The 119,537-nt window shown below is 46.7% G+C and overlaps 1 protein-coding gene and 1 non-coding gene across 3 annotated transcripts; one reads left to right on the top strand and one right to left on the bottom strand.

Moving 5' to 3' along the window:
• Positions 1-6,805: 6,805 nt before the first annotated feature.
• Cmtm8 (CKLF like MARVEL transmembrane domain containing 8) lies at positions 6,806-63,740 on the bottom strand. 2 transcript variants are annotated; one of them, XM_027415310.2, is made up of 4 exons: positions 63,594-63,740; positions 16,362-16,535; positions 7,822-7,938; positions 6,806-7,078 (listed from the first exon to the last, which is right to left on the bottom strand). In XM_027415310.2, the coding sequence occupies exons 1-4, from the start codon at positions 63,738-63,740 to the stop codon at positions 6,995-6,997; spliced, it is 522 nt and encodes a 173-aa protein (XP_027271111.1). In that variant the 3' UTR covers positions 6,806-6,994. The 2 variants fall into 2 exon arrangements, with proteins under 2 accessions (XP_027271111.1, XP_035300517.1); XM_035444626.1 differs by lacking the exon at positions 16,362-16,535.
• LOC113835623 lies at positions 60,350-60,457 on the top strand. The gene has a single exon (XR_003485303.1). It is a non-coding gene; the product is annotated as a U6 spliceosomal RNA (small nuclear RNA).
• Positions 63,741-119,537: the final 55,797 nt, after the last annotated feature.

Below are 119,537 nucleotides of genomic sequence, written 5' to 3' on the forward strand. Positions count from 1 at the left end.
CGAACATGTACTTGCCTGACCTTGTCTTGGTCACTAGGAGGTCAGATGCCTGCCTCATGGCAAGGAACCAATCAGAAGTTAGCTGGTGGCGCTATGCTTTACGGCTCTGGGTGTGCTTTACAGACAAGCGCCCAGCAATGACACACAGAACATAGCAACCACCCTGGGAGGGCCTATGGGCCATAACAACCAGTTGACCAGTCAACACAGGGCAAACCCTCCAAGCCTGGAGGCACACCAATCCTGAGCCTGTGCATACCTTTAGACACTCCCCCCAAGCTGTCCTATAAGATCTCTATGCAGATGCTTCGCAGGGTCTTTCCTAGCCATCTGCCATGGGGTTAGCTCGTTAAACAACTACAATAAAGCCTCGTGCAGTTTGCATCAAGCTTTCGACTCCGCCTGGTGATTGGGGTGGCCACGGTCCTGGGCAGAGATCCTGGGGGCCTGAGCTTTCGGGGGGGGGTCTTTCACCCCCATTCTCCCTGCATACATGTGTGCATTGTATATACTCACATAGTTACATTCTAGCATTGTATGTCCACGTTAGTTTCTTTGAAAACCTATCTTTTCCTTTACAGTTTTAATAAAGTCCATTTCCCCACAAAACACCATCTTTTCAGTTAAAACACTGTCTGGGGTTGGGATAGAGGTACAGCCATCTTGGTTTTCACCCAGGTGTATTTTCAGTGCTTCCTACAGAGATACATTTTGTATTTGAAATCTTTTGTGTGCAAATACCCTGAAGGGATTTCTCTGGTGAAGGGAGCAATTTAAAGAATCTGAAAATGAATTATTGCAATTAAACATTTCCTCTCTAGATTTTCTTACAGTTTTGAAATACTAGCCAAATAGTTATCATTACAAGGATGGAGTGGAAATAGCAATGATGAGAGATGAAATGCCTCAAGCATTTTTTTTTTTATTGATTTTCCTGGATAGGCAAACACATTAAATTAAAAGACCGACAGTTCCATCTAAGAGGCCAGGAAACGCTGAAGAGTGGACTCAGCTGTTGAGAACAAATGATGGGGGGATGATTTTCAGGTGAGCACATAAAGTCATGCTTTCATCATGGCTTCTTAAAAATGTTTTAATTACACTATTTATTTGTGTGTGTGTGTATGCCCCGAAATGAGATCAGAGGGCAGTTGATAGGAGTCGGTTCTCTCCTTCGAGTCCTGGGACTCGCACTCAGGCCATCAGGGGTGGTGGCAAGCCCCTTTACCAGCAGAGCTGTCTTGCCAGCCCTGTCTCGAACCTTAACATGTGTATTCATCTTTATACTTTGTTTTTCTTGTTCCTTCCCCCATTTTCTTCTATTTTTTTTTTTTTTTAAACAGGTCTCACTATGTTGTCCTGGCTGGCTTGGAAGTCCCTATATAGACCAGGGTGGACTCAAATATGCCTGTTTCTCTTAGGTCCTGGCATTAAAAGTGTGCAGTATGCTGGATGTTGGTGGCACATACCTTTAATCACAGCACTCAGGAGGCTGAGACAGGCAGATAGATCTCTGTGAGTTTGAGGCCAGCCTGGTCTACAGAGTGAGTTCTAGGACAGCCAGGGCTAGACAGAGAAACCCTGTCTCAACCAATAAAACAAAACGCCCCTAAAACAAAAATAAAAACACAGCACTATGCTGCTTTTTTTAAAAAAAAAAACAACAACAAAAAATCAGATCAAATTCAATTCACGTTTCAACTATTGTCACAAAACAAAAACAATGCCACCCCCATAATGCTCTCACCTTAGAAAGAATAAGAGGTAGCTCATTCTGGAGCCAAATTTGAACCCAAACTCCCTGCTCCCCTGTGGAAGCACTTCCCTAGCTTTACAGAGCAAAGGTAGTTATACATCAAGACCCGTTTAAAATTAGTAGGTGCGTCAGAGAGAGGTGGTTACAGCAAGATGGGGAAGGTTCTCTGTAGGCCTTAGAGCCTGGTGATATTCTTAGCTTTGAGATTGTGGAAGCCTGAGGTTTGCTTAATTAACAGATTCCAGGAGTTTTCAATCTATTAGTCACAGGCTGTTAGTTGTTAACCAGATACAGAGGTGAGCAAGGAATGCCCATTGCGGGAGGTGGGTGTGGGCTGTTAGATAAGGAGACCTGCAACATTCTGACCTCTCTATCCCCCTGCAGTTCTCTCAGCCAATCAGTTGCTACAGACACAGCGTCTTTCCAGGAATTCTTGTTGCCACCAGCTGTCTGGAATCAGTTTGTCATCTAGAATTGCACACTTGGAGAGGATTCACCAGAAAGGTCTTTTGATTTTTTTTTTTTTTTTTTTTTTTTTTAAGAAAGAAAATTTTCTTTTGGTTGAACCTATGTTTATTGTTTTGACAAGTTCTCAGGAAGCTTATGGGCCTGCTTTTGAGAAATTACAGAGAAAGGCAGAAGGTAAGATGCTGTTTGCCCTGGTGGTTGGGATTTCCAGCCTAGGGAGAGCCATGCTCACCCCAGTGGACTTTACTCCCTGAAGATGCTTCTCCGGAAGGCTCCCAGAAACTCCTCTTTAGGCCTCTGTTTCTTTGCCCTTTTAAGGAGCCTTGACGGCAGCACAAAGTACTTAACAAACCCACTTGTAGAAGGTGTTCTTGCTTTGGTGAGAGAGGACAGAGAAATAACACACAAGACTGTTTTAATTATTTTGTTTTTGTTTTTGATGACTCAGGGGATTAAATAAAGTGAAATTACCCAAACTTTACTTTTTTCCTTGTTGTTTTTGTAGTCTGACTGATCAGGAACTTTCATGTAGACCAGGTTGGTCTTGAACAGGAACAGCCTGCCTCTCTGCCTCTGCCTCTGCCTCTGGGTTTGAAAGCATGCACTACCATGCCTGGGTGTCTTAGTCAGTGTTCTGTTGCTGTGAAGAGACACCATGGCCAAGGCAACTCTTATAAATGAAGATATTTAATTGGGGCTTGCTTAGAGTTTCAGAGGTTCAGCCCACTATCATTGTGGTAGGGGACTTGCCAGCATGCAGGTAGACATGCTGCTGGAGAGGTAGCTGGGAGTTCTGCAACTGGAACCCCAGGCAGCAGGAAGGGAAGCACTGGGCCTGGTTTGGGCTTTTGAAACCCCAAAGTTCACCCCAATGACACACTTCTTCCAACAAGGCCACGCCTCCTAATCCCTCTCAAGTAGTGCCACTCCCTGATGACCAAGCATTCAAACTTATGGGTCATTCTATTCAAACCACCACACCTGGCTCTTTGTTTGTTTTCTTGTTTTGATGTTTTGAGACAGGGTTTCTCGAAAACAGACAGCTTTGGGAGTCTGTCTTGGGACTAGCTCTTGTAGACCAGGCTGGTCTTGAACTCACAGAGATCCTCCTGCCTCTGCCTCCCGAGTGCTGGGATTAAAGGTGTGCACCACCAATGCCCGGCTTACTTGGCTCTTTTTTTTTTTTTTTTAGACATGGTTTTATAGTGGTCACAGTGGTGGGGAAGTGGCTGTGGGTGGTAAGTGTATTCACGCTTTAATGCTTCTCGACCTTCCTAAGGCTGTGACTCTGCAATACAGCTCCTTATGTGGTGGTGACCCCCAACCATAAAATTATTTTTGTGGCTACTTCATAACTGTAATTTTGCTACTGTTATGAATCGTAATGTAAAACCTGTGTTTTCTGATGGTTTTGTCAATCCCTGTGAAAGTGCCATTGGACCTCAAAGGGATTGAGACCCACGGATTGAGAACCACTGTTTTAAAGACCGTGTGGACAGTGAATGCATTCACTGTTTAGACCAGCATAGCAAGGAAAGTCTATCCGGTATATTGCAAGGAGCAGCAGCCCGGGCAGTAACAAGAGAACTGCTGGCAGCTTTGTTGTAGTTTTTGCGAAGTCACCAAGCAAATAGGCTGTCCCAGTGATGCCATGGAGAACCAAATAAACAGAACCACCCCCGACATACAGATGAGAGAAACAGCCCTGAACAGGGACCACGAAAAGCCCCAGAAGTCAGTGGGCATCATATTGAAAGAGGACGTGCTTCAGCCTTGTGTACGACAGCAATCCTGCTAGCGTTTCTGTGGTTTTTCTTATTTTTCAAAAACTCAAGTTGAAAAGTCACCCCAAGACACTTGCTGTAGTGACAGGAACTGTCTCGCCTAAAAACACTTCCTGTCAGCTCGTGTGCCTGGTTCATCTGAGTTCTCCCACTATCTGTTAATAGCTGTGGAAGACGTCATGGCAGAGTCCAGATAGATCTGAGCTATGGAGACATTTCGGCACAGTTCTGCTCACATTTGACACAGACATCTCTGGGGTCAACAGGGTCTATGAGTGCACACCCACGCCAGAGAACAACCTTAGATATGGTTCCTCAGGTGCTGTCCACCTTTTCCAAGCAGGGTCTCTCACTGGCTGGCTCAGAACTCCACAAGTAGGTTTTGCTGGCTGCCTGTCTTTGCTTCATTAGTGCTGGGATTATAAATTGGCTACCAGGGCTGCAGAGATGGCTCAGCCATTAAAGGCTAGGCTCACAACCCAAAATAAATGCACTAACACCCCAGACTTTTTTTGGTGTGTGGGGGTGGGGCAGGGTCTAATGTAGCCTCAGGCAGACCTTGAACTCCTGATCCTCCAGCTTTTACCTCTTGGGTGTAAAGGTTACACATGTACACTACTACACCAGGAGTTGAACTTGAGGCTTTTTTTGTTTTGTTTTCCTGACCTTCTTTTTTTATTATTTAAGTAACGTTTATTTTACATACCAGGGAGTTTCCCCTCCCTCCTCTCTTCTAGTCCCCTCCCCTTCCCCATCTACCCTCCTCACCCACTCCTCCAGAGAAGCTCCTCAGCTGCAGAATGGTTAAGGAAAATGTGGTGCATTTACGCCGTGGAGTACTCACTACTCATTCTCTTTCAATATGATGGGTTCAGGAGTACTTACTACTCAGCTGCAAAATGATGGCCTCATGAAATTTGCAGGCAAATGGATGGAACTTGGGACTTCTAAAGTACTCTATCAGTACCAGAGCCGAAGCCTTAGTGGTTTTCTTTTTTTTTTTTATTAATTTATTTAAATTAGAAACAATCTGATTTTACAAACCAATCCCAGTTCCCCCTCCCTCCCTCCCTCCTGGTCCACCCCCCCCAACTCCACATCCCACCCCTATCCACTCCCCAGGGACGGTGAGGCCTCCAATGGGGGATCTTCAAAGTCTGTCACATCATTTGGGGCAGGACCTAGGCCTCCCCTGTGTATCTAGGCTGAGAGAGTGTCCCTCCATAGGGAATGGGCTCCCAAAGCCTATTCGTAAACTAGGGATAAATACTGGTTGCACTGCCAGGGGCCCCATAGACTGCCCAGGCCTCCTAACTGACATCTACATTCAGGGGGCCTGGTTTGGTCCTGTGCTTGCTCCCCAGCTGTCAGACTGGGGTCGTGACCTCACACTTGCTCAGGTTAGCTGTTTCAGTGTTTGTTTTTTGTTGTTAAATGTGGGTTCAGGAGATCAAAGCCAGGGCCCTGCTTGCTTGACAACTGAGCTATCTCCCAGCCCTCAACATGATTTAAAGGTGTCTGTACCTGTTGGTCCTTTTAATGGCTACATATTTATTTTAGTGTGTTCTAGAATAAACAAGCCCATTCTGGTGGCACCTTTTGCCAGAGCTCATTACTAAACCTGAGGCCATGTTTCATTTGATCATTCTAGTAGCTGAAAGTCATGGGTGGACACTGTGGTTCCCAGATCTGAAGAGATGGGTCTCTCTTGCCACCCTGTCCTGGTGACCAAGGACAAGTGTTTTTTTTTTTTTTTTTTTTTTTTTTTTTTTTTTTTTTTTTTTTTTTTTTTTTTGACCAATATGACTGCCTGAGCAGCTCCGTGAGCAGGAGAGCTTTCCCAGCTCCGAGGTTCTGCGTGTGTCCCCTATCAGTCATATTCAACAGTAGCTAGGGTGCTGCACCTTTTAATCTGGTCTTCAACATTAGCTCTGAAGAGATAGCACAGCAGGTAAGAGCCACACAGCTCTTGCAGGGGACCCAAGAGCATAACTGCCTAAACGCCAGCTATAGGGGATTTGAAGTCTTTACCCTACACAGACACACACACATACACATAATTAAAAATAAAAATAAGCCAGGCAGTAGTGGGGTACGCCTTCAATCCAGGCATCTGGGAGGCAGAGGCAGGTGGATCCCTGTGACTTCAAGGCCAGTGTCTTGTTTACAGAATGAGTTTCAGGACAGCCAGGGCTACACAGAGAAACCCTGTCTTGGAAAACCAACCAACCAACCAACCAAATAATAAAAATAAATCTTTAAAAAGAAAAATTAGCTTTAGGCCAGTGAGATGTAGCAGTGGCAAAGAAAGGCTCCTGCTGCCAAGATTGAACCCTAAATTTTATCCTTGGGACCTGTAGGGTTGAAGGAGAGAACTCGCTCCTGCAAGTTGTCCTCAAACCTCACCATGTACACTGTGGTACATGTGTTTTGTTTTTAAGATTTATTTATTTATTATATATACAACATTCTGCCTGCATGTATCCCTGCAGGCCAGAAGAGGATACCAGATCTTATTATAGATGGTTGTGAGCCACTATGTGGTTGTTGGGAATTGAACTCAGGACCTCTGGAAGAGCAGTCCGTGCTCTTAACCTCTGAGCCAGCTCTCCAGCCCCTGTGGCACACTTGTATACCCACCCCCATACACAAACACACATACATGGGCACACATACTAAACAAAAAATGTAATTTAAAAAAGCTACCTTTACAAATTTGACACATTCTTAACATTTAGCAATTTATTTATACATTCTGTAAGAAAATAAAACCTATGAGGACTAAAGAGACCTCGGAGCTCATCAGCAGTCACAGCACTCTGCAAGTATCCAGTGTAATTGTAACAAGCCATTAGGAGGTAATTTAACTAAGATATAAAAACATTAGTTAAATACAATTCTGGGGCAATATACATTATAGCTACAACTGCTTTTTACAGTGGGATTCATCCTGGTGTGTTTTCTTCTCCATTATCCGAAGAGGAAGTCACTGTGTGGTCCTGGATCTCCAGGCTATGAAACTGAAGTATGTGTTTCCAGCGTAGCAAATGGTGACCAGGAAGGCGAAGAACTGTGGGGGAGGGGAGCATGGCAGAGGGGGCATTAGCACACTTCCAGATTAGAAAATTATCGTTCCTCCTCCACTGTGTCAGGTCAGGCTGTCCTGGACTCTAGGCTTCCTCCTCTGAGCCTACTTTATTGCATCAATAACCTTTTACTTCAGGGAGGGGTGACCAGTGTACCTCTAATGGAGCTGTGTACCTCTAATCTAGTGCAGGTGACCTTAGACAGGGCTCAGCTTCCAGTGTCTGCCATCACTTGGAAGAAATGAAGTGAGGAAGCCACGGCAATGGACACCCGGGCATTACGTGTCTGTGAATCTCAAATCTCAATTTGCAAATCGTGTTTAAAGTTAGGAGGGACCAGGGGGACAGCTCAGGGAGGGTGAGCTTGTGCCAGTTGCAGAAAAGGACGTCGTCACTGTTGCTTCAAGATTCACCCTGTCCTGCAAAGCCCCCAACCGTGTGCTTTGCCTTCGGCCATCACCCTCCTGAGCTGGCCATTGGTCCTCATCTTCTGCAGGGGGGCTCAGAGCCTTTTTAGAAGGGCAGCTACTGTCACACTCTGGCTCCTCCATGCTGTGAGCCCAGCCTGTAAGTTTTAATGGCTTGTGGGCCAACCAGTCAACTGCTCTATTTTGTCGATGTTGCAAGTGGCCCTTTTTCTCTACAGCTAACTTTGAGTGCCTCTCTCATCCCGAAGAGGCCTTGGGGAAGTTTCAGGAGGACTACGGTATTTGGAGGACTCACTCACCGAGGAGGCTGCCCAGCTGTTGAAGTTGTGACTGTCCTTCTCTGGGGAGACAGAAGATGCGTCCACTACGGCGGCTGAGAGGTACAAGAGGAAGGCACTGCCATTAAAGCACAGGCCCTGTGAAGAGGGGCAGAGTGTTGAGGGGAGGGGACCGCACAAAAGGCAGGATCTAGTGTGCGAGGGAACCAGTGAACCGCTAGGGAAAGCCAAGGGGAGGCGAGCATGTCACTGCAGCACCCGTCCAGGGTGCCACATGTCCCCAGACTGCAGATCGTCCCTTTAGTCATCACTTTTACTCCACTGGTTCCTGGTCTCCTGTTCCTGTGAACCTCAGCATGGTGATCCTCGTGGAGGGAGGCAGGCCACAGGAGGGGCAGCCGTACAGTGCTGTCTGCCTCACCCCAGGCGTGGCCATCTAGCCCAGAGACTTTTCCTGGGCTCCTAATCCCAGAGACTTTTCCTGGGCTCCTAATCCCAGGGGAGGGGCAGTTAGCTGAAGCTACTTCCTAATTGTTTGTATGCATGTATGTTAGGGGGACGGGCATGTAGCATAGGCGGGCCTTGAATTTCTGATCCTCCTACCTTTATCTCCTGAGGGCCATGATGCCAAGGGTGTATCGCCACCGCCACCAGCCTCACGGATACTTCTTAAAGTGAGAGAGAGGGAGGGAGGGAGGGGGGGAGCAGACAACATCAGAGCCCTTTGAGAGCTGTTGTCACCTTGGCTTCCCTGTTCTTCTTTACTCTTTAATAATGGAGATTTGAAAAGACAAGCGGGGAACACTGTAGATGTAATTCTTAGCTGACAATTGTTCTTATTATATATAATTTTACTATGTTAGAGTAAACCCTTTCCCTTTTATTTAGCCAAAGTGAGGGGAAACGTTTGCAGAATGTTTGTTTACACTGTGTTTGGTTTGATAAAGAGCTGAATGGCCAGTAGCTAGGCAGGAGAGAATAGGTGGGACTTCCAGGGACAGAGAGGGACTCAGGATGAATCTAGGCATATAGGAGACACCAGGGAAGAAGCCGGACATCTGGTAGGGAGGAGGGGCAACCAAGCCATGTGACAGAATGTAGATTATAAGAGCTAGTTGGGGAAAAGCGTAAACTAAGGCCAAGCTTTCATAATTAATAACAATAAGCCTCAGTGTCATTATTTGTGAGCTGCCAGCCCCAAAGGAAAGTCAGACTATACAATTGATACTCAGTTACATTTGGACTCTAGGACACTGTGTGGGAAGAGGGAGTAGGAAGAGAGGTGCCAACAGCCACTCAAGGAGAAAGAGGGGTGCACCCTCCTGACAGGGCTACCATGCCTGCCATCTTTCTCTTAGGAAGTCAGAGATGAAGGAAAGGAGTCCGGAAAAGGAAGGAAGCAACCTTCTCCTTAGTTGGGAGAAAAGGTACACAGAATTTTTTGTTTTGGTTTTTCGAGACAGGGTTTCTCTGTGGCTTTGGAGGCTGTCCTGGAACTAGCTCTTGTAGACCAGGCTAGTCTCGAACTCACAGAGATCCACCTGCCTCTGCCTCCCGAGTGATAGGATTAAAGGCGTGCGCCACCAACGCCCGACGTTTTATTTTATTTTTATTTTTTTGGTAGTACACAGAATTTTCCAGACAGATGCCAGAGTCCTGAGGCAAGCTGCAACCTCTGTCCCCATCTTAACCATGTGTGCACACTGGCCCTGGTCATCTGCAAGGAGATAATCTAAGTCATGTCAGCTATGAAAGAGTCCAAAAGAATTTACAATGAAAAGCTGGGCTGCATGATGGAATTGTTCTTGCAGTACTCAGGGCAGGGTACTAGGCACCAGAGAGAGACATCCTGCACTCCGGCTCAGTCACAGTGTCTAATCTGGGCTTTTACCTGAGAACAGCTGTCTGTGTCGAGAAAGTCTTCAAGCTGTACAACAAAGCTAGTGTGACCTCTATCTAAACAGGTCTCTACTGACTTCCTTCCAAAGGACCTTCCTCCCCTGTTCTGTCTGCAAATCTATCCCAAGTTTATGAGTAACCACAGGAACCTTTCTTGTGATTTATTAGATAATGGGCAGACTTCAACAAGTCTCACTGCGTCAGCCACTTACGGAAACTAAGCTTAGAGGATCACGGACTGGTGTCCAATGTCATGCACACCCGAGAGCCAGGTAGACATTTCATCTGTGAGGAAAAAATCTCTTCCTCTTGGGCAGCCTCACTCTGGGGTTCTTTCCAACAAGGCCAGTGCCATTAGGAGGGTAATCAAGAGTACTCACTCACTTTTTGCCTTGAACAAGTCTGGGAACTTGAACACAGGGAAGAATTAGGTTTGTGACATTTTATGAAGGTGACATGGCCCTCAAGTGAGAAGCTGATAGTTTACATTGACAAAAATAGTTCAATTTTAAAAGTTGCAAGCAAAAACGAATACTATCTTACGTATTTTATTCTTTCAGAAAAAAATTAGTACATGCTGCTTTATAAATTACCTTGTCATTTAAGCTTAGAAAGAAAGATTAGAGGGAGCAAGTCCTGTACCCCTGGATGGTTCCTTGTGACTGGTGGTTGTGTGTGTCCAGGGACACATATTCACCATTTGTGAAATGACAGACTTCTCACCTTTTAAAAAAAATGATTTGAGGCCAGGTGTGTTGGCGCACGCCTTTAATCCCAGCATCTGGGAGGCAGAGGCAGGGGTATCTCTGTGAGTTTGAGGCCAGCCTGGTCTACACAATGAGTTACAGGCCAGCCAAAGGCTACATTCTGAGACCCTGTCTCAAACAAAACAAAACAAAACTCTTTTTCATGGCGCCTAAGATGAAGCCAAGTATCTATTTCTCAGCCACCGGCCATCAGAAACTCATCGAAATGGACACAAGCTTCTTACTTCCTGTGAGAAGCACATGCTCAAAAGTGGAAGGGTGGAGGCTTATGTGGTCCAAATCAGAGATGGGAATGACAAACAGGGCTTTCCTATGAAGCAAGGCGCCGTGACTGACCCAGAGCAGAGTACACCTGCTGAGGAGTCAGAGACATTCTTGTTCTAGATCAAGAACTGAGGAGAGGAAGGTCTGCTCAACATGCGTTGTGGATGCCAGTCTCAGATTTCTCAACTTGGTAATTTTAGGAGAATGACAAGCATGTCCTAGACTGAGGGACACCACTGTGACTTGTTGGATGGGACTCAAGAGAGCTGGAAGAATCCAAAAGCTTTCCAGTCTCTCTAAAGAAGATGATGTCCCCAGTATGTTGTCAGAAAGCCTTACACAAAGGTCAGAAGCCCAGGACCAACGCAAACGCCAGCATACGGCTCTGAAGAGACAATGCTGCAGGAGGTGGCTGCAGAACGTGCTGAACTTTGGACCAAAAGATGAAGGACAGCAAAGAACAACACCAGGGAGAGAGTGCCAAGAGATGTCTGCTGTCCTCACTGAGAGCTTCTTCCTCTCAAGTCTGAGTCTAGTCAAAATAAGTCTTTAACTGTAGCTAATCAATGATCAGGCTTGAATCTTAAAAACAAAACAAAACAAAAAACTGGGTGGTGGTGGCCCACACCTTTAATCCCAGCACTCAGGAGGCAGAGGCAGGCTGATCTGAATTTGAGGTCAGCCTGGTCTACTGAGTGAGTTCCAGGACAGCCAGGGCTGCAGAGAGGAAACCCTGTCTCAAAAAACAAAACAAAACAAAACAAAAACAAATCAAAAAATTAATTTTTTAAAAATGGAATTTATGCAAATGGTAACTAAACAGCATCCAATCTGGACAGAATAACCTTAAGTAAAGAGACGGTGTCCCTACGAGGATGTAGCTCAGTTGGTAGAATGTATGCAGCATGGCCTCCACCCCTAGCCCTGGATAACCTAGGTGTCATGGTGCACTCTGGAGGTGAGGGCGGGGACACAGAGGTTCTCAGCCACACAGTTACAGACTAGCCTGGGATGTGAGACCCTGTCTCAAAACCAAGCAACAATGAAACAAAGAAACTAGCTCCTCAGATGACTCCAGAGGAGAAATGGGCCTGGGGAGGTGGGCAGAGGATGGTGTCAGAGCATCATGCTGCCCTGCTGCTGTGAAGGGCCAGGAGTACCTCAGACACACCAGCCCCTCCAGGAGTGGCTCAGACACACCAGCCCCTCCAGCTCCTGCTGATCTCAGTCATCCCTGTGCTCAGTGTGAGCGGCAGAGAGCATGGAACTTTACAAAGGCTGCCAGCTGCTCTCTGTGGAGGGGAGGAGTGGAGGGAGGCCATGGTTCCCTCCTGAAATTCCATCCTGCTTTGCTTTTGAAAGCTCTCAGTATTCTCTGGGATAAAGGCAAGCACAGATAAAAGCTTGGCTGGCCGGCCGCTCTTTGTTTAGGCTCCAGCCCGTGGACCTGGGTTTAAGACGTTCATCTTCTGAGGACATCTATCCCTCCACAGGAGAGAGAAAGATCATCCGGTGTCTGGGCGGGGTCCTGCAGGCCAGAACTAGACACCAATTTCAGAAGAGAGTTTGTAAGATGTGACGGAGCCACCTTCCCACCCATACCGGGGGAGACTTTAGCTCCAAACAGCCAGGTCACCACCCATGCCCGGGGTTGGAGACATGGCTCACAGGGTAAGAGCACACACAGCTCTTCCAGAGGACTAGGGTTTAGTTCCTGGCATCCCCCTGACAACTCACAACCACCTGCAACTCCAGGTCCAGAGGACCTGGTGCCTCTTCTGACCTCCCTGAGCTCCTGCAAGCATACATATAAGTATATGTATTTAAAAATGTTCCTTGTAGCTGAGGTCAATAAATCAACAAGGAAGAGACAAACCAAAGATAAGGGATACTCAGGCGTACACTCTCTCTCTGGTGTGTGTGTCAGAGGACAGTTTTCAAGAATTGGTTCTCTTCATCCACTGTGTGCAACCCAGGGATTAAACTCAGGTTGGCAGTTTTGGTGGCAAATACCTTTCTTTACCTGCTGAGCCATCTTGCCACTCATTGCAGCTTTGTACACGGGTCCAGGAGACACAAACTTAGGCCCTCAGGTTTGTATGGCAAACGCTTTGCCAACTGAACCATCTTAGCTCGTGGCTTAAGCTTTTCTTCTTCTTTGTGATAGGGTTTCAAATTAAAGGCACAAGCCATCATGCCCAGCTTGCTTTTCTTCTTTCAAAGAAGATCAACTTTTATCTAATGTATATGAGTGTTTGCTTGAATATACATCTGTGCGTCATGTGTGTGCAGCGCTCCTGGAGGCCTGAAGAGGGCGTCAGATCACCCGGACCTGGAGTCAGAGACAGTTCTCAGTGGCCACAGTGGGTGCTGGGAACTGAGCCTTGGTCCTCTAAAGGAGCAGCAAATGCTTTTAACCTCCGAGTCATCTTTCCAACCCCCAGACTTAAGTTTTAAACTGGCTTGATTATACTCAGGTATGCATAGTATTTTCTAGGGTTGATTTTTTTTTTTAATTATTTTGTGCATGTGCTCATGTCAGGCTGTGAATGTGAGTAAAAGTCAGAGGACAACTTTTGGGAATTGGTTCACCCATCCCACCATCTGGGTGCCAGGGATCAAACTCAGAAAATCAGTCTTGCAGGCAAGACTGTGTGCTGAGCCATCTAGTCAGCTTTGGTTTTGGTACGAGTCTCCCTCTGTAGCCCAGGCTAGCCTGGAACTGGAGGCCATCTTTTTGCCTTAGCCTCCTGGATGTTGGGACTGATTCACTACTTGCTTTCCAATTTTGAAGACAAAAAGGGGCTTACAGGCCACCTAACACAAGCCCTCCAGGTATTAGTAGGAATACCAGGTCTGAAGACGGTAGGAGAAGCCCTGAGATGATGGACAGTTCTCTTTGGGACATGGGACCCAAAATAAGTAACCTGAGAGTTTGTTCTTTCATGGAACAGGCTGAGCAGTCTGGCTCTCCTTCCAGCCCAGGAACACGGGTCATGTCCAAGAACACACCCCATCTCAAAGGCATGACCCAGAGGCCAGACACACATGTCCCTTTCTGTTGCAGTAGCTACGTCCAGGCATAAGACTCACCTAGTGGCAGGTGGCTGGGAACTGTCTAGTCAGACAGAACGCTCTAGACTAGAGAAGAAAATAGTATGGAGGGAGGAGGAGCAGCCCCAGCCCTGGTGCTGAGCCCACACTCTCAGGCTGCTGAGAGGGACAGAGCTGGGTGACCTGGCTCACTTGCAGGCATTCCCCAAACCTGCCCGTATTTAAGAAAGCATGGTCACCAGCTCTGACAGCAAGCACAAACATAACCTCAGCTGCCGGAAGAGAATTTCTTTTCTTTCCTTTTTTATATATTTACTAATTTTTATTTAGTAAATATTTAGTGACTAGGCTTCCTGTAGCCTGGGCTGGTATCCAACTCATTTATCTGAGAAGCCTTCCACCTCCAGCCTCCATGGGGTTGGGATCACAGGTATGCACCACGCCCAGTTTATGTGGAGTTGGGGATCGAACCCAAGGCTTCACACACCCTAAGCAAACACTCTACCCACTGAACTATTTGCCCAGCCCCTTGCTTGGGGTCACTTTCAGAACGAGATACAAATACTTGGACTCTGAGGGCAGCTCAGAAAGAAGAGGGGCAGGTGTGCTTTGAACAATGTGTGAAAGCCTGTCAATGTAACCTCGGGTCACAACTCCGAGGAGGTTGACTTTCAGGTCATCGAGTCAGAAGTGGGTGTGTGTGTGTGTGAGTGTGTGAGTGTGTGTGTGTGTGTGAGTGTGTGTGTGTGTGTGAGTGTGTGTGTGTGTGTGTGTGTGTGTGTGTGTGTGGTGTGTGTGTGTGTGTGTGTGTGTGTGTGTGTGTGTGTGTGTGTGTGTGTGTGTGTGTGTGTGTGTGTGTGTGTGTGTGTGTGTGTGTGTGTGTGTGTGTGTGAGTGTGTGTGTGTGTGTGTGTGTGTGTGTGTGTGTGTGTGTGTGTGTGTGTGTGTGTGTGTGTGTGTGTGTGTGTGTGTGTGTGTGTGTGTGTGTGTGTGTGTGTGATGTGTGTGTGTATGTATGTGTGTGTGTGTGTGTGTGTGTGTGTGTGTGTGTGTGGTATTTGGAAACAAAGTAAACCAATGTCTTTAGAGTTCTAGAGGTGACCCCAATTCTCTCTCTATATACATTATCACCTACATTATCACCATTATTATTATTATTATTATTATTATTATTATTATTGAGACAGGGTTCCTCTGTGTAACAGCTGTCCTGTCACTCAGTATATAGATCAAGCTGGCCTTGAACTCACAGAGATCCACCTGCCTCTGCCTCCCAAGTACTGGGATTAAAGGCGAGTGCCACCACCACCCAGCATGATGCCACTTTAAAAGAAATATTATTATTATTATTTTAAATGAAACAGGGTCTTTCTATACATAGACCAAGATGACCTTGAACTCACTACTTGGCTATCTTGGATGCACACTTGAGATCTCCTTGCCTCAGTTTTCCAAGTGCTGGAGTTGCTGGAATTCTTTAGGCATGTACCACCCTATCTGTCTGTCTGTCTGTCTAGCTCTTTCCTCATGTGTCTAAGACAGATTCTCATGTATTCCAGGCGGGCCTCAAATTCCACATGTAGCTGAAAACCATCCTGAACTTGTGGTCCTTCTGCCTCCACTTCCCAAATGCTGAAATTAGAGGCGTGACCCACCAGGGCTGTTTAAGTGGATCGAACCCGGGGCTTTGCGCATGCCAGGCAAGCGCTCTTTCCACTGATAATGGCCACTCCCAATTCCCTACCGAGACTTCCCACACTCCAAGGCACACTCTTTTTTTTTTTTTTTTTTTTTTTTTTGGTTTTTCGAGACAGGGTTCCTCTGTGACTTTGGAGCCTATCCTGGAACTAGCTCTTGTAGACCAGGCTGGTCTTGAACTCACATAGATCTGCCTGCCTCTGCCTCCCGAGTGCTGGGATTAAAGGCGTGCACCACCACCGCCTGGCCAAGGCACACTCTTTCACCTGAAGACTGTGTGGTCACCACTGTTATCCTGTGTATGGCATGCTGCCTGGAGCCAGGACAAAAATCCAAGCCCCTTACCTATTCTTGCTTCCAAATGGGAAGGCGCCAATTTAGTCTGTGTTTCAGTGGTGCTGGGGTTTAAGCACGTGACCTCAGACATGCTAGGCAGGTGCTCTACCACTGTGCTGTATTCCCCAACTACTACTTTTTTTGTGCGCTGGGCTCGCTCCCCCACCCCTTTTCCTTTGCTATTGGTTATAGAAACCAAGGCTTTCCACATTCCAGTCCCGCCCAGCCTCCACGTGTTTGTTTGAACAGCCCCTGTCTTGCTCCTTTTTCATCAGTCATGTACACAGAACTGCCATGTGTCCTGACACAGTTGTCAGCAGGTGACACTCTTTACAGGGCTAGAACCTAGTTTTCCTGAACTCAGCTGGCCCGAGAATGTCCCACTGTGCCTGGTTTCACTCAATGGCTCTGGCCATTGAGTAATGAGGAATCATTTGCTGCTGCTGGCTTCTTCTGCACTGGCCTAGCCTGTGTGAGCAGAGGTGACCCCAAATCTGTCCCTCCTCACAGCCCTGGGCAGGTAGAGGCTCTGAGGTAGACTTACCACTGTGGTCCAGGGCACCTGCGGAATCCTGGTGTAGGTCATGGTGATGTAGACAATGAGGAAGAAGACGGTGAGGACCCAGTAAAAGACAGCTACAAACATGACCCAGCCAAAAGCAGGGACCCGGAAATACTCAGTGCCGGCGATGAGCGTCCACACCAGCAGCCCTAAGACCTGAGAAGTAGCAGAGGAGAAACAAAGAGACGCAGAGTGAAGAGAGAGTGGGGTAGAACGAAGTCATTAATCAAAGTGCCATCACAACTTGTTCCACGCTGAACCAGTGTCCACACAGGAACACATACCCGCGGGAGCACACACTCATGCACATGTCCCCCACACAGGAACACATACCCGCGGGAGCACACACTCATGCACATGTCCCCCACACAGGAACACATACCCTCGGGAGCACACACTCATGCACATGTCCCCCACTCTGGAACACATACCCGCGGGAGCACACACTCATGCACATGTCCCCCACGTACTCATAATTAACAATAAACCCTTTAAAACAGATCCCTCCCTTATCCTCCGTCTCAGATATTCTTCCACAGCACAAGAAGTAGCAAATACAATCCCTAAGCCACGGGCAGCAGCGGTGTGCACCACATCCCCGGCCGGAGGCAGCTCCCGAGGTCCACGGGGCTTTGGTTGTAGGGCGGTGTCACACACGCCGGCCTCCCCTTTCTGTGGTGGCTTTCTTTGTGCTACACAAAGAAGTTTTGGCCTACTGGCCTCTCACTCCACACCTTGGTTCATTTTAGACAGAGACAAATTAGAAAAGACACCATGGATGGCAGCTAGTCCCTATCTGCTCTGTTGGTCTAAATGGCCAATTTGGAGAGCATACTTTTTGTCACTCAGAGCATTCTGGGAAATTCTGGAATGAAGTTGCTGTGTTACAGAGATCAATCAGAGCTATTCTGGGAAAGCAACATGCTCTCTGAGCACCTGCTTTTAACCATGCACAGTGCTTGGCACTCGGTGCTGGTCACAGAGGCACAATGTCACTGAACCAGAGGAATTTACTAACACATTATTCAGGTTTGTTTCAACGCAGTTGACAAGCCATTGCCATGACCACGTGCAGCTCATGGCCCGAATCAATTTATAATGATGACTGTGTGTGTGTGTGTGTGTGTGTGTGTGTGTGTGAGAGAGAGAGAGAGAGAGAGAGAGAGACAGAGACAGAGAGAGAGACAGAGACAGACAGAGACAGAGACAGAGAGAGCAGGTCAATCCCAGGTGTTGTCTCTCAGGAGTCATCCACTTACTTGTTGAGACAGGATCTCTCACTGGCACCTGGGGTGTCCCTTCTGCTGGGCTGTCTGACCAGCGAGCCCCTGTCTGTCTCTGCCTCCTCAGCATTGGGATAAAAGGATGCACCACTATGCCAGGCTTTTCATGTGGATGCCAGGGATTGAACTCAGGTCCTCATGCTTATGTGGCAAGTACTTTACTAATCAAGCCATGGCCCCAGCTCATATGACTCATTTTTTCCGGCCAGCGAACATAGCCATGCTTGTTCCCTTTTCTGTTGCCTGTGGTTTTATGCTTAAAAGGAGGAGGCTGTGGCCGTCTGTATGAAGCCTAAAATAGTCACCTTCACAGAAGCCTGCCAGCACCTGCTTGACACCCCATGTGCTATGCATCAGGAATTATGTGAGCACGTGCGCGCGCACGCGCGCGCACACACACACACACACACACACACACACACACACACACACAGGGTTTTGTTTCATACATTTTTTTCAAACCATCCAGGTTATTAATGCATAACGCTAGAGACCGTAAGAGAAAAGGGCATCTCTTTCTGGGAACCACATCGTCTCCACCCTGCTGGCTCCCTCTATCTGCTAAAGTTTTTCCTTCAGAGGCAGGGACTCACTCTTCGGGTCCACCATCTACTGTTTCTTAAGTCTGTTCCGCAAGCATGGCGGCCATCTCCATTCATCCACTAGGGGGCACCGGCACACTGCGGATGAATGATTCGGCCAGCCCAGCGTTGGCTGGCTTCAGGCTGTTACTTTAGGAAGGAATTTGGAGCAGAGGCAGGAGAAGGAACTTGACTCTCATTGTTAGCACCAGTCATTGTTGGCACATCAAACATGAGGTAAGGATGAATTAATGCAAAGACCTGGAAGGCCGATTTAATCCGGGGTCCTTGGCCTCTACGTGATGTTCCTGCAGAGATTTTGCTGCGGCGTCTTCATGAGCTGCAGCAGAACCTTGCAACACACCCACCCGAGAAAGCAGCCAAGGGTCTCAGGCTCTGCTGCCATCTCTAACAGGGCACCTGGCCTCTCCTTTCCCAATCTTGGAAACAAGGGGATATGTGACTTAGAGGTTCAGCGCCAAGGTGGAGAATATCCAAGTTGCCTGATGGGGCAGATTTCAAACTGTACGGCTCTTATTTCTATTCCGAAGGATGTCCTGAGGGTGTGTCCCCCTCGTACCCTCCAGCCCTTCCTCAGTACCACTGTGGAGTCCTCGGGTGATCTAGAGTAGAATGAAGCCCCCAACCAAGGTGCTATTAGGACTTGGAACTCAGATTTGGACATTTTAAGATTGACCAAAGACCTACACGGAGCCGTGTCACAGGAGCCTGTTATTCCCAGCAGTTAGTGCAATGGGAATCTGCATACAGGGTTAGTGTTAAAATATGTCTAAAGACTGAATTTAGGCAGCATCACCCATGGACACAGTTGCCTTCGAGTGTCAGTGGAGTCGGTGGTCTCACTACAGCAGACTTGCATGTAGTCTGTTGTCTGTCCCCAATCTTGGGTGAGTAGTGACATAACAGAAAATAATGTTACTAGTGTACTAAGTCCCATGTAACTGCAGAGATTAGTGGTCTCGTGTTTGTTCCTCCTGGCAAGCGTGACCAAATGCTTTGCATAATCTATGTGTTGGCAGTAAGGGCTCTTGGGGTCCCTGGCAGAGAAAGTGGAGGGTCAGGGCCCCGGGCCTGTAATTAGAACCATGATGCATGCAGCCAAGGTAGGTACACACTTTTTTTTTTGAGTCCCATACAGTCTCTGTCCCAGCCATTCATTTTGCCACTGTAGTGTGGCCTTTGCCAGGCCAAGCAATGTTTAGAATGCTATGGAGGAGGGGGAGTGGCCAGGTTTCATGGCAACTTTATTTACAAACAAGGGTAGGTTGGATTTGGCTAGCAGGCTGCAATCAGGCAGGCTCTCCAAGTGTGTGGTCCCAGACAGGGAGGTTCTGAGAGCTGAGAAGCAGGCTCCATCTAGACCTGCCACTCACTCAGCAGTGCTGGGAAGAGGCAGGGCAAGGGGTCGCAGTCCCCATCCCCAGGCAGCTCCAGGCACTAGCCCTGCATTCCCTCTCCCGCTCCTGTTCCATGCAGAAGGGGCTTAAGTGTGACCTTAGATGCTGTCTTTTTTTTTTTTTTTCTTTTGGTTTTTCGAGGCAGGGTTTCCCTGTGGCTTTGGAACCTGTTCTGGAACTAGCTCTTGTAGACCAGGCTGGTCTTGAACTCACAGAGATCCGCTTGCCTCTGCCTCCCGAGTGCCGGGATTAAAGGCGTGCGCCACCAACGCCCGGCTCTTAGATGCTGTCTTAGTTAGGGTTACTACTACTGTGGTGAAACACCATGATCAAAAGCAACCTGGGGAGGAAAGGGTTTACTTGGCTTACATTTCCACATTGTAAAGGAAGCCAGGACAGGCGCTCAAACAGGGCAGAAACCTGATGCCAGGGCCATGCAGGGGTGGTGCATGCTGTTTTGCTTCACATGGCTCACTCAGCCTTCTTTCTTACAGAACTCACGGACCACTAGCCCAGGGGTAGCATCACCCACCATGGGCTGGGCCCTCCCATATCAATCACTGATTAAAAAAAAAAAAAAAAAGTGGGTCGTGGTGGTGTACATCTTTAATCCCAGCACTCGGGAGGCAGAGGTAGGGGGATCTCTGAGAGTTCGAGGCCAGCCTGGTCTACAAAGTGAGTTCCAGGACAGCCTCCAAAGCTACAGAGAAGCCCTTCTCAAAAAACCAAAGGAGAAGGAGAAAGAAGGAAGAGGAGGAAGGAAGGAAGGAAGGAAGGAAGGAGAGAAGGAAGGAAGGAAGGAAGGGGAGAAGGAAGGAAGGAAGGAAGGGGAGAAGGAAGGAAGGAAGGAAGGGGAGAAGGAAGGAAGGAAGGAAGGAAGGAACAGCAGCAGCTCTGCAGGCCTGCCCTACAGCCCAATCTTCCAGAGACATTTTCTCAATGGAGGTTCCCTCCTCTCAGATGGCTTCATTGTGTGTCAAGCTGGCATAAACTCTCCAGCACAGAAGTGAATGATACAGCTCTAAGCTCTCAGACCTCCCAAAGGACACGGCCATCACAACAAGTCTGTCAATCAGCCAAGAGTGCTCTGTCCACATCAGCCACCAAGGCAAACATCAGGCCAGCCAGAAAGCCAATCAGTCTGCAAGGACAGAGGGCCCGGTGTCGACAGCTCTGTCCTAAGTGGAAGGGTCTGGGCTTCCTGATGCTCCAATGCTGTCACTGAATGTTAGACTTGGGTGAAGAGTGCTGATGCCAACCCGGCTCTGCTCTAGTTGATTGAGTTGTTTTCTTCTGTTTTGGTCAAGCACAGTAATAAAGGAGAAGACAGGAAAGGGTTAAAGGAATAAAAGAGCTACAGGCATAAGGACACTGAGGGAGGGCTGAGACCTCATGTCACGTAAGACAAATGCGGCTGTGCACACCCGTGATTCTCCCACATAGGAGGTGGAGGCAGGAGGATGAGAAGCCCTCAGCTTGGGGCTGGTGGTTAAGAGCATTTATTGCTCTTGCAGAGGACCTGGGTTCAATTCCCAGCACCCACACTACTGAGTGGCTTACAACAGCCTGTAACATAAACATATACCCTCTCACAGACACATATACCCCCCCACATAGACATATACAAAAATACCCCCATATATATATATATATATATATATATATACTCATACACATAGACATACATACTAACATACATATGCCCACATACATAGACACAGACACAATTTTTTTTAATTTTATTTATTATGTATACAGCATTCTGCTTCCATGTATATCTGCAAACCAGAAGAGGGCACCAGATCTCATAATGGATGGTTGTGAGCCACCATGTGGTTGCTGGGAATTGAACTCAGGACCTCTGGAAGAGCAGTCAGTGCTCTTAACCTCTGAGCCATCTCTCCAGCCCCAGACACAAAATTTTAAGGAAAAAAAAAATACTGCAAAACAGCTTCTCTGCTACTGTGTGGAGACACTGGCTCCCACAAGGCTCAGTCCCGTGCTCATTAGCCTTGCAGGAGGCCTTCTACTCACAATGATGTGGGCTCTCTTTCTGCAGTCTTTCTTGGCTCTAGGGGAGCTTAACGGGGAAAGTGGGGGGCCAGAGTAGAGCACTGGGCCACCCAGAGCCAGTGGCTTCCAAGTTCACTGTCTCATGCCCAAGAGAGCAAGGAAAGCAGGGCAGGAAGTGAGCAGGATAAACTTAGATTCATTAAGGAAAAGTAAGGAAGAGCTCTTGAGAGTAGGAGGGGCTCCAAGCACAGGTCTGAGGATTCTTCCTCTCCAGAACCTTCTGGAAGGACCCACAGGTCCACATCTCCCTTGCACAGGGTCTTTCTTGACTACACATGAATTTCAAGATTTTTATTTCTTGTCTGTCTCTGCAAGACGTGCCAAAGAGACCGTACTAGGGACTGACTGGACTGAATGCGTAGGCTTTGTCCTTCTAATACAGTGTTTTAAGACACATCAGCCGGCGGGGCTTCTAAATCTCCGTGAGCCTCACCATTTGAAGAGAGCCCTCCTCCCTTCCTAAATGTTATCAATTGCTTCTAATCAAAGCCTACTTGCAAGACAATAGGAAAGGGAGAGATTCGCAGGAGAATACTCGGAATTCTGCCTGGGTGTTCAATCACTTCCAGATCTTGTCCCCATGCTGAGCTTTAGTTAGCATCCTGTACTGGACTTCAGCCACACAGCACATCTGGGAAAAGCTCTGTTGATTCGTTCTTCTAGGGAGCGTCAGGAAGGTTAGCAGACACCAAGACAACCAGCGGCCCCGCACCAGGCCAAGGCATACACGGAAGACAATACAGTCTCCTTTCCTAGACCGTGTGCAATGTCGCCTGGGAGATAAGGCAAACAGAAAACTAATGCAGCCTCGCAGCCTGGGAGGGGTCAAGGAAGTGGACTTGGGGAGAGACAGGCTGGTACTCCCGCAAGGGAGGCGAGGATGATCCTGAGGGGAGTGTCTGCATTCTAGACGTCCATGCTGAGGATGCAGTGAGCCAACAGGGGAGAGTGGTTGGGGTGGCTCTGTGGAGAATTCAGAAGTTATTCATTGAGCAGGCAGAGATGGGCTAGAAGTATTTTCTGGAAATGTGTCCTGCCTGCAGCATGTCAAAATCTCCTTGGCAAGTCGGGCATAGTGGTGTGAGTGCCCCTTTTTATCCCAGGTCTCAGGAGACAAAGGCAAGCAGACACAACTCTGAGTTTGAGGCTACACTGGTCTATGCAAAGAATTCCAGGCCAGCCAGAGCTATATAGTCAGACCTTCAAAAACAAACAACCAAAACATCAACCAAACAAATTAAAAAATCCCCCCAAAATAAAACAATGACAACAAAACAAAACAAAAGCTACAACAAAAAACCCCAAACCACTCCTTGGAATTCACTCATGGAATCAAACAGCGGCCGTCCCTGGAAGGAGGTCATGGTCCCAGAGGTCGGAGAGATGGCCCATGCCAGCATGGCTTCCACACCATTCCTGACTTCGCTTGCCTGCGTGTTCCTGAGAGATGGTTCAGAGCCAGCCGTTCTGAACTGGCCATGTCACCGCATTAGGTAACCCATGCTGATTGGAATCACTGGCTGCTGTGGCTATAGGGAGAGCATCCATACCCATCTGCTTGGTGGGCGCGCCGGTTTTACATCAGCTTGACACAAGCTGAAGCCATCTCAGAGGAGGGAACCTCAACTGAGAAGAAAGCAGGCTGAGCAAGCCGTGAGGAGCAAGCCGTGAGGAGCCAGCCAGGAAGCAGCACTCCTCCATGGCCTCTGCATCAGCTCCTGCCTCCAGGTTCCTGCCCTGTTTGAGTTCCTGCCTTGGCTTCCCTTGGTGGACTGTGATCCAGGGTATGGAAGCCAAAACAAAACAAAAACAAAAACAAACCAAACCCTTTTCCTCCCCGAGTTGTTTTTGGCAATGCAAGAGTAAGTCCAACAAAGACAGTGTGCCTCAGATGGTCAGCCTGGCATTTCAGTCAGCCAACAGCTCCTCGGGACTCCCTCGGGGACAAGAAGGAATATCTTTGGGGTGGCAGTGTCCTAGAAGAGGGGAAGTATGTCAGATTCGGAGATGAGCTAGGTAAGAAGTTAAGTACTACTGTGGAGAAATGACTAAGTACCTCCGCAGTGAAAAACCAAGCCATACACAGTGAGACCCTGCCGAGGGGAGGGGGGGGTCAAACCAGAAATACTATAGGGGAGACGATAGTTCATAGGGATATAAAAAATAAACTTCAAAAAGCTGTTTAAACTGGTGCAGCATCTGGCTTCCTTCTCAGACTAGTGAGACAATGAGTTCACTAGGAGGTCTGTGATATTTCCCATGAAAAGACCTAGAAACCCGGCGTGCAGAAACAGCCTTGTTAATTTAGATACCTACTGTGACATTTGCGTTGCATTAAGTGGTTTTTTTTTTTGTTTTTTTTTTTTTAAAGAAAAGTTCCCTCTATTCTAGGAACAAGTGAGGTGGCTTTTGTTTGAAGAAGAGAGGATTGTGGGGGATTTCAAAGGCAGCCAATAACAATGCAACTATCATTTAGAATTTCTTTAATTTCTTTCCCTTAGCTCTAGAATTCCCAAGGCACTCTTTGGTGTGTTTCACAATTTAAACAGGCCTGTAATGACCCACCAGGAGGGTCACAGATCAGTGTCCCCACAAAGGTTGGGAGAACCAACCTGTCGCTAAATAAGTTAAATATGTGGACAGTTCACAGAAGCAGGCACAACACGCCGCTTTGGTATAAAAATGATTCTGAGATTAAAGAGGCTCTTGAAGAGTAGCAGATGCAAGAAAGACCACCCTAGCTCTGTCTTTTCTTCCTGAAAATGGGGTGCAGAAGCCCTTTATGGGAGGTAACCTCCCTGAGTCGCAAAGACAGTGACATTTTTATGGCTAGAGGTGGGGAGTTGAGGCAGAGAGGGAAACTAGTTAAAATATTTCTTCCCTTGGTCTCCCTTGGCAGTTCCATTCTTTCTGAACTTTTAAAAGACACGTGCTTATTTATTTATTCATTTATTTAGTGTGTGTGTGTGTGTGTGTGTGTGTGTGTGTGAGTGTGTGTGTTCATTCGAGTGCAGATCAGACTATAACTTATGGAGTCATTTCTCTCCTACCATGTGGGTTCTGGAAATGGGACTCAGGTTCTCAGGGTGGACAGAGGAATCCAACTCTTGTCCTCTGACCTCCACGTGTGTCCCACATACACACACACACACAATAAACAAACAAATAAAACATGGGATAAAAAAAGAGGAAAGCAGCCGGGCAGCGCACGCCTTTAATCCCAGCACTCGGGAGGCGGATCTCTGTGAGTTTGAGACCAGCCTGGTCTACAAGAGCTAGTTCCAGGACAGCCTCCAAAGCCACAGAGAAACCCTGTCTCGAAAAACCTAAAAAAAAAAAAAAAAAAAAAAAAAAAAAAAAAAAAAAAAGAGGAAAGCAAAAGAAAGCATACCCAACGGCCTAAGGACCCTAAGGACCTCGTAGAAGCTTCCCATGGGCATCACCTTGGGACCAAGCCTTCAACATACAGGCAAAAGGACCCACAGTAAACCGGACAGTGGTATGAACTCTTCTCTGCCACTAGACTTGAAGTTAGCCCACAAGGAAAGCAGTAGGCGTGGCTATGTTTGAGCAAAATTTCCCCCAAACGCAGCAGGCAGCAGGCCAGTTTTCCTTTCATGTCAGATGGGATTTGCGGTGATGTGCTGGGCTCTCCACCACGGAGGGAACCGTTGCGGGATATTTGACCACACAATGTAAAGATGTGTCTGTTTTACCTCACCTGCCTGAAGCACCTTCTGATTGGTTTAACAAAGGTCTGAACAGCCAATAGCTAGGCAGGAGAGGATAGATGGGACTTCCGAGCAGAGATAGGAACTCTAGGAAAGAATCTGGGGGGAGATTGGCTATCGAGATTCAGAGGAATTGGGACCTGTGGTACTAAGGAGAGACAACAAGCCTTGTGGCAGAACGTAGATGAATATAAACGGCTAACTTAAGTTATACGAGCTACTTGGGAGCAAGCCCAAGCTAAGGTCATGCTTTCATAATTAATAAGAAGTCTTTGTGTTATTATTCAGGAGCTGGCTATCCAAAGAAAGACCTGCTCCAGGGAACATTGCTTTTTTAGCAGAGCATGCCCCTGGGCTCCCCTCCTTCCCATACATCAGGCTCTAAGGAGTTATTTCCGCTAATGAGCCAACCCCTGACACACACACACACACACACACTCTCTCTCACACACACACTCACAAACACTCTCACACACATACCTTCTCTCACATACACACTCTCACATACACACTCTCACACTCACACAAACACACTCTCTCACACGAGCACACACACACTCTCTCACACACACACTCTCACACACACTCTCTCACACACACTCTCACACACACTCACACATACTCTCTCTCTCACACGCACACACACTCTTTCTCACACACACTCTCTCACACACACACTCTCTCTCACACACACACTCACAAACACTCTCACACACATACCTTCTCTCACACTCACACATACACACTCTCACACTCACACAAACACACTCTCACACACACACACACTCTCACATACACACTCTCTCTCATACACACACTCTCACATACACACCCTCTCACACACACACACACTCTCTCACACCCACACACTCTCTCTCACACCCACACTCTCTCTCACATACACACTCTCACACACACTCTCTCTCACACGCACACTCTCTCTCACACACACTCTCTCTCTCTCACACCCACACTCCCTCACACACACACTCTGCAGTTGTGTGTTCTTGCCTCTCCTTTCCCATAGTACTCCCACATAGTTTGCTCTATTCAGCACAAGCCTGCATGTGACCCTCTCCGGGTCCTGAGGTTGTTTGAACAGTGCCTCATGTTTCCCTGGGAACTATGCCGGACCAGCTGTTTCAGCAGCATGAAACAACCCCGACTTGGGAGTTATTTTTAAACCCTGCTTGTTGAGTCATGTCAATAGAAGGGCCTGTCATTAGCTGATAGCAGCAGCATTTGTGAAGAGCGAAGCGATCACCCACATCGGAAAACACCAGGAAAGCAGAGAGAGCCCTTGGCATTGGACCAAGAAGTCCACAAATACTTTACAATGCATGTCAAACAAGGGGTGGGGCGGGGCAGCTAGTATCCACCACAGGACAGCTGTCACCCCAGATGAGGGACTAAAGCAGATCACAGTGTCAGGGATAGTCACTACCAGTCCATGGGCGGGGTGGGTGGGTGGGGTGGGGTGGGGGTGGGGGTGGGGCAGGGGGGTTCAGAGAGACATTGATCGTTCAGGTGGCGCCACGAGGAATAAAAGTAAAAGTACATGCCAATGAAGACATGGGTGAATTCTGAGGCATCATCTATGAATCAAATCCTACCCGAGAGGGATGGCTCAGCTGTGAAGAGTGCTTGCTGCTGTCGCTGAGGCCTGAGTCTCAGCCTGCACAGTAGCTAACAACCATCTGTGATTCTAATCCTCAGGGATGCCATGCCCTCTTCTGGCCTCCAGGGGCACCACACACATGACGCACAAACACACATGTAGGCAAAACACTCGTGCAGGTAAAAAAAAAAAAAACAAAACCTATTTTAAAAAGCTTTTCTGCCAGGTGTGGTGGCGCACACCTTTAATCCCAGGAGGCTGGGGCAGGTGGATCTCTGTGAGGTCCAGGCCAACCTGGTCTACAGAGTGAATTGTAGGACATCCAGGGCTGTTACACAGAGAAGACATGTCACAAAAACAAAACAAAACAAAACAAAACAAACAAAAAGTTTCTCTCCTCCACACTTCCTCTCTTTCCTTCCTTCCTTCCTTTTTCCTTGACTCCCTGCTTCTTTGGGTGAGATGTCTTGTTATTTTGCCTAGGCTGGCCTTGACCTCTTAGGCTGAAGCAATCCCATGTCAGTTTTCTGAATGATTGGGGACAGAGGTGTGCCCCAGTGGCCACCATCCTTAGCTCAAATTTTACGTTTTTGAAATGACAGCTTTATGAAGATATAGTCCCATATCACAAATTCAACCATTAAGGGTGTGGACTCAAGGGTTGTGGTGTATTGGTGGAGTTGTGTGACTGTCACGAAATCCCTGTAGGTGATAAAGCATTTGTATAATAAAGCTCAATGGTAATAAAGCATTTGCTGTGCAACCCTGACAACATGAGTTCACTTCCGACCTGCACGCTTGCACAGTGGTGCACCATACATATCACACCCCACCACACCCCTCTCTCACACACACATAAGGAAATTACAAAGGAAAACAGAAACAAAACCCTTATCCAGGAACAGCTGCTTCTCATGGTCTCTTACCTCACCTGTCTGCAGCCCTGCGTTACCAGCGACCCACGGGCTGTATTAGCTTATTTGTGCTGTGCTGTGTCCAGACACTGATCTGTGATAGACACGTTTTGGATTTGAATGGTTGAACTGATTATGTAGATAGCAAGTTAAAATAAAAGGATAAGTATTGATGATGATGGACAGATAGGCAGACAGAAGGTAACATCGTCAAATCAGGGGTTTATAAACATCCATCGGAAATGGACCGACAAAACACCTATAAGACAGACAGCTGGGGGCCAGGAGAGATGGCTTGGTGGTTAAGAGCACTTCCTGATCTTGCAGAGGACCAGGTTCAGGTCCCGGAATTCACATGGTGGCTCACAACCATCAATAACTCTCATTCCAATGGATCTGACACCTTTTCTGACCTCTGAGGACCCATGTGTACACATTAGACACACACATTTAGATACAAATATTAAAAGAAAAAAAAAGCCCAACTGAAGTACCTGTTAGAAACCTGGGCCGGGGGCTGGAGAGGTGGTTCAGTTGTAAGAGCACTGACCACTCTTCCAGAGGACCCAGGCTCAATTCCTAGCACCCACATAGCAGCTCAGAACTGTCTGTAACTTCCAAGATCTGACCCCCTCACACAGACATGCATGCAGGCAAAACGCCAATGCACATAAAATAAAAATAAATAAATTATTTAAAAAGAAGAAGAAGAAGAAGAAGAAGAAGAAGAAGAAGAAGAAGAAGAAGAAGAAGCAGCAGCAGCAGCTTGGGCAGCGCAGTGTCCCTTTGTGTTAGGCTTCAAGTAAAAGAACAAAGAGCAGTAGGGAGAGACGGAGAACAGCGTAGAGAGAGATGGAGAACAACAGTAGAGAGAGAGAGAGATGCATCCATCGTTAAATCAGGTGCTCGCAGTATCCAGGGAGTTGAGGCATCAGCTGGAGTTCCCAACTGAGCCTTCTCTCTGTAGCTGAGCTTTCTTGGCTGAACTTGCGGGTTTCTATTCTATCTCAGAATTGGGCACTTTTATATCATGGGATAAACAGTCTGTTGGAAATGGCTTCCTTTCCACCTGTTGTCAAGGACACGATGTGTTCACTCTCCAGCTGTTTTGCTGTCCTTCTCTCCCTGTTACAGAGCTGGGGGAAGGTCACCTCCAGACCTCAGAGGACACTTTAAGACAAACATGCTTGGATCTGAAACAGGGTGGCGGGGCAACACCACTTCCTGGGCAGCTTTTCCGTGATCTCAAACAACACGTGGCAATTAACCAATACAATGTGATTACAATGTTTCATATAAACAGAACCAAGCAATGTGTCACCTTTGCATTTGGATCTTTGTCGCCAAGGTTTAGCCATATTGTGGCAGGCATTAGTATTTGATTCTTTGTACACCTATGTTGCCCTCCACCACTCCCCAACTTACTCCCTTGAGATAGGATCTCTCACCAAATCTAAAGCGCAATGTTTGAGCTTGGTTGGCTGGCTAGCAAGCTTCCAGGACCCACCAGTCTCCACCCACTGCTGGTCTCCAGTCTCAGGGTACAGGATCCTGGTGCTACCTTCCCTATGAGCTCCACAAGGACTTGGCTTTCAAGGTTAATTTTTACTAGCCATAACCCCCCCCCCCCAGTGCTTTCTATGCTGAGTATCTGGCATCCAGTGACAACCAACCAAGAGCTGCTTTGACAGCTCCCACAGACCCCCTTCACAGCAGTGTTAGCTGGCAAAAAAACGATCTATTTCATTGCTTTTCTTTTTTTTTTTTTGTACCTCATTAGCCTTTCAAATACAACATGGACTTCGAAGCTAGAGATAAAATCATTAGCTACAAATTCACAGGACGAAGCCACTTGACTTTCAGTTAACGACAGACTCAGCACTGGGGAGAGCAAGGTGATGTAATGGAGGAACTTCAAGTTCAAGGTTCAAGGGGGAAAGCATAGTGACTTCTCTGAGGGAGTGGGGGGAACGAGGAAAGGGGTTGAGGGGCAGGAGGTTGTCAGGCTTAGTGGCAAGTGGCTTTCCCTGCTGAGCCATCTCACCAGCCCAACACTGGGACCTTTTCTAAGGTCAGAAAGTAGTCTTACTTCCTTCTGACTGCTTTGTAGCATTCCTGATAGGCCAGCGTCTCCCCCCCACCTCACCCCCACCCCCGTTTCCTGTTGGTGACCAGGCTCCTATCTCCAGCTACTTCAAGCAGCACTACCATGTGCCAGCAGCCATGGCTAAGCCCACTTGTCTGTATCCAGGTTCCCTTTGGGGTCAGTGATCATCATGACAGTCTTTTATGTTCCTGGTTACTGTGACCAATGACGTGACAAGAAGCAACTTAAAAGTCTGAGGAGACCGCTCCTTTGGTCAAGTGCTTGTCGTGCAAGTCCAATGTACTGAGTTCAGATCCTAGACCCCTAGAGTTAAAGACAGGAGGTCAAGACAGGGGTGTTCTGAAACACAGGCCTGGCACACAGCGTGGTGAATAAGGAGACCCTGTCATGGATAAGGTGGCAGGCAAGGACTGATACTTGAGGCTGTCCCAACACCCAGAAGTGTGTCATGAAGTGTATACATATACACACAGTCTCTCTCTCTCTCTCTCTCTCTCTCTCTCTCTCTCTCTCTCTCTCTCTCTCTCACACACACACACACACACACACACACAAATACACACAAGGAGGGAGGATTTATTTTATTTTGGATTATGCACCACCACATATGACCATTTTTATTTATTTTAGACAGTCTCACTCAAACTCTGAGAGATCCTCTTGTTTCAGCCTGCTGAGAAAGCGTCCCATTGTCTATTGCTTGACAATAGTCAGTGGCTCTAGAGATCTAATCCTGCATGTCCCTGACCACCTCCCAAGCTCCGAGAAAGCGGCCACCTGTCAAGGCTGGGGACACCTTCAGACACACAGGGCATTTGGGAAAGACCAAAGCAGTATAATTTGCTAAGTCAGTGGCTGACCAAGCAATGTAGACTCCCAGAGAGACTGAGTTAAATCATGTCAGAGGCTGGTCATTTTTCTTTTGCGATTTCCCTGAGGATATCAGGTTATTTCAAGGAAAGCTGAGTTTCTTAAAATAGATCTCATTCATTAAAAGCATTTTAAAAAGATGTGTGTGTGTGTGTGTGTGTGTGTGTGTGACGTATTCCAGGCTGGCTTTCAGCTCACTAGTTTGCTAATGATGACCTTGAGCTCTGATTCTCTCCCTCTACCTTCTGGGTGCTGAGATTACAGGTGTGCACCCCCACACCTGGCTTGTACAGTGTCCAGGACTTTGTACATTCTAATCAAGTATTCTACCAACTGGGCTACATTGGCAGTGCCATTAAAGCCACTGTTAACTTGCAAGCGGTACATGCCAGTGGGCTCATCAGCAGGCCTGCCATTGGTCTCTACAGGGGCCCTGAGTAGCCTATGAGCCAGTCCTGACTTAGTATGTGCGCTATGGGGTCTGGCTATTCTGGCCCCAGGCAGCAAGGTGTGAGGCCCAGTCATTTACACTGCTCTGCAGCAGTCCATGAAATGATTGAGCCACCGCTGTTTACTCATCAACTTATTCCTAGATAAACCTCGCTGTTTACATTTCTTTGTCATGATCTTGATTGTAAGAGAGTAAACAGGCCTGGCTGGGTCTGGTAGTGCTGGCCTGAACTCCCAGTCACTCCCGAGGTGGAGACGGGAGAATCACAAGTCTGGGCTACAGAATGAACTCAAGGCCAGCCTGAGTGAGTTAAAACAAGACTGTCCCAAATTAAGAAGCAAAAAGAAAGGGCTGGCTGGAGAGATGGCTCAGTGTTTAAGAGCACTGGCTGCTCTTCCTGAGGACTTGGGTTCAATTCCTAGCACCATCTGTAACTCCATTCCAGGGGCTCTGACGCCCTCTTCTAACCTCTGAGGACACCAGACGTGCATGTGGTACCTAAACAGACATACAAACAAGCAAAACCTTTAAACAGGGGGTCAGGAAGCCTCACAGAGTTGGCAGAGTACTTGCCTGGCACGCACGAAGTCCTGGGTTCAATTCCCCAGGACCAGGAATGGTAACAGAAGCCTATAATTCCAGTACCCAGAAAGTGGAGGCAGGAGGATCACCTACTCAGTAAGTCTCAGGACTGTCTGGGCCACATGAGACCCTGTCTCAAAACAATGACAAACAAAAGAAAAGTAGTTATAGCTGTGGGAACCTCCTCAATCAACTTCCTATGTCCCCCTTGAACTCTCTCTGTTGTTCTTTTAGACAGGTTCTTATATAGCCCAGGCTGGTCTGGAAATTCTTCATCCTCTTGCCTCAACTTCCCACCAGAGGGGACTGCGGGAGCTTGTCACTATGCTGGCAATCCCTGCCCCAGCTACAATCTTTTTTATGCTATCTTACCATAAAAACAGTGCATGTGTGTCCCAAGTACTTTTCTCCTTGTGTTCAGAGGCCAACTGGCACCAGCCAGAGAAGGCTTGCCAATGCTCAGAGTGAGGATGTCCCCGAGTAGGGCTGGAGCTCCCCGAAAGAGTACTTACTATCTGCAGCTGGGAGGCTGCAACTATGTGGTTCCACCCTAGAGCTGCAGGAAAATAGCCTGTGAAGAAGTGACATCTGCCTGTTGGTTTGAAATGTCAACTTGACCCAACTTACAATCACCTGGGAAGAGAGTATTTGTTAAAAATTGATTAATCATTACTATTTTTTTATGTGCATTGGTGTTTTGCCTGCATGTATGTCTATGCAAGGGTGTCAGAACACCTGGAGCTGGAGTTACAGACAGTTGTGAGCTGCCATATGGTTGCTGGGAATTGAACTCAGGACCTCTGGAAGAACAGCCAGTGCTCTTAACCGCCGAGCCATCTCTCCAGCCCAGAAAAAAAGAGTCTTAATGAGGAAATTTCTAGATCAGGTTGGCCTGTGGGCATGTCTGTGGGGGACTGTCTTGATTGTTGAGGTCCAGGAAGAACCACCCTGTTGTAAATGGCACTTCCTAGTCTGGGCCCTGAACTGTACAGTGAGGAAAGCTAGCTGAGGAGACACACCAGCAAGCAAGCAAAAATAAGAGTTTCTGTGGTCATAGTGTCTCTTCACAGCAATAGAAACTCTAAGTAAGACAGAGGACAATACCCACTTTGGGCTGTTCACAACCATCTCTAACTCCAGGGGATCCAACATCCTTTTCTAGCACACATGCCTGTACTCACACATATACCAAAAAATAAAAATAAGCAAATCTTTAAAACAAAACAAAACAAAACATGGTGATACATGTCCTTAATCCCAGCATTTCAGAGTTGGCAGCAGTCAATATGTATGAGTTCCAAGCCAACCTAGGCTACATAGAGAGACCCTGTCTCAGATAGATAGATAGACAGACAGATAGATAGAGACGAATAAAATAATTGTGCTACACAACACTACCTTCCAAAGACAGCTTTGTGGTAACATTTAATGCATTATAAATAACATCTGGGATTATGAAATGCCACCCTCCTCTACTTCTATCAGTCAGGGGGGTTGTAGAGTGTCAACATTTATCCTCCTCAGGGTGATGGCTCTCACCCACAAGTCCAAAACCAATGTGTCGATTCTTTACTTTGTGGGGAAAGATTAAACATGATTCACTTCAGTTTTCTTACGCAAGCAGAACGATTTTTTTCTCATTAAGCTTCCTTGAAGCCCGTTATTTACTGAGTTTCAATGTGTCTCCTTGAGTCAATGGTGTGAGCTGATGACTTTTCTCTACTATTCTGTAGAGACTTTATCTAGTGAGCTGCTGGGGCCGATTCCGGTTCTGGGCTGTTGTTACTTGCAGTGTGAAAGTCAACATGTAACCAGGCCAAAGGAATCCTTTGTCTTGAGCCCATGTGTGTCACCGGGGCAAACACCAGGCACCTTAATAACCCCACACAGCCCTTCAGCAATTGTTTCGGGCTACTGACTCCAGACAAATATTTGCCTTGGAGGCCTTGGTGTGGAGAGACAGAAACAAACTGGCTTCCTTTGTTCATGTAGACAGAGAACAGTATAGAAAACACAACACTCCCATCATTCATTTCTCTCAAATGCGTAAAGCAGCAACAGTGACAGCTCTACAGAGATCTGAGCCGACACATTTCCTCAGTGTTTCCCTCTCCCCAAGCTTCCTCCCCGAAGACAGCAACAGGAGGCCAGCAGTGGATGAAAAGAAAGTCACAGGTGGGAACAGTGGAGATAGATAGCTCAGCAGGTAGACACAAAGACCTGTGTGTGATCCCCGTAAGAATGTGGGATGTGGTGGGGTTCACTTGTAATCTCAGCACTGGGAGGTGGAGAGAGGTGGTGCTCACTGGCCACCCAGCCTAGCCTACTTGGCAAGTTTAAGCCAACAAGAGACTCTGTTTTGAAAAAGTGAGGTGAATTGTGCTACACAAAGCTACCTTCCAAAGATAGCTTTGTGGAAATATTTGCTTGTCCTCTGGCTTCCATAGACACACAGACACACACACACACAGACACACACACACACAGACACACACACACACACACACACACACACACACACACACACACACACACACGGAGTGTAATAAAGATCCATAAAACTTCAAAATAACTTATTACACACACAAGAGGACACAGAGCACATTAACTGGTAAATGTAAAAGAAGGCCTGGCGTGGGAGACTGCCTTTGATCCTAGCAATCAGGAGCCAGAGGAGGGTAATCAGGCCTACCCCATCGTAGCAAGGTCCGAGCTAGCCTGGGCTACACAAGAATCCTCTGTCTCAAAACAGTTATGCATCAAAGGGCGGGCATTGTAATTTCCATTTTCTCAAAGGTTGATCAGAGTTTCAAAATTAAATTGGAGATCTTGGGGCACTGCTCAGTGGTAGAAGACTTGCCTAGCAGGTGCAAGACCCCGAGTTAGCTCCAGCATTGCAAGGCAAAAACACCATCAACCAAAACTGAAGTCAAGTGGGGAGAAAACAGCTAAGTATTGGTATGCTGCCAGGGAAAGCTCAGAAACGTACACTTAGAGGGAAGAAAGAATAAGCCCCAAACACCATTTTCTGTCTCACTTCTGAAGCTACGTCCTTAGCTATGCTGTGTGTGGAAGTCTGAGACTGAAAGCAACACAACTGAAACCCCTGGGTCTAACTCAGCCGACATGTGTGGACTCTGTTGTCATTGTTTGCTGACTGCAGATATTTAACACATTGCTTATTTCAAAATTCTCACTGATGCAATGCGCTTGAAGATTTGTGCACACACTAAAGTAAATTTTGCAACTTATTAGCACTAGTGCTCTCAAGAGAATATTGGAAAATCTTGCTAGGAGGGGTCTCCATTCCCCAAGAGGCTGTGACTACCAGCTATGTAGAACAAGAAGGTGGGGGGGGGAGATAAGGGGGTAGAGGGTTGGGAGTCAAGTCCCTGCTCTGTGGAGTACAGGGATTAAAGGTGTGAGTCACTATGCTGATTTGAAGCCCAGGTCCATCCCAACCCTTGCTTCTCTTGTTTTGGTTTCCCAAGTGCCAGCACTTGGCTAAGACATCTTTAATTTAATTAACTGAAATGGAAGGACCCTGAGGCTCATGCAAACAAACATCTCTGAGTTCGGCCTTTGGAATTACAGGCCTGTGCCCCATCACACCTGGCTATCTTATTATCATCTTTGATCGTTAAAATGCCATTCCTACCCTGGGCTCCCTTGTGAACACTTTAAGTCCTTACATTAATTCCCAAAGTATTTTCCAAATCCTTCCCACACACAAGCTATTATTTCAAATTACCAGGTGCCCTTGAGTTGTAAGCCCCTCTCCCAACTACTACAAACTAGTAGTTAAGTCCTCTAGGAAGACCGTTTTCTTTTTTCTCTTCAACGTTTGTGCCATGGGGTCACTCAGAATGCTCATACCAGAGTGAAGGGGGTTGACGCCCACTGCACATGCTCAGTGGGAGGCTCCCACTGTATCTGCAAGGTCACAAAAGCTGACTCAAAAATGAGGAAGGCCTCATCACAAGGGTAAGAACGGGGAGTGGGGAGGGGCTCACCAGGAAGAGTGTTTGCCGCTGCAAGCCCGAGGGTCTGGGTTCAAGTCCACGTCACCCACATAAGAAGTCAGCTGTGGCTGTGGCATGCATGTATCTCCAGTACCGAGGCTGCAGAAGGGGGACAGAGACAGGGGGCTCCCTGGGAGGTGCTGATTAGCAGCTGACTATAGGTTCAGTGAGAGACCCTAGCTTAAAGGCCCAAAGGAATAAAGGGGACAGTGGTAGAGCAGGACACTTGTCGCCCTCTCTGCCCTCCATGGACAGACAGACAGACAGACAGACAGACAGACAGACAGACAGACAGACACAGACAGACAGACAGACACACACACACACACACACACACACACACACACACACACACACACACACACAAAGAGAGTGAGAAAATTGCATGATTTTCCTTCAAATCCTGGGGAACGGTTGTCCTACAGTCATCTTTTTATACTAGCACACCTTAGGGAGTTTTGTCCTCCTTGTTCAGTATTTTTTATCACAAACCTTCCAGAAAAAGCACAAACACACGAGGCAAGAGCTGTGAAAGAAAGGTGTGTTTAGGACCTCCTCCTATTAAAATAATTAGTGTAGATGCTGGGGAGGACAGCTCTGGTGCCCTCTATTGGCCAGAAGCAGTATTGTCATCCTGACACTCCTGACCTCCTTTGTGGTTCTATTAGGTCACTTTCCTTCCCAACAAAATCTGAGTGGGGCAGGAGGCCCCACCTCTGCAGGACCTTTGGCTCTGGTAGGAATGCCTACCTTAATACAGGCACATCTCCACAGGAGAACCCCAGAGGTCAGCAATCAGACAGCCTTTGAGGGCTGGCAGGCTAGTTAATGGGCCAGAAGAAGCAGAGGCTGTCTCAAGGGACTGGAAAAGAGAAGCCTGAGCCCGACACAGGGAAACAGGTCCCAGATGATTTTGCACCGGTGAACGTAGCCAGATCAGACATGTTGGTTAGCCAGCTTTCTGTACTGTGACAGCATGCTGAGACTAAGGCACCGTGGAGATGCAGGACATTGGGCAGATGTACACATGGGGAGGAAACCATTCATAATTCTCAACTTCATATGGAAACACAAAAGACCAGGATAGCCAAAACAACCCTGTACAATAAAGAAACCTCAGGGGGCATCACCATCCCTGACTTCAAGCTCTATTATAGAGCTATAGTCCTGAAAACAGTTTGGTATTGGCACAAAAATAGACAGGTAGACCAATGGAATTGAGTTGAAAACCCTGATATTAAACCACACACCTACGAACACCTGATTTTTGACAAAGAAGCTAAAGCTATACAATGCAATAAAGAAAGTATCTTCAACAATTGGTGCTGGAATAACTGGATGTTGGCATGTAGAAGACTGCAGATAGAGCCATGTCTATCACCACGCACAAAACTTAAGTCCAAACGGATCAAAGACCTCAACATAAATCCAACCACACTGAACCTATTAGAAGAGAAAGTTGGAAATACCCTTGAAGGAATTGGTACAGGAGACCACTTCCTGAACATTATACCAGTAGCACAGACACTGAGATCAACAATTGATAAATGGTACCTCCTAAAACTGAGAAGCTTCTGTAAGACAAAGGACACAGTCAGCAAGACAAAACAGCAGCCCACAGAATGGGAAAAGATATTTATTCACCAATCCCACATCTGACAGAGGGCTGATCGCCAAAATTTACAAAGAACTCATTCGCCTTAAAGATGGGAGTAAAACCAGAAAAGAGGGAGCTGGCTTCTACGGTCCAATTTTAAAGACTTCCTGCCAGGCTCACCTCCTAAAGGCTTGACCATCCCCTCCAATGGAGCTAATCAGAGGACTATACTTTTATTACATGGACATATAGGGGACACTTAATATCTAAATCACAGGGGCTGGAGAGATGGCTCAGTGGTTAAAAGCACTGGCTGCTTTTCCAGAGGTCCTGAGTACAATTCCCAGCAACCACATGGCAGCTCACAACTGGCTGTAACTCCAGTTCCAGGAGACCCAATGCTCTCTGGGGACCCAGACATACACAAAGGCAAAACACCCATACACAGAAAATAAGATAAATAAACTATGCCAGGCAGTAGTGGTGCACACCTTTAATCCCAGCACTTGGGAGGCAGAGGCAGGCGGATCTCTGTGAGTTCGAGGCCAGGCTGGTCTACAGAGTGAGTTCCAGGAGAGCCAGGGCTGCATAGAGAAGAGAAACCCTGTCTTGAAAAGCAAAAAAACAAAATCAAAAAGACAAACAAACAAATCCCCCAGGTCTAAATTACTGTGTCACATATTTGTGGCTTGTCCTCTGTAATCCATCATTGTCAGTGCCTGCTCCAGATGCACCATGGGTCAGAGGTGTGACTCTTAGGAGGGCTGAGCATAACTCAGGAAGGAAAACTGGCCGGTATGATAACTCAGGAAGGAAAACAGGCACACCGATATATATATATATATATCACCCTGTGCTTATAATATAGACAAAAAGGAGGTGTGCATAGAAAGGGCTGAAAATGAAAACAGAAGGTCATATTGGCTTCTATTTGCATAAAGCAATTTCTCAACTGGAGGTGACTTTGCCCCCTTTGGGGCCTTTGGCAATGCCTGGACACACTTCTTATCATCATGACTCAGGCTGGTGTATGCTACTGACATCTGGTAGGTAGAGAACAGGAATACTGCTGAGTACCCCACAGTGTACATGAAGTCCTCCCACCCCCACCCCATGAGCTTATCCAGCCCAGCATGTAGAAGGGTCAGTAAGCATCTCACGTCATGTACGACACAGGGTCAGTGGAAGTGGGAGGCGTTCTTGTCACAGGTTGGCCATTTGAATCATGTGACACCTCCCCTAGTAAATACCTATTTGAAAACTGAGTTTAATTTGGAAAAGAGAAGTCATGCCGCGGGGAAGTGGGAGGGGTCTCTGCTAGGGCTTGGGAGCCTGGGTTTAGAATCCAACCATGTAAGAAACTTAGCACGTGCCTTTCTCAGCTCATCTAGACAGGAAGAGCCCTCGAAAAGGACAAGGACACACCTTGACAGTATAGTTCAGTACTGGTCAGTCATGATTACTTCATGGACCTAGTTAAAGCCAAAACTATTTATTTGTTTGCTTGTTTGCTTGTGTAGGGTCTCTCCATTTAACCTTGGCTGGCCCGGAACTCCATATGTAGACCAGGCTGGCCTCAAACTCACAGAAATCCTCCTGCCTCTGTCTCTGCAGTACTGGGATTACAGGTGTGCGCCACCACACTTGGCTCAAAACAGTTCTTGAAGCAACACACAGTTGGAACATCAGGAAGAAAGAGGCTAAAAGCAGGGGACCGGGAAGGTGACTCAGTGGGCCAAATGCTTGTATAAGACAAGGAGGGCCTGGGTTGGATCCCTACCACACACATAAAAAAGCTGGGTGCACCAAGTATCAACAACCCCAGCACTGGGGTGCAGAGACAGGTGGACCCTGACCAGCCAGCAGAAACAAAATGACGAGCTTTGGTTCAGTGAAGAGACCCCTTAAGGTGGGTCAACAGGCCACACACACAAAAAGATATAAAAAAGTAGGAGGACTTGTTGAGAAGATGGGGTCAGTGAGAGAGGGAGGGGGAGAAGGAATAAGGGTGAAAATGGCTAAAATCTACTAAATGTATGAAACTGTCAGACAATTTTTTGTTTTGTTTTGTTTTGTTTTTCGAGACAGGGTTTCTCTGTGTAGCTTTGGAGCCTATCCTGGCACTCGCTCTGGAGACCAGGCTGGCCGTGAACTCAGAGATCCGCCTGCCTCTGCCTCCAAGTGCTGGGATTAAAGGTGTGCGCCACCAACGCCCGGCCTGTCAATTTTTAAAAATAGGAAAAATACAAGGCAGAAAAGCAGTCGAGAAAGATGTCCCAGTGTCAACCTCTGACCCTCACAAATGCATCTACACACACACACACACACACACAAAACACACCTAAAGGTACATTGCTTGTAACGGAAAAAATCTCATTAAAATTTCAAAGTAGACATAAAACTGTAAACCAATGAAATTCAAATCAACACCTTCTTATTTTTATGAAGCTGAACCATTATTTACAACTCAAATACAGTATTGACAACAGCCAGGCAGATTCTTTTGGGTTTATACAAATAATGCCCATGTCATCTAATATATCCTCTGGAACAATGACACGGTTTATGTCATTCTCCAACTGCTCCACAGCTGCTGCCAGCCCTTTCTGGGCTGTGGCATCACTGACCTCCTGGGCCCTAGCTGGGTATTTACACAATCAGTCTTTGTCCCAATGTCATGAGCCCATGAGAAAACAGGACAATTCAACACCAAGGTGACTGTAAACACAAACACTGGTGTCCTGAAATAATGGCAGGCTTCAGGCAAGTTCAGAATTCTGGAATTTGCTCCTGGCATTAAGATAATACGGGAATTTTGTTGTTAATAATCCCTGAAAATGTAGACTTGGGCCGGGTGTTGGTGGCACACGCCTTTAATCCCAGCACTCGGGAGGCAGAGGCAGGTGGATCTCTGTGAGTTCGAGGCCAGCCTGGTCTCCAGAGCGAGTGCCAGGATAGGCTCCAAAGCTACATAGAGAAACCCTGTCTCGAGAAAAAAATAAATAAATAAAGAAAGAAAATGTAGACATGGAAGTCGCCAGCAAGGTGGATTAGTTTTCAACTCCACCTTCCATCACCGAAGTCACCCACACCTGGCCTTAGACAGTCACTTGTAACATACTCAAAGACAACCCTTTCCCACCCCCACGTCACGTGTCCCCATAGAAAACTGTTGACTTGGGCTGTAATTATTTAAATGTGTTTGGCAGAGAATTGACATCTGGCCTTACATTATTTATTTAGTTATGGGGCGGGGGTGGGGTGAGCATGTGCACGTCACATGGCTCGTATGGAGTCCAGAGGGCAACTTTCTAGACCCTGTCCCCTTCCTTCCTCCTTGTTGGTTTGGGGATGGAGCTCAGATCACGAGACTCGCAGCAAGTGCCTTGGTGTCCCGAGCCATCTCACAGGTCCAGAATGGACATCTTTACAATACCAGCACGACCCTGTAGGCTCTGCTCATTTAGATTGTTATAATTCAGTGAAGTCTTACAGTCTTGTTCTATAAAGGTCTTAGGCATTGTAGATTTCTAAATTTATATTTTGAAATTGTTTATTACTTACGGACAGAAATGGCATTGGCTTATAATGCAGTTTTTTGAAGGTGTGTGCGCGCGTATTTGTGCCAGTGCCCATGTGTGCTAGCTTGAATAGAAATGGCCCCCACAGGGTCATGTATTTGAATGCTTTGGTCTGCAGCTGTTGGAACTGTTTGGGAAGGATTGGGGGGTATGGCCTTGTTGGAGGAGGTGTGTCACTGGAGATGGGCTTTGGGGTTTCAAGAGCCACAGCCATTCCCAGTGTCCCCTCTGTCTGCCTTCTGATTGTGGTCAGATGTAAACTCTCAGGTACTGCCTCAGTGTCACGCCTGCCTGCCTGCCTGCCTGCCTGCCTGCCTGCCTGCCTGCCTGCCTGCCTGCCTGCCTGCGGCCGCACTCCCCACCGTAATGGTCATGGACTATAGCCCTCTGCAACTGTGAGCCCCAGTAAATGTTAGCTTCTATAAGTTGCCTTTCTTCTATAAGTTAGTGTCTCTTCAGAGCAACAGGAAAGTAACCAAGACACCGTGGGAGCCTGAAGAGGGCACTGGATCCCCTGGAACTGGAGGTAGCAGTGGTTGGGAACTGCCAGACAGCGGCCTGACACAGTGCTAGACTCTCTCCAGTTCCTCTACTGTCTATCTTAAATCTCTTTTCAGGAGGGGGTTTTCAATCCTTGGCCCTCTAAAATCTCCCACTTGCTGTTCACTTGGGGGAAATGCCATCAGGTTTTTGTTTAGTTTTATTTTTTTGTGGCTCTCAAATACAAGAAAGAGCTAAGTCTCAAACTTGTGGTCCAGCGACCAGTTCTGTTTGGCATACACAGCTTTGAGCACACAAAATCTTTAGAAAAATTTTAAGAGAAGGCTAAGACATTTTATCACATTTGTGAGTTCAATTTTTTTTTTAAATCAAATTTAGATTTAGTATTTTCCTGAAAAAAATCAGAACTACTGCCATCCTTTCTCCACTGTCACAATCATGTCGATCTGATAGCAGTGACAATGGGAACTGTAACCTCTGGGTCACTGAAGGCTCACCACCACCACCACCACTCACTTGTGCTCCCGGGGTTAGCTGGTGATTGCCGCTATAAAAGAGACTTTAAAAGAGACACTAGGGACTTCGGCCTTTCTCATTCCTGGCTTAACCTTGGGAGTGTCCCTGAGTCTCTGAGTCTTGCTTTCTTCACCATGATGAGCGAATGGCAAGCATCTGGGCTAAATAGTAGTGGAGCAGATTCAAATGGGATAAACCACCGGTAACTAAAGTATCTTAAGGAATGCTAGCTGTATTTGCATCTAGCTCCCCTCATGTCTGAACGTCAGCTCCTCTACTACATTGTAAGCTTAGGGGCCAGGACCCGTCTGTCATGCGTTTGCAGAGTCCTGGGCACAGAAACAAAGTGACACTGTAATGTAATGACCATGGAATGCACAGCCAGGTGACCTGGGGTTAGACTCCAGTCTGGCTATGTACCATCTGTCAAGTGATTCAGTCTTCTGGAACCTTAGTTTTATGGCACACGATATAATATGGCAAGTAAATAGTATATATCACACGAATTGAGATTTTATTATTTCATTTAAAGCCTTAGGTGAATCATTCATTCCATGTCAAAAGTTAAACTCAAAATTCCATTTTTGATAGAGGCCAGCTGGTAAATGCACGTTTCTCAGGTTCCTGGTGGTCTCCTCTACATTACCAACAGCTTCCAGACAGCTGTGTGTGTACATGTGTGCAGATGCACCTGTGTCCATGTACAGGCCAGGGGTCAGCGTCCGGTGACATTCTCAGTCACTTTCCATCCCCTCTCTTTCTCTCTCTCTGTTTTGGTTTTCAAGACTGTGTTCCTCCTGGCTGCCCCGGAACTCACTCTGTAGACCAGGCTGGCCTCCAGCCCTCAGACATCCACCTGCCTCAGCCTCTGGAGTGCTGGGATTAAAGGTGTGCGCCACCACTGACCAGTTGTTGAGACAAGGTCTCTCACTGAATCTGAAGCAACCCAATGTAGTCAGACTGGCTGGCTAAGAAGGCCAATGGTCCTTCCTTTCTTCTCCTCCTCGCCGCTGGGCTCACAGACATGCGATGCTGGCTGGGTTTGCTTAGGGAAATCCTGGGGAATTGAACCCAGGTCTTTAAGCTTCACCAACTGAAGCAGCTCCATATGCTTTGCATTCCTTCCCCGCAAACAACCAGAGCCAGAGCCAACATCTCTCCTGCCATCTTTAATTATGTGTGTATGTGTGTGCCTGCACACCTGTGGAGACCAGAGGCACTAGCTCCCCGTGGAACTGGAGTTGCCGGTGATTTGAGCAACCCTACATGGGTGCTGCACCCGAACCTGAATCTTCTGCAAGGACAGTACATTCCCTTGCCTTCTGAGTCATCGCTCCAGCCTCATTTTCACATGGCTTTGAGTGATTGTGTCCCATAAGGTAATATTTTATGTAAATCAACCTGTTACTCTTTTGCTTAAATTAGAAATTTGAGAGATGAGACATGGATGAGACATGAGAACAAGAGATACATTAACCATAGTTTATTATAGCCTGGCAGAGCAGAGAGAGTAAGAGAGAAGAGAGAAAGAGAGAGCGGAAGTGAAGTGAAGGGAGGAAGAGAGAAGAGAAAGTGGGCGGGGTCTGTCTTTTAAAGGGGTCCTCTACACCTGCAGACTTAGTTCCCATGGAACACTGGGCTGACCAGGGTACTGCCTGAGTGGATTCTGCCAGGTAACAGGGGCAGGCCAGCGTAATGCCTGAACCTTTCACAACCTACTGCCCTGCCAGTCTCAAAAAGGTGTAGCAGGATAGTGCACACTTTGTACTTGGTATGCAAACTAGGTGGTTTGTGTATTCACTCTACTGTGTTTTTCATCAGTATCATATGCAATATGTTTTCTACTTATAAAGTTTACTGTAAGAACGGTTATGTCGGAGGCTTATCAGTTAAGAGCCATTGCTGTGCAATAAGCCACTCAGGAATGGAGTTTGAATCACAGCACCCATGTAAGAAGTTGGGTGTCCTGCCCACATCTGTAATTTTCTGGTCTCTGCATATGTGTACAGGAACAGGCACCCCCCACATATGTTCACATGCTCAGACAGACAGACAGACAGACACACACACACAAATAAATAAATCCTTTTTTTAAAAAAAAGCAACAGTATTCTGTGTTATGCTGGCAGTTGCATCCACTCTCTTAAGTTTGTCACATCTTTTGATTGGATCATTTTCATTGGGTTTGACAATCAATCTCGGGATGCTTTCCCCACAGACCTGGGGGCCTTAGGCTGTATCATATATACACATGCTATCCAGGTCTCTGTAGTTATCATCTACAATGTTCTTGACATGACAAAAACTGTGTGGTGATGCATTTCTTAAAACACGTCCCTGCCAGGAAGTGACGTCTCTGCGCACAGATGCAACCATGGTTAAGTACTGAGGTTAAAATTCAGCAGGATGACTGGGATCGACTCCAGCTTGGTGGCCCTTCCCCATGCCCCTTTTATTTCCATCCTAATTGTGTGTACGGGAGCAGGGTGTAGGTGCACACTAGTGCAGGTGTCTGAGGAGGCCAGAGGTGTCAGAGCTTCTGCAGTAACGGGCAGTTTTGAACCATCTCGAATGGGTGTTGGGAGCTGAACTTAGGTCCTCTGCAAGAGCAGTACACGCTCTTAACCACCGAGCCATCTCTCTAGTCCCAAACCTCCCCTTTTTGAATTAATTATAGACTTATAAAAAGTTGCAAATAGGCTGGAGAGATGGCTCAGTGGTTAAGAGCACTGGCTGCTCTTCCAGAGGACCCAGGCTCAATTCCCAGCACTCACATGGCAGCTCACAACTGTCTGTAACTCCAGTTCCAGGGGATCTGACACCGTCACAACAATGCACATAAAATAAAATTAACTAAATTTTTAAAAAGTTGCAAGTAAAAGTATAGAGAGACTTTCTACACAATCACCACCTCCTCCTAACAGAAACATCTTCTGTAACTATGGTACTTCAGACCCAAACCAGTCTAAGTAGATCACCATTCTTGCACTTACTTATTATCTATCTATCTATCTATCTATCTATCTATCTATCTATCTATCTATTATTATTATTATTATTATTAATTTGTTGTTGTTTGAGACATGGTTTCACTGTGTATCGAAGGCTGGCCTCAACTTCTCAATCCTCCTGCTTCAGCCTATCAAGTGCGGAGATTATAGATAGCCCCAGTGACCACACTCATTTGTACACTTACTCTTTCTGTGTGTGCCAGATCTTCATGTATAATGTAAGGTCTTTGTATTTGACCTTTAGTATATGACCTCACACTAAGCCACCTCCAGTATGTGACCAATGCTTTACTGGGAGCAAGATCCAAGGACTGCTCATTCTCCTCCTCACCAGATCTATGTTTATTCTTCCATTAGGTCAGAGGGCATCAAAATGGCTTGCAGGATCAGTTCCACAGTTTTCACAAGAAAAAGCCAAATTAAGTCTGCATCTGGTTCAGGACTGATGGCCTAGACCTTTGATCCCAGCACTTGGGAGGCAGAGGCAGGTGGATTTCTGTGAGTATGAGACCAGCTTGGTCTATAGAGTGAGTTTCAGGACAGCCAGGGCTAGTTTTACCATGACTCAAAAACCACAACAACAAAAGGCTAAGCCTGCATCCATCCCTGCTTCCTTGAGAACAAGACACGACACAAGGCACTATTGAATCTCCCTGCTCTAATGCCCAGACAGAGCTCCCAAAATAGTGACAGGAAAAAACAAAACTTTCCCCTCAAACAATTGACAGGCTTTTCCTTTTTGGCATGGAAAATTCATTCAGCCAAATATTTTTACTTCCAGGTCCTGTAGAATGAAGACAAATAAACACAAATAGTTATGCCTCTGGGGCTATGCTCCCAGGCCATACATATTTATAAATGAAGTTCCACAGAAAAGACATGGAAGCCCCTTCAAGCTAAATAGTACTTTGTGGCCCTGAAGAAACAGGAGAGCCATGTAAGGTATATGTCCTTGTGGGTCTAACTTTCTGAAGAGGCAAGAAGCCTGCAAGTTTGAGGGTAACCTGGGCTACACAGGGAGATCCTTCCTCAAACAACCAATGAACAGAGATAGTCAAATGGAACAGTCAAAAATCTGGTAGAGTACATGAGTCCTTACTTTTATTTCTTTGTTACTCTAGTAGTCTCCCTGATACCTTGATTCTCAAGCAGCTTGTGTGTGTGTGTGTGTGTGTGTGTGTGTGTGAGAGAGAGAGAGAGAGAGAGAGAGAGAGACAGACAGACAGACAGACAGACAGGACAGACAGAGACAGACAAAGAGACATAGAGAGGGGGAGAGAGGGAGAGAGAGAGAGAGAGAGGGAGGGAGGAGGGAGGGAGGGGGAGAGAGAGAGAGAGAGAGAGAGAGAAACAGGGAGAAACACTTTTGTCATTTGGTTTCATTTGGTCATCCTGTGTTTCCATCCATGTCAACCTGTCTGTCTCTCCCCTCTCTCCCCCCTGTTATGACAACTCTATTTGATGCCCCTTTCTTACTCTCTCTTTAAAAGAACAAAACAAAATAAAAAAACAAAACAAAAAACAAAAAACCCCAGGGTCTCATGTAGCCTAGGCTTAGCCTTGAACCCTCTATGTGCCCAAGGATGACATCAAAGTCTTGACCCTCCTTTCTCTACCTACCAAGTGTTTGGATTACAGGACTCTATACCATATCCACGCAGCTTAAAGGGAACACACACACACACACACACACACACACACACACACACACACACAGAGTTAATGCGTATGGTTGTTTTGCCTGCACGAATATTTGTGAACCACTTGTGTGTCTACTGCTCTTGGAGACCAGAAGAAGGCCTTCAAGGTCCTTTGGCACTGGCAGTACAGACAGTTGTGAGCTACCGTGTAGGTTCTAGGACTTAACCTGGGCCCTCTACAAGAGCTCTTCGCAGCGGAGATGTCTCAGCTGCTGAGGGAACTCTTTTCAAGGACAGTCACCAGAAGTGTTCCAGGGAGAACAGAGCTTAGAGTCAAGGCTGAACTTGAACTCAGCACCTTGTCATGATGGGGGTGGCAGGTAGATGCACCCCCCACAGAGACAGCTGAGGACAGTGAATCAAGAATTGTAACTGCACCTGAGGTCATAAAGGCCTGGTTTGGACCTACCCTGCTTCCTCTAGGTTGTCACCATGTTCACCACAGCCCTTCCCTTTAGGCCTCACCTGGACTCTGTGAGATGGGACTAGGGCGCCTCCAACTGGAGTTGCTACAAGTCTTTGGGGAGAATTTACCCACGAGATAACATATGACCTAGACGTGGGGAGTCTTCTATCTCCAGCAGAAATGAAACAGCCATGTGACCAAACTAGATCACCCAGGGATGTCCTTCTGTACCTGGTTACCACCAAGGAGAAATAAACTCATCTGCTTGGTGTGGTGGCGCACGCCTTTAATCCCAGCATTTGGGAGGCAGAGGCATCTCTGTGAGTTCAAGGCCAGACTGGTCTACATAACCAGTCCCAGGCCAGTCAGAAAAATACAGTAAGATTCTGTCTCCAACATACAAACCAACACCCACCCCTCCCAACTCAAGATCTAACTATAGGGATAACAGAGATGGTGTGTAACATTTGGACTGCAAAGAGAGCTTCCTGAGAAACCCACAGGGAAGCCCGCCCGCCATGCAACTTATACGATGTCAGCCTCTCTTTTGATCGTATTTAAGCCAGTTTGGTCAAATTTCATCATCTCCAGCTACATCACTGTGGAGAATTAGGAAGAACGATGGCAACAGTTTCAGGAATGTGTCCCTCTGAGCAAAGACTCAGCAATGGCAATGATTACCAGTGCACTAGGGACAAAGTGCTGTGCCAGACACAATACCACAAAGGCAAGAAAGGGAAAGTCTGACAAGCAGCTGCTGGGAGCACAGGAGGCCCTGGGTTTGATCCCCTAGTCATCCACCTGCCCCAGGCACCAAGCGATGACGTCAAAAGAGAAAGATAGGGTTCAGCCTGGTCTAGGCCACTTCCCAGCCCTCCCTTCCCACACTGAGACATGACGCTTGCCCAGTTCTCAGTTAAAAGTGCAGAAGGCAGGTCCTTCCTGGATCCAAAATAATTGCTACAGGCTCAGCATGGTAGGGTTGTTCAGTTTTCCAAGGGAAATCTAAATCTTCTGAGAGCTGGTTTTTCTATATTGGCAATGAGTTCAATAGGATCAGTCATGCGTTTGGGACGAAGGACACAGTTTCTGTCCACAGCTCACAGAGAAGACATCAGTCCATTTCTCAGAGAACAGAATCGCTGGGCAAATTCTGTTCCTTTCTACCCCTTTGCCCAGTTCTTTTTTTTTTTAAAAAAATATTCCTATGTTGAAGGAGTACGTTTATGTAGCAAAGGGAGACAGTGAACTTTGCATCCTCTTGCCTCCACCTTCCAACTGCTGGTGTGCACCACTGTGCCAGGGTTATTGCCAGGCTGAGGAAACCAGTGCCGTGTGCATGCTGGGTAGGCACTCTGGAGCTACATCTGCAGCACACCCCTGCCTTCTTTTCAAGCTTAAACAATTCTCTCTAACCACAGGACTGGAAAACAGCACCATGGAAACGCCAGCTACTTATTCAATGCGTAAATAAATAAATAATGCCAGCAGGTGAAAAGGGTGCCCTCGGTTTCTTAAGGAAGTTCTTCTGGGAGCTGCACACAGACACACAGACACACACACAAAACAAAACAAACAAACAAAAAACAAGTCCACCCAGACCAAGTAGTTCCTCCGAAGAGGAATGAACAGGAGGGAGAAAGAGAAGACACAGGAAGACTCAACCTCTAGTGCTCACTATGTGGGACCGGTGAGCTGGAGCACCAGAAACCAACCTGCAGGGGCGGGGAGATGGCTCAGCCATTTAGAGTGATGCTCTTTTAGGAGAAGGACACTTCCCAGCACCCACACCAGATGGCTCACAACTGCCTGTAACTTCAGCTCCAAAGATCTGACACTGTCTTCTGGCCTCCATGGGCTCCCAAACACATGTGGCACACACAAGTAAATACAATATAAACCGTGAACTATGTTAGCGTCTTGTAAACATTAGGACTGGACAGTAGCCATGGGAGCACAGGGGAAAACAAGGAAAGCACGGGCTTACTGGAATTCACGCAGATACACAGGAGGCTTCTGGGACACGGGTTTTGAGCCATTGAAGGACTGCAAGGTCCACACCACTTAGGTAACATCACCTGTTCCAAACAAAAGGCTCTGAAATATCTTTAAGAAGGAAGCAGGAAGGAGAAGAGTTGAAGAGGGAGGAGGGGGAGGAGGAGGAGGGGGAGGAGGAGGAGGAGGAGGAGGGGGAGGAGGAAGAGAAGGGGGAGGAGGGGAGGAGAGGAGGGGGAGAAGGAGGAGGAGGAGGAGGGGGAGGAGGGGAGGGAGGAGGAGGAGGAGGAGGAGGAGGGGAGGAGGGGAGGGGGAGGAGGGGAGGAGGAGGAGGAGGAGAGGGGGAGGGGAGGAGGAGGGAGGGGGAGGGGGAGGAGGGAGGAGGAGGAAGGAGGAGGAGGGAGGAGGAGAGGAGGGGGGAGGGGAGGGAGGAGGAGGGGGAGGAGGGGAGGGGGAGGAGGAGGAGGAGAGGAGGAGGAGGAGGAGGGGGAGGAGGAAGAAGAGGGGGAGGAGGAGGAGGGGGAGGAGGAGGAGGAGGGGGAGGAGGAGGAGGAGGAGGAGGAGGAGGAGGAGGAGGAGGAGGAAGGCCGGAGGATGACATGGACAACACAGTAGAGACCTGGTGCATAGTAGCTGTGGGAGGAGAGGAAGCAGACAGGAAAAACAGCGTGTCCAACATGCCAAGAGAAGCTGCCTGAACTGGGCTCCATAGCACACACCTGCAATCCCAGCACTTGGAGGCTGAGGCAGGAAAGCCAGGAGTTCAAAACCATCCTTGACTGCCCAGATCAAGGTCAGCTTGGGCATAAACAAATAAACAAACAAAAATGCAAGACCAAAATTAAATTAAATGGAGACACTTGAAGAGTCTTTCCAATAGAAGGATCAATAATCCAAATTAAGGCCAGGTGGTGGCACATGACTTTGATCCTAGCACTCAAGGGGCAGAAGTGGGGGTAGGGGGTGAACTCCAAATTCAAGGGAGCCTGGACTATGTAGTGAGTCCCAGGACAGCCAGAGCTCGAGGGTGGGGGTGGGGGGAATCCAAATAAAATCTAAGGTAAATAAATAATTCCCCTGTTTGACACATTGTAGTGAGGCTGCTGTTTTCAAAGACCAAGGGCGGAAAAATGAAAATTGAAGGCGTTAAACCAGAAAGAAATGTCAGTTTACAACCAACCACCAACTTGGACATCATCCACAAAACCAGTAAGACAGAAGGAAGACACCTTTGATACATTGACATGAAACACAGTAACTGTCAATTTAGGATTGTGTGACTGGAGTCATTATCTCCCAAGAATGAGGAAGAGAAAGATTTATCAGACACTGACGCAGTTGGAAGGTGTGAGCCGTGAAAAGCAGCCACATGGGCTGTGAGCTTGGCTCAACTGCTGACTGCACAAGGCAAGGAGACTAAATGGAAATGTGTTAGGTAAGAAAAGTTCTTTCCAGACTCAGCAGAAGTAAGACGGACCTCTGCTGAAATATTCTTTAGTAATAGGGGCCACTCTGGGCGGGCAGGGTAGGAGGTGGTGTGGATGTGGAGGCTTCAGTGACCAACAGGACAGGAAACACTTTACATTTATAAAGTCTAGAGAGAAGGGTCTCTGGTCTTACAGAGAAGGAGCCTCTGAGTTTGGCACATCAGTGAAGTATCTTCTATAAAGCCATAGTGTTTGTTTTTTGTTTTTTGTTTTTTAAAAAAGAAAAAAGAAGTTAATCCCACTGTCTGACCCTACCCCAGAGCTTTTATATTCTAGGATCTCGCACCTTGGGGAAGGTTATAGATGGTCAGGATTTGAAATATGGCTGGTCTGCTCTAGTTAACAGAGGCCTGGGACTTGTGAGGTGTTATCCCAATTGCAGTTCCAGTCTTCATTTTGTTTAGGAGCTGGGAGAAACTACGGATTAACCTGAAGGCTAAGCATGCATGATAGCTAGGGAAACCCCCGGAATAGACAAGAGTCACTAACAGATGAGTAGAAAAAAAGATTGAGGAAACAGAAGAAAACACCAGCCTGAAGGGTGGCTGCCCAGCATGTCACCACAGAGACGGGGCCAACCACGGAATAGTCATGGAATATGATAAAGCCGTAGACATTAATGAAAAACAGCTGGGTGTTATCCATGTGGGAAATGGTAATGAATGAAATCAGCTAACTGTAGGGGAAGTATCCATGCAACCCTGTGGTCCTTGAAGTTCCAAATGAGTCATCTTAAAGACACCTTGGCTAGGACCAAGTCTCAATCCACGTGTCGTTTATGCCCAGAAAAACAAATGTCACATTTAGGCTTTTGGTTGGTTTTTTGTTGTTGTTTGTTTGTGTTGTGCCCAAGTTGCAAAGATCCCCAAAGGCCACCAGGGAGACAGACCCACTGAACTGCAAAAGCAAGGTTTATTGTTTCATCCAACCATAACAGGGACTCTGTCTAGCAGGCTGACGCACAGCACTATACCCAGCTTTTGATATGGGTCATGGGGATCTGAACTTGGGTCCTCAAGCTTGCTCGATGAGCACTAACTCTCCTCAGCCTCACTCCCTTGATCTTGACTTCCCTGTCTTCAGAACCATGGGAAACAAACCCAGTTGGCATATGGTTAGTTGTTTTAATGCCCTTTAAGCTGTGTATAGTTGGGAGTTTTGTTTAAAAAAGAAATTATTTTGTCGGTGGTGGCACATGCCTTTAATGCCAGGATTCAGAAGACAATGGAAGGAGGATCTCTGTGAGTTCCAGGACAGCCTGGTCTGTATAGCAAGTTCCGTGCCAGTGAGGGCTATATAGTGAGACTAAGTCTGAAAATGAGTAAACAATAAAAATGAATGACAACCAAAACAGGAAAAAAAAATGCAGCTCCTAAACCAAAACCTTTTATCAAATTATTGTTATTGTTTATGCCTGTGGGTGTGTATAATGTGTGCACTCACATGCCCCAGCATGTGAACGTCAGAGGGCAATTTTGTGGTCAATTCCCTTCAACTCAAAAATATTTTTTTAAGGACTTATTTGTTTGTTTGTATGTGTGTGTCTGTGTGAGGATGCCTGGAGTCCAGTAAGGGGATCTGATTCCCTGGAACTGAGGTTACAGGTGGCTGTGAGCTGCCAGATACGGGTTCTAGGAATGGGCCCTCCGGAACAGCATTGAGCACTTTTAACTGACAGCCATCTCACCATCTCTCCAGACCCTCCTTCCACTTCTTAGTGGCTTCAAGAGGTTGAACTTAGGTCAACAGACTTGGGCAATGTGCTGGCTAGTAGTTTAATATCAACTTGACATATGCTATAGTCATTTGAGAGGAGGGAGCCTCAATTAAGAAATGCCTCCATAAGACTGGCTATAGGCAAGCCTGAAAGACATTTTCTTAATTAGTGGTTGATGTGGGAGGGTCCAGCCCATTGTGGCTGCCATCCCTGGGCTGGTTGTCCTGGGTTTTATAAGAAAGCAGGCTGGGCAAGCCATGTGAAGCAAACCAGTAAGGAGCCTCTGCTATCAGCCCCTCCAGGTTCCTGTCCTGTTTGAGTTCTGTCCTGACTTCCTTCGGTGATGGGCAGTGATGTGTTAGTGTAACCCTAACACAAATACAACCTCTCCTCCCCAAGCTGCTTTGGTCATGGTGTTTATCACAGCAACAGTAACCTTAAGACAGGCAGCAGGTACCTTTCTCTGCTTGCTGAGCCATCGCACAGGACAGACAGACAGACAGACAGACAGACAGACAGACAGACAGACACACACACACACACACACACACACACACACACACACACACGTAAGTTTTTGAGATTCTAGTTGTTAAACAAGTAAAAGCAGGAGGCATTGAGACAGATGTTGTATAATCACAGAATTTGGGAGGTGTGGGAGGGAAGGTGAGATGTTCAAGGCCAGCCTATGTATGCTACATAAGATCGGTCTCAAAAAGTAGGACGCTGAGAGGAACCTTGTTCTGAGAGCCTGGGAAAAGACACCACCCTGCTTCTCACTTGCCCAAGCCAGCAAATTAACCACAGAAGCTAATCCCCAAGCACTTTGGGAAATGGAGAACAGAGAACACAAGTGGCCACTCCTACCTGAGCTGTTACCCAGACCACCAGCTGCGTCAGTCAGCCCTACCTGTACCACTTAAGCTAGCCTAGGGCTCCCACCTTTTGTTAGTTCAACGTAATCACAGACTAGAAAGTTAGAAAACAAAAATCCAGCATTAGCTTCCCAGGCAGTATAGACATTGAGTCAAGATGTAGACTATGAAAGAGAAGGAAAACCACTGGAAAATCCCATCAGAGATAAAGACCCTTAGATAGAAGTGGGGGGGGGTGGGGCGGGGGGGGGGTGTTGCACTGTGTTATCTGCATGCTCATGCATTCAGGGATGGCACCTAGGCCAGAGTACAAGTGTTCTGTCTCTGCCCCACAATAGCCCTATAGCCTGGGATTACAGGTGCCAGTTCTGGGATTTGAACTCTGGTCCTCATGCTTGCACAGCAAGCTCTTTGAGCCACTGAACCATCCCCGGTCCCCACACCCCAGTAGACTATTAACATAGCTCTTGTAGACATCCTCAAACATCTCCATCGCCAAGGCAATGCTTTGCCTTTGAGACAGAAGGCACAGCACACAGGTTGTCTCCCTCCTAAGGTAAACCTGGAGTTGAGAGCTGTAAGACTAGCATTTCCCCTATTGACTGTGGTTACTGGGACGGCCACCCAGGAGTCCCTCTGAAACCCCTTCAAGCCTGCTCAAAGTTGGCACTGATCGAGACGGATTCTCTACAGCGATCTCAGACACCCATAGAGCCTTTAAAGCTTTTATTTCAAAAACTCTCTTCTGCCTCCAGCACTTTCTGGAAATGAGGCAGATTTTATTTATTTATTTATTTATTTATTTATTTATTTATTTATTGGTTTTTTCGAGACAGGGTTTCTCTGTGTAGCTTTGGAGCCTATCTTGGCACTCCCTCTGGAGACCAGGCTGGCCTCGAACTCACAGCGATCTGCCTGCCTCTGCCTCCCGTGTGCCACCAACGCCTGGCCAAGGTAGATTTTAAATAAATACAGCTCTTGTTCCTCCGAATTATTTCCCCCATAAGATGGAACCTCTTATAATTAGATTTGGGATCTGGGAATGAAAGGGCAGGTAAGATAAGAAACAAGGTTGTTTCTAAGCATGGGTCATTAAGCTCAGACCTCTGGAAAATCAACCACCCCGAGGTTTTTCAGGGTTTCTTTGGCTCAAGCCTTAGAGGACTGAGGTTGATGTAATCTTTCCACTGTGGATGTAAAGTCGAACCGTTCACAACCGTAGCTAGATCAGTCTATTAATCTTTTACAGAGACTAAATAAATTCAGCATGGTAAAATAAGCAGGTCTCTTGGTTTTTCTTCTTTATTTCTTCTTCTTCTTCTTTTTTTGGCTTTTGGAGACAGGGTTTCAAGACAGGTAGCTTTGGAGTTTGTCCTGGAACTCTAATCTGTAAACCAGGCTAGCCTCGAACTCAAAAAGATCCATCTGCCTCTAGTTTTTAACCTTTAAGATTCTTAGTGGGGTGGTGGTAGTGTACACTTTTAATCCCCGCACTCAGGAGACACAGACAGGAGGTTTTTGTGAGTTTGAGGCCAGCCTGGTCTACAGAGTGAGTTCCAGGACAGCCAGAGCTGTTAGATAGAGACCTGTCTCGGGGTGGGGGGTGGGGTTCTTTAGTGTTTTGATCCTGCTAGGCATGATGGTGTAGAATCCTAGCACTTGGGAGGCTGAGGAGAGAAGATGGAGTGCTGAAGCCTGGGCTACACAGAGAGACTTGATCTCAAAAACAAGGGGCTGGAGTGTAGCTCTGTTGGTAGACTGTTTGTCTGGTACGCTGGAGTTCAACCCACAGCATCGTGTGACCCGGGTGTGGTGGTACATGTCTGTAATCTCGGCAATCAGGAACCGAATCATTGCTGGCTATGCAGTGACACAGGAGGCACTGTCACTAAAAATTAAGCAAACAAACAAATATATGCCCTTGACACTGAGCACAGGTCACATTAGAAACGCTGCATCTCTGCCGAGGCAGGCAGCTTGTCAACAAGTGCTGGGACCACTGGACAGCTGTATGCAAAAAACTGAAGTGAAATCTTTTTTTTTTTTTTTGGTTTTTCGAGACAGGGTTTCTCTGTGACTTTGGAGGCTGTCCTGGAACTAGCTCTTGTAGACCAGGCTGGTCTCGAACTCACAGAGATCCGCCTGCCTCTGCCTCCCAGAGTGCTGGGATTAAAGGCGTGCGCCACCTACGCCCGGCTCTAAAGTGAAATCTTTACCACAAACTATATTTAAAAATTTCAAAGTGGATCACAGACATAAATGTACTGTCTAAAACCATAAAACTAATGGGGAATAAACACAGGGGTGATGCCTATGACTTAATCAGGCAAAGATTTCCTGGAAATGACAAAACAGGGTCTGGAGAGATGGCTCAGTGGTTGTCAGCATTGGCTGCTCTCGCAGAGCACCCCGGTCCAGTTTCCAGCACCCACCTGGTGGTCACCTGTCTCCACTTCCAAGGGCTCTGACACCTTCTTCTGACCTCTGTAGGTAGGTACCAGGCAGCCACATGGTGCACACACATACATGCAGGCAAAACACTCAAACACATAAAATAAAAAAGAAATAACTCTGTAAGGATAAGAAATGGAAAACTGGATGTCATCACAATAAGCTGTGCGTGTCCAAGAGCACTATCGAGAAAAGTGAAAAAAAATCAACTCATGGCATGGGAGAAAAGTTTTCAATGTGTGGATGTGTTGAGGAACTTATAGCAGGTTATAGACAGAACTCCTGACAAAAAGCAAACCAGGTCTGGGGAAATAGTGCAGTCAGTAAAATGCTTGCTTTGTAAACACTCAGACATGATTTCTCTGTGTAGCCCTGGCTGTCTTAGAACTCTCTCTGTAGACCAGGCTGGTCTCGAACTCAAAGAGATCCCCCCTGACTCTGCTGGGATCAAAGGCGTGCTTCACCACTCCCAGCTATAAGGATTTCTATTTAGGGGGGGAAAAAAAAAAAGTCTACTTTAGTAATGCTTGCTTGTGATCCCAGATGAGGGAAGGCAGAGACTGGAGGATTCCTGGGGATCAGTGGCCACCAGGATAGCCTATTGTACAAGCTCCAGGCCAAAGAGAGACCCTGTCTCAAAATAAGGTGGACATTAGAAGTTGTAGAAACACAACAACATGCCTGCCTACAGTATACACACTCGTACATACACACACACAAAATTAATATTTAAATTGGCAAAGAATTTTTCATCCAGTAACTGATGGAAGCAGAGCAGAGATCCATAGCTAACCACTAGGTCAAGCTCCTGGAGTCCAGTAAGAGAGAGGGAGAAGCAATAATATAAGCAAAGGGGTCAAGACCATGATGGGGAAACCCAGGGAAACAGCTGACCTGAGTTAGTGCGAGCTCACCAACCTCAGACTGGCAGCAGTGGAGCCTGCACAGGACCCTGAATGCAGGTCACAGTGGGTGGCTTGGGCAGTTTGTGGGGCCACTGGCAGTGTGACTAAGATCTATGCCTAGTGGATGAACTGACTTTTTTGAGCCCTATAGAGATACCTTGCTCAGCCCAGTCACATCGGGGAGAGCTGTGATCAGGCCTCAGCGTGGTGATGGGACAGATTTTGTTGGCTCCCCATGGGAGACCATACCCTCTCTGAGGGGCGGAAGCGGGTGTGTGGGGGGTGATGGTAAGATGGAAGAAGAATTGGGAAGAGAGGAGGGAGGAAGAGGGAACTGGGATTGATATATAAAATTAAAAATAAAGCTTCAAAGGATTTTTTTTTTTTTTTGGTTTTTCGAGACCGGGTTTTCCTGTGGCTTTGGAGGCTGTCCTGGAACTCGCTCTTGTATATCAGGCTGGTCTCAAACTCACAGAGATCCGCCTGCCTCTGCCTCCCGAGTGCTGGGATTAAAGGTGTGAGCCACCACCGCCCGACTAAAAAAATTGGCAAAGGATTTAAAGCAAACCAAACCCACAATGCTTCACACCCAACAGGATAACTAGAATCAGTACATCCTGGTAAGAAATGAAAGCCTCATATCCTTGCTGGCACACAAGCAGTCCAGCTGCTTTGGAAAGAGTCTACTGAAGTCTCAAGACATTGAACTGGTCACCTTACGTGATTCCATTTCTTCAGCTAAATGCCCAAAAGAATAAGCAAAGCAAACAAACAAACAAAAACATGTCTTTCGCAGAAGATTCACGGTAGTATTCATCACAGTGGTCAAATATGGAAGCCACTCAAATGCCTGCCAACTGGTGAATGCATAAACCAAATTATGTACCCATCAATGGGATGGAATAGCATTTGATGACAGAAATAATAAAATACTCACATACTCTACAGAATGTGTGTGTCTTGCTATCTGTTGGTGAGTGTATGTGTACATGCTTGTGTGTGTATAGTATGCATGTACCTGCAGGTCCACACACCCATGCCTACACATGTAGAAGCCAGAGGTTGACTTCAGATGTCTTCCTCTATTGCTTCACACCCTAAGTTTTTGAGACAGTGCCTCTCATTGGGCCTGGGGCTCATCATCGGGCAGTAAGCTTGGTGGTCCACTTGTCTCCGTTCCCTAGCACCGGGGTTACAGGTGCTCGCCACCTCTCCCAGCTTTTTTGTGGGAGCTGGGGATCTGAACTCAGATCCTCACGCCTGTGCTGAAAGCATTTTATGGACTGCACAGGTGATTCCTGGATGCATGATGCTAAGCGACAGCCTTCACATGTGGGGCAGAACCCCCTTCACATGTAATGTGCAGAGCAGGCAAATCCACAAGGATAGAAAGTGGGTTAATGACTCCCCGGGGCCGAAGAACGGAAGACTGGGGAGTGACTACTAGCAGGTGCAATGCCCCTTAATGAAGTGAAGTCCTAATTAGCTAATGGGGACAATTTGTCCAAACCTATAATCACCTAGGATCCCCTGAATTGTACACCTAATAAAAGGTCAACTTTACAAATGAGTCAGATCTCAGTAAAGCTAGGGATTCATGCCTGGTACTGTAAACCTGGCCATATCATGGCCAGGGAGGACATAACCCTCCCACCCACCAGGGGGGCACTATTGTTACTTTGCCAAATGGACAGACAATGGCATCATACTTCCCAAATATTTCTGGATATATCCATAAATTAGTGTTGCCCTCAGCCTGGGTCTGGGAGCCTTCTATTTGCTGTGAGTGACGGCTAATGCAGAGACTCATAACTGGTCAAGGCGCCGTGGCTAAGTGATTAGTTGAATGCTTTGCTCTACATGGGACATCTGTTTGACCCCTTCTAAGGCTCAGGGACTAGCAGGAGAGGGGCAGGAACTAAGAGCTGGAGGGTGGGGAGGAGAGCTGTGAATGCTGTCTGTCTCCTGGGTGTGACATGACTTCTGGACCCACAAACTCACGGCCGTGCTGGCTGATTGCTTGAGACCTGCCCAAGACCCCACACCTCCCTAAAGAGCCACAGGTAGTTAATATTTGCTGGGGAGGGGAGTCCTGTTCCTCGGTGGTGTAGTCCCTGGCACGCTGTCCTTGCTAAGTAAATAACCCCTTATCCATGCTCACACAGGCACCCCTTATGAAGTGCATGAGGCACCACCATGCCCTCATCCTTTAAAATTGATTCTCAGTACTCTAAGAGTAAACTGATCCAGACAGATTCTTTCCTGGAACTCACTCTGTAGACCAGGCTGTCCTTGAACTCAGAGATCCACCTGCCCCTACCTCCCTAGAGCTGGGATCAAAGGCATGCACCACAACCACTACCCAGCCAGAGAGTTTCATTTAGCCTTAAGGATGTTTGTTAAAATGTAGCTCAAAACCAGGTGGTGCAACACCTTTAATCCCAGCACTTGGCTGGCAGGGGCAGGTGGACCTGTGAGAGTTCAAGGACAGCTTGGTCTCCGGAGTGAGTTCCAGGACAGCCAAGGCTACACAGAGAAACCATGTCTTGAAAAACAAACAAACAATGTTGTTCAAAGAAGGAAACAAACACATATACAACAGTAGGAATCTGGAGGTGGATCTCAGTGAGTTTGAGGTCAGCCTGGTTTACAAAGCAAGTTCCAGGACAGCCAGGACTACTGTTATACAGAGAAACCCTGTCTCGAAAAAACCAACAAACAAAAAACACAGAGCAGGGCTGCTCTTGCATCCATATGACCACCCACAACTATAACTCCAGTTCGGTTTTTCGAGACAGGGTTTCTTTGTATAGTTTTGGAGCTTGTCCTGGCCCTGGCTCTGGAGACCAGGCTGGCCTCGAACTCACAGAGATCCACCTGCCTCTGCCTCCTGAGTGCTGGGATTAAAGGCGTGCACCACCAATGCCCAGCAAGATAAATATTTTTTAAAAGGACAAAAGCAAGTTTGTCAGAAATCATATAATAAAGGATGATTTTTAAAAACAATGGAATAGAGTAAGTGGGACACACATGATGGACCATGACTTTAATCCCAATCCCAAAACTCACGAGACAGGCACCGGTGGATGGATCTCTTACTTCTAGGCTAGCCTGATCAACACAGTTTCAGTGTAGCTTCAGCGTAGCCAGAACAACATGGTGAGTCCCTGTCTCACAAAACAAGGGGAGGGGGGGAGAGGGGGAGGAATAAGAATGAAGAAAAAAAAAGAAAAGGGGGGTAAGGGAGGAGCAAATATGATTAAAGCACATCCTATAATATTGGGAAAGAAGAATAAAAGTTTAAGAATACACACAGCAGGTTGGGAAGATGGCTCAGTGGTTAAGAGCACTTGCTTTTCTTGCAAAGGACCAGAGTTCAGTTCCCAACACCCACACTGGATGGGTTACAACTGCCTGTAACTTCAGCTCCAGGAGATCTGATGCCTCTGGCTACCCTCGTACACAAACCCCTTCACAGACATGGGTGAATGCACAGGATTAAAAAGAAAATAATCTTTAAAAAAAGTCACTAATTATATGAGAAAAGTATTCAGTGCCATCAAGAAACGACACGACACATGCTCACTTGGGCAGCACAGGTACTAAAATCGGAATGATATAGAGAAGATTAGCATGGCCCCTTTGCAAAGATAACAACGCAAATTCATGAATTGTTCCATATTCAAAAGGAAAGGAGGGAGGGAGGGTGAGAGGGAAGGAAGGAAGAAGGAAGGCAGGTCAGCCTGGTCTACAAAGCGAGTTCCAGAACAGCCAAAGCTGCCACATAGAGAAATTCTGTCTCGAAATAAAATAAAATAAAAACAAAAACAAACAGAAAACCCCAAAAAACAAACAAAAAAAGAATGCTAAACCACGAACAGTAGGCCTACAGCAGGTTGTGCTGGAACTATTCCTCACATTTGAAGACATTTGGCATCCCTAACCGGCATGGGGCTCTAGCCAAGCAGCAGAATCCCCTGCACTAACTATGACCATCACACTTGAAGATGTGGAAGGGTGCTGCCTGGAAGAACACTGTGGGCAGCAATAGTTCACCCTTTTAAAGTTTCTTTAATTGCACTGGCCTTTTTCTGATTTTCTTCAAAGACTTCTGTGACTCGGAAACTGCTCACTCTTTTGAGGTGACAAGATTGTTTATTTAGATCCCAGTCCCCAGTCCCCAGTCCACCCAACCTGTGCTGCCTCAGCCAAGTTAGCTTGTGACAGTTAAGTAAATAAAAAGGGACTTAAATGTTATTACATGGATGCCATAATTCATTTGAAAGTCACCAATAACAGGAAGGGTTCAATTAACTGAGATTGTTGCAATCACTTTGATTCAGTCTCAAATGCTTGTAATAGTTACAAGATTGCAGCATCCTACAACTCACAGGTCAAGTACTGGGCTGTTGCTAGCTTGTAATAAAACTGTAAAAGGAAGAAACCCCTGTAATTTGGTTTCAACATAAGAGTTACCATGGCAGAGCCTTGAGTGTGAGGTTGAGTGGCAGCCACTCCCCTTCCCCCCAGAAGGCCAGGCAAGCAAACTGAATGACAGATGCTGGGAATTGGGGTTTGTTCTCTATTATTTCTTATTTATTTATCTAGGTTTTTCGAGACAGGGTTTCTCTGTGTAGCCCTGGATGTCCTGGAACTCCTTCTGTAGACCAGACTGGCCTCGAACTCGGAGATCTGCCTGCCTTTGTTTCCTGAGTGCTGGGAGTAAAGGCATGTGCCTTTAATGAAGGGTTATTTGACTTTTTAAAACAGGTACAGTTAGCTCTGTCCAACAAAGGCAGGTGCAGACTGGGGAGATGGATCAATGAATAAAGAGCCCGCTTCACAAACATAAGGACCTGAGTTTGGATCCCCAGCACCCAAGAAAAGTCTGGGTGTGGTGGAACACGCCTATAATGCCAAGTGGATCCCAAAGGCTCACCAAATGTCCAGGTTCAGTGAGATTCCATCTCAAAAACGAAGGTGGAGGGCTGGTTAGATGGCTCAGTGGACAAAGGTGTTTGCCACCAAGCCTGACAACTTGCTTTCAGCCCCAAGAACTACATGGTTGTCGTCTGACCTTCACTTGTCACTTCCCCCTCCCAAATAAAGAAGGAGGAGAATAGAGGAGACATCTCCATGTCATTCCCAGGCCTCCACAATGGATGAGCGAGTATACCCACACATGCTCATGTACACACATACTGAGGATAATTTTATTCACAAGGTTTCCCATCTCTCTCAAAAAGCTCACTGCAATCTAAAGAGACCCATGACACCCCATCAACAGTAGTTACTCCTAGTGATGGGATGACTGATCCTTTACGTTTCTTTTTTTTCTCTTATATTTTCTGGAAAAGTATGCAGCAGAAAACTTGTGGGTTGTAAATCAGAAAACAAGACATGGTGGTGGTCCAGGCCCACTCAGCAGAAGCCCCAGCTCAGTCACTTGGGCGTCTATTTGCTTTGCAGGAGAGCTCGCCAACCCCTTCACTCACTCAGCAAATATTTGTTGAGCTCTTTAACGTCAGGCCTTGAAAGGTGAGTCCAATACTTTGGGCCATTTATTAGGGTTGCAGATACCCTCAGGGCTGGCTGGGCCAACCACTTGGGAAATGAACTAAGGCAACACTTTCCCAACTTTTGTGCAAAAAAACCACTTGGAAGCTGACTCAGTGGGTTTGGGATCCGAGATTGGAGACAAGTTTCCAGGATCCATATATAAAGGCTTCTCAGAGGGTCTACCCAAGTCCTCAGCCACTGTACAGCACGACCACCCCCTCCCCCCCCCGCAGCTTTCATACGGGCTAGATTTCAATTCCACACATGCTTCCTTGGGTCGGGAGATGCAACAGAAAGGAAACAGTGTTAAGTCGAATCTCCTCAGGTAGGAGCAGAGACCAAGAAAAGGACAGGCATCGGTTTGAATCTCAGCTCCACCACCACGGGTAAACGTTACTCCTCCCCCTCTCTGGGCCTCAGTTTCCTCGCGTGTAAAAGGAACTTATTTGCAACCGCCTTCACAAGGGAGCGGTGCAGGAATCACACAAACTCCGAAGCTTCTTCAGGACTTGACACCATGGCAGAGGGCGAAGACAATAGACAGTGGCCTCCACCAGTTGTCAACAGAACTCCAGGCGGAAGGCCTGGCTTCCAAGGGAGAGAATGCACAAGCCCTGCCCCCTCCCGGGCACGTGCCCAGCCCCCACCAGGATGTGCTCTGGTACGGGTACAGCAGCCCTTAGGGTCTCAAAGAGGCTGAGACTCTCAGAATTTATTCAGGGAAATCTTGATTCATCTCAGTCTGACTACAGGAAGATAATTACGAAAATGAAAATTTTCTGCCCTTTATAACTAACATTAGGGAAATTTTCAGAGCTGGGGGTGCGGCTCAGGAGTAGAGCATCGGCCTAGCACGTGAGACTGCCTTCCAGCCCAGCGCTGTGGAGGGGTCAGTTTGAGAAAAGCTTTGTCTTCAGGGACCCGTGCACGTGTAGATCAGGTGAGGGAGGCCCTAGGCATTCCGGACACCCAAGATCAATGAACGCCCACCGAGTATCCAGCTCCCGGGACGGGCCACCATCCTCGGAAGAAAGCAGCAAGCAGGGAAGCCTCCCGCAACAGACATCCTGAGGGTCACGACCGTCGCTCCCCAAAAGCACCCAAGGCGAAAGAACCTGGCTGTGAGTTTTACACTTTACAAAAAAGTCGAGGCTGAGCTCAAGAGCATTCCCGGAGCCAGCTCGGTGGGCGGAGCTGAAGGCGCGCGAGCTTGCCAGGTCCACCTGCCTCCCACGGCCCGGCCCGGCCCGGCCCGACACTCACGATCTCGGCCACAATCAGGAGCCCCGGCAGGGTGCACAGGAACTCTCGGTCGTAGGCGAAGCTGCTGCTGGTGGTGGAGAAGTTCTCTGCGAAGGAGCTGGCGGTGGTGGTGACCGTGTGCGAGCGCGCGCGCTGCGATTCCTCCATCGTCGCGCCCGGAGCTGGCTCGGGTCCCCGGGGACCCTACCCCCACCCACCGAGCTCCTTGGGCCCAGGGTCGCCGGCCAGGGATAGGGAATCGCGGCTGGCGGGTGGCGGGCGCGCCGGGGTGGCCTCCAGGGTCAGGCCCGCGAGTGTCCCCACTCGTCGTCGCGCGCGCTCCGGAGCTCGGCGGGGACCCGGCAGCGGGATCGCTGGCAACCGGTGGCTGCGGGAGGCGGGGGAGGGAGAGGGGGAGGGGCGTAGACGGCGGGGGGGGCGGGCCCTTGGGGACCTCCCCTCGGGGGCGCCGCCGCGCGGTCACAGCACCTGTCGCCGGGGACTGAGAGCTCGCAGGGGTGCAGGGACGCGCTAGGGAACGCTAAGACTGAGCGTCACCTCCCAGTCAAACCCCTCCTAGCTCGGGCCGCAACCAGGCTCCGCCCACCCAGGGCCACCAGACTGGGACCTGCTTCCTCACACCTGGCCGGACTGGCAGCAGGGCCTCTTGAGGAAGCCCAGGCCTCCAGGGACGTGGCGGCTCCGGGACTCAGCCAGCCAGGCGGATGGGGGAGGAAGGCTGGACCTGTGATCCAGCCGGACCTTAGACCCGGGATCGATGAGAGGCCGCTTGGACAGTGGACAGTCCTTACCCCCTCCGCTGCAGCCGCCACCAAAGCCGGCTGCTGTTTCCTGCCCCTCCTGTCGGGAACAATTTGAGGAACCAACTTAATCTCTGGGCTGAGAGAATGAGACGCTTCCAGGCGCTCTCCACAACTCTGGCGCGGACTAGCTGGAGCACGGAGCGGAAGATGGAAGGTGGGGAGCCGGTCAGGGTCCCTGGTCAAGATGTATCATTGTGACCATCCTCTTTAGAGTTGGAGAGGAAAAGAAAACTTGTTTCAAACAGGCATGAAAGGGACTCTCTGCAAAGTAGTGTTTATGACAAGCTGGCTGTGCTTTCCGGGGGGTAAGGGAAGAGGGGTGGGCATCTCCTTGAGTGGCAGCGGTGTGCCCGTCGGGTGAATGCTGAGCTGAAGCCTGGGTGCTGTGTGATTAGCATGAAGTTATTGGTTCTGCCTTGCTGGGCCTTAGTAGTGCCGCCCGCGTTTCGAAACAAAGCAAGGGTGTTGGACCACTGGCCAAAAAGATCTCCGTCGCTGTACCTGTCCCCTCTTGTTTCGTGAAGAGTGACAATAGACATTTTTACATGAACCCACCAAGTAGGGAGGAAATAATCCGGTCAAAATACAATTTTGAATTCAAAGTGAAGGCATAACAGGTTTAAAAAGCAGTCAGGTCTTTTCTACCGGGAGAGCTGAAAAGAAAGTACAAATGGCAAACTAGTAGAAGTTTAAGCCTGGACCCTCCCTGGGAAGAACTCTAGGGATACCCAGAGTCTCAAAGACAGGCCAACAATTCTAGCGCGGTGGCTCATACCTGTAATCCCAGCACTGGGGGACCTGAGACCGGAGGATAGCTACAAATTCAAAGCTAGCTTAAAGCTACAGAGTGGGACCCTGTCTCAAACAAGAGTCTGGGCTACATAGTGAGCTCAGTAAGAGCCTGCATACAGAGAGCCTATCTCAAAATAGATAGTTAGAGATCATCCTGGGCTCCTACCTAAAGGGTTTGAAGCCAGGCTGGGCTACAGAGTGAGACCAGTCTCCCCTTATACCCCAATTAAAACAAAAAACAAAAAACAAGAAATTGAAGTTTTCTCTTCTTTCTTTCTTTCTTTCTTTCTTTCTTTCTTTTGAGACAAGATTTCTCTGTGTAGCCCAGGCTGGCCTCAAAATCAGAGATCCACCTGCCTCTGCCTCCTGAGTACTGGGGTTAAAGGCACATGCCACCATTGTCTGGACTTTTATTTTTTCAATGATTTATTTATTTTATTACATATGCATTGGTGTTTTGCCTGAATGTATGTCTGTATGAGGGTGTCTGATCCCCAGGAAGTGGAGTTGCAGACAGTTGTGAGCTGCTATGTGGGTGATGGGAATTGAACCTGGGTCCTCTGGAAGAGCAGCCAGTGCTCTTAACCACTGAGCCATCTCTCCAGCTCCTGAAACTCAAGCTCTTTTTTTTTTTCTTTCTTTCCCTTTTTTGGTTTTTTGAGACAGGTTTTCTCTGTGTAGCCATGGCTGTACTGAAACTCACTCTGTAGACCAGACTGGCCTCAGACTCACAGAGATCAGCCTGCTTCTGCCTCCTGAGAACAGGGACTAAAGGCGTGCGTCACCAACGTCCGGCCTGAAACTTGAGTTCTTGAACCCCACTGTAGACCAAACCACTGAGGACAGAGCCAAGAAGCTGTATGGCAATGAGCCTTCCAAAAACACTTGTTCAGAGAAACTGCTAATGCCACCAGGGAATGAGAGACATGCTATCTAGAGGAGTCTAAGCTAACATGTGCAGCACATAGCCAACACAGGAAGCCTTGACAATTTTATTCCCCTAACACCAAGGGCACTCCTTTTCTGAGATGCTTGGAGCCAGATGGCCATTAGAATTCTGGCTTTTCTTTAACTTAGGAAAGTAAAATAAGTGCTGGAGAGATGGTTCAGTCACTGAAAGCCAGTACTGCTCCTACAGAGGACCAGAGTTGGGTTCCCAGCACCCATGTCAAGCAACCCATAACCTGTAACTCCAGCTACAGGGGATCCAATGTCCTCTTCTGGGTTCCTTGGGCACCTGCTTTGATGGTGCTGGGGATGGTGGCGCACACCTTTAATCCCAGCCGTCAGGAGGCAGAGACAGGAAGATCTCTGAGTTGGAGGCCAGCCTGATCTACAAGAGTGAGTTCTAGGACAGCCAAGGCTACACTTTTTTTTCAATTTTTTTCTGTCTCAGAAAAAAATCTTAAAATAGTAAAATAAATACATATGCCATTTCTTTTTGTGTGCACATGTATATGGGGTGTGTGCGTGTATGTGAGTGTGGGAGTGAGTACTTGTGTATGAAGCTAGAATAGGACATTCAGTATTGTGGTATCATTCCCCATTATTCCCTTGAGATAGCGTCTCCCACTGATCCTGGAGCTAGGCTGGCATCCAGCAAACCCCAGGAATCCCCCAGTATCTACCTCTGACAGCACTAGAGTTAGAGACAAGTTTGTGGCCAGACCCAGCTTTTTATATGAGTACTGGGGATTTGAACTCAGGTCCTCAGGCTTATGTGGCAAGTTCTCTTCTCTACCAACCATCTTCCCAGGCCCAGTAAATGCACATATACAGCATAAAGCACAAATACCCTGAGCTAGGTCCAAATCAATTATACTACTTTTCTGTAGTGGAAAAGTGTGTGTGTGTGTGTGTGTGTGTGTGTGTGTGTGTGTGTGTGTGTGTGTGTGTGTGTGTTTGGGCTATCTATTACATTGTAACAAATATTCCAAATATCACCAGCTTAAAAATCACCATTCTATTGCTCAGGGAACTGTCAGCCATGAATTGCAGCTAGGCTTGACATGCAGGAGCTTCAGTTCCATTGTGGGTTTGGAAGTGTGCTCTCAGCTGGGAACTGGCTGGGATAGGTAGACACCAAAAAGTATCCCTCCCATACCCATGGCAGCATTCTCACTTGGCTTGTATGTGAGACTCTTACAGCTGAGGGGTAAAGCAGTATGCCAGTTATTTTTCTTGTTGCTTAAACAAAGTCTCTGACAAAAGAATGGGAAGAACTCACTGGCTCAGAGTTGGAGAAGAGATACAGTCACCGTGACAGGAGAGATATGGTAGCCGGAAAGTGAGGCAGCTGGCTACATGGTATCCACAGGCAGGAAGCAAGAGAGACAAGTGTCTCCTAGGTGATTCTAAATCCAGTAAAATAACCTGAAGCTAAACTATCACAAGCAGGAACCTCAGGCCCAGACCCTCAGGATACACACCATCTTCAAAACAAAGCACACAGACAACATGTCTGCTAGCAAAGGCCAGCCCGGATTCCAACAGGAAAAACCAAGGCCACCTTTGTGTGGAAGAAGTTACAGAGTTACAGCCATCTCCTGTATTGATGAGATAAATAAAGGTGGTGATCGATAGCTTCAATCAGTTTCAATTAGATTTCTTGCCAACTACCTTTTCTGCAAATTTAAGAAACTCTGTCCCTGAGGACTTTGTGTCAAACAGAACTTAGAGCTGAGATCAGAATGGACACAAAACTGAAGAAGAGCCGGCGTTGGTGGCGCATGCCTTTAATCCCAGCACTTGGGAGGCAGAGGCAGGCGGATCTCTGAGAGTTTGAGGCCAGCCTGGTCTCCAGACCGAGTGTCAGGATAGGCTCCAAAGCTACACAGAGAAACCCTGTCTCGAAAAAGCAAAAAAAAAAAACAAAAACAAAAACAAAAAAAACAAATCAAAACAAACAAACAAACAAACAACAACAACAACACACACACACACACACACACACACACACACACAAACTGAAGAAGAAATCAGAAAGATGGCAGGGACACCATGGAAGTCAGCCAGGTGGCTTGCTGGGTTAACCCACCAAGGCTGGGACCCACCCAGTGGAAGGAGAGAACTGACCCCTGTGAGTAGTCCTCTGACCTTTAAACACATGCTGTGAGACAGCCCTACCCCAAATAGGAAATCAAAGTTAAAACATCCAAGTGTGGGGATTCACATCTTTAATACCATGCAGGAAACAGAGACAGGCAGATTGAGAAGCGTCCCAGGCTAGCCTGGTCTACATAGCTACATAGTGAGTTCCAGGCCAGCCACAACTACACAGTGAGTCCCTGCCTAAAACAAAAGAATTATTGCATGTCTTTAATCCAAGTACTTGAGAGGCAGAGGCAGGCAGATCTCTGAGTTCACGGCCAGCCTGGTCTACAGAGTGAGTTTCAGGACAGGTTCCAAAGGTACACTTGTCTCCAAAGGTTCTCTTGTCTCAAAAACAAGAGAAAAGAAAAGAAATTTTAACTTCATCTGGGGCTGAAGGGATAGCTCTGTGTTTAAAATTAGAGATTGCTGTTCTTGCAAAGAACTCTCATGTTTGGCTCCCACTATCCATGTCAGATGGCCAGTAACTCCAGATCTAGGGGATCTGATGCCTCTGGCCTCCAAGGCTCCAACACTCACACAATGCCCCCCCTCCACATATGCATAACTAAAAATCAAAATAAATTTTAGGAATTTAAAACTTTAAATAAAGATATTTAAAACAAAGATGAGCTTTCATACTAGCCTCCAGATAGGTTACATCCTAATTGGCACAAGGGTCAGGGTGAACTGATCAAGAACAGCAAAGTGCCAAGAGATCCCAAGGCATTTGTTCGCTTTGGATGACAGTGGTGGACTAGCTGCAAGGCTATATTATCCAATAAACAAATAAGACACCCTTCTCATGGGTTCAGAGTGCCTAGAAGTCAACAGTAATTTAAATAATTTAGTGGACATTTTGTGATTCCTGCCTGCTACCTACGAAAAGACCATAGCACAGTCTTTTAAAAATAAGGTTGCCTTCATAGGTTTACCTGTCATTTATTTCTTCTAATTATTTCATTCCTTTTAAGTATGACTATTCCAGGAAAGAATCATTGATGGATGTTAGGATTAGTGGGTGCAAGTAGGATGAGAAAAAGACCATTTACAATATCTCAAAAACTCTCCCCAGAAAATGCCATTCGACCCCTTGAATTCCAAGACTTTGCAGGAGAGAAGCCCGTGAAACTCTGATGTGATGCACTGAGCAGAATACAAATCACTCCTGCGGTATTCCCGTCCAGTGTGTACTGGGTTTAATCATGAGGAAAGATCAGAGCAAAGCTGGGGGTGTTGGCACACACTTGTAATCCCAGAGCTGGAGAGGTAGAGGCAGGCACTAGAGCTTGCTGGTCAGTCAGTCTCGCCTGCTTGGAGAGTTCCAGGATAGTGAGAGTCTCACTGTTTTATTGCTGGTGATTGGGGTGAGAGGATTGGGGCTGGAGAGATGGCTCAGTGGCTAGGAGATCATGCTGCTCTTTTGCTCTTGCGGAGGACCGGGGTTTGATTCTCAGTACATGAAGGCTCACAACCACCTATAAATCTAGTCCCAGGGGATCCAACTCCCTCTTCTGGCCTTCACAGACTGTTGCACATATGTTGTGCACATAAATGCATTCAGGTAAACACATATGTACATAAATAAAATGAAAGAAGTCTTTTAAAATGATTTTCTAAAATTTTATTTGCATTTGGTGTTTTGCCTGTGTGAGGGTGTTGGGTTCTCTGAACTGGAGTTACAGACAGTTGTGAGCTGCCATGTGGATGCTGGGAATTGAACCTGGGTTCTCTGGAAGATCAGTATCCTGAGCTCCTAACTGCTGACCCATCTCTCCAGCCCTCAAAATAAATAAATCCTTTAAAGGGGGGTGACACATAAGGAATAATATCCAAGGTTGACTTATGGCTTCCACATGTTTATATACACACACACACACACACACACACACACACACAAATACTGGGTATATCTGCAAAAGAAATGAAGTCAGCATAGCAGAAAAACACCTGTATTTGCAGGTTTATTGCAGCACCATTCACAACAGCTAAGAGCTGAAAGCAACCTAAGTGCCCATCAGCAGTAGCTGGAAAGTGTACCGTATATACACAATGGGGTATTATTCACCAGAAGGAGGAGTAAAATTCTGTCATTTCCAGTAGCGTAGGTGGCACTGGAGGTGCATTAAGTGAAATAAGTCAGCTTCAGAAAGACAAATACTGTGTCTTCTCACTCACTGTGGAAACTAAACAGCGGATCTCAGGGAAGCAGAGAAAGTAACAGTCGTTACCAAAGCCTGAGAAGAGTGTCGGGGAGGGGTGGAGAGAAGATGGCTGGGTGGTACAGCTGGCCAGGAGGAATAATGGGCACAGGAACTGTGACTGACAACAATTAATTGAATATATTCAAGGAACTAGGGGAGAGGAGTTTTAGGTTCTCCATCAAAGAAGTAATCAATGTCCTAGGCGATATAAGCTATTCACCTTGATCTGGTTATCAAACATCATATGTATGTATTGAAATGTTACACAGCAATCCATATATGTTTATGATTGCTATGTGTTGGTTAAAATAAAAATATAGTTTTACATTTTTCCTGAGCTTGTAGATATGGTACAACAAAAACAAACAAGAATTTAAAATCTCATTAAGGTCTTGGTCTCAAGGAGAAGATGGACTCCTCAGAGTTTGTTTGTTTTTCATGACAGGGTATCTCTGTGTAGCTCTGGTTGTCCTAGGACTCGCCCTGTAGATCAGGCTGGCCTCAACTCACAGAGATCTATCTGCCTGCCTCTGCTTCCCCAGTGCTGGGATTAAAGGCATGTGCCACCACCACCGGGCTTTGTCACCCTCCCTCCCCCAGACAGGGTTGCTCGGTAGCTTTGGAGCCTGTTCTGAAACTTGTTCTATAGACCAGGCTGGCCTTGAACTCAGAGAGATCTGCCTGACTCTGACTCTTGAGTGATGGGATTAAAGGAGTTTTGTTTTTTTAAAACCAAGTTCTCAGCCTGGCAGAGAATAAATACATAAATAATAAACAAAACAGGTTCTTATTTTGTAGCCCTATCTAGCCTGGAACTCATTATGCAGACTAGACTGATCTTGAACTCATAGAGATCTGCCTGCCTCTGCCTCTGGAGGGCGAAGACTAAAGGTCTGGCAACCATGCCCAGCTTTCCCTAGTCTGCATTCAGAGGCTCAGAATGTATTTACCTCTGGTGTGCCATTGACTATTAGAATACAGAGTGTGGAAAGTAAGACGGTCTCTTCCCTGAAGGAATATATACATCATCAAGAGAATGCGATTGAACAGGGGTGGGTGGTAGGTATCCCACTAGGCCACAAATGAGCCAGAAACAACTTTGCCCAGGAGGAGGGTGGCAAGAGCAGCCTGCTCTGGGGCAGTTTCTTCAGGGAGCAAATATTTATATTGTTTTCAAGGGTTGTTCAGATTCAACTAAGCAAAGAATGACAGGATAGAGGAGGAAATTATAGAAGGCACGCAGTCCTTCAAACGGAAAGCCCCAGACTGGCATTTCTGCTGATACAGCTATCCTTCCATGTGGAAACCAGTGAGCCCTTCCTCCTGGCTCCTCCTCTTCAATAAACATTAATTGAACTCTCTAGCAAAGAGGTAGGCTTGGAGACATCCCACTGGTGAACATTCTATTGTCTGAGATAGGGAAGGGGATTTGGGACCTGCCTAGCATGTAGAAGTCCTAGGCTCAATTCCTAGCCCTGGGCAGGGTGTCATACTTGGAATTCTATCACTTAGGAGGCGGCAGAGGCAGGGTAGAGAGGCCATCCTTGGCTACACAAAAGACCGCATGCACCACACAGGATAGCCACAAGTTATAATCATTCTAGCGAGAAAAATGCTTTAAGTCTCTCTTGTTCTGCATACTTGCTACTTTTGTTCGGCAGTTAGCTACACAAGCTAGCAGAAAATTAAACTAGGTATGCTGTAATTTAAAAAGTGGCACTCGAGAGAAAGAACGCATGCCACAGAGCTTGGGTGGAGTTTTTTTTTTTTTTAAATTAGGGGAAAGTGAATGGGAAAAGGGGGGAGGAAGGGAGGAGACCAGCCTCTGGGGAAAAAAGAGACAGAGAGAGGGGAAGGGGAGACAGACAGGCAGAGAGGGGGAGAGGGGAGGAGGGAGAATGGGGAGAGAAAGAGGGGCAGACAGGCAGAGGGAGAGTGGGGACAGAGGGAAGGGGAGAGGGAGAGAGGTGATCATATATATCAGTGAGTGTGCACAGGTGGTGCTCTTAGTGGCTGCAGCTGGGGGCGTATCCTGTCAGAATCCCAGGGGCAGGCCAGTGCAGATGCCTGAATACTAACAAGATATGCACATATTGATGGGGGAAGTGCTTCTGTGTGTGTGTTTGTCTTACTGGATGATAAATAGAATACTGTTTGGCCAATGAGGCTGCAAGTTAGAAGGGACTAGGAGTCAAAGAGGATTCTGGGAAATGTAGTAGAGAAGTGGTGATCCAGGCAGGAAGTGACGTAGCAAGGAGACTCATATTTAAGCAAGGAGAAACAGGAAGTGTCCCTTTCCCCCTCCGCTCTTCCTCCAGTGGCACAATGTGAGCCACCGGCAAGGAGGGACACCAATGGAAGGTGTCTGGTAAGATAAGTCTTATAAAATATATAGATTTATGATAATTAAGACTGAGTTAACAGATGAGAATCCTAGTCATTGGCCAAGCAGCATTTGTACCTAATATGTCTCTGTATTATTTTGCCCATCCACGCGGCGGGCAGAACTTGGGGCAGCTTTGGCAGAAAGATTTATTATAACACATATGATATATACGTTTCTAATACGGGAAGAGAGGGCACTGGCTGGTTTTCCCACCGAGGCTTAGAACAGCCTCACGCAGAGCAGATGACAATGGAGGTGTACGGAGGGGAGGCCAGTTTAGGGGGCACAGGTCTCTCAAGGGCCTACCAACCCAACAGGGAAGCAGGACAGTCACAAGCAGATGGTGGGTGACCCATAGCTGGGCCGCACACCTTTAATCCCAGCACTTGGGAGGCAGAGGCAGGAGGGTCTCTGAGTTCCAGGCCAGCCTGGTCTACAGAGCTACACAGAGAAACCCTGTCTCGAAAAACAACAAAAATTACAGATGGTGGCCCATGGGCCAACCGTGTCTCCCAATGAGGCCCAAGAGAGAAAGCCCTGGTTTCCGCAAAGAGGCCAGATAACTTGGCAAGAGCCACGGTAGACGCTCCCTCCAACACTGCAGGGCGTTCCAGAGGACACAGACGGAAGTTCCCAGAGCACAGCCGGAAGTTCCTCAGAATGCTGGAGAACACAGCCGAAAGTTCACGGAACTGAAGGTGTAGGAAGCAGCTTGGAACTGAGTAGGAGCGCCACAGAATGCAGCCGGAAGTTCCACAGAACACCCCTCTCCACACACACGCACACCCCAGCGCCTCATCCTGCGACCGTTAAGTCTCTCACAACGAAACCGGAATCCCTGTTGACTAAAGCTGGAAGGGCTCAGTTGCTTATAAACTGCTCGCTTTTTGCTGGGGCCTCGCTGAACGTCCGTGGGCCTTAGTGCTGCCAGGATGAAGGACTTGAAACCGAGCTCGATGCAGTCCTGTTGCCAACACCTTTCCCTCATTAGTGTTCATTAGGCGCCCACGTTCGGATTCCTGTCTGAGGTGTTGGGTGAAGAGTGCTGCCCTCCCGAAGCTGGATGAGCAAGGACCTGCCTCCCGATGCTGACCACACCCAAGGATGGGCCGAGATGCATCTACGGTGCAATCAGAAGCACACCACACGTTGGGCAGGAGAACTAGAAGCAGCAATTACACCCGTCACGTGCCTCACTAAAGCTCCAGCCAAGGGAACTGTCAGCAAGCAATTTCCAGAGTGTGTTTTTTTTTTTTTTCTTTCTCACCACGGACTTCTGCTTTGGGAAGAATTAATTGGAGGGTTCTTCTGTGCCCTGGGCACCAGCAAATACTTAGATGTTTGTTAGTAGACAATGAACTGTTTGCAAAGAGGTGATGGGCCCCAGGAATTTAAAGTCGGCCTGGGCCTTATCCTGACTCACCATCGAGAAACAAACAAAACACCGAAGGAGTATAAATAAGTACATTTATGCATTCTTGAAGAGCTCCCAGCAGATAGGAGGTAAACTGCGTTATAGGATGTTTCAGGATTTCTGCTGTCTGTGTTTGTAAAGCTAAGAGTCACTCCGTGTGTGAGTGTGTGTGTGTTCGCGTGCATGCATGTGAAGTGTAAAGGACAGCCTTCCGTCCTTTGCCTCAGATGTCTTCAGCCTTCTGTTTGAGACGGGGTCTCTTGTTGGAACTTTGCCAAGATGGCTAAGCTAAGCTGGTCAGCTAGCCAGTGAGCTCCCAGGGATCCCCCTGTCTCTGCCTCCCGCCTTGGGGATGACAGGTGCATGCTGCCACATCTGGCTTTTTACCTGGCCTCTGAGGATCTGAACTCAGGGCCTCACACTTGCCTGGCAAGCACTTTACTGACTGAGCCCTCCACCTTAAAGCAAGCAAACAAAACCAACCCTTTTGCTTAGAGGCAACTAACTGTTCCTTCAGTCCCTGGTCTCCGAAGGGCTGTTGGGGGAGGTGGGAGAGACGCTAGACCTGACTTGTAAAGCCCCACTCCGGGTTGCCTGAGCTGAAATGATAGCATTAGGCTAATTGCTGGGTGACAAGCAGCTTAAGTTCATGCCTTTCTTTTACCTGGAGTACTCATAACCAGAGGAACCAGTTAGAGCCTGGCACAGTCAGGGTGCAGACACAGAGCAGGGGCACCCTTGATGGCTATGCTTTTCAAAGTCTTACAGTAGTGTCCTGTTTCAGGGGAGAATGGTGGGACTGGCAGAGAGATGAGCTGATGAGGCTGTGCCCACTGTGATTGGCAGATGGTAATTGCTGAACAGGACCTGAGGAGAGGCCAGGATGGAGAGAGGCAGTGCCTTCTACAAAACCAGAGGGCTGTGACGTCCCTGAATGGTTTGCTAGATAATTGGGATGGCGCTTCACACATGGCTGTTTGTGTTTATCTCCCTCTCTAGAAATGGTTTGCTCCATAGCACAAGGAGCATGGGTACATGGTGTGAGCAAAGCCTAGAGGATCGTTTGGGTTACCTTATTCCTTCTATGCAGCAAAGAAAGAGCTAGTTTTCTCCTGGTCCACTCCTCCCTCCTTCAGGAAAGGCTTCTCTTTCGGGGGCAGGAGGCAGGGTCTCATGTAACCCAGACAGCTCCAGTTCCCTATGCTGTGGAGGGTGACCTTGAACTTCTGACCCTCCTGCCTCTGACTCCTGAGTATCAGATAGGAAAGCAGGGAAAAGAAACTTATCTTTAACTTCAGAGAAATTCTGCAAAGCAGGCTTGGCCAACCCATATCTGCAGTGAGGAATGGGAGGCTCACAGTGGTTCAGTCATTTGCCTAAGATTGCATCACTGGCAAGGTGGATAGACTGGATGTCAACATTTCCCTAGAGGTCTCTTTTTCAACGACGCCTCCTGTAGAGGGTGACTCATTCAGGAGAGGCATTTCTACAACATCTGTCATGACTCATAGCCTTTTTATGACTCTTCTGACAGTATCTGGCCAGCTCGGTACTCCTCGTTCCATTTCATAGACAAGACAACAAGCAATTATGCTCCCAAAGTCAGCACTTTGACAGCCTAGACCTAGAAGTTGCCGAAATTTAAGGCTGCCAATTCCTCTGCAAAGAGAACCGGTCTGCAGCCTTCTTCAAAAAGACTTCTCTCTCCATGAACTGTAGAAGAGAATGGGGAAGGCTGTGTGTTGCTGGGGACACAGAGTGCTTTGTGTGACCTGGCTTTGAGAGTTTTTTCCCCCAGCAGCTTGACTCAAAACTCTTTATGTAGCTGAGGATGACCTTGAACTCCTGATCCTCCCCTCCAACTCACAAGCTCTGGGATCACATTGTGTACCACAGTGCTTGGTTTCTGCAGGGCCAGGGAGCAAACCCAGGTCCTCATCTATGCTAGGCAAATACTCTACCAACTGAGCTGCATCTCTAGTTCCTGGGGTGCCATTTTATTTTATTTTATTTATTTATTTATTTTGTTTTTTTTGAGACAGGGTTTCTCTGTGGCTTTGGAGGCTGGCCTGGAACTAGCTCTTGTAGACCAGGCTGGTCTCGAACTCACAAAGATCCACCTGCCTCTGCCTCCCGAGTGCTGGGACTTAAGTGCACCACCAGCGCCAGGCAGACCTCATTTTTCTAAGAGAGGGCCTAGTGTTTTGAATTTAGCCTGGTGCCTGTCTCTTATCTATCAACAATGGACCCTTAGCTGCATGTTACAATCACTAGAGGAACTTTAGAGTCTAAGTCAACTCCCAGAGACCTTTCTTTCTTTTTTTCTTTCTTTTAAGATTTTATTTGTTTATTTATTATGTATACAACATTCTGCTTCCATATGTATCTGCACACTAGAAAAGGGCACCAGATTTCATAACGGATGGTTGTGAGCCACCATGTGGTTGCTGGGAATTGAACTCAGGACCTCTGGAAGAGCAGTCAAGCAGTCAGTGCTATTAACCTCTGAGCCATCTCTCCAGCACTGAGACTATTTCTTTTAAAGTTTTATTTATTTTATCTCAGTGTGGTAGCATATACCTTTAATCCTAGCATTCAGGAGGCAGAGGCAGGTAGATCTCTGTGAGTTCAAGGTTAGCCTGGTCTACAGAGTCAGTTCTGTGCCAGCTAGGACACATACATAAATGCAGGAAAACAATCATACACATAAATTTAAAAAAATAATGTAAAACAAAGAGTTTGATTATAAAACCTTTATTCTCAACATGGACTATACACTAGAGATACCTGGGGTTGGGGTGGCGAGTTCCAGTACACTTGTGTGTTTGGTGTGCGTGCACATGTGTGTGTATGTGGAGGCAGTGAACAATTTTGGCTATTTTTTCTTAGGCACCATCCACCTTGTTGTCTTCCCTCAGTGGCCTAGAGCTCACCAAGTATGCTAGGCTAGCGGGCCAGTGAGCCCCGGGGAACTACCTAGCACAGGGATTATAGGCTCTGGACAGCCTGGCTTTTTATGTGGGGTCTAGGAATCAAACTCAGGTCCTTATGCTTGTAAAGCAAGAACTTTACCAACCAAGCTCAAATGAAGGTTTCTTTCTGAAAACAAAATGTATGTGCCAGGCAGTGGTGACACATCCCTTTAATCCCAGCACTCAGGAGGAAGAGGCAGGAGGATCTCTGTGAGTTCGAGGCCAGCCTGGTCTCCAGAGTGAGTGCCAGGACAGCCAGGGCTGTTGTAGAGAAACCCTGTCTCAACCCCCTCTCCCAAACAAAACAAAACAGAAGGTGTGTGTGTGTGTGTGTGTGTGTGTGTAAAAGACATACAGTGAGATATATGGCAATGCACAGCAAACATATGGCGGTCAGAGGACAACTTTGTGGAATGGGTTCTCTATTTCCACCTTATGTGGGTTACAGGGATCAAACTTGGGTCACTAGGCTTGCATGGCAGGCATTTCATCCTCTGGGCCATCTCCCCAGCCCCAGGAGGCTTTTCTTTTCTTTCGTTCTTTCTTTCTTTCGTTCTTTCTTTCTTTCTTTCTTTCGTTCTTTCTTTCTTTCTTTTTTTTTTTTTGTTTTTGTTTTTGTTTTTTTTTTTTTTGTTTTTCGAGACAGGGTTTCTCTGTGTAGCTTTGGAGCCTATTGTGGCACTTGCTCTTGTAGACCAGGCTGGTCTCGAACTCACAGAGATCCACCTGCCTCTGCCTCCCGAGTGCTGGGATTAAAGGCATGCGACACCAACACCGGGCTTGAGGCTTTTCTTAAACATGTAGGCATGGGGCTGGAGAGATGGCTCAGAGGTTAAGAGTGCCGACTGCTCTTCCAGAGGTCCTGAGTTCAATTCCCAGCAACTACATGGTGGCTCACAACCATCCATTATGAGATCTGGTGCCCTCTTCTGGTGTGCAGATATACATGGAAAAAGAATGTTGTATACGTAATAAATAAATAAAATCTTAAAAAAAAAAAAAAAACATGTAGGCAGCTCCCATTGCAGAGACTAGTTTAACTAGTTTAACTAGTTTGGAGTATAATTGGGAAATTTGGCTGTTGAGGCGCTCCCATGTGACTGTACTAGAAGTATCTGAGACCCCAGGTATGAAGGGTCTCCTGCTCCCATCAGTTCCACCCAGTGCCTCTATTTCCTGCCTCCCACCCTTTCTCCTAAACCAGGAGAGTCAATACTGAAAATCCCAGTTTGGTTCAGCCAGTGAATTCCAAGACAGCAATTATACTATTGCACAGTTTGGTTTAAGCTTAAGGAAAGTAAATAGCTCCAGGCACAAATGCAACCCAAAGAATCTCCTCAAATCTTTACAAGAATGAATATGCCTCTTTCTCTACCCCTCAGGGCCCTGCTCCTAGACGTGGGGTTGCACCTTTTCTTCCCAGCTGCTTTTCCAAGCAGATGAGAGAAAAAAATCACCAAGGTTTGCAGTGCTGGCCTGGGTGCCCATTTGTTATTGATTTGGTATCTCAGCCCACAGGGGGTTTCAATTTTGCTGAGTCTCAGCCTCTGGGCTGCTCAGTTTTTCTCTGCCCTGCCTTGTGAGTAGCTAAGTTGACAGGTGCTCTCTGTTCTGTAGCTACCCAGACTGTGCTCCTGTTCTCTCCCTAGACAGCATCTGAGGAAATGATAGACAGCTACTCTGTGACAGTTGTCCTTGGGGGCAGGCAGCCTTGCTTGGGGGAGAGACTCCTCAAAATTAGTTTTCTAGGAAGAGGGTCAGTGTGTCCTCCGGCCCCATGTCTGTCATCATATGAAGCCTAGATTTTTAGTCACCCTTCCCCCTATTTCCTTTTTAGGGAAAGAATCCCATCTCCTAACCATGGCCTGTGACAGATCTGAAAGGGAAAACCAGAGCATGTACTTTGTAGGAGGCAGGCAGTTCCCAGCCACCAGGGACTGGGGAGCTGTGGTTGCACCAGTGAGACAAGACAAAGCTGAGTCAGGACTTGGCCCCCCCTCCATCCCTGGACCAGCCATGCTCACTCACCATGGACTGGGGTTGAGGAAAGAACTCATGTGTGGAGGGTTGGTTTGGTGGACACTGAGGGTGCCATTTCCACATTGGAGGACCAAGGTGGGAGGATGAGTTTAAGTCCATCTCTTGTTCCACATCTGGGTCTAGATAGGTTCAAAGCAGTGTGTGTATCCTCACCTCCCTTTGCCATTCTGATTGATAGTAAAGGAAGCTCATCTCAATGTTGTTTTTTTTGTTTGTTTGTTTGTTTTGGTTTGGTTTGGTTTTTGGTTTTTCGAGACAGGGTTTCTCTGTGGCTTTAGAGGCCGTCCTGGAACTAGCTCTTGTAGACCAGGCTGGTCTTGAACTCACATAGATCCGCCTGCTTCTGCCTCCCGAGTGCTGAGATTAAAGGCGTGCACCACCACCGCCCGACGCTCATCTCAATGTTAATGACATATTTTGGACCACCCTTCCTCCCTGGTCTTTGCAAAAACTCTTACTCATTGGGAACAGGAAGACCTGGGAGAAATGTCAAGGTCTAGGTTCAGTGAGAGACCCTGTCTCTGTGAGAGTGGGGTAGAGAGTGATAGCAGAGGATACCTGACATCATCTCTGGCCTCCATACATGCACACACATGTACACATAAAGCACACACAAACACACACACACACACACACACACACACACACACACACACACACAAACGGTTGTCCCTTAAGCCATCATTAAACCATGTACAATGCTCTAGTTTTGAAATGATCTTACTAGAATTGGGCTTTGGTGATCTCTCTTATGTACTGAATGCTTAAGGACAGAGACCTCCATTCCCCCAGGGACTAGGAAGGGCTTTGCACATAGCTGGAGCCCAGTAGGAGTGGGTGAGAGGGTGTGTGAATGCTTTAACCAGTGTGCAGGAAAAAAACAGAAGTTCTCATCTCAAAGGTGATAAAGAATAGTTTATTCTGGAGTCAAATATGAGTGGCCAAGGCCCAGGAACACAGAACTAGGTTACCCCCAAAGGAGTTTCATAGAGTTTTAGTAGCAGAACAAAGAAAGTCATAAATTAGGGCCATTTGAAAATACATTGGTGGGGACATCAGAGAAGCAGGGCACATCCAGGCAGATGGCTTCAGATGCTGTCTGATAGCATCCTTGGCCCTTCTTCTGGTGCAGAAGAGGGTTTGGGTAATACATTCCAAAGGTTTTTTTTTTTTTTTTTTTTTTTTTTTTTGAGACAGGGTTTCTCTGTGTAGCTTTGGAGACTGTCCTGGTACTTGCTCTGTAGACCAGGCTGGCCTGGAACTCACAGAGATCCTCCTGCCTCTCCCTCCTGAGCGCTGGGATTAAAGGTGTGCGCCACCAACACCTGGCTTTTCCAAAGGTTTTTGTCTGTTTACCAAGATGTTGGGACTGATACATAGATAGGCAAGGAATGGCCCTTTGGCTGGGGGAGGCCAATGGTAGCTCAACAGAAATTATGACTAGGTTCCCAGACCCTGGTCATGCCAAACTCTCTACATTCATTGACGTTCCATCAGTCAGCACACTCAGCTTCTTTATAGGAGTTTTCTTTCACACTAGCAGCTAACCACTAGGTAGGGGTATGCATCAGTATTCATTCAGTTCACTAAATTTTCCTAGCTTTTATTTGGTTGGGTTTTGTTGAGATAGAGCCTTGTGTAACAGGTCTTTCTTTGGACTTCTGAATAATGACATGGAGACGACTTACTAAGTATGAAAGCGTGGCCTTAGCTTAGGCTTGTTCCCAACTAGCTCTTCCAACTTAAATGAACCCGTTTACATTAATCTATCTTCTGCCACAAGGCTCATTTCCTCTCCTCAGTACTATATATCTGACTTCCTCTGCATCTGGCTAGTGAATCTCCCACCTCAGGTTTTTTTCCCAGCATTCCTAGCTCTACTTAGAAGTCCCACCTATCATCTTCTGCTTAGCTATTGGATGTTCAGCTATTTATTAAACCAATCAGAAGGTAACTTAGGCAGGTGAGGTAAAACAGAGTGTAAAAAACCATTATGCCAACATCTCCCTCTTTTAGTCCAATAAAAAGGTTTTTTTTCTGACATCAATACATTAAGAGTAATTATCAGGTAAAAATCACATTCACAATGTCCAGTCCATTTGTATTTTGCAACTTTGGAGAAAGGACCTTATTATCTATGCTATCTTGGTGTTTTTATATCTAAATCACTTTTTGGGGGGTGGGGTTTCAAGACAGGGTTTCTCTGTGGCTTTGGAGGCTGTCCTGGAACTAGCTCTTGTAGACCAGGCTGGTCTCAAACTCACAGAGATCCACCTGCTTCTGCCTCCTGAGTGCTGGGATTAAAGGCGTGTGCCACCACTGCCCAGCCTAAATCACTTTCTATCATAACTTGTACTACCAGCCTAAAAGTATCATTTGAGACATTAAAACGTTTTCTTAGATAAACAACTTAAGTTTTTATGTCTCTCAACATTTATAAACTTTACATCTCTTTTGTGAGTTTCTTTTATAAATTTGGTAACAAGGAAAATTGTAAAACTATAACCATCTAGTCTTCAACCCCACCAGAGACTTGAAGGATAGATATTACCCTAGTAAACAGGAAGTGCAGAGCAAGAACTTCCAAAACTAGAAATGACAGAGACAGATGGCTGCCAGGGCAGTCATCCAAGGTTCCTTTGCAATGCTGGGGCATCCATCTTTGCCCTACAAGCCCAGAATATCTTACAGACTTTTCTGTGAAGCAAGAATTTTGAAGGACTGGCCTACCTTGTCTTGGCAAAGTTCAGAAGGCAACTTCCTTTATGTCCTCCTTGTCCAATTTGGACAGCATACTGTTAGCCACTGAGGCAAGGGCAGTTTCTTGCCCAGTGACTAACTGCCACAACAAAAACAAACTCCATATGGAGGTTCTTAGATGCCCATCATCTTCCCTGAAGTAGATTGGGGCTGCCAGGAGCAGACACATCTCACTGTTATGAAAAGCCTTATGTTATTGAAACATCTTAAATGCCATATTCTGTAGGTCTCTGAAGTGTTTGAAGACCACCTAACTATCTAAAATATAATCTCTGTTCAACCTTGAAATCATACCTAACATGACTACTAGTTTGTTTGTTATATGTTACTAACTACTAACTTGCATTTCTTAATTATCCTAAACAGTTTATAATAATAGTAGCTTTCAAGGTCTAGAACTTTATATTACATGTTTAAATGAGCGACATAGGTACAATACCTTAAACAAGAGTAAAAACATATGCACAAAATAACCTTAAATTTGTATTAATATACAAAAGTCCATACCAATGTAAAATATTTGATACAAGTAGTTGTGTTTTAGTTTAAAAGCAGATTCAATAATCTACCTTTTTATTCCTATTGATGTGAGATGTCCTTCTGTATGCCGTGAATATATATTGCTTCTTTTGATTAATGAATAAAGCTGTTTCGGTCAATGGCTATGCCAAGTAAAGCCAGGTGGGAATTCCAAACAGTGATAGAGGGAAGGCAGGGTTGAGGAGATGCCATGTAGCTGCCAGAGAGGCAAGATGCCAGGGCATCACTGGTAAGCCACAGCCATGTGGTGATACACAGATCAGTAGAAATGGGTTAATTTATAAGAGAGAGCTAGCCAGTAATAAGCCTAAGCCATTGGCCAAACAATTATAAATATATATTAAGTCACTGAGTGATTATCTTATAAGCAGCTTCGGGGACCTGGTGGGCAGAGAGAAACCAGTCAAGTGGGACCAGGCTGGACAGAGAAAAGCCTTCCAACTACATCCTACCATTCCTATATCTTCATTTTTACACCCCTTATTCCCCTCCCCTTCTTTTCAACACTAGATCAGAGAGAAAGAAGGATAGAGGAAAGAAAAAGAAAGAGATCCCTGAATCTAACTCCCTTTGCTTAGTTTTTTCCCCCGATCATGACCAATAATAACTTGCAATCAGTCCCCCTAAATGATGACAAACATCCATAGCCCGCCAAATGACAAAACCACCCCCCTCATCTCTCAGCAATGTGGACATTGTGATTTTAAAATTGCTTCCTATTGCCTGGGGGAAATGGCACCTTTAGGGGACCCTGAGAAGATTGGGATAATGGTCAAGTCCTGGCAGAGCTAGCTGTATCATTGTTGTCCAGGCTCTATGTGCTGGGAAAGTGCAGGGCTTCCCTGAAGCCCTAGCTGGAGCAGTCTGTGAGGCTGGGTCATCTTAGCTAGTCACTGTGAAATTGTCCTTGATGCAGATTTTTGAGGAAACAACAATGGAGGATTCTGAAAGGCTAGATGGAGCTGGAGGCTTCTCATCCTACAGCCACTTTTAAAATAACCTCTCTTATGCTTAATATTAATTTACAAACTGTTTGGTCTATTAGCTCAGGCTTATTATTAACTAGCTCTTTCAACTTAAATGAACCCATTTCTGTTATTCTATATTTTACAATGAGGCTTGTGGTTTGTTACCTCACATCTTGCTTCCCTGGTGGCTGCTGGCATCTCCCAGACTCTGCCTTCTTTTTCCCTGTAGTTTTCTTTGGATTTCCCACCTGGCTATATTCTGCCTGGTTTTTGGCCAAATCAGCTTGTTTATTAACAATGGTAATAAAATATATTCATAGCATACAGGAGGACACCCCACATTAGCTGGATCATCTGAGTTACTTGTCTTCAGTGATGTTTGGTTGTTTTGCTCTGAAAACATACAAACTTCTAAGGGTAACATACAAATGTGCATTGTGTACCAATCAGCTAAATAATATTTTTCTGTTTTTTGTTTGAGCAGGTAAAAGGCATCTGTCAATTTTATGTCTGTTTGGACTGAATAACCAAACCGGTATATAAATCTCTGTCCATACCATATGAAGTCATGAGGGCTCTGTAGCCAACAATATTCTTCATGTCTCATCCAGTCTCAGAGCTGTTCTTATGTAGAGGGGTCAGCTTATACGTCACCTGTCTTGTAGCTTTTCTTGTTTTCTTTCTTCATGTCTGTAGCCAAGATTTTCAGGAGGTCTTCCCTGATCAAATCTCATCTTTATTAATTTTGCCAGAATCCATAGCTTTTCGTTTCCTGTGGAAACAAAGGCATAACCTCTTCCCCAACAAAAAACATATTCCAGTTTCCATTTGAAGTCAACATTTTTAAAATATACAGGTTGATTCTATCCAGCAGTTTTTTTTCTATTATCCAATGTCTTTCCTTGGCTGTTGTTTCATGTTCACTAGCATTTTTAAAATATAAAGTCAATGAAGCACTAAATGGGGTCCCAACACCCTGTGTTATAGTATTTCCATCTTTATGTGGATTATTCTTTTTATATTACTTTACTCTTTCTTTAATGACTTTATTATTTTCAAACATTAATTTTTCTATGACTGTCTTTACCCATTTTCTTTTCTTTCTTCAGCAGCTAAGTACATTTTCAACCATACTGCACCTGTTCAGAGGTTTTCTCCATCTGGACCTGGCTTTCTGCACACCTGTAGCTGTTCTCTGATGGCTTGAGCCAAGCCTTAAAGGGCCAGGCCACCGGCCGACTGCTCTTTATTAAACCAATGAGAAGATGCCTTAGGCAGGTGAGGTAGAACAGACACATCCTAACAAAGTATACAAAAAGATTATCCAACCTTCTCATGTAGCCCAGGCTAACCTCAAACTCAGCATGTGTGGAGAATGAACTTGAACTTATGATCCTCTTGTCTCTACCTCCGGAGTGTTAGGATCACAGATGTATGTCACAACACCTAGTTTATGTTGTGCGGAGCTCAAACCCAGGGCCTTGTGCTTGCTAGGTAAGCAGTCTACCAACTGAGCAACAGCCTAAGCTGTTTTCTAGTTTTAATACTGACCATTTAAAGCAAGAGTCTTACCCCGCTTGGGTTCTAGGGATCTGGGGACCCCCAGAAGTCATATGTAGAACTATGCATGTGCCAGTTTTGATCTGAACAGATGGTCAGTGTGCTCACCTCATGGAAAACTTTATAGGCTCTGGGCTAAACACCTTCTGATCACTTCTCCCATCACTCCCACCCCCCCAAACGCACCAGAGCCACACAGCTTCCTCTCCAACCCTGAGATGCTCTCTCTGGGGCCCTTCCCTTGCAGAGCTGCTTGCCAGGAAGTCTCTCTCCCAGGCCTTGATACAGAAAGCTATAGAGCCCTTCTCAGATCTGTGCAGAGGCCACCGTTTCCAAGTCCTTTCCTGGCCATCCTTGATCCCTATGTCACCCTTTCCTCCTCTATGTCTGGACACCTGTTTGATGTATGACCAGTTCTTACCAGTCCTTTGGTGTGGAAGCGATTTTATATGTGTTTGCCTCAGCACAGTATTCAGTGTGCAAGAGGCACAATGGCTAAAAAATCACTGTAGGAAAACTGTAGAATATGTTGAGAATCAGAGGACAGCAAAGACCTTCCACGAGAGAGAGAGAGAGAGAGAGAGAGAGAGAGAGAGAGAGAGAGAGACAGACAGACAGACAGACAGACAGACAGACAGAGGCAGGCAGAGCTCTGTGAATTTGAGCCCAGCCTGGTCTCCATAGTAAGTTCCAGGCCAGTAAAAACTACAGAGTGAGACTCTGTCTCTAAAACAAAATAAATTAACTCACCAACAAACAAAACGCAATAAAAACCTTGGGGCTGGGAATATAACTCAGCTGGTAGACTGCTTGCCTAGTGAGCATACAGGCTTGGACTAGGTCTCCTCTGGTCCATAAACCAGCTGTGGCTCATGTCTGTTTCTCCAGAGCTCGGGAGGTAGAGGCAGGAGGAAAGGCCATCTGCTACCTTAGTAAGTCGTGCCAGCCTGTGCTGCATGAGACTCTGTCTCCAGAAGGGGGAAAAACCAAGAAGTAGTCATGTGGGGACAACAGAAGCCGGGGATCAGGATCTGCCCTAGCTTTCTGCTTCGTCACCCTGGTTTCTTCTCCCACCCACAGGAGCAGCACATGGCAGGAGAAGGAGCAGAGAAATGGCCGATGGCCACTTGAGTTTCCTGATCCAGAAATAAGAATGACTGTCATTAGGATTGCAGGGAACACAGGTGTGTGTCGCAGTACAGTGGCTGCATAGCAAGCTAGTCAACACTCTGGCAGAAAACAAGCTTGATTGTGTCAGATTTTGTGGGCCAGGAGATTGAGCAGGACTTAGCCATGTGGTTTTTCTGGTCCTTGAGGTGTGGGCTGAGATTGCTCAGCACGTAGACGAACTGGTCTGGAGGATCCAGGATGGTGGCACACTTGGAGATGGCTGGAAGGCCGGCTGTGCTAGGATTGTTGAGTGGGGCATTGGCATGTGTCCAAACCAGCACGGACGTCCTAGGGGAGCTGGATTTCATATATGGTAGCTGTCTTGCCACAGAGCGAGTACCCTAAGATAGCTAAGCAGAAGCAGGTACAAGAGAGTCATCAGGTCAGGCCAGGTTCAGAAGGAGAGGGATGGGACCTAACTCTGTTCTGGTTTTGCAGTACTAGGCCTGGAAGCCGGGGCCATGCACGTGCTCTGCAAGCGCTCTGCCCCTGATGTGTTCTTAGTCCTAGATACCATTCCTTTTGAGTCTTTGTGTGTGAGTGCTCACGTGTGGGGGTTTGGTTGTGGGTTCATGTGTGCCATGATGTGCATGTGGAGATCAGAGGACAGCCTGTGCTGTCAGCCGTCACCTTCCACCTTGTTTCAGATAGGGTCAGTTGTCTGCTGCTGCATAGACCAGCTTTGATGCATTCGCCTGTCTCTGCCTCTGTTCTTGCTGTATGGCTTTCTGCATTCTGAGGATTTGAACTCAGGTCCTCATGTTTGTGAGACATGCACTTCACCCACTCCCCAGTCTGAGAGCCTAACTCAGCTCCTTATGAGGAGTAATGAGGTCACACTGTTAAGTGGGAGAAGGTGACAGATAAGCTGAAGGAATCATTTGTTTTTATTTTGTGTGCACTCATGTTTGTCTGCATGCATGTCTGTGTGAGAATGCCAGATGCCCTGGGACGGAACTAGAGCTATAGACAGTGTGAACTGACATGTGGGTGCTGGGAATTGAACCCGGGCCCTCTGGAAGGGCAGCCAGTGATCTCAACCACAGAGCCATCTCTCCAGACCCCAATGCTGAGGGAATCTTTTGAAGCATGAAATGATTTGAGGTGAGTAAAGCTGCCATGTCTGTCTTAGGCCCTGCCTCTTAAAGGTTTTTGTTACCTTTTTTATTTTATTTTATTTATTATGTATACAGACTTCTGCCTGCACGCCAGCAAAGGGCACCAGATCTCATTCAAGGTGGTTGTGAGCCACCATGTGGTTGCCGGGAATTGAACTCAGGACCTCTGGAACAGCAGTCAGTGTTCTTAACCGCTGAGCCATCTCTCCGGCCCTTTTGTTATCTTTTAATAGCACAAAGCTGATGGCTAGCCTTGAACACACAGGCCTTTGCGGGCGTGGGAGGGGCAGACAAAATCCAAAGGTGGTTGTGGTAATATTTTGTTTATACGTTTATACTCTAACAAATAAAGCTTGCCTGAAGATCAGAGGGCGGAGCTAGCCACTAGCTAACCATAGAGGTCTGGAGGTCTGTACAGACAGGCAGGAAGTGAGATGCCTGGGTGGAGAGAGGAATGTAAGGCAGGAGGCAGGAGCTTGCTCTTTCAGTCTGATGATTTCGTAGAGGTGAGAGCTCTAGTGGCTGCCTGCTCTGCTTCTCTGATCGTTCAGCTTTCATTCCCTAATATCTGTCTCCAGGTTTCTGTTATTAAGGCCAATTAGAATTCGTGCTACAGGTGGTAGCCACTCTGGGTGACCCTTCTGAGTCCAGTGTCCCAGCATCTCAGCCCAGATTCCGGCTGTGAATGAATGTGGCTTCAGGTTCAGGCTCCAGGAGGGAGGACAGGTGACAATCATGTTCCCCAATGCATTTGGTTCCTATGGGCATCCGGCAACAATTTACTATCAGTCATGTACAGGACCAGAACTTCTAAATCCATGAAAAGCAAGGGTCAACTTTGGGAGAAAGTTTCAAAGTGGTTTCAGAGTGGTTCGACTGGTCTCTGCATCCCAGCTCACGACTGTCTGCTGGAGAGAGCCCTAGACAGGACTCAGGACTGAAGTACGGTTGATATGGCTTAGGGCAAGTCACCTGGGTGCCTGAGCTGCCCTGTTTTCTCAGCTGTGGAGTGGGGATGGAAGTGCCCATCTTGTCACCTGTGAGGCCAGCCATTCTGAACTATAGAGGACTGCCAAGCTCCTGTGCTGAGTTACAGTTTCTAGGTCATTCCATGTGAAATGGCGTCTAAATGGAGGCATTGCTTAGGGGTAAACTTGTACTTCTCTCGGATGGTGGTTTTAGAATGTGGATACAAACTCTTTGACACCTCTGCCATCCAGACATGAGGTCTAGGTGTGTGCTGCACCTTGAACATGGGTGGAATGAAGTTGAGTCATAAAAGGCAGGGCAGCACCAGGCAGTGATGGCTGGCACACACCTTTAGTCTCAGCACTCGGAAGGCAGAGGCAGGCCGATCTCTCTGAGTTCAAGGCCAGCCTGGTCTACAGAATTACTTGTAGGGTAGCAAGGGCTACACAGAGAAACCCTGTCTTAAAAAAAGAAACGAACAAACAAACAAACAAAAAAGTGGGACAGCTCTTGCCTTCCTTACTGCAGTGCTCCAGCCTGAAGTCCCATGCTGTTGTAGAGCAGCTTAGACTGAGGAGCCCTAACTATCCCAAGAGGCCATGCGAACTCCCCATTACTATGGCAGAATATCAGGGGAAACCAACGTATTAGGAGCGAAGGTGTTCTTCAGCTTGTGGTTCCAGTCCCTGCCTGCCTGGCCTCACAGCTTTATGGCCTGGAAGGACAACCCAGTGGAGTAGGTGGTGGAGCAAAACTGCACACATGGTGATGGCTGGGAAACAGAGAGAAAAGAAACAGTGTACCCAAGTCGTCTTTTGAAGACACAACAGCCAAGGACTCAACCACTGAATTCTTCCTCTCCTCCCCTCCTCTCTCCTCTCCTCTTTTCTCCCCTCCCCTCCCCTCCGCTCCATGTATTCCTGGCTGGCATTGAACTCACAGAGATCTTTCTGCCTCTGCCTTTCAAGTGCTGGCATTGAAGGTGTGCACCAGCCAGCCACTCAAGCGCTGGGATTATAAACTGTTGGGTATCGATTTCCTCAGGGATAAAACATTCTACCTTGGGGGAAGCTGGAGACACATTTTTTCTAGTGGGGAGGAAGTCAATGTCGTGGCTTCAGGAGGTCCCTGAAACTGGCCGGATTTAGTAGGACTCGCCCAGCATATCTACACACTAAGGACTGCTGAGAGAAATCAGCAGCCTAGAAGAGGCTTACTGCTGTGTGGGGCCAGCCTTCAGCAGCACAGGGCTTTGAGAGGGATTTTAGGGAAAAGACACTCACAGTCTCTTGATGGCTTCCTTCTTTATTCTGTTCTCTCATGTTCTTTCTCTGTTCTTTCTACTGTATACTTTTTTCCTACAGCTTATATACTCTAACAAAGATTTTCAGGCAATATAGGAATTACAATGTGGTTACATTCTGTTTTTCAGGTGAAAACCAGCATGTTTCCATATTTCTTACATGATTAAACATTTTACTACTACAAATGAACCAAATTATCCCAAGAACCCACATACATTCATACCCAAGCAACTTGTTATAGATTAACAGTGTGTGAGCAAGCAAGATATTCTTTTACTGGCAGGCTGTGTTTTGCAGCTACAAAGACAGGACCAATCACTTCATTACTTGAAAGGTAATCTTATGAGGAGTCCTGAAGGAATCACAAAACTAAACTTTTATACATGAAAAATATCAGTCAGCTCTACATTAAATCTTTAGGGTACATACCCACTCATTAATAGTTTTTTATATCAGGAGACTGAGGGCAGAAATGGGTACAAGGAATTAGTCATACCTTTAATCATCAACCAATCCCACTGAGAAAGGTACATGAGCTAACCATAATTGGGCTGTTTTGTTCTTGTTCCCTGGCCTTGTTCTGCATTCAGCTGTGTGCCTTTGTAAAACTTTAGATTGCCTTCTTGTTTTTTTTTTTTTTTAACCTCAAAGTGATTTAACAAAAACATCTTAGTCTAACTTTGTTATTTTCAAAGCTTTGTTTCAGCTATGATGCACTCCGAAACCTGTAAATACATCTCAAACTAGCTAGGCTACTGGGACTCAACTGTTTTTTCTTTAATCATTAACTTGAGCTACAATCTATACAGCTCATTAGGTGAAACTCACAGGCCCTGGCTGTGAAACATATCCTTGTATTTATTTTATTCACCAAAACTTTGTATAGGCTATCATTATTATCAAATTAGACAATACAGCTTAGGGAGGGGTCATCTTGACAATCTACAGGTAAAAATACCCAGTAGAACGGGATGTTTCTAAGAGATAAGCACACTATATTACAGGCAGTGGAGATCTCCCACATCCACTCACACCATGCTAGATACCAGAGAAAGATGGCTGCAGCAAACATGTAAAGGCACAGCAGAAGCAAAAGACATTCCAGTGTGGGCAGAAATTGCTGTCCTGCTGGCAACCCCCAAATACCCAGCAGCCACTTCCCAAATTACACACAGAGACTTATATTAATTATAAATGCCCTGGCCAGTAGCTCAGGCTTATTACCAACTAGCTCTTACACTTAAATTAAGCCATAATTCTTATCTATGGTTAGCCATGTGGCTTGGTACCTTTGCTCAGTATGACATTCTCATCTTGGTTCATCTGCTGGGAACTACTGACTCCACTCTTCATCTTCCCAGCGTTCTTAGTTTGGTCACCTCATTCATATTTTCTGCCTGGCTACTGGCCAATCAGCTTTTTTTTTTTTTTTTTTTGGTTTTTTGGTTTTTTGGTTTTTTTGAGACAGGGTTTCTCTGTGGCTTTGGAGACTGTCCTGGAACTAACTCTTGTAGACCAGGCTGGTCTCTAACTCACAGAGATCCTCCTGCCTCTGCCTCCCAAGTGCTGGGATTATAGGCATGTGCCACCACTGCCTGGTGCCAATCAGCTTTTTATTAAAACAGTTTGAGTGACAAATCTTTACAGTGTACAAGAGGATTATCCCACAGCCTTCCAGAGTCTGCAGTCCTCAGGCCTTGCCAAAATGAGATTGGCTCATCAGAGAGTTTCCTTCTGGTGGACTGACACCTGGAACTACAAAATTGCCACCCACTGCTCCTCTGACATGGCCAATGGCAGATGCTCACACCAGATCAGCTGCCTGAAAGATAGTCTTCAACCTGTTGAGCTGCCTGTAGGCTGTATAGTGAGCTAGCTCCAGGATTCCCGATCTCATGAGTTGTCACCCATGCTGAAGTGATATAGCTGTCTTTGAATAATTTCTGTAAGTAACTCTTAACCTACATTCCTTTAAGTAGTCCCAGGAAAGGTCCTTAGTTCACTAAGTTGGACTTTGGTGGTCCCCTTAGTTGAGTCGGTCACTGTTTCCCTATCTGCAGCAAGTAGACTTTTGTCCAAGTCTCCCCAGGAACAGTGCCACATAACATAGGCACACATATCACACCTGACTTTAGGCCCACCTCTTAAAGCTTCCATTACCTCCCATCAACACAAAGCCGAGGGCCAAACCGTCCACACACAGGTCATGTGTAGGGTACACGAGCCAGTCAAAAGTGACCCTGTGGTTGTGGGAAGGCAGTCACAATGTTAAGGTAGTGGAGGCCATGTGCAAGACACTGGCCCAGTAAGATGATGGCATCACAGTGCAAGGACAGCTATGAGTGAGAGTGGCTTCAGGCTCTCTGGGCCCACCCAGCCAGGTCTTCCCAGCTGAGACACAGGCTATGCGGAGCCAAGGCAGGCCAGCCTCGGGGTGCAGTGTCTGGGTCCTTGAGCACAATAACATAATCAGATTGCATTCCCCAAACTAATCAGATTGCATTCCCCAAACTTTTATTTTTACTAATGCATTGCATAGCGATAAATAAATATATTTTAAGCAAATCTGGGATCATGCCACACTTTATATTTCATGACTGTTCCTGTCAGTATAACTATAATTTTGTCATCCTGTTGGTAAATATATGCCACACTACTGTGAACTTGAGTGAAGTTATTCAATGGATGATGTTTTGAGAGCACCCCTCAAAATCAGCCATTGGTAAAGGCACTCGCTGCCAAGCCTGACAGCCTGAGTTTAATCTTCTGACTCACAGAAACGGGAGGAAAGAGTCCATGCCTGCAAGTTGTCTTTTCTCCTCCTCGTGTGCTCACACACAGACACAATTTTAAAACACTTCAGTATTTTTTAAGAGATGAAGAGATGGGGCTTGGAGGTTAGAAGCATATACTGCTTGAGTTGGGTTTTTAATCCCAGCACTCAGGAGGCAGAGGCAGAGGCAGAGACAGGCAGATCTCTGAGTTCAATACCATCCAGGTCTACAGAATGAGTTCCAGGACTGCCAGGGCTCCACAGAGAAACCCTGTATCTTGGGGGTGTGGGGAGAGCACATAGTGCTCTTGCAGGGGATCCACTTTCAGTGTAAACTACCCATATCGGTAGTTTACAATCGTGTGTGACTCCACCTTCAGGGAGCCTAGCACCCTCTTCCCCTGGTGTGGGCACCTATACTCATGTAGATACAAAGGCATGCACATAACTTTAAAAAATTAAGTTGCGGGCTGGAGAGATGGCTCAGCGGTTAAGAGCACTGACTGTTCCTCCAGAGGTCCTGAGTTCAATTCCCAGCAACCACACGGTGACTCACAACCACCTTGAATGAGATCTTCTGCCCTCTGCTGGCATGCAGGCAGAAGACTGTATACATAATAAAAAATCTTAAAAAAAAAATTAAGTTGCTTTTTTTAAAAACCAATCATTCTTGGGTGTGGTAGCACAGACATTTAATCCAAGCTATATAGTGAGACCCTATCATATCTAAATTCTGAACAACACAAGCGTAAACCTGACTTTCATTCTTTTTTCCCTCTTTGAGACAGGGTCTCACTATGCAGCTCTGACTGCCCTGGAACTCCCTATGTAGACCAGTCTGACCTCAAACTCGCAGAGATCTGCCTACCAGGGATTAAAGGTGTATGCCACATCTGCTTCATGAGATTCACAATCCCCTAGGAACGCATCTGAGTGGCTGGGAGGCAGTGTTCACAATCCCCTAGGAACACACCTTGTGTGTCTGGGAGGCAGTTTTCCGGGACATTGATATTTCACTGAGGAACAGACACTGGCCCTGAATGTGGAGACACCATCCCACATTCTGTGGGCTGTGGGCTGTGGTCCTGGACAACGAGGAGTGTGAGCTGAGCACCAGCAGGCATCTTTCTCTGTCCCTGACTGCAGATTCAGTGTGACCAGACACCTCCCACAGCCAAGCTGTCCCTGCCATGAAGGACTATACCTTCAAACAGTAAGCCAAAATAAGCCATTCCTTCCTCCCCAAGTATTTTGTTACAACAATGAGAAAAGTAAGACAGGGCTTGAATTTGCCCCTCCTTCCCTGGCAGCAGCCTGGGCCATTTCCAGACGAAGGACAGCCTGTCTGTAAAAGATATCATGCAACCAACTGTGTCTTCATGGTTGTTCCAGATGCTCAGATTGAGGGATCTGCTGTGCACACGCAAATGTCATTTCTGACCTGCCTCAGTGGAATGCCTGTGTGGCTGGCAAATCAGACTCACCTACCTCCAAATGCCTTTGCACACAAATTGTGTGTCCCCTGACCTGAGAATCTGGCCTGGGAAACACAGGTGTGGACATGCACAATCGTGGAGATGCATTCAGAGCCAGGTGTGGTGGCACACACTTTTAGTCCCAGCATTCCTGGGGCAGAAGCAGGTGGAGCTCTGCGTTCGAGGCTAACCTGGTCTACATAGTGAGTTCCAGGACAGTCAGGGCTATGTAAAGAGACCCTGTCTCAAAAAGTGGGGGAGGGAGGAGACGCATACAGAAACTATTTCATGGGTTCTTTAGAAAAATCCCTAATTTCCAGCCTGGAAAGGCAGCTTGACCTTGTACCCTGCACCTTGTGCTCTTTATGGTCACAGGGGCAGTGGTAAAATAGGGTCACTAGTCACATAGATCTTTAGGGGGAACTATGTGTAAAGATTATTTATTCCCTAAGCCAGACAAGCACGTATAATTATCTGCTGTGGGAGATTAAAGTTTTTAATAGTCTTGGAAATGGCAGTGGGTTAAGAAAGAGATTTAGAAGGAAGCTTTTCAATAATTACCCCATTAGAGCTGGCTTATTAACTTTTGGTATTAAATGAATACATCTATAATACACTCGTTCCAAGAACAAATTATCTTGAGCCTTCTTCATGTAGCCTAGTGCTCAGACAACCTTCAGAAATTACACTGGATAGCCTTGCCCTTCCAGGAGCTAGACCTGGTGGGGCACACTTGCAATCCAGCGCTCAGGATGGAGGCAGGGGGATTCCATTTGAGGCCAACCTGAGTACATTAGGAGGCTCTGTCCCACCCCACAGCCCTGGCTGTCTTGGAACTCACTCTGTAGACCAGGCTGGCCTGGAACTCACAGGGATCTGCCTGCCTCTGCCTTCCGAGTGCTGGCACTAAAGGCGAGCGTCACCACCCCTGTGCCACCACCTGGCAAACAAAGAGCTTTCTTAATAGTGGTGTTTTTAATAATAATTTTTTTACCTGCTAAAAACTGTAGTTAATGTGTGTGTGTGTGTGTGTGTGTGTGTGTGTGTGTGTGTGTGTGTGTGTGTGTACACATGTGTGTCATGCATATACAGAGGTCAGAGGACAACTTGGTATTGTTGTCTCTGACAACAAATCAGTTCCCTTCTTTGCCGAGTGGGTTCCGGGTTTGGTGGTAGCTCCTTTACTTGCTGAGCCATCTTGGTGAGCCCTGCCATGTGCTGCTTAAATGCAGTTTTTAACATAAGGAATCTGTGGACAGAACTTTCTGTCCCACCCCACCCTGCAGCCATATAGTCCCAAATAAACACACAGCTTTATTCATCAACCAATAAGAGAAACATATATTCACAGCATTCAGAAGGACATCCCCCATCCAGAATCTGTACTAATGAATTTTTATTTCAGCTATTTTGTTTTTCTGCCAGTCTTTCTCCCTGTTTGTTCTTATAACACATGCTAAAAGCTCACATTAGAGAGAGGCATGATCTGAATCTATGTGTTTAGTGTAGGTGTTCTTAGTAAACAGAGTCCCTTCTGATTGTCAAAGCGCTCCTGCCTTTTGGATAAATTACTTGGGCTACCCAATTAAATCACACAGGTTCTAGATGTTGCCCTCCTGTGAATTTTTTTCTCTCCTTTCTTTCTTTTCCTTTTTCTCTGTGGCCTCATGTTCACACTCAGCCAACCTCTGAATGACTACTACTTCCCATTGAGATGTAGTGGTTAAACCCACGGTCTCTGTAAATAGCCCTGGAAGGCTCGAACTCGCTGTATAGCCCAGGCTGAAATTAAACTTTCAGAGGTTCTCCTTCATCTGCCCCTATGCCAGAATTACAGGCCTGTACACACTGACGAGGCCTGGTCTTAATATCATGCTAGCTACAGTGGTGTTTTTGAACCTATTGGCTAAGTGGTAACTGGCTGTTAGTATGGTAGAAAAAGTAATTGTGACTTTCACTGAAGCCCTCTGCATGGTTGAGTGATAGACTTAACAGTAACCTGGAAAACAAAGGGGGAAGAGGTTCTGACTCAAAGCCAGGGTGTCTCAGAGCCTGTGAGGACCTGGACTCTGTTTCCTGAACAGTACTGGTGCTGCAAGCCCAGGGCATGGGCAGATGCCACCTTCCAGCCGGTGCAGCCATCAGGACCTTCCAGTCTTTACTGTAATACCAGTGTTGGAAATGCAGAATTACTTACACTGGATGACTTGCCTTTGGCTTCAGAATGGTGTATTTGATCTTAAAAACTTAACCATGGTGCTTTGTGGAATTACAGTAACTATTTAATTTTTAATAAGAAAGTCTTGAACCCTTGAGGAAATGGATGGTGACATAATTCATTCTAATATTGTGTCATTTACTTTTACATAGCATGGTAGTACAAAGAGTAGTTTGGATTTATAAATTTATTCCTATACTGAAATTACTCCCAAATAAGAAATCTTAGAGCTGCTGGCAACAGAATAAGGTTTCTCACTGACAGCAAAGAACATTCAGGAATATTTTCTTATGTAATAGGCATCTTGTAACAGTTTAAGGAAATGTTGCTATGAAATTTTTGCCCTCAAACTCATAGAAGTAGTATAACTCTTGTATGACTTCCCATCAGTAAAATATGCAAAAGTTACCTGGGAGCGTGCGAAATTCAAGGCTGCCTTGGCCATATGAGACCCTGTCTCAACAAAAACAGACACTGTACAAAAAAATGAAAATTGCTTCTCTTTTCTAGTCCCAAGAAATCTTCATGGCCAGAGGATGTAGCTCAGTAGACTGCTTGCCACGCATGTGCAGAGCCGTGGGTTTGTTTGTTATGTTCTAACTGGGCATGGTGGTGCATGCCTGTAGAGGTGGGGCAAGCAGGAGTTCAAATTCATTTTCTTATGAAACAGTGAGGCCAGCCTGAGCTACATAACTCAGTCTCAAAAAACAAAGTAATCACCATATTAAAAAAAAAAAACTAAATAGGTAAGGTGGTGGTGGCACACGTCTTTAATCCCAGCACTCAGGAGGCAGAGGCAGGCAGATCTCTGAGTTTCAGGCCAGCCTGGTCTACAAAGTGAGTTCCAGGACAGCCAGGACTACACAGAGAAACCCTGTCTCAAAGAACCAAAAATAAATAAATAAATAAATAATAAAAAAATTAAACAGGATTAAAAAAAGTGACTTAATCTAGATAAATGTATTTTGCTCATGTGTATAAAACTCAAAACACAAAGATACTTTCATTTTCTCATTTGTGGTGTATAAATCACATTCAGTCATGATCCATTGATCTGGGCTGGAGAGATTGCTCAGAGGTGAAGAGCAAGGGTTGCTCTTCCGGAGAGGTCCTGAGTTCAATTCCCAGCAACCACATGGTGACTCACAACCATCTACAATGAGATCTGATGCCCTCTTCTGGCATACAGGCATGCATACAGGTAGAACACTGTGTATATATTAAATAAATAAATCTTAAAAAAATAATCCATTGATCCAAACTTATCTTTTGTTTTGTTAAGACAGAGTTTCATGTAGCCTAGAGCTCACTAAGTAGACCAGCTCCATTTGAACTCACACAGATCACCTGTTTTTGCCACTGAGTGCTAGGATTAAAGGAGTATACCACTGCATCTGGCCTGCCCTCTCCCTCCCTCCCTCCCTCCCTCCCTCCTTCCCTCCCTCCCTCCCTCCTTTCCTTCTTTTCTTTTTAAGGTCAGAGGGACCCAGGGATACAATCCAGATTGTCAGGCCTGGCAGCAAGTTCCTTCACCCCCTGAGGCATCTCACCAGTCCCCTTTTAACTTTCATTTTTAAAATGATGATAGTTTCAAAAGAATTTATGAAAGAGTACAAGATGTCTGAGGTCACTTAAACCACATAGTTACATTGACATAACTACACCATGTGACCCAAACCAGGATATTGACAATATTACTTTTCTCTTTCTTTCTTTCTTTCTTTCTTTCTTTCTTTCTTTCTTTCTTTCTTTCTTTCTTCTCATTTGTTTTTCTAGACAGGGTTTCCCTGTGTAGCTTTGGAACCTGTCCTGGAGCTCACTCTGTAGACCAGTCTGGCCTTGAATTCACAGAGATCTGCCTGCCTCTGCCTCCCAAGTATGCCATCACCCCTTGGCAATATTACCTCTTTTTAAAATAACATGTCATTTGTAGAAATCCTGCTATAAATATGACCAGGACTGAGAATTCTTTATACACAAATGGAAGTATTCTATAAAGTGTCTGCATAATAGAAGGACCTGTGAACACTGTGTGTGTGTGTGTGTGTGTGTGTGTGTGTGTGTGTGTGTGTGTGTACCTGTGTGAACACGGTGTAGAGACCAGAGGATGGCTCCCTGTGTCATTCTTCAGAAAATATCACCTTATTTCTTAAGACAGAGTCTCTCACTGGCCTGGAACTCACCAGGTAGGCTAGGCTGGCTGGCCGTGCAGCGCAGAGACCCACCTATCTTTGCCTCCCCAGCACAGGGATCACAAACATGCCCCACCACACAGTCAGCCTTTTTATGAAGGTTCTAGGGATCAGCCTTGGGCCCTTCCACCTGAATGGCAAGCACTTTACCCACTGGTCTATTGCCACAGCCATGAACTTTACTATGCAGACACCTGAAACCACATGACAAGCCTGAGTGGATGCTAAACCAAAGCATTTGATGAGCCCTGTGTTTGTTTGTGTGCTGTGACCCTTTAGTTTAAATACGTAGAATTTAGAGTAGTAAATGGGATTGACAGGTGAATCACATATGTACTTAGTGGCAATAAGATTGAACGTAAGATTGTCTTTAAAGTGTGTTTTAAATCCATCATCTCTCTCAGGGAGTTGCTTCCAATGGCAGCCAGCAGCATCAGTAGCAACCGGAAGAACTCATACGCTGGTATTTTAACAGTGAGATAGAAGCCTGCCTTCAGGGACATATTTATGTCTGCTCCAGAAAACACCTAGTTCTCATTCATGTAGGGATTATCTTCACTTCATGCATCATGTCCTTCTCTCTTGAAGTTTCAGGTAGCAAAATCAGAGAAAACAAATTTGATAATATGTATATTTCCAGAAGCAATTTTCTAGTTATCAAGAATGTGCTTTGGGGCTTGGGAAACATAATCACAGTAAATCTTTATAAAGCACTATTAGCGGAGGCATGTATCAAGTCAAAAATCTTTTTTCAAGGTTTTTTTTTTGCATTCCAACCACAGTTCTCCCTCCCACCCCTCCTCCTGCCCCCCATCTCCTCCCCTAGCCCACCCCCATCCACTCTTCCCACAGGGTAAGGGCTCCCATGGAAGGTTGACAAAGCATGGCCCATTGAGTTGAGGGAGGACCAAGCCCCTCCCCCATGTATTAAGCATGGCATCCCCTCATAGGGAATGGGTTCCAACAAGCTAGCTCGCGCACCAGATAGATGCTGGTCCTGTGGTCAGGGGCCCCTCAGACAGACCCAGCTGCACAACTCTCTCCCACATGCAGAGCACCGAGTTTGGTCCCATGGAGGCTCCACGGCGTCGGTCGAGAGTTCGTGAGTTCTTATGAGTTTGGTTCAGCAGTCTCTGTAGGTCTCCCCTTCACGATCTGATCTTCCTTGCACATGTATCCCTTCTTCCCTCATTTCAACTGGATTCCCAGAGCTCAGCCTGTGCTTAGTTGTGGATCTCTGCGCAAGTCAACAATCTTTAAGAGGGGTTGGAGCGATGGCCCTGTGGGTAAGAGTGCTTGCTTTGAACTCCTGTGACATCTTAGAAGTTTTTAAAACAATGTGTTCCAGAGCATTTTCTGAACTTCATCTGGTGACCAAGGCCAGTCCTGGGCACCAGGTATGTGGTGCTTGACTAGAGAGCCTCCTGTAGCCCAGGTTGGCCTCAGACTTGCTTTGCAGCTGAGGCTGGCCTGAAACATCTGACCTTCCTGTCTCCACTTCCCAAGCACTAGGATAAAGGAGTGTGCCACCGTATCCAGTGTGGTGGCTAATATTGATTGTTGAGTTGACCTGATGTAGAATCACCAGAGACAAGTCTCTGGGTGTGTCTGTGATAGAGTTTCTAGATTAGATTAATTAAGATGAGAAAATCCCCCAAACTGCAGGGCATTCTTTAGGAAAAGGGGTTGCAGATGGCGTCTCTACAGGAAGCTCCTAAGGGAGACTCATCCCCAGACCAACACGCCTTTAGCATCACTGCACACCCAAGGTGAGGCTAATGTGTGACAGTAACTGTAGGTGCAGTTCTTTTGTTTACCGAAAATATTTATAACCTTGAGTACCACACTGTTGCTAGTGTAATTGGTATGCTGGACACGCCCCAGGACGCTATCTCTAACATTGCTTTCCTCTCCCTATATTCTTCAAACCCAAAGGTAAAATGGGACAAAAGGAACATCTTGGCTGCTAGGGCTGTGGTTCAGTTGGTAAAGTGCTTGCCTAGCATGCACGAGGCCCTCGGTTTGGTTTGAGCCCCAACACCACTAAAGCAGGCATAGTGCTACCTGCCTGTAATCCCAGCACTTGGGAGGTGGGAACAGAAGGATCAGGAGTGAAAAGCCATCTTCAGTTTCATAATGAGTTTTAGCAACCTGGGCAGCATGAAACTGTATCTCCAAAAGACAAGGAGGAGGACGAAAAACAACAAATGAGCTGTGCTGGTGTGTATAACAAAAATATAGAGAGTGATGTCACCATGGATGACAGCTGGTGCTTCCTTCCCCAGCTGCCCTCCCACCAGCAATGTTGGGCTCTGCCCAGGTGTAGCAGCCACAGAATCTCAGAGAGCACTTTTCACTCATTCTGATGGACTTATGCTCCTTTGACCAAATCAGTGAAGAGGCCAAGATGGTCATATGAGCCAATTATGATGAGATCTGTCCCATCCAAGTTGCATGGTTAAAATAAAGGGAGAGGCTTCCTATGGCAACTTGGAGGGTGTGATAGGGGTGTGAATAAGAATGCCCCCCATAGACTCATGTTTGTTAATGCTTAGTCACTGTTAACGCTTAGTCACCAGGGAACGGAACTGTTTGAAAGGGTTAGAAGGACTAGGAGGTGTGGCTTGCTGGAGTAAGTATGCTCTTGCTGGAGGGAGTATGTCATTCAGGATGGGCTTTGAGGTTTCAAAAGCTCATGCCAAACTCAGTTTCTCTCTTTCTGCTTGTTGATTAGGATGTAGCTCTCAGCTGCTTCTCCAGCACCATGTCTGCCTGCCACCATGCTCCCTGCCGTGATAATGGACTAAGCCTCTGAAACGGTAAGCAAGCCCTCAATTAAATGCTTCCTTTTATAAGAGTTGCCTTGGTCATGTTGTCTCTTTGCAGGAATAGAGCAGTCTCTATGACAGAGGGCAAATAGATACTGAGCAGTCCTTTAAAATATTTATTTTACTATTTATTTGAGATGAGGTCTGACTGTGTAGTCCTGGCTGACTGAAACTAAATATGCAGACCAGGCTGGCTTGAAACTCATGGAGATCTAGCTGCTCCTGCCTCCCAAGTGCTGGGAATAAAGGTGTATGCCACTGGCTTTCAACCTCCTAGAACATGATGGCTTACAGCATTCCTTAGGATGCTCCTGGCTCTGCAGTTTGGGCAGGTTTGGTAGGGCAGGGGCAACTCTCATCTCTGCTCCAAAGCCTCAAGCACAGCCGGAAAGCTGCTCTAAGGTAGATTTGAAAGAAGCTGATTCTATAGAGGGGGCGAGGCTCAGTTGATGACATACTTGCCTTGGAAGCATGAGTGCCCAAGTTCCAGCCCCTAACCCCACCCCCAAAGCCAAGTGTTATATAATCCAGGTGCTGGGAAGCCAGAGTCAGGTAGATCCCTGGGATCTGCTGGCCAGCGGGCCTAGCCGGCTTGAGGCATTCCAGGCCAGTGAGAAATGCTGTCTCCAAAGAGAAGTGGAATGACACCCAGGGTTGGCCTCTAGCTTTCACACACACAGGTACACATATATGCACCGCCCACACATGAACATACGCACATATGAAACAAATGAAATAAATGACATAAAGAGGAGCCTTGAGAGAATATGAGAAATGAATGGAGTGAGGAGACTCTGCTGAGCGGGCAAGAGCACTGCTCTCCATATGAAGGGCTGTGGCATAGAGCAGACTGTCATGGAGACACTGCTCCAGAGGTCTGCCCGCCCTTCCCACACTCAGCTGCCGTCCTGATAGGTGAGCTCCTCACTTGCCCCCTGAGGAAGACTTTGTCTTACTTTACAGACCCAACTGGACAATACAGCTAGCTGTGGGAGGTGGAGATGGTAGGGGTTTGTTTCAAGAAACAAGACCAACCAGTTTAGCCGTAAATAGGATCTGTCTCTTTGTGGAGACTGTGCCCTGGGAAGGCCAACTTGATGATGCCCAGTGGCTGCAACCAGCCATGTGTGTTTCTTAGAACAACACTGCCCAAGCGGCAGCATTAACCTTGGGAAACAAGAAAACACTTGGGACCACCTGAGGAAAATCATGATTTTCGGATCAAGATTTTCCATTGTCTGGATCCAGATGAATATTGCAGACATCATTGTCATTGTCATCATAAGCTTCAGGAAATAGGATTTAAAATAGCCTGAAAAATGAAATAAATAAGTAGATAGATAAAGAAATAATAAATTAGCCTGTGAGACTGCTTAGAGGGTAAAGGTGCTTGATGCCAAGCCTGATGACCTGAGTTTGACCCCTGAGGCCCACTGGCGAAAGGACTCCCTTTAGTTGTCCTCTGACTCCCACGTGTGTGCTGTGCAAAGACACACACATGCACACATACACATAAGTTGATAGATAGATAGATAAGTAAATGTAGGAAAGTGAATCGGAAGTATAGAGACAGAGAGATGGCTCAGCAGCTAAAAACACTTGCCGAGGACCCAGGTTCAGTTCCCGGTACTCACATGGAAGCTTGAAACTGTCTGTAACTCTGGTTTGGGAGATATGATGCCCTCTTTGACCTCCATGGTCACTAGGCATGAACATGGTTCACATGCATACATGTTGGCAAAATACCCATACACATAAAATCTAAAGAACAAACACTGGGCAGTGGTGGTGAACGCCTTTAATCTCAGCATTCGGGAGGCAGACACAGGCAGATCTCTGAGTTTGAGGCCAGCCTGGTCTACAGAATGAGTTCCAGGACAGCCAGGACTACACAGAGAAAACAACAAAAGTGGAGCCTTTTTAAACACTTTTATTTAGTGGGTCTGTGTCTTTTACCATGCCTTGCTTCCGGCAATGATGATATGGACTGAACCTCTGAACTGTAAGACACCCCAGTGAAATATCTTCCTCTATAAGACTTACTGTGTTGGGGCTGGAGAGATGGCTAAACGGTTCACAGCACTACTGCTCTTCCAGAAGATTGGGTTCAAATCCCAGCACCCATATGAAACTCAACTGAAACTCCAAGATCAGACATTCTCACACAGATGTGCTTGCAGCCAAACCACTAATGCATATAAAATAAAAGTAAATAAATAGTTTAAAAAAAAAAGAGAGTTGCTGTGGTCATAGTGTCTTCACAGCAATAGAAACCCTCACTAAACCCTTGAAAAGGTTATTTTAGGGAACATAAAATTCAGTCCATAGAGATATCCTAATTTCCATCAGGTCTGCAGGAACACTTGGTGGGAGACAATTTCCTGCCATACAAGGCCATGGTCGTTCTCTGTCTCCACACAGATTTTCCTGTGAAGAGTTCTCACATGAGTCCCAGCCCTGCCCGCCTCCCTCTCACCCCTGTGTACCCTTCTGGGCGCTGGACCAAGAAGCAGGGTGATTCTGTTCCTTCTGGTGCCCCGCCCTCTGGCTATTTTAAGATCTTCCCTCACATTTGTCTTGAGCTGTCTGTCACCTTCATTAATCATATTGAGGACCCAGCCACCCCCAGCCTGCCAGCCCTCTGCTCGACACATCTGCATTTGAGGTCGACAGTAGAACGGTGGTGATTGGTGAAGCTGAGAGACGAGGAGAGGGTTCCTCAGTGAGAAGAGAGAAAGAATGTGTGCTGTTGCTGCCGGGTGACTATATGGGAAACAACGTGTACTTCTGTTTCTTTTTCAGTTAGTTATTTATTTTATGTGTATGGTATTTTGCCTACAAGCACTTCTGTGCACCAGATGCCTGCCTGGTGCCCTTGGAGGCCAGAAGAGGTCAGATGCCCTGGAACTAGAGTTATAGAAGGTTGTGAGCTGCCATGTGGGGTGCCAGGAATTGAACCCAGGTCCTCTAGAAGAGCAATCAGGCTCTTAACTACTGATCCATCTCTCCAGGCCTATACTGCATATTTAGAAAAGACTGGGGAAAAAATGGGTAGCATGATGCATGCCTGTAATAACAGCGAATGGAAGCTGGAGGCAGGAGGATCAGGAGTTCAAGTCCATCTTCACACCTTCAGTTACATAGTGTGTTCAAGGCCAGCATGGACTGTATTTTACTGTCTTAAAATAGCCTGTATTTTAAGACAGTAAATGTAAATGGGGACATGTAAATGGCTCAGTGAGCAAAGGTGCTTGATGCCAATCTTATAACTCAGGTTAACCCTCTGGACCCAGATGGTAGAAGGAGAGAAACAACCCTGCATGTTGCCCTTTGACCTCCACAAAAGCACTCACCCCTGCCCACCTCCATCTAGTAGACATAGGACACCATACTTGTGTGTGTGTGTGTGTGTGTGTGTGTGTGTGTGTGTGTGTGTGTGTGTTTGAGACAGGGTTTCTCTGTAGCTTTGGAGGCTGTCCTGGAGCTCTCTCAGTAGACCATGCTGGCCTGGAACTCACAGAGATCCACCTGCCTCTGCCTCCTGAGTGCTGGGACTAAAGGCGTGCTCCACCACCACCCAAACACAAATACTTTTTTATTAAACGTGTGTGTGTGCGCGTGCGTGCGTGCGTGCGTGCGTGCGCGCGTGCGCGCACACCTGGATGTGTCTGTTTGTGTAGAGGCTGAAGCTAACCTTGGCTGGACTTCCTTAGACACCATCCACTTGGTTGTGACAGGCTTTGGCCAGGTGGTCTGGGCTGGCTGCTCAGTGAGCCCCGGGGGTCCACCTGCTTCTACCTCCTAAGATCTAGGATTGCAGGTATGTAACACCATACCTGCTATAAAAATCTGCTTTTATGACAAGACATGGAGGCACACACCTTTAATTCCAGTACTTGGGAGGCAGAGGCAGGGTATCTCTGTGAATTTGAGAGCAGCCTGATCAACAGAGTAAATTTCAGGCTATCCAGGACTGAAACCCTGTCTCAAAACAAACAAACAAACAAAAATCTGCTTTTCTAAGGTATCATTTGTGATTGTCCAAATAAATTTTTGTCCTTTTCCAAAGATACTTGACTCATTCACTAGAATTAGTTTGGCTACAGTTATATTAACACATAATGGCGTGTACGTGTGCACGCACGTGTGCACACACACAGACACATATACACACTCAGACACACACACACACACACATTGACACACACACACATACTCAGACAGAGAGGCACCTCTCCTCCAGAGACAGACAAACCACACACACACAGGCATGAAGACACACACACACACACACACACACACACACACACACACCAGTGCATATACAGCCACCCAGAGTCTTTGTTGTATGGAAGACTGCCTGAACTACCACAGGGAATGAGCTGTCGCCCTTCAGAAGGGAAATCAGGTCCTTTGAATACAGAACTTAATTTCAGTCATGTCAAAAAAAGTCTGTGAAAACAAATTTGTCCAAGGTCAACAAAGACAGTTACAAATCATTTTGTTGGTAACTTTACAGCCCTAGAGAATCAGGAATTTCTATTTTTGTATCCATTGTTGAGAGAATCAGGTAACAACAGGAAAACAAATCCTACTGTGATCAGATAACCACAGACAACAAGCTGTCTGCCACAGACACAAAGCTCCTCCTTGGGCTTGAAGGGGATCAGGAATCTCTTCCCAGTGATGGACAGCTTCTGGTTCCAGACAGCAAGTAACAACAGAACTCAGCAACACATGCAGAGGCCTGTGTTAGAGTTGGGGCTGACTTCCAGTGGCCTGAGTAAAGAAAATAAGAATGGCTCTTGCTGGGCTGGGTTTGATCCCCAGCTCTGAATAGATCAGCATCATGGCAGTAGACTGGAGTGGAGTGGAGTAGAACAGAAAACAGAACAGAACAGAACAGAACAGAACAGAACAGAACAGAACAGAACAGAACAGAACAGAACAGAACAGAGCTCTGTGGGGCTGAGGTCTGTGCCTCTGTAACTGTGTGCAAGTCACACACATCATGGCAGGCATGCATGTGTGTGCACCCTCTGGCCCTGTACCTCCTGCTCAGTATGTTTGTAGCACATACATTGACCAGGTAAAACTCTGAATCTAAATATTGCTTGTCACCTTGATGCTTACTAACAGGTCTTATTGCTTGGACAAAAAGCCCTTTATGCCTTCCAGGGCATTTATGGGTCTGTGGTAGCATGAATGTAATTGGCCCCCATAAGCTCACAGGGAGTGGTGGCACTATTAGGAGTGTGACTTTGTTGGAGTAGAAATGGCCTTGGTGGAGGAAGTGTGTCACTGTGGGGGTGGGTTTTGAGGTTTCCTTGCTCAGGATACCACCCAGTGGACACTGAGTTTGCCTGGATGGCACTGTGGGACTTTGAGGCCAAGCAGGTGACTGGGTTGCCTTAGCCACACGTGGTGAATGTGGCACGTCAGATCTTTGCCAAGGTCCCTTGTCACTCACAGATTCTTTGAGATTTGTGGAGGAGACAACAGTGCACACTCAAAAACAGGAACAAGAAAAGCCTGTTTTTCTTTCCCTGCCTGGAAACTGATACTCCCTGGGCAACTGGCTGCCTACACCTGTTGGCCCTTCCCAGGCCATCACAGCCAGCAAGCAGTAGGTGACCCTGACTGTAACAGGGAAGATGGGGTACAAGCTGTCTAAAGAAAAAGTCCTGCTCCTTCCCAAACCCTAAACCAGTGACTTTGGAGTAGCGATCCAGCCTGTGAGTGCTTTAGAAACAAACACAACCTGCTAGGTGACCCAGATGTTTTGGCAGGCGAGAGCTGCAGGTGGATCTGAGGGCTGCCGGCTCTGCTCCCCAGGCCGGCCAGTTTGTGCCGTCTGATTGGACTGTTTTGAGAATAGGAGCCAAGCCTGACAGCCTCTCAGGAATAAGAACACCCAGTTTCCTGAGGAAGCATGGGACCTGCTGCAGAGGTCACAGGATTAACAGCCAGAGGCTGAGGAACAAAAGAATCAAGGAACAGCTTGCAAAACACTGTCCCAACCAGCTCACATTCTAGCTGTCCTAGTTCTAGCCTCTGGTGGTTTTGTTTGCTTGTGTGTTTAATTCATTTTGTTTCATTCTTAAGGCATGATCTCCTGTAGCCCAGGCTGTATCCAAACTTTGTCTGTTGTCAGGGATGACCTTGAACTCTATTCTTCTCACCTCCACATCCTGAGAGCTGGGGACTAATTATTATTGTTGTTGTTAGAGACAGGCTCTCTCTATAACCCTGATTGTCCTAGAACTTGCTATGTAGATCAGGGTGACAGAAAACTCAGAGATCCACCTGTCTCTGCCTCTTGAGGGCTGGGATTAAAGGCATGTGCGGGAGCTTTCAGAATTATTATTTTTTTAAGGAAAAAAAAAAAGGAGGGAGGATAGAAAGATGTCCCAACTGTTAAGAGCCTGGCTGGTCTCCCAGAGGAAACAGGTTCAATTCCCAGCACAGTTTCAATTACACCACAGTGTGTAATTTCAGTTCTAGGGAATCCAGTGCCCTCTTCTGGCCTCCACAGGCACTGCATGCATGTGATGCAAAGATACACGTTCACTCATACACATAAAATAAAAACAAATAAAATCTCAATTTATAAAAATAAAAAGAAGCTGGCATGGTAGCACATGCCTTTAATCCTTGCACTCCAGAGACTGAGGCAGGTGGATCTCTATGAGTTTGAGGCCAGCCTGCTCTGTGTAGTATGTTTCAAGACAGCCAGGACTACATAGAGAGACCCTGTCTCAAACAAAAAAATAATAATAAAGAAGACTCACATGGTGACTCATGGTCTTTGATCCCAGGACTTAGGAGGCTGTGGATCTCTGAGTTTGAGGCCAGCCTGGTCTACAGAGCAAGTTTCCAGGACAGCCAGGGCTACACAGAGAAACCCTTTCTCAAAACATAACATTAAATAATAAATAAATAGAAGAAAAGAGAGTGATTGGTTACCTCTGTGATATTCATGGCACTGTTGCACTAGTAGGGACATCTTGCTTGACAGCTCAGTGTGCAGCATACAAAGTCCACGGATGAGTAAGACCAATGATAACTTTTCATGCCCCAGTGGCCTGCATAACATCTTCTGGCCCTATGAAAGCTAACCATCAGGGAGAAAATCTCCAAGATGGATGTTCCTTCATCTCTCTATGCCTTGCAGTCAAAGTGTATGGCGTTGTTATCGATAGGGTCTCACCATCTGGTTTTGGTAGGCAACCAACAGCAATAGCAAAAAACTCTTATTTTGGGGGGTCTCTTGAACCTCCCTGTCCAACAACTCCCCTGGAACTCACAGGGATGATCCTGTTTCTGCCTTCCGTGTGTGGGGATTAAAGGTATTAACCTGGCACCATAAGCCAGATCGAATTACTTACTTTTAAATCATCTTACAGAGTGGTGGGTTTCATGAAGCTTTTAATCTTTACTTTTAGTTAATTCTCTTCCCAACTCTTTTTTAGCCATCTCCCCATCCTTATCTTTACTCGTCCCCCTTTCCCTTTAAGGCAGTGTCCCCTCCCTGGTGTTTTGATTTTTGTTGAGGAACACTACAGCGTTTTCCACAGTGGCAGTGTGACATTTATGTTCTGCTCGCAGTGTGCAGAGGTTTTAAATTCTTCATGTTTCTGCCCACACTTGTTCCTATATTGTGTGTTTGTTGTTTAGTTTTGCATTACTTTGAGAGTGTGCATATATGTGTGTAGGTGCACGCATGCCCTAGCACACATGGGAAGAGTCAGAGGACAGCACGTGGGAGTCAGTTTTCCCCTTCTACCATTTAGTTTCTGGGGGGGGGGGTTGACTCAGATCATCAGGTTTGGTAGCTAGTACCTTTGCCCACTGAGCCATCTCATTGGTCCTGTTTTGAATTTTTGAAACAGGCTCTCATACTGCCAGTGTTGTCTGGAACTCACTATGTAGCCCAGGCTGGCCTCAAACTCATGCCTGGCCTCCTGCCTCAGCCTCCCAAGCACTGTGGCTACAAGCACGAGCCACCTTGCCCATTTATATGGGATTTAGAGAAAACAGACAAACCCTTTCTAGTGGGTGTGCTGTGGTATTTTATTGTAGTTTTGATTCATGTTTTTCTATTTATTTGTTGTGTTGTGCTTTGTTGTAGAATGTTATTTAAGATGTGTTACACTGGTTTATGCTGTGGAACATTTGTTTTAATGATGCAGAGATGTGTTGCATTCTTTTATGTTGCATTTCTTTAACTCTGTGAAGTTGTGATTCTTCAACTGTCTAAAACCCCTGGTGGTCTAATAAAGAGCTGAACAGCCAATAGCGAGGCAGGAAGGATAGGTGGGGCTGGCAGGCAGAGAGAATAAATGGGAGGAGTAATCTGGGGAAGAGAAGATGAAGGAGTGAGGAAAAAAGCGGCCAGCCACCCATCCACAGACATGGAATGAGAAGGAAAGAAAAGTCGGGCAGTGGTGACACACACCTTTAGTCCCAGCAGGAGGCAGAGGCAGGCGGATCTCTGTGAGTTGGAGACCAGCCTGTGCTACAAGAGCTAGTTCCAGGACAGCCTCCAAAGCCACAGAGAAACCCTGCCTTGAAAAACCAAAAATAAAAAATAGACAAAGATAAAAGCCCAGAAACAAAAGGTAGATGGAATAATTTAAGAAAAGCTGGTTAGAAACAAGCTAAGCTAAGCTAGGCATTCATAAGTAAGAATAAGCCTCCGTGTGATTTATCTGGGTGCTGGGTGGTGACGGCCTAAAGAGTCAAAGAGTAAAGAGTCGGGAAAGAACCACTGCAGTGCATGTTTTCACGTGGTTGCTGCCCTTTCACGTATCTTTAGAGAATGTTTCAAGTCTTTGATTATTTATAACTTGGGCTGTTTTGTTTTTTGTTGATATCAAATTGTAGGAGTTCTTTTTTTTTTTTTTTTTTTTTTTTTGGTTTTTCGAGACAGGATTTCCCTGTGGCTTTGGGAAACTAGCTCTTGTAGACCAGGCTGGTCTCGAACTCACAGAGATCCACCTGCCTCTGCCTCCCAAGTGCTGGGATTAAAGGCATGCGCCACCAACACCCGGCTCAGGAGTTCTTTATATATGCCGGGTGTAATTTTTTAACAGTCACTTGTTTTGAAATTATTTTTGGACCAGGTGTGGTAGAATACAGCTTTAATTCTAGGAATGAGAAGGGGAAAGCAGGAGAATTGCTATGAGTTCAAAGCCATCCTGGGCTTCGTAAGTTTTAGGCCAGTCTGGTCTATAGCATGAGATCCTGTCTTAAAAATGGAAAAACAGGGGCTGGAAAGATGGCTAAGAGAACTAGCTGTTCTTCTACAAGAACCAGAATTGGTCCCAGCACCCATGTGGTGGCTCACAACTGCCTTAATTCCAGTTCCAGGGGATCCGGTGTCCTCTTCTGGCCTTCATGGGTACTGGGCACATGACATACAGCCATACATACAGGCAAAACATCCATACACATAAAAAATAAACTAATTAAAAATACCTACAAAGTCAAACAGCAGAGACACACATACAAAGAGCAGTCAACATTCTGTGTACACAGCAGTCTTGGGCCTCTTAATTACACACAGGAGGAAAGCAACCCCTGTGAACTTGAGTCTAGCTCCCTAACTGAAGAACTCTGGAGCAGTTCCTGCGAGGTGCCCAGTACCACATCCGGATAGCTCAAGCAGACCAGTCCCTGGCTTTGGGGATGCTGCCGTCTGAAGCACAACCACAACCTTAGTGTGTGTCTAAGTGTATATATGTGTATATATGTCTGTATGCGTGTGTATGTGTGTGTGTGTGAGTGTGTGTGTCTAAGTGTAAATATGTGTATGTATGTCTGTATGCGTGTGTGTGTGTGTGTGTGTGTGTGTCTAAGTGTATATATGTGTATATATGTCTGTATGCGTGTGTATGCGTGTGTATGTGTATGTGCATGTGTGTGTGTGAGTGTGTGTCTAAGTGTATATATGTGTATATATGTCTGTATGTGTGTGTGTGTGTGTATGCGTGTGTATGCGTGTGTGTGTGTGTGTGTCTAAGTGTATATATGTGTATATATGTCTGTATGCGTGTGTGTGTGTGTGTGTCTAAGTGTATATGTGTATATATGTCTGTATGTGTGTGTGTGTGTATGCGTGTGTGTGTGTGTGTGTGTGTGTGTCTGTGTGTGTGTATATATGTCTATATGCGTTTGTATGTGTGTGTGTGTTTCTAAGTGTGTATATGTCTGTGTGTGTGTGTGTGTGTGTGTGTGTGTGTGTACCCTGTAGTAAGTACTTTCTCATTGGGACCACCAGTCTGCAAATAATGATATAGAGATTTATTATTAATTATGAAAGTTTGGCCTTAGCTTAGGATTTTTTCCAAGTAGCTCTTATAACTTAATCAACCTATATTTTTAACCTGAGTTCTGCTGTGTGGCTCATTAACTTATCTCTGTACTGCCTGTCCTGCTCTCCCTGTCTGACTGGCAACTCTGTCTTTCTCTTCCCATAGTCCTTTTTGTCCCCAGAAGTCCTTTCTAGCTATTGGCCATTCAGCCCTTTATTAAACCAATCAGAAGGCACCTTGGCAAAGACACATCTTTACAGTGTAAACAAATATTCCGAAACAGTACAGTACAGCTGGGTATCATATTTCATCCTATAATTCCAGCATCTTTGGGTGCATAGCGATCCAGGCCAGCTAGGGCTACACGAAACTCTAGTTTTGTTGTTTTTAAAAGGAGGAATAAGAACATGGCATTGGATCAAGTTGGCGTAGCAGATTGAAGAGAGGAAAAAGACAAACAGGTAGATGAACAGACTGACATACAAACCTAGATTGGTTAAATGAACTAAGACCCCTGGGGGAGAGAGAGAGAGAGAGAGAGAGAGAGAGAGAGAGAGAGAGAGAGAGAGAGAGAGAGAGAGAGAGAGCACATGTTGTGTAAGATATGAGAGCACATGTTGTGTAAGATATACGATAGAAACCATGGAAGAAGTCAGTCTCTGGGCTGCTGAGAACACACTCTTTGGCAGGTGCATTTGCTTCGGTTGAAGAGAGCCATGTTCACATTCAGTCCTTGTCAGCTGAGCCCACTCAGGAGCCTGCAGAGTTCTTCCAGAAGCTGAGTCCAATTGTTCTAAACAGGACTCATCTTGCTGCTGAAGGCTTCTGTGGAAACATCACAGGCTGTGATGTGTCGACTCCTACCTCCAGGAAGCAGGGACATGGGGCAAGGGGACTGAATTATTTCTTAGAGTTTAAACTTGGAGGAATGGAACTGGTTTAAAATCATTAAAAGGGAGGGCAAACATAGGGGCAGGCAGGGACCCTAGACGGAGGCACGGGCAAGCACACATGAGTCAGACTTGAATGCGATCCGAAGGCAGAGGACCAGCAAACTAAGCAGGGGTAGTTATTGTTTATTTGTTCTGAGACAGGATCTCCTGTGGCCTCTTCCAGTTGCCAAGCTTACTCCCTAAAGCCTGGGTTTCTGCAGCATTGGGGATGGAAGCTAGAGCTTTGTGCGTACTAGGCGCACTCCACCAACCGAGGCACAGCCCAGACAAGCAAAGTCTCTGGCAGAAGTTAAAAGCAGGGGCTGTGGAGATGGGTTAGTCAGTTAAGTGTTTTCTGTGCCCCATGTGGACCTGAGCTCAGGCCCCCAGCAAGTATCTAGAATGTCAAGGGTGGGAGCTGTGCCTGTGCCTAGCACGGAGAGGCAGGTGCTCACTGACCAGTCGATCTAGCCAATCAGTGAGCTCCAGGTTCAATGAGAGGTCCTGTCTCCAAATATAAGGCCAGGGAGACGGTCCAGCAGGTAAAAGTAGTTGCCACACAAGCCAGATGGCATGGAAGGAGAGGCCTGGATCCTACATATTCTCTGATCTCACACAAACACATCATACACACATGCAAAAATAATAATAAACAAAATGAAAAGTAAGTTACAGAGAGGTACCTGACATTAACCTTTGCCCCTTCAGGCACATACACACACACACACACACACACACACACACACACACACACACAGACACAGACACACACACGGACACACGCATGGACACAGGTACACACAGCTGGGCCGTGATGCCTAACAGTAAGAAGGCCTGGCTGGCTGTCAACAGCCAGAGCTTTTCACCCCTGAGAGAGCTGTGAGCTGCCCGGCAACCAAGGGGCTTTGCTCTCACAGGGAGTTGCCTTTCTTGGATTGCACAGGTTTGAGAATGCTGTTTTATGTAATAGGTGCATGCCCCAGATTCAGGATTCAGCAGACACCACAAACACAGGAGAATCAAAACTTGGTGTCTGGAAAATAAAGCTTGGATCCTTGGCCTCACAAGAGAGAACTGGATCAAGTGAGCTGCCCAGTCAGCTAGAGCTGCTGGTGGAAGGGAACCTGAGACGTTACTGGCCACCAGGGAGCACCCTCCCTGGTGTGCATCTCAGTGACCTCCGGGCCTTTGATTCCTAGTGGTCACTGGTGCTTGAGTCAAGGGGACACAGCTTTAGAGGTGCCTCAGAGACCATAGGCAGACAGTGTGGCTGAAGCCAGTAATGACAGACTGCAGAAAACAAATCTGTCCCCTTCAGTTTGCCTTCTTTGATATTTTTAAATAATTTCATGTGCATGACTGTTTTGTCTAAATGTATACCCAGGTACTACTTGCATGTAGTGCCCACAGAAGCCGGGAGAGGGTACTGGATCCCCTGGAATTGGAGTTAAGGCATTTGTGAACCATCACATGGGTGTTAGGGATTGAACTCAGGTCTTCTGGAAGCAGCCAGTGCTTTTAACAAGTGAGCTATCTCTCCAGCATATATATTTAACTTTTGTTTTTTGTTTTTCCAGACATGGTTTCTTTGTATTGCTTTGGAGCCTGTCCTGGAACTTGCTCTGTAGACCAGGCTGGCCTTGAACTCACAGAGTCTACCTGCCTCTGCCTCCCGAGTGCTGGGATCAAGGTTGTGTGCCACCACACCTGGGAGGGCATATTTTTTAAATGTTTTGAAATATTTATTTTATTTTATATGAATGTGCATTTGTATGTGAGTATATAAAAGTTGGTGTCTTTTGGTTGGTTGGTTTTTCAAGACAGGGTTTCTCTATGTAACAGTCCTGGCTATTCTGGAACTCCCTTTGCAGACCAGGCTGACCTCAAACTCACTGAAATCTACCTGCCTCGTCCTTCCAAGTGCTGGGATTAAAGGTGAGTACCACCATCACCTTATTAAAAAGATGATGTCTTTTAAAATACAGAATCACAGATCAGTACAAAACAAGGATTCTCCGCATGACTATTTTAAACGTTCATGCATGTATATATTGTCTGCTGAGCATATATTCCCTGACCTTCTCTCATTAGTCCCCTGCCTTCTAGGCGGTTTGACTTATACTCTCATGTCCTGTACGTATACATGCTTTTAGGCATCAGTGGAAAACCTAGACACCACAACAAAAGAGAGCATTCTGTCTTAGCTCCTTTTCCTGACACAACCCCTTAGGGGAAGAAGTGTGTGTTTTGGTTTACATATGGAGGTTACAGCCCACCATGGTAGGGCAGCTGGTTACACTGCATCCGCAGCCTGAAGCAGAGAGTGAGGAATGCTTGTGATCACCTCACTTTCTCCCTTTCAGACTAGGATCCCAGCATAGGGAATGATGCCAACCTCAGTAGGTGGATCTTCTCACCTCAGCATAAGCAGGAGGAAACCTCAGAGGCCTATCCTCAAGTGATTCTAATCTCATCAAGTTGATGATTGAAATTAACCATCACACACATGACATTTACCTTCCTGATCCCTCTACTTTTGTTTTTGTTTTTTGTTTGTTTGTTTTCAAGACAGGGTTTCTCTGTGGCTTTGGAGGCTGTCTTGGAACTAGCTCTTGTAGAGCAGGCTTGCACTTACAGAGATCTGCCTGCCTCTGCCTCCCAAGTGTTGGGATTAAAGGTGTGCACCACCACCGCCTGGCCAGATCCCTCTACTTCTACAAATCACGTTCAACTGTGGTGCTGGGGCATGCTATGGTGTTGTCCTTGACAGATGGAGAATGAGTTTTTAAGTGATAAGGGGGCAGAGACAACCCCCTCAGGAAAGGGAGGTGCTCCTATCTGTGAGGCAGTTACTGTAGCTATTGCTGTCAGATCCCAATGACAGGTCAGAGGACACACACACACACACACACACACACACACACACTCACATACTCACACACACAGAGTCAGAAGACACACACACAGAGTCAGAGGACACACACAGAGTCAGAGAGCGCACACACACACACAGAGTCAGAGGACACACACACACACAGAGTCAGAGGGCACACACACACAGAGTCAGAGGACACACACACACACACAGTCAGAGGACACACATACACACAGAGTCAGAGGACACACACACAGTCAGAGGGCACACACACGCACTCACACAGAGTCAGAGGACACACACACAGTCAGAGGGCACACACATGCACTCACACAGAGTCAGAGGACACACACACACACACACACACTCACATACTCACACACACAGAGTCAGAAGACACACACACAGAGTCAGAGGACACACACAGAGTCAGAGAGCGCACACACACACACAGAGTCAGAGGACACACACACACACAGAGTCAGAGGGCACACACACACAGAGTCAGAGGACACACACACACACACAGTCAGAGGACACACATACACACAGAGTCAGAGGACACACACACAGTCAGAGGGCACACACACGCACTCACACAGAGTCAGAGGACACACACACAGTCAGAGGGCACACACATGCACTCACACAGAGTCAGAGGACACACACACACACTCACACAGAGTCAGAAGACACACACACACACACATACACACTCACACAGAGTCAGAGGACACACACACACTCTCACAGAGTCAGAGGACACACACAGTCAGAGGACACTCACACACACACAGTCAGAGGACACACACACACAGAGTCAGAGGACACACACAAACACACACTCACTCACAGTCAGAGGACACACACACACACTCACACAGAGTCAGAGGACACACACACACAGTCAGAGGACACACACACACTCACAGAGTCAGAGGACACACACACACAGTCAGAGGACACACACAGAGTCAGAGGACACATACACTCACACAGGGTCAGAGGACACACACAGGCCCAAAACAAACAAACAAAAGACGGGAAGCCAGTGGTGCATGGGGGAAATCTTCAGAGGATCTAGAGAGACGGCTCAGTGGATAAGAGCACTGGCTGCTCTTCCAGAGGATCCAGGTTCAATTCCCAGCACCCACATGGCAAGTCCCAACCATCTGTAACTTCAGTTACAGGGGATCTGATGCCCTTTTTTTGGATTTGAAGGATACCAAACATGTATGTAGCACACAGATATACAGGCAAAACACCCAGAAAGCTGGTGTTACACACTCTTCTCCCAGCTGAGGCCACTGACATCTCCATGAGTTCAGCTGTGTCTCCTTACAAAGGATTTGCATTCCCTCGTGAGAGCAAGTGACAGAGAGGGCCATGGGTCTCTCACTTCAGTATTCAGACATTCCCCCCAGCTAGTTGTGTGTAATTCTGCCCTCATTGTACACACTTCAGGGTCTCAGGGAGGGCCTAAAGTATCTGGCTGGGAATAATTAGAGGAAGGGGGCTCCATATGCACAGCCACAGGGGGGTGATCACCCACTCTGGGGTGGGTGCAGACCTTCTAGCCAGGCTGCCTTAGAGTCACCCACATTCCTGCTTATCGCCCTCAGCCACTGCTCTGAAAGTAAGCCTGATAAACTCATCGGTTCCCCCATGAAGAGGAAGGCCAGCGCTGTGCTGCGCTCGCTCTTTGTGCCACACACACACACCCCAGCCTTACTCCCCCCCCTGGAGAAGACTCTGGCAACAGATGGGGAGGGAGGGGAGTGGATTGACAGGCATAGCTGCAGTCCTTTCCTTAGTGGAGATATAAGACGGGGCTGTGCTTTATTTAAAGAGACAAACTGGGGTGTCTGCCCAAGATGTTACTTCTTACTGTCTGTGTGAGATCTATTGGTGGGAGCAAGGAAGTTGTTTTGGTAAACACTGCTAAATGTACTAGCCATGCCCCACTGAGCGCATTAGTGAACTAGACACTGAAAATGAACAACAACAACAAAAATACCTAGCATGTCTTTGGCAAGCTGTCCTTCCAAGATCCCAGCTGTATTTTCTTAGGAAACACAGGCACATTAGTCAACAGAATTCCAAGCACCTGTTCACCAACAGAGGTCAAGGGGGGAAGGCAAAAAAGTGAGCACCATGCTCTGGTGTAACGGACATGTGAACTCTTCTCCAAGAGCCAATTAATCAGGTGTTTTAGTTTATGTCTTGAGACAGGGTCACAGCCTAGGCTGGCCCTGAGCTTGCTACATAGCCAAGGATAAACTTTTATTTATATATTGTTATATATTTATATATTGTCTGTATGTGTTCATGCATTCATGTATTCATGTCACTAGGTGCCTGCGGTGGTCAGAGGACAACTTTGGGGAGTAGGTGGGTTCTGAGAATTAAACTCAGGTCAGCAAGTGCCCTTACCCAAGAGCAATCTTTCACCTTGCCCTTGGATTTCTGTCTGTCTTGAGGGGATTACAGGCATGCACCACCACGCCTGGGTTTTGTAATACTGGGGACTGAATCCAGGGCTTCATGCATGCCAAGCAAGCACTCTACCAAGTGAGCTACATCCTCAGCTTGTGCTTTATTTTTTGAGACAGTACTTAGCTATGTGTAGCTCAGGTTGCCCTCAAATTTGCAGTGATCCCTCTGCCTCAGCTTCCCCTGAATTTGGGGATTACTGAAATGTACCACACCCTGCTTGCAAAGTTAGTTTTGATAAACAAATTCCAGACCCAGTTGCTTAACACATGAAGGCTAACACTTAAGTTAAAGTGGTTCACAGAAAAATTGTTGAGCTTCCTTGAGAAGTTTGTCTCAGGAGCTCCTCGGCCTGACTGTTCAATGATATTGCCTGGAGGAGACTTGAAAAACCAACTGAGCTGGAATCCATGCTATACCAGAGAAACCGAAACCTCTGAAGGCATGTACCACCACTGATATTTAGGGGTTTTTTTTGTTTTGTTTTGTTTTGGTTTTTCAAGACAGGGTTTCTCTGTGTAGCTTTGGAGCCTATCCTGGCACGCACTTTGGAGACCAGGCTGGCCTCGAACTCACAGAGATCCACCTGCTTCTGCCTCCTGAGTGCTGGGATTAAAGGTGTATGCCACCAACGCCTGGTGATATTTAGTTTTAATTGTCAATTTGACACAGTCTGGAATCACCTGAGAAGGGACTGTCAGTGCTGAATTGATCAGGTTAGCCTGTGGACATGTCTGGAGATTATTTCAGTTGTGTTAACTGAGGCAGGGAGACCTGCCCACTATGGGTGGAATCATTCCCTAGGCAGGGGATCCTGGACTATGTTAAAAGGGAAGAGCCAGCTGAGTACAGGCATGTGTGCATTAATTCATTGCTCTCTGTGCATATAATGTGATCAGTTCTTTCAAGTTTCTGTTGCTGTAACTCCCCTGCTGTAATGGATTGTAGCCTGGAACTATGAACTGAAATAAGTCTGTTCTCTCTTAGGTTGCTTTTGTCAGGGTATTTAATTATTGCAACAGAAAAGAGTAAGATGTTGACTGTTGACCCTGTTCACAAATCTTCCTAGGTGACTTCTGTATGGAGCAGTGTGAGAAATGGGGCTAGAGACTAGGTCGTCCAAGTGGACTGAGCCAGAGATGTCTTAGATACAAGTGGCCACTCTGGTCCAGGTGTGAGTATTGATTGTTGCAGGCCTGAACAGGACCTCAGGATTGCAGGAAGGGTCTTAGGTTGACTTCTATAGTTCTGAGTACTGAGTGGGACGGGACCTCAGCTGTAAAGTGTAGCTCAAAACTTTTTGATCATTGGGGTCAAAACAGTATTTTTTCTAGGTGACTGTGGTGGTACTTGCCTATGATACCAGCACTCATGGAGGCTGAGGCAGGGGGCCTCTTTGCCACATTCAGCATGGCTCCAGGGACAGATCTGGCTGGGAGTAAGAGATTGAAGAAAAGACAGACAGATAGATGGACACCAAGAAATAGCTGGGAGTAAGGTGAACTGGGCTCAACAGCTCAGAAGCTCAGTGTGTTCATTATATAGAGTTGAACAGAGAGGTAGGGTCCTTGCACACAGTGAACAAGGAGGCAGGGTAATTATACACAGATAAATAAGGAAGTAGGATTATTATATATAGCTGAGGGTTAGCTAATCTCAGTCGTGTAGTTGGTTGTTTTTCACTCTTTGGGTCTTTGGGGACTCACCACCCAGTTCCCAAATAAATACATGGAGGCTTATTCTTCCTTATGA

This window comes from Cricetulus griseus, chromosome 4 (assembly GCF_003668045.3).
Source record: "Cricetulus griseus strain 17A/GY chromosome 4, alternate assembly CriGri-PICRH-1.0, whole genome shotgun sequence".
Classification (NCBI taxonomy): Eukaryota; Metazoa; Chordata; class Mammalia; order Rodentia; family Cricetidae; genus Cricetulus; species Cricetulus griseus.

Bases quoted from the DNA above. Each gene is read 5' to 3' on its own strand.
- Cmtm8 (XM_027415310.2), bottom strand. From the start codon at position 63,740: ATGGAGGAATCGCAGCGCGCGCGCTCGCACACGGTCACCACCACCGCC. The intron at 16,536-63,593 runs GTGAGTGTCGGG...GCTACTTCTCAG, and splicing joins TCCTGATTGTGGCCGAGATC to GTCTTAGGGCTGCTGGTGTG. The intron at 7,939-16,361 runs GTAAGTCTACCT...CCCTCTTCACAG, and splicing joins AGGTGCCCTGGACCACAGTG to GGCCTGTGCTTTAATGGCAG.